Source organism: Glandiceps talaboti, chromosome 4, assembly GCF_964340395.1.
Source record: "Glandiceps talaboti chromosome 4, keGlaTala1.1, whole genome shotgun sequence".
Taxonomy (NCBI): Eukaryota; Metazoa; Hemichordata; class Enteropneusta; family Spengelidae; genus Glandiceps; species Glandiceps talaboti.
This window is the reverse complement of record NC_135552.1, coordinates 10,422,902-10,542,193: the sequence shown is the minus strand read 5'-3', so window position 1 is coordinate 10,542,193 and position 119,292 is coordinate 10,422,902. Positions and strand designations below refer to the sequence as shown.

The following is a 119,292-nucleotide window of genomic DNA, read 5'->3' as shown; positions in this document are numbered from 1 at the left end:
TTTGGTCCTTAGAATGCACCGTGGAAATAACTGTTTAATGAGGAACACCGCTCCAGAAAATAAATATTTTTTTATAAACTTTGGGTTAGATGCACTCTGAATGGTCATGACTATTTATCTTATGGTAATAAGCATTTATGAGTCATGAATATTCAAAATTTATGTGATGTGAAAAGATGTTCTCCTGAACCCAAAGTTTGTGAAAATACCTTTATTTTGTGGAGTGGCATTCCCCTTTAGGATATGTGTTCTAATAAAGTAGAAGGTGTTACAACTGAGAATATAATAATTATTAACCAATGAAGTATCAATAATGATAATGACTAATAAAAAAATTTTTGATAATGTATCAGTACATTTTTACTCATTATCAATTAAAAATCATTGGTTAGTTGATACATTATCAGTTTATTGATACATTATCAGTTTATTGATACATCATCACTTTATTGATACATTATCTGATGTTTTGATACATTATTGTTACATTTTTACTACATTATTGGGTTGATACATGATCTATTAGCTACTAGTTAATCAGGTGTAACAGGGCTTTCCCGTTAAAAATACAGCACAAGATATAACCAGCTAATGTTCTATTATCAACCAGATACAGATTGAATGCTTCTTGTAGATGGTTGTTGACTATTTTAGTAGCAAACCAGTATTCCAGGCCTCTGATGACTATGTCAATCTTACAAGGCGTCGTATTTAACAATAGCCAGTACTTGATGACAAACAAGAAGTACTTGCAAATATTCAGAACATAGAATAGGGAACTTGCAAACCCGCCATGTTGAATGTTGCATCATGGGAAATGTGATAATAAATACTAGTAAATTGGTATTGTAAACAATACTGTTACATTGCTTACAACCACGAATGATCAATTCATAGTTACCCTGACCATTGTGGGGGGGGGGGGGGGTCTATTTTATTGTTAGCTCCAGATTGAGTATTACGATAACCACAGATAATCCCATAGTCCTCTGCGTCTGAGCATGCTCAGTCTGGATTGCAAGTTCCCTATTGCATATAGTGTGGATGCCAATGTGGTATCAAACTGTCTGAAAGAGAGATCTGAATTAAGATTCAGTGACAGATAGCACTAGACTAAAATAGAGAGAGATCTTGAGATTTGATGAAGGATAGTACTAGACTAAATTCCATAATACTGTCAGAAACCATAACTTCAATTCACATATCAAGAAGTGGAGACAATCTTTGAAATTTATCTTGTAAAAGTTTCTTAATACAAATTGTATCAGTGTGTGCTAAGGTCCTTGCCTGTCATTTCGAGGCAGTTGTGTAATATTTTTACATTCTGGAGGGGACTTATACATTGGGTTCTGTCTGTCCGTCCGTCTGTCCGTCCATCCGTCCGTGCTTGCATGCGTTCACCCTCCTATCTCTGGCATGCACCAACCAATTTCAACCAAACCTACCGCAAAGGTAACATACTCTGTGCACATGTGCATGTCACTTTGTTTTGTGACTGAATCAAATATGGCCTAATGGCAGCCATATTTGTTGTTAAATTTCACATAGTGATGCCATTCAGTGCCTACACCCATATTATCGAATAGGAGCTTTCTTTTAAGACCTTGACTTTTTGATCTTGAAAGTCTTCTTCATGGTCAAATTTGGGTTATCTTCATAGCTTTTTTTTAATCAAACATTTCAAGTGATGATAATATTATAATCATGACTTGGGTTTCTACTATGTGACACATATGTACTTACTTAATTTCATGACCTTGACCTGTATAGCAAAGCGGCAGCCATATTTGTTATAAAAAGCATATCTTCAAAAGTGTGATAGATATGGTCACCATTCAAGTGCCTATACCCTCACATTATCAATGATGAGCTTTCTAATGAGATTGACCTTTGACCTCGACAAAACATTTTCAAGGTGAAATGACCAAAAAATTTCTTTCTACCTTAACTCAAGAAGTTGAATGCACAAAGACTACATTTAAAAGTCTATACCCAAAGGTAAGCTTTCATTTTATATCTGGACCTTTGACCTTGATCTCCATAATCGAGGTCAAATTGCAAATTGGTCAATAAATTATATAGTTTTGTATATAGAGAAACCATTCAAATTTGCACAGTAACTTTGCCATATTACACACCAGCTGGGGGCTATGTCTTCGACTGAAGGCTTGTTTTGGATTAATGTTGTATCCATAAATATATAATTATAATTGAAAGATGTAGGGATCATTTGTCATAAACCAAATAAAAAAACACAAAAAAGACGTGGTTTGAAAAGGAAAAGAACTGTTATTGATGACCATGATAACCAACACGACACTATCACTGACACAGACAACAAGCATCTAAAGTTTCTATAAGTTGTTGACGATAGTGAATACTTTTTTTAGGACAACAACACTGAGGTACATGTAATTCAGTAGTGCTATAGAATGGCAAGTGTGTGTGTATGTGTACACGTGTGTGTGTGTGTGTGTGTGTGTGTGTGTGTGTGTGTGTGTGTGTGTGTGTGTGTGAATGTGTGTTTGTGAACAACTTCAAAAAACAGTCACACTGAATGCCATGGTATTTGCCGGTGGGCACATTACTTAGGATGTGTAGATGCAAAATTGTTCAAATGAAAATGATTGTATCAGAGATGTGCGTTTTAGGTAAAAAAAAATGACTTTTGATAAAATTTAAAACTTCAATTCCAAAAGTACGTGACAGATTGGACTGAAATTTGCTTTGGATGATCTTTGGGATGTGTGATCCCGTCAGTGATATGCAAATTGGTATAACCAGATGTAATCTGAATGCTTTCCCCCCAGAGCTTCCAATTAGTTATTTCACACATTATCAGAAATGTGAAATTCTATACATGGTATATTGGTAAAATTCATTAATCATGCATGTGTATGCAATACACACATGTTCATGTTGAAGCAGTATGTCCAAATATACAATATTTTACCCACAATTCCCTCTCCTTGATTTGCATATTCTTTGGTTTTCCTTATTGTATAACTTCCACTATAAGCAGTATTCTGAGCATAATAATTACATTTCAATAGTAAGTACCAAAAGTACGATTACAGAATTAAAAGAAAAGTTGAAAATTTTGCCTAAATATATACCAACAACTAAATGAAATATGTGCATTGAATAAAATACTTTTCAACGTCAATTCGTCACTAACTTGGGTAGTCAGTCTGTATAAATAGCCTCAATATGTAAATTTCTTTTGTTATAAATATTCAGAGAATCAATATCTTTGGTGAAGTCATAACAGGTGTAAATATTTTCCTCATACCCTGTTCAGACACACACACAGTTATACGCCGGTACTGCACCGGCGTAAAGTTACAACTATAGATTCTATCAACCTACCTAGTTTGCTTGTCTGAAGCTTTGCTAAAACTATGTGCAACGGTAGTCTATCAGCTAGTCCTCGGATGTTCTTCCGATAAAATACGACACACAGCCGAACAACGCTATCGAGGATGGATGTTCGGGCACGCCCTCACATGCGAACTTCGTTCGCTTATAGTTATAGCATCGAAAGAAAGCCCGAACGTCTAGCAGCAAGACTAGTGCAACGGGTGATGGGCAAACTTGGAAGCTTGACGAGATTGAGTTGTAACTGTGCGTGTCTGAACAGGGTATTAGTTATGCTACGAGTGGGGTCAAGAAGGTCTGTCGGAAAAATTAGTCATATTTGGACCCATTTTTATTTAGAAACTAATCGGTAACAAGTTGAAAATGTACAATTCGAAAACGACAAAAAAAAATCAAAATCCTGTAAACTAGTGAGATTTGTCGGACTTTAAGGGGATGTCTGAGATTAAAAATCAGAGGGAGTTGTGGGTAACATATTGCAAAAAAAAAAAAAAAACACGCCCTTCCAAAGTTCCAAAATCGCGAACGCGCACTCTGCGCGCACTTAAAATATATATATTTAGAGACGGCGCTTCGAACATGCTTCAGTCTGATCGTGTTTGCCGTCGTGTGAACATCACCAAAGACTGTTCTAAGAGCGTATCGCTGGTCCAAGTGTTTTTAATCTCAATTGAAGAGATATTGACACTAAGTTCTGCACTTTTTTTGCTCAATTTCATCATAACGGTAAGTCTTGTTTACAGTACCCGTATGTCTAGAAGATTTCTAATCAAGGAATTCCAGCGATGCACTGTGTACAAATAATTTATTTTTTATAACGCGCTACCTTGGAGACGGAATAAACAAACAAAGTTTCGTCGAACGCGCCGATGATATCGAATGTCTCTGATAGTATGTAAAACGTGTTATGAATAGAAACTTCAGGAAAAACTGCTCGATGGTTGCCTTCGATAGTTGTTCAAGTTTATCATGTGTATGAAGTAATATTTTTTTGATTTCAGATTACTTTATAAAATGATTGAAAAGAGGGTCGAAGTTGTCCAAATTCACAGGTGTGTGATGAAAACATTTTTACAAGATCAAAAAATGAAGACCACAGCTAGAATGAGCACTGGAGGAAAGCCAAAGTGGTGGTCCAGACAAATGAACTTGTTGTGGAGAATGGACTTTTTGTCTACAATGGAATCTCCACCATGTAATATGAAACTAGACATGCCAAAAGACATTGGACCTGACCCGTTCAGTGGCTGGGAAATCAAAATCACAACATACCACGAAAGAAGGAGAAAACTGTGCAAGAGGAAGACTGTCTCAACAAAGGATGAACATAGTGACTTAGAATCTCCATCAGCAAAGCATCGAAGACGTGGTTTAAAAAGAAAGAGAAGTGTAACTGATGACCACGATAGCAACCAACAAGACACTATCACTGACACAAACAACAAGAAACTCAAGTTTCTACAAGTTGCTGACGATAGTGAATACTTTTTCTGAATCTTTGCCGGAGATGTTTTTGATACAGAGATATTCTTGTAATGAGTTGATGATACATGGATGTATCAGTCATATACAGTATACCAACGGGGACGGTATACCATTGATTGCAATGTGATGCCGAAGTCTATGACTGTTGACTCAGTAGACACTTCTCCAGAATAGTCATGGAGAGCACAGCGCCAAGTCTGTGGTACGGTACGGAGTAGAGAATAGCGCCCTCTAAGTCTTGGTGTCTACTGACTTCGTTTGTGTGAGAGCAATACTTTCCCTGTTGCATCCTTATTGCAGCAACCTTACTATTTATTTGTAAATTAAAATTAAAAAGATGTATTTAGTGATTGAATGAAACATTTATTGAAATAAGATAACTATATATATATTCATATATCTCAATGTAAAACTAGAGCCTGATTGATTATGAGTTGAGATATGACAGTGAAGAGAGAATATGTATTAACTGTCTTTAAAAACCTGTATTTACATAAATGAAGGATAAGGAAAGTTCATATACTATATTTGAAATAGGATTCAAAAACGTTTGCAGTTGATGCATTTTTGACAACTTTGTCAGTCCTAAATAAATTGAGAAAGGTAAACAAACTATAATTTACTACTATAACTTGTAAATAGTGCTAAGCTGTATGAGTGGTGTGCCAGTGTATTGTTATATATGACTTTTTCGAATGTGTTTACGTTTGAAACTGGTATGGCGTGTGCGTCCCCCTCCTCTCTCTCTCTCTCTCTCTCTCTCTCTCTCTCTCTCTCTCTCTCTCTCTCTCTCTCTCTCTCTCTCTCTCTCTCTCTCTCTCTCTCTCTCTCTCTCTCTCTCTCTCGCACAAACCAGATATAAACTGACAGTGCTCCCTTGGGGTTAGTTTCCCAATACAGAAGCCTGAACTGAGGTCTATAAGAATTACACCAACGAACACTGTCTATTTCCGACAAAAAATCAGAATACCATTTCAAATACCCTCTTCTTACTTTCAATAATACACCCCCCCCCCACGACTAAACGTTAAATACAGTGATTTCAAAATTGTCGAAGACAGATATTTCTCCATCAATAGTTTTGAATAACATGAATGAATATATATGGCGCTATAACTTTTGAGACTGTATGGACGCATATAGCTAATCAAAGTTTTAATACACATTATAAAAACTGTGGAGTATTTCTGCTAATTTTATCCTTACTATATCTATAAGAAATACATTTACTAATTTAATTAGATGATTCAATATTTATCAATAACATTAAAAATATGGCGTAACTACTGTAGTGTATGGACTTTATCTCTACCCAGAAAATTAACATTGTTCTTGTACGGATCAGGAGTTGTAGTTTAGCATTGACAATAAACTTAAGTGGTTATATAGTAAAACATGTATTCAAAGGAACATTGGAGTTACTGATCCATACAATACATTATCATGCTCTGAATCTATGCAATGCCAGTTCACCATTTCTCGGAGTATATGATATTGAAACATATATTTCTCTATGTAGTTGTTGTTGTTGAGCCTTCAACTTTTAGCAATGAATATATATGCCTCTGGTTATAGTACACACTTACCCTAGTCATGATTTTCAAATGTCTTCTCAACACACCGGTTTCTTTCCTGTAAGCTCTGTTATCCTGTCATGGTGGCAAATGTGTTCTGTTCCTCCAAATATACAACTGTTATTTTTTTTAATTACTTTTTTTAAAAAAATTACTTCTCACAAAGTCTTACTCAATTCTGAGAGTTCTGAGACATCTCTGCTGAGCATGGATCCATCTGTTTAACTAGTACTCTTGGCTAAAAGTTATCAGGCGGTCTCTAACTGCAAAATTCCCTTGCAGATGATGTTGAGAAGACATCTAAGTAATAACCAAGGTTTTCTAAATCTGGTATAGATCTTTGCATTCTAGTCTTGACAAGTTCTATCCATTCTAGTGCACAATACATTTTTATCATCAGAAGAATTCATTATATTTTCAAGTACTCCCTACAAATGACAGTTTTTTCAGGTGTCCCTCCCCTGACATATACTGAAATTTTGCAAGTCCAAGTATCCCCTTAAATTCTCGATCTCGAAACCCCTCCCTCAAGAGGTGTTTGTGAATGCACCGTAAGATTTGTTGTGTACTTGCGTCAGGAAATGTTTGATTAGGTCTCTAACTGTGTGATCATCACACATCACACGCTCAATTTTAGAATAAATGTCTGGGGTAGGTAGATTTTTTTTAAATTTTATTCTTTATATATACGTATACATTCTTTAGCTAGTTCAGGTATTGTGTTGTTTTCCGTTGTTTCCCATATGGTATCTGTGTTATTGATTCTTCTTATCAGATGTTCAGCCATTAGATATAACGAACAGTTTTATATTGTTTTTCAAGTTTTTTCAAGTTGCTGTCAATTTTCGCATCCACTATTTCTTGCGAGACTTCACAATTTTCGCGATTTTATTTTATTTTTTCTAGAATACGTAAAAACAGTTTAGGGTCGGCAGTGAAAAACTAGGTGGGGTCTGTTTAAAGGAACCAAACAAATGTATACTTCGGTAAGATATTCTCCAATGTTCATAAATGCAGACAATGCATGCATTGTACACGTGATACAGAACGTCTTTCCAAAGTTCCAAAAGCACATACGCGCACGCATAATACACATATTTAGCGTCGGACGCTTCGAATATGCTTCAGTCTGTTCGTGTTTGCCGTCGTGTAAACATATCCGAAGACTGTACTGGTCCAAGAGCGTATCGCTTCTAGTGATCTCAACGCTTCAAAAGTAATTGAAACGAAGCTCTGTTATTCCTGTTAATAATTTCATCATAACGGTAAGACACTTTTAAAAATTACATGCCTGTCTAATAGGTTTTAAATCAAGAAATTCCGACAATATTGAGGAACAGTAGAGATAGATTGTTATTACGTGCTACCTTGGAGACGAATAAACAAACAAAGTTTCTTCGATTCGAACGCGCCCGCCCGATCATCGGACCATGATGATTGCACATGCCTTTAGGTAATAAAATTGTATGAAAGGTTGTTTTTGATAAAAAAACAAAACAAAAAAAAAACAACGTCTGAACTCGTCTCTGTTTAATTTCAGAATAATTGAAAATGATAGAAAAGAGGGTCGAAGTCGTCCAAATTCACAGGTGTGTGATGAAAACATTTTTACAAGATCAAAAAATGAAGACCACAGCTAGAATGAGCACTGGAGGAAAGCCAAAGTGGTGGTCCAGACAAATGAACTTGTTGTGGAGAATGGACTTTTTGTCTACGATGGAATCTCCACCATGTAATATGAAATTAGACATGCCAAAAGACATTGGACCTGACCCGTTCAGTGGCTGGGAAATCAAAATCACAACATACCACGAAAGAAGGAGAAAACTGTGCAAGAGGAAGACTGTCTCAACAAAGGATGAACATAGTGACTTAGAATCTCCATCAGCAAAGCCTCAAAGACGTGGTTTAAAAAGAAAGAGAAGTGTAACTGATGACCACGATAACAACCAACAAGACACTATCACTGACACAAACAACAAGAAACTCAAGTTTCTACAAGTTGCTGACGATAGTGAATACTTTTTCTGAATCTTTGCCGGAGATGTTTTTGATACAGAGATATTCTTGTAATGAGTTGATGATACCATGGATGTATCAGTCATATACAGTATACCAACGGACAGTAATGTATTGGTTGCAATGTGATGACGAGGTCTATGACTTTTGACTAAACACTTCTCCGGAACAGTCATGGAGAGCGCAGCGCCGAGTCAGTCGACAGTGGTGTCGAGTGGTGAAGAGAGCACTCTAAGTCAGGATACGTGCTGACTTCGTTTGTGCGTGATCCCGTGTCCTCTAGAGCTGTGATATGAGGAAGTTCTATTCCTGTTTGACTTTGAAAACTTATTGCAGCAATCTGAGTATTTATTGTAATTTGAAAAGATGTATTTGAATTATTGAACGAATACATTCATTAAAATAAAAGTAGTTTTTTTTCATTATATATCGCAAAGAAAAACTAGTGTCAGAATGATCATGAGTTGAGATTGTGACTGCTGTATAAAATATAATTTAAAACAAAATTACATTTACATACACGAAGAATAAAGAAACACTACGTATTATTGCTATCCTTAGAGAATATTTTTTTCTGAATCCTTACAAGTCAGTAAATTTAATAGTAGACAGTGATTTTTGATGATAGTGTTCTTATTTGATAACACGCGGATGAAATTAGTAATATATCTTATACCGACGGACGATATTTGCAGTCGAAGACTGAAATATAGTAAACAATTATCTTCGCAATACTACCAGACCGAGAACTAGTAGTCAACGTGGAACGCGGTTCAGTCCAGCCATGGAGATAGAAACACCTTCCACTACCGCCGCGGCCATGGTCCTGCGGATATGGGCCCTCCAAGTCCAGATATGTGCTTACTTCGCTTTTGAGCGATCTTCTTTGTACATAAGTAATATCAAGAAGGTCCTGCCTGACGTTAAAGCGATCTGGATATTCATTCATGGATAGCTTTATATAATAGACGTATGTGACAACAGAACGGAAACATTCAAATAAAATAGTTTTTTTTCCATGAAATATAACATGTACAACGATAGTGTGATTCTGTGCATGGTCATCGTGAATTGAAACGGTGCCGAGAACGTGTATGAAGAACATTCGAAAGTCGACATACTGCCGATGAATTATGCTACGTATACCAAACCAGGGCAAGATAATTTTGGCAGAGTACGTGCTCTTTCGTGTCAGCATGTGTTATTCGTCTTAGTCGTTAACGTGCCAGAACTTAACTCCGTCAGTGACTTCATTTAAGTGATACTAAGTGTTCAGGGGATTAAAATATATAGGCCTTGAGAATGGTGAGCAGTATAATTTAGTATTTTATGAATAGTGTTACCATCCCAAGTTGTATGTATGACGTGCAAGTATATCGTTAATTAGTTTTCGAGCGTTGATAATATTGAAAGTAGTTTGGCATATGTCTCTTCTCCTCCATTTCTTTGTTTTGTCATACACTAAAAGTCTTTACCAAGAAAATATTAGAAAAGTTTCACACTATGTTTATTTCCATGACGTACTTCAAATAAGTCCAGGAAAAAAACGTACTGAAAGTGTTGCGGTCCACGAACTACGTACCTAGTAGAATGTCTGTCGTACGGTTTTGAATATATTGTTGTCTATAGCTATTCGATAAACAATATTTTAAAAGTAAAACATAAAATTACTATGTTGGTTAACGTTGTGGATCAGCATACGAGATACATGCCACCATTTATGTTTTGAAATTATACCATTTTTCATGTGAAGGTCGTTGATTGGTTTGATCGTCGTGATGTCATTACTCATGAATAATTAATACTCATATCGCCGGTATATATTGCCTAGTATCATTTTTTTGGTGCTTGACGCTGGAAAATATATTCTCTGTCTAGTGGGAATGATTCCGGACTTGATTCAAGTTTAGTTGGAATAAAAGAAACATGTTTCAATTTGAAACAACCAACCGCATCAAGCCGTGGTTATCTGTGTGTGTTTGCTGTTACTTTTCCGAGTCAATCTACATCATATTTTCCAGTCTTGGGGAAATCCTTTTACATGTATGTCTAAAAGCTCGTACATCGCCTTGATATTTTCCTCTACTAACTCACGAAGTTCTTGATTGTAGAACTCCAAATGAGAATATTCATGTTCTGGTCTGTGAATGGATTCTTCGAATTCTACCTGCTGAAGACAGTGCAATCTCGTCTCGTCGACGGTAACATTCATGAATTCTAACATTTTAAATATTTCATATTCTGGTTCGTCTTGAACATCTTCATATCTGACAACCATGACAGGTCTGGTGCTGGTCAGCCATGATGAAATGGATTCCCGCCACAGTGACGCCTTCAACGTCACGAATTCCCGCCAATCGTCTGCAAAGATTCGAAGATGGTATCAAAACATTGGCACGATTTAAATATGTCTAATTATGTATTCAACCAATCAGGTTCTTCGTAGGATTGCCAGGGGAAATACTAGTTTTAAAGTGTGTGTGTGTAGTCTTGATGAAGACAAGCGAATTAAAGAAATAATGATAATAGCAGCTAGGATAGCTGAAATAATAGTAGCGTCAGCCCTTCCAGACTACAGGTAGGCTATGAGGTGAGATCCCCGCCAAATTTATAGATGTATTTAATTTTGACGGGGTTCTCAACCCATAGTAGGCTACCATGGGTGAACGTATTAGCACACTCATATATATTAAACCGAAACAAGCAGGTGGACAGATACAAAAACACGCACCATAATATAAAAAAATATCTATAAAAACAAGAAACGTTATTTAACTTGAAACTGAACAAAAATATTTTAATAGCATAGTAAATTTTGAATAATTACGAAGACTTGATAATGTCTCACATTTTCACACATTTTCTTCCGTCGGATAAATATTTATCCAACGTCTGAAGAAAATATTTGAAATTAATATTGAACGAGACACTGCAATTGCGTGCCACGGAAAATTTCTTTATTAGTGGAAGATAGTGGAATCATAATGGAAAGGATCGAATTTTAAGCTAAATAAATTATTTTATTTTTTTAAATTATATTTTTAATTATATTTGTTTTGTTAGGCAGAGTGACTTTGGTGTCGTGTTTTTCGATAACTAGGAACGATCAACACTCTTGTTTAATATCGATATCAACAATATTTTGGATAAAAAAAATACATTTGGATGAATACCTTCATCAGCTTGGCCATCATTCCCCAAATTGCCATCCATCGATGTACTGCTAGCAGCATATGACCCAGTTAGTTGTACGTTACGTTCACACAGGAACGCATCGTAGGGATTTCGAAGGAGCAAGACCACGGCTTCGAAGCGTTCATCGTCATCCGGGTTCCTGCTACCATGCTTCTCCATAATTAGCGTGGTTCCAGATTCCCACTCTTCCAGTTCACCAAGGAATCCTAAACACATAATTTTAAAATAAAGATCAAACAATTGAATCAACAAATGACAACTGAAACTGATGATGTAGGCAACGTTGACTTTAAGGTAGACGTGGGTAGGGGTGGTGGAAGGGGAGGGATGGATGACATTTGGATTATTGAGAGTGAAACTTCAAGTTACTCATTCGATTTGATATGCAACCTTTTCTTGGAAAATGAGGGGTCGCAATGCGTTAAAAAAAGAGTACTTGGATTGGCCACTAAATATAGTATTGTGATATTAAACTCAATGGGAAATATGATGGTGAACTATCAAACTTTTAAAATGATTTCAAAAACACTAGGAACAACTTTCATATTGCTGAGATTTGTGAGTGATTTTTAAATACATCGGGTTTCAAAGAAAATCGTTCCAGAGGCACACTCTTGGGCAAATTACCTGCATCGTAAAGATTCTTGTCATGTTCAAACGATCCCGTATAAATGCCAGTCACTTGTTCCAGCAGTTTTCGTATCCATATGCTACCCGAACACGGTTGACTCGCCAGAACCATAAAAGGATGGCTATTTCGGTTTGCCAACGATACGTTACATATTCTGTCTGAAAATATTAAAAACGGGGATAACATTCCTGATAGCGAGAAGCAAAAGATTATGGGTTCAGAAGTACCTCTACAAGCCCTGTTCATTCATAGACCCTACATGTGTAGGGGCTACGGTTCATTACCACCCCACATTTTTAATTTGTCTGATTATATTCTTTGCTTGTTTTTTCTGTTTAGATTTAGTTTCTAGATTTAGTTTCTAAAAATGATACATAGCCAACTGGTTTGATTAAAATGACACAGGACACTGCTATCATGCTAGAACCAATATAAAAATGCAATTACACATTCAACAAAATTTTAAATGTTAAATGTTCACACTTTTTAATATTTACTTAAAAAGCAAATTTCTGACATAATGTGGTAGAGGTGCTTAAATATGGACAGAGAAACTTGTTTTCGCCCGATATTTTTGGTAACCAAATAATTATGTCATATGAAATTTCAATACGAAACACGAACTCCTGTCAATTGTCATATACACGATTGAACGTTCGACAAATAGCCCCCCCCCCGAAATAACCCCTCCAACCCCCAAAAACAACAACAACAACAACAACAACAACAACAACAAACACATAAAAATCCACACCCACACGCACACACAAACCAACACGTACATCCATCATGGCTCTTACCTGATATCTCTAGGAATTCATTGTGATGATAACTTGCTAACCTGACGGCGTACATCGGAAACCATATTGACACTGAGATGACGACGACCAAGATGGACAAAATTACTCTTCTTTTAATGTACACCAGATCTGATTTTCTAAGCTTTGACATTCTGCAGTGCAAATATAAAACGGGATGACTATATATTTGATTTACACTCATGAATCCTCTGGCTTTGTAGTATGCATGTTAGGAGTTTATCCGCACTGGTAATGTAAACCATACATGCCAAGTTATTGTCTTCGAACAAAAAATATGGATTTTATACCCTCAGGCTTATCGTTCTCCTTCATGACAGCCTATGTTTACGTATACGTCACTGGTTCAGCAGTGCTCGAAATATTAGTCAAAACGTTCCAAATCCCTACCATTTTTCCTGATTTTTTCATAAATTATGTTTATCAAGGTATAATTTATAGTATTAGTCCCCAATATTTTCCTTTGATTTCGGCCGGAAAATACTCATGACCTTAGGATTTTATCATTACTAGTCCTGCGACTCGTAGTGGCAACGCTACTGAGGCCACTCGCATTTTCCCTGCTTGAACTTAAAAAAAAATGTGTGTCGAACACCGACATTTTATTTAAAAATACTGGTTATATTACTATAAAGTTGAAAATATCCGAGTCCTTCCGGAAAGCTGACGACATTTATGTCACTCGTGAATAATCTTTTCAGTGACAACACCGATTGAGTCGGCTTTGCAGCTGACGACACTCGAATTTGTGGGAAGTCAATGGTAGTATTTTGATTTTGCAAGCTGCGCAGACTGAACCTGTAAAAGATCATTAATGCTTTTATTTTAACATAGAGGTCAAACAAACACTGATATTATGGAGGTCAATAAGAATGTAACCTGTTTACATAGTTTATGGTAACATGGACTTCTTTGATGTCACAAAATATGCAATGTAATGTAATGTAATATGATATGATATAATGTAATAATAATAATATAATAATAATATAATAATGTAACGTAATATAATGTTAGTAACGTAAAACAATGATATAATATAATATAGTATAATATAATATATAATATGATATGATATGATATGATATGATATGTTATGATATGATATGATATGATATGATATGATATGATATGATATGATATGATATGATATGATATGATATGATATGATATGATATGATATGATATGATATGATATGATATGATATAATATGATATAATATAATATAATATAATATAATATAATATAATATAATATAATATAATATAATATAATATAATATAATATAATATAATATAATATAATATAATATAATATAATATAATATAATATAATAAACGTCCTAAACTTATCTATATCTTTTCTATGTTTTTCGAACTATCACAATTTGTACGGAAATAAACCCAAGGTTTAGCTAGGTAGGCTGACTGTACTCTTATCAAGTTGCCAAACAACTATCAACATTATATACGTATTAGATTATAAATTAATAAATATTTTACGAGTTTGCTCCAAGCCTGTATGAATTTGAAATATGGAAATCTCTCTCATTTGCTCTGTTGTATTTTGTATGGTGTCTATTGCATTACGTGTTAGAGGATGTGTTGTCGTGATGATGATGATGATGATGATGATGATGATGATGATGATATATGATGATGATGATGATAATGATGATGATGATGATGATAATAATGATGCGTATATTTATGTGTACTGTGTACTCACTTTTACAGTATTCCTCTCCCTCAGCTGCAGACCAGTGCCAAAGCACATTTCTCAACACTCGTTGGCAAGCTTAGAGAAAGGATCCGAATTTTTTTTTAACTGCTTGGATTGCACGGAGTCGGAATTTCGATGAATTAGGCACAGGACAGTATGTGATGACTGGTTGCAACAAATCTGTGCAGTGAAGTGAGGTGATCCACGGAATTAAAATATTTGTTGTTGTATAATACGTGTACCATGTGACGGTTATTCTGAGCTGTATTCAAATACATTTATTATAGTCAAACCATGTAACAGGTGGTGTGCATCATAATGTCAAGATTAACATAGGCTAGAATCCCTTGAAAGAATAACACACGTAAGGGCATAACGTTATTTAACGTATGTGTTTGTGTTTGTGTTTGTGTTTGTGTTTGTGTTTGTGTTTGTGTTTGTGTTTGTGTTTGTGTTTGTGTTTGTGTTTGTGTTTGTGTTTGTGTTTGTGTTTGTGTTTGTTTGTGTGTGTATGTATGTGTGTATATATATATATATATATATAAACTCAATATATGTAATATGTATATACTGGGGTAAACAGTGTTCAATACATATGTAGGCGGCGATCACTCAGAACAAAACAAACGACACAAACAATGGAAATAGAGGTAAATACAGGCATCTAGCCGCTTTCACAACATCAGATTTTAATCAGATTGATGTGTATGTAGAGCGGTATAAATAATAGATAAATGAATACATATATGTTATATATATATATATATATATATATATATATATATATATATATATATATATATATATATATATATATATATATATATATATATATATATATATATATACGCATATATATATAACCTCAATTACACTACCAATATGTCATATTGGTCGGAATCCATAATCGTTAACAAATTTACATAATATTTTGGTTGTTTGTTTGTTTGTTTGTCTGTTTGTCATTTCACTTGCATACATGATTGTTATGTTATGGATGGTTATAGATGTTTATAGATAGTTATCCATGAGTTTAAAAATGATACTTCGTTTATCCATGCATATCATGCCTGTTTATTTATTTATTTACTTACTTATCTATTTTACTTATAACACGGTTACTTAGCTCCCTACTCACGGATGTTTTTTTTACTTGCGTATGTTTATTTTATTTATTTGGTTATAACACGGTTCATGGTGTATCTGTTGGTGTTATACATTTTCCCTTGCGTATGTAAATACCCCCCCCCCCCCCCCCGTGGTGACAGTTTGGCGAATTTTGAGGTTACAAGTTACAAACAAACAATTCATCAAGATGGCTGCCATCATAGGAAAGCGTGAGTTCGTCGTGTGCGTCAACAAAACACGTTTCAAAGTTTATGTGAAAGGGTAGGTAATGTTAGAGTGTGATATGTTTGAAACAGTGATATTTTCAATCAGGAGGCATAACTTAGAATCACATGTCACCCTTTCTTTAAGGTAAAAACGATTGAAGATGTACGAACGCTGCATCTCCAGTCTCAGTCATTCATTTCTACTCTTCGGAAGACCATTCGTATGGCGACCACTGCAAAGTGCCAGAGGTCATCAAACTTCAAAGTACTTCAGCAATTTTTTGTATAGTTTATCTTTCTCTCGTTCAACTGAATCGCACATTCTAAGAAAGTATTGTTGGTTGACAGTCAATTAAAGATGCAAACGACGGTAGGCTAGGCTATGGTTGCAAATGAGAAATGACGAAATCACTCAACCATCAACAAGTTATGCAACTGCTAAGAAGTAAGATTGATTAAAACAGGCAATTTTCAGGTTCGTGCTTCTGTTGTCAGGATATTAGCAATTGCATGAAATGCACATTCGATGCCTCACGAGTTGATAAGTCTTAAAATTAGCACTATTGGGGATAAATGCAATGAAATTATGAATTATTTAATACTTACGCATGCATGCATGCACACACAAACATATTTAAGTGTAAATTCGTTGATTTCATAATGATTTTTATAAATTTGTTGAGAAAATGACATTGTATGTAACAAAACAAAAGAAAGTCTGTTTGCCAAGATATGTAAATGTTTCATTTAAGAAATATCTTTTATTTCAGACGATCAAAACCGATAGCAGTGTATGAAACAAGTGACAAAGATACACATTCATCAGACAAAACAACAAGTGATGACAAAACAAGTGAGGAAAGGTAAGGTTACAACAAGAGTATGTAGAACAACTTTGACTGTCTGTACAAAGATACAAATTTGTGTATCAAATTTAGGGAGTTTGGACACAGGGAACAGCAAGCATGTAATTGATTGATTGATCGATCAATCAATTGATCTGTTGATTGATTGATTATTTGGTTGAATGATTGATTGATGGATTAATTTTTGTGGTGAAATAAAATTTATTTTTTGTGTGATACTGATCAATTCACTGGTTGATTTCTGTGGTTATATGACACTTTTTCTTCTTCTTTCCTGGCTGTTTTCTGAGTTTTCTCTCTTTCAGTTGTATATAATTCTCTCTTTTATTAACTAAATAAAGACATCTTGTCCATTCTCGTAATTACCATGGAGATGGTTACTGCTGATAGTTTGCTCTATCTTTTATCTTTAATTTTTTTTTCAGTGATGGCAGGATTTTAGCATGTAGGTTTTCCCCAAGTGGCAGGTATTTTGCTGTTTGTAACGATTGTAAACAATTAAAGGTATGGATGACAAATGAAGACAATAACAGGGAGTGGACACTCCAATTTACAAGGTATATACATGTATTGTGGATATTATAAATGACTGCCCCAGTATGAGAATTACATGTGAGGATTTGATGGTACCCTATCTAAAGACAGACTCTGAGCAGATTACATGTTGATCTGAAGGCACAACTGCTAATATTAGGGCTGTAATATTTTTATTACATGTCAAGAAACTATTTATGTGATGGGAAATGTATGTTGGATGTGATGTTGTCCTGTTGCATGCTGGGATGTTGTCCTGTCACATGTTGTGATGTTGCCATGTCATATGCTGTGATGTCCCATTACATACTGTGGTGTTGTCCTGTTATGTGCTATGATGTTGTTCAGTCACATACTGTAATGCCACCCTATGGCATAATTAGAACAACTGCACATATATATATTCTATGCACAATGAATTGTCATTCACTAGTGCACTCTGACACTGTTAAGCTATGGCAAGTAAATTCTGTACAAAATTATTGGTGCATTGGGCATTATTTGTCCAATGAACACCTTTTCCAATTTTTGGTAAATTTTTCTTTGAGAACAGAATGACGGAAATAGAAGACTGCAGTTGAACTTCTTGAAACAAGTGAAGGGCTGAAAACCCTCAGAAACAGTGGCAATAATGACCAATCTTTCCTTCAAAATCAGACAGTTTGTTTTATTTTATACTTGCAGAACTGTTGTAAAGCGATGTACGGCTTTAACATTCAACAATAAAGAAGACTACATACTTTTGACTGACAAAGCAGGAGACGTGTACAGGTTTTCTGTGTTAGAGCCTGAGAAGCCAGCTGATATGATACTGGGACATCTGTCAATGCTCCTAGATGTGGTGAGTTTTCAGAAATTGTGATGAGGGACGACTATTGAGGGAGATAGGGGTGGGTGGGGGGGGGGGGAGGATAAAACTACATACTCCTATCTGACAAAGCAGGAGACACATACATGTATATGTGTTAGAGCCTGAGAAGCCGGCTGATATGATACTGGTCAGCTGTCAATGCAGCTAGGTGTTAGGAATCTAGACATGACCAGGGATGGGATCAGGATTTTGGGATGAGGAGGGAGGTGGGGATAAAACTACCTACTTCTGGCAGACAGAGCTGGAAATGTGTACAGGTTTTCTGTGTTAGCACCTAAGAAGCCAGCTGGTATGTACAATTCTTGAACATCTCTCAGTGCTCCTAGATGTTTTGGGTTTAGGAATTATCTGAGGGTGACATATTGTTTGCCATGTATGTGTGTAAACAATAACATGATACATAGGGTGCTAGGAACTGATTTGAAGCATAGTATTGGGGTTACGTTTTCTGAATGAGGCATGGTAGAGAAGTAAAAAATCTAGCTGCCCTTCAGTAACTTTATACATGAACATCACATAGAATACAAAATGTTATATCATGTGAAACAGTATCTGAAAAAAACAGAGTGATAAAAACTTCAACAAGTGTATTCCAGTTTATGCCACTGTATACCAGTTTTTAATACACCAGTTTTATAGCTTGTCATAACATTACTTTCCAGGTTGTATCAGAGGATGACAAATTTGTCATTACAGCTGACAGAGATGAGAAAATCCGAGTTAGTCATTATCCAAATGGGTACAATATACATAACTACTGCTTAGCACATACAGAGTGAGTATTATCAACCTTAGTTAGTCATTATCCAAATGGGTACAATATACATAACTACTGCTTAGCACATACAGAGTGAGTATTATCAACCTTAGTTAGTCATTATCCAAATGGGTACAATATACATAACTACTGCTTAGCATATACAGCGTGAGTATTATCAACCTTAGTTAGTCATTATCCAAATGGGTACAATATACATAACTACTGCTTAGCACATACAGAGTGAGTATTATCAACCTTAGCTAGTCATTATCCAAATGGATACAATATACATAACTACTGCTTAGCACATACAGAGTGAGTATTATCAACCTTAGTTAGTCATTATCCCAATGGATACAATATACATAACTACTGCTTAGCACATACAGAGTGAGTATTATCAACCTTAGCTAGTCATTATCCAAATGGATACGATATACATAACTACTGCTTATCACATACCAAGTATTATCAACCAGGGTTAGACATTATCCAAATGGATACAATATACATTGTACATTATCATAACTAATGCTTAACACATACGTAGTAAATATTATTAGCTACCCCTTTGTTCATCACATACATTTCACAAATTACCACGAGTAATGAATCATATTCAATGTGTCTTTGAACCAAATTGAAATTTGTTGTTGAAATGATCAGTTATGATGTGCACAACTATGGCACTTCCATAATCTGATTGTACCAAATTGTATTTACTGTGTTAACACATCCCCATGTGCCTGTGTCTGTGTGTATCTGTATCTGTATCTGTATCTGTATCTGTATCTATCTATCTGTCTGTCTGTGTGTGTGTGTGTGTGTGTGTGTGTGTGTGTGTGTGTGTGTGTATCTGTATCTATATCTATCTGTATCTGTATATTACAAACATGAATTTGAAAAGATAGATTACAAGAAATGAACATTGACTCCTGGGTATGTATGAATCACAACAATTATCAATTATCTGTGTAAACAATGGTAATGTGTTCTTCATTACAGTTTTGTAAGTCGGCTTATGCTGCTACCATGGCAACCAGAAGTACTGATTACAGGATCAGGGGTAGGTTTGAAGGAATTAAGTAAACATGGTTTGTGTATTATAAGTTGAACCAATCAGATCTGCCAATGGTCTCTTTTGTAACTTATTTCTAGAATGTGTAATGAACAGAAATTATTTTGTGGCCAAAACATATTTACAGTACATATTAATATTAATATTCAAAATACATGTGACATGTAATGTAACAAACTGAAGAATGAATTTAAAATTTCCTTTTGATTGGTTGGGTGAGAATAATCATTTGCATTTGGGACCTGAGAGGATAGACATTGTAATGTGAAGGATTTAATCCTTCTCAGTTACTGGCAGCCTGTGTTATGTATGTGTTTTCATACCACACACAAGCCAAGTTATTGTCTTTAAACAGAAAATATTGATACCTTGGTCATTATACATAATGACAACCTGTGTCTATGTCACTCGTTCTGCACTGATTGAAATGTGACGATATTCCAAATCACCATTATTCGAACCCATAACCTGACTGCTAATCCTGAGCTCTTGCCGCTACACCACAGGGAGGTGGTATTATATTATTACATTTATCTTTTCCATTTTTATACAGGATGGAACTATCAGAGCATGGAATTTTTCACAGGGTCAACTTTTGGACACTTTCAAGCTGTACACTGAAGAAAATCAAACTTTGGCAGTGTCATGCATTTCTTGTTCAGCCAAACACAATCTAGCTGCCGTCTTAGTTGAAAAAAATCCCACAGTATGGGTTGTACAGATCCAGGGAAATAGTCCAAAAGTAAACATCTCACAACTCTGTAAACTGGATACCACTGTACCTCCATGGGATGTCAGTTTCCATGACAACATAATGTGTGTTCTCCTGCCAAATTCTACAAAACCGTTAAGTCTTTATAAATATGAAAGTGATGACAAAGTCAAGCCAATGGTAAGTGTTGTATTTGGTGTTGATAGATATTGTCAGCAATCCATACTCATTACCAAGCTGTTCAGTGTTTGATGCAGTCAGCCCGATATTATAACAACAGCAATGGAGATTTTGGCTTACTGAGATAGACACAAACTAAAACTTTTATTCATTCAATAGCTCACATCAATACGGTGCAACAATAGTGTCAGTTTGTGCCTATCTCAGTAAGCAAAAATCTTGACTGTGGTGATGCAATCTGCAGCCTTCAAAGTATATTCCGTACATATCAGGATTAATATGCATGATAGTTATGGCTTGGTTTATTTCCATCTGGGATTTGGTCACTTGATCACTCAGTGCTCGAGATAATTCGGTAGAATTACATTCAAACTTCAACTTCCAGATAAGTCTTGTTAATTTTGTTTTAATATGTATCAGAGTAGAACGTCTTAATTAATTTACCATGGCCATGTTGTTTAGATTGGCTGATAAATAAACAGCTGTCTCTACTTGTCATTAGCTTACAGTTCTGAGTAATGATCGTGACGATGAAGACACACGCACCTTCCAAACTATCAGAAATGACTGGGATTTCTTTAAAGGTAAGACATGATTTTATTGCATTGCACTATAGTTTCCACTGGCAGTGCAGTAACAAAAATAAACTGCCAGTATACATGTATGTAAATGAATACACAAACATCCAGTGTAGTGAAATCATATGAACACACAGTTTTGTATTTTGGGAAATTTTCTTTTGCTGGTAAACATGTGTCATAATCAGTTGATAATAGAAATAGTATGAAGCCAGGATGCCAATGTAGGTACTCTGGCAGTCTGATTGAAATCTGATGTTGTGAACTTGGTGCAATTTCTTTATTTACCTCTGTTTTCTACTTTTATTTTCATTCTTTTTTGTTCTGTGAGTGGGCGCCAAGGTTCTACATCTGATACAATATCATAGGAGTTCACATTCAAATCCCGTACTTACATGTAGCCAATCAGAATCCATCTTACAATATAAAACTTGACAATCGAAATTGAAAGAAAGATAACCACCAAACAATAACGATAACATCGCTGTCTGCGCTCGAGCTCTTTCTGAACAGAGTGTTCTGAGGGACTGTACCCGTATGTTTCCGTGTATTATGCATTCTCATTGGTTGAGTAAATCTACTAAGCATGTGGAATTTGTACATGAACTCCTATGGTATTGTGTCAGATGTAGGAACAAGGCACTTACTCACAGAACAAAAAAGAACAAACGACAATAAAAGTTAAGTAGAAAACAGAAGTAAATAAAGAAATCACACCCACTTCACTACATCAGATTTTAATCAGATTGGTATGCAGGGTACTTGCACTCTTAGTTGTGGTATTTATTGCAGCTATACTTTCACACTTTCACTTTCTATGCTTGTGAATGTACAGCCACAGCAAACATAAGTACAAATACCCCAAGTATACCACACTGGCATTGATATTAGGGTATATTTCTGTTAGGGTGTCCATACTGTATTCTTTATACCATGGACAAGCAAAGTTGAACAAAAAAATATGGAATTTATATCCTGGTCATTCTGTGTCATGACAACACATGTCTGTGTCACGACAATGTGTGAAAGTATTGGCAATTTTGAACATTTTGACCCATATTTCAAACACAGCAGAACCAGTGACGTAGACATATATTGTGACATAGATGACCACTGTTGTGACGTAGAACGACCGGAGTACGTATTCCATATTTTTTGTTCAACTTAGCTCGTGCATGGTATAAGCACTGTAGTATAGCTGTCAAACTTGAGCACATAGCATTACACGAGTGTCATACTTTTTGACAAAAAAATAAATGTTTTTATTTCTTGCATAGACTGTGCCCCTGTGGAACCATTTTACAGTCACCTACATAAGAAAGCATTCAATAATGTGCAAGAATACCTATCAAGAAAGAAAGAAAGACTTCAGAAATCTACAAAACAGGATGTACAAGAAACGAGTACCTCACCACAAACTAAAAGGCAAAAATCAGACTCATAGTATTAATTTCTGTGACATGTCTTTTTTGTCAATTGTAATTTTATTGTCATGTTAACATAGACTGTATACAATAAACTGTAGATAAATATCTTGTCAGATTTGGCGTTTGTTCTGATGTATAATGTCACCTACTGTAGCTGGTTTATGGTATGCAATGATGGGTGGTAGTGGCATGACTTATATAATGATAATAATAATAAAAATTATTTATTGTACATTTGTATATATATATATATATATATATATATGTGTGTGTGTGTATATATATGTGTGTATATATATGTGTGTGTATATATGTGTGTGTATATATATATATATATATATTTGGTACAAAAAGATACATGTATTTTGGTACTTTTGGTACAGTGACTCATAAGCCAATAATTACCTGGCTGGGGTTTCACATAATTACTACTTGTGTATTACAAAGAATTTTCTCTTTGAGTACTTTATGTATGTGTATACTTCTGTATGTGAAACTGTGTCACTATAATAAAATAATATCTATCTATCTATATCTATCTATCTATATATATATATATATATATATATATATATATATATATATATATATATATATATATATATATATATATATATATATATATATATATATATATATATATATTTATATGTATATATATATATATATGCACACACATTAAGCAGCTTCTTTTGAACATATTATACAATAAATAGTAAAAGATTGTGTATGGTTGCCCAGGCTTACAACACTTACCATTGGCTTTCAGTAGGCAAAATCCATACATCTAATCATCACTTAGGCAGGGGTCAGAATTTACGTCCGGGGGGGGGGGGAGATTAGTTTGGTCAAAAAAAATTGCACGCACCCCCCCCCCCCCCTCGCCTTCACGCTCTCCAAAAATTTCATGGCCCTCCCGAAATTTACCCAAAAAGTTTTGTTGCTCCTCCCGGTTACAGATATTTCAATGTGTAATTATACAGTACCCCACCCCTCCCCTCGTACATTATGGTACACTACATTAAAGTAAACAGTGGAAATCAACATCAGCGTTCATACTTTCACTGTCAACATCACCGTTAGGAGGAAAGTTAACGTCACCGTCGGGAACTAGATTAATCGTTATTACACCAATGGACATTTCAGTCTGTGACTATAGATTTACAAAAATCGATCTATAAAAACAACTAATTTACGGTGAGAATAATTACGATTGTTCAGCCGTGTTCATTCTTCCTTTTTAAATTTTAGCCTATCCGTTCCTGGTAACTCTTGACGAACCTGGTTTCGCTCTTGATGGAACTTTTTTGTAGTTCGTATACATTTGTTTGTACACCGGCGTGGGCGTTACTTGTCAAGCGACAGTGACTAATCGGGTGATCAGCCAATCAAGTGTCCTCAAACTTCCCGCTTCAAAATCCAGGGAGCTGAGAATATGAGAAATACCATCCGGGTAATGAAAAGTCCATACCCGGAGTATATTAGACAGACATGGTAATAAAAAGTCAACATCCGGAGTATATTTGACTGTGTGCGCAATATACTCCAACAGGAAGATGTTTGTAACTTAAAGTATCGAGTTTGTTATCAACCAGAAAGAGCTGTCAAAATGAATGATCGATGGTGGCGAAAGCCTAGCCAAATAAACGTCAATAGCTTGTGCGTGTGAACCTTTCAGTAGCTAAGCATGTCTTGTCGAAAGCGACGTTTCGCTCAGTTTACATTTATGAACATGGAGAGTGCAGAGAGTATCCAACTTCATTGATGTGTGTAATTCTAACTCCAATGTCAAAAATATCCTCTGAGATAATGCACAGTACAGCAGACACTGTATTTGAGAACTTGTAGTGTGAAGCGAGTGTCTAATTTTGTTTGTGTATGTGTATTAGCTAGAATGTATAAATAGCCCGGAAGATATGCAGACATGCACGATGGCGCAGACACTGTTATTATTATTGTTGTGGTGGTATGATAGCAGTGTATGAGTTATTTCCGGAGTATATTGGATTTCGAAACTCAATACACAACAAAGGGAATGAGCCGGTGTACGCATATTGGTCGGATTGTATCTGTTACATATACATAAAGCAACTTTTTGTCTTCAAAGCTGTATCGGTTTCTAAACACCCGCTATGCAAGCTACCGGCCCCGGCAGCGCCAGCCATACTGAGGAAAAACGAAATATACATAATCGATCTGTCAAAACGTTCATACCATTCTGCACTGATGTCGTGACTGGCAGAATGAAAACAGTTTTTGGGAATTAGGCTATATCTCAAGAATGCATGCTTCAAATTCATTATAACTTGGTACATACATTTGCGATACCAAAGCGCACCTGTCCTGAAAATATTACTAATGTAGCTTTTAGTTTTAATAATATAAGTTATTGTCATATTTTCGGCAGGCCACAAAAAGAAAAAAATAGTTTCTGGTCAGGAAAGGTTGTCTAAAATGGTGCGACTTTATCACCATTTTCTAAAAAAAAAAAGGACTGGCTCAATTCAAACGAAATTTATTGCATGTGTTCTGCAAGGTAGTGGCGACAAGAACTGGTTAGGTTTTGGTAAACATTTCATGAATATTAATGAACAATTTACATAATTAACTTTTCTGTAATTAGGCTATATCTCAATGCACTCCTCAAATCCAATATAATTTGATACATACATTTGTGATACCAAAGCACACTTGTCCAGAAAATATTAATGATGTAGCGTTTAGTTTTGATCAGTTATTGGCATTTTTTCAGTAGGTCACAAGAAAGAAAAAAAGTATTTTCTTGTCAGGAAATGTTGTCTAAAGTGGTGCAACAATGCGATTATTTTTTTACATTCTCAACAAACGTTAATCAAACCACTCATCATTGCAGTTGACTTTAAGTTCTTTATTCGCAATAACACAAATTGATAAATAAATACAAATTAAATGAAAATGAGAAATGCGACTGGGTGCTGGAAGATAGCTAATGAAAAGCTAGTAGGTGTCCAGTCACCCATCCCCCCCCCGCCCCCCCCCCCCCCCCCGGCTCATGAAAAGTATAAATTAATCAGAGAAAAGAAGAATACATGTACGTAGGTATATACATTTCGGGTGTGAAAAATACATTAAATACAAATAAAATTACATTAGAATAATACAATCTCTGAGGGCACGCTTGAAATGATTTCTTATCTGGATATGTTTTTTATTGATGCAGGTAAGCTATTCCAAAATTTAGCTCCATGATAACTAAGTGAAAATTGACCCAGACGAAGATTTCTTTTTGGAATAAGGATATGAGAGTGTGCTGTAGATCTAGTGTTGTAGCCATGACTTGGAAAACTGAAATAGTCTGTGAATTTATGAGGTAATCTGTCTGTTAAGAGGTCATACATGAATATCCCAACCTGGTAATTAAATTGCTGGTAAATGTTCAAAATATTTAATTCCTTGAATAGTGGTTCACTAGGAGTTCGTGGAGGACTGAAGGTCATTACACGCACTAACCTCTTTAGGAGCTTATGAAGAGGGACTAAAGCAGAGGGGTAAGTGCTTCCCCAAAGTTCAAGGCAATATGAAATATGGGGAAGGACAAGAGAGTTAAACAATAAAAGCAGAACATAACTTGGAACAAAGTGTCTAAGTTTTGCAATTATTCCAATTTTGGGACTGATCCTTGCACATATATTGTTTATGTGTGATTTCCACGTCAAATGGCAGTCAAGGGTAATGCCTAAATGTGATACCTGTTCAGTCTCTTTAACTTCTTTTGTGTTAATAAAAATTGACCCGCTCCGATGAAATGAGCTTTGATGTGTGGAAAAGAAATGTAATTAGTTTTATCCTGGTTAATGGTTAATTTGTTTGCATAACACCAGTTAAAAATGTCTTTGAAGTGAAGGTTAGCATCATCGATGTTCACATTATTTGAGAATGAATGAAAGAAAGTTGAGTCATCATCAAAAAGCTTTGATTTGAAGTAAGAAGAATAGTAAGGAAGATCGTTGATATAAAGAAGGAAAAGTATGGGACCCAGAATATATCCCTGAGGCACTCCATGACTAATAAGTTTATGTGAGGAGCTGTACCTGCCAACCTTAACAAACTGTTTTCTGTTGGACAAGTAGCTTTTAAACCAGTTATGTGGGACACCCCTCACTCCATAGTAGTTGAGTTTATCTAAGAGAATTTCGTGATCAATGGTATCAAATGCTTTAGCCAGATCAAGACAGACTCCTAATATTACATTCCCATTATCAATCTTTTGTAAAATATCTTCAAGGAGATTAATTAATGCTAGTTTAGTGCTATATGTTTTCCTGAAACCATACTGATGGGGGTAAATCAAGGAATGTCTGTCGAGAAAAGAAATTAGTTGCCTGTAAATAACTTTTTCAAAAACTTTGCTAAGTTGTGGAAGGAGGGAAATTGGTCGATAGTTACCAGTGTTATATGGGGACCCTTTTTATAAATTGGAGTTACTCGAGCAATTTTAAGACTATCAGGAAAAATACCACATGAAAGTGAAAGATTTATGATATGGCAAAGTGGTGTAGCAATGGCACTAGCGCCATCACGAAGCAATCGGGCAGGTAAGTTGTTATCGTAACCAGTTGCTTTAGAGGGGTTTGGTAACATGATTTCATTAATGACATCTTGTTTTGAGATAGGGTGAAAATAAATGGATGAGTTGCATGGCGAATGAATAAAGTTCCTATAATTAGAATTACTATTTACATTGTCAGCTAAGTTTCTACCTATGTTTGAAAAGAAATCATTGAAAGTTTCTACAATATGAAGAGGATCTGTTATAGTGTTGTCAGGGTGACAGGTGTGATTAACATGTTCATCGTTATTAATTTTGCTAGGAAGATGAGACTGGGGTCCATGAGTTTTACCTAACAAGCCATTGATTTCTTTCCATAGCTTGGTCGAGTCACCACGGCAAGCTTTAAGTTTGTTACTATAGTACAACTTTTTTGATTTCCTCAGAAGTTACTGTTCTTTTTATTTAGTACTTTACAGCAAGCGTGTATGTTGGGCAGATGCCGGGGGCAGATGTCATAGGCTAGTTCATGATTAGCTTTGCAGTTGTCTTCACTAGTGGCAATTAATGTAGGGAGAGTTACTTTTGTGTTTTCCCTTTCATCTGCAGACTGAATTAATTGGCTGAAAAAAATAACACGTGAATGGCGCTGACCAGAAACAAATTTTCTTGGCCTTTAAAACTCTTTCTACGGTGAATGCTATGCTACAACGTCCTGTAAAGCTTCACATTACATGTTGTGGTTGGCCAGGAGATCACTAAACGGCAATGGGCAAATAGTAATCAATGAGAAAAATAACTTATTGTACATGTTCTATTATATTCCAACAATTGTCTGTAGGAACGACAATCTCAAAACTTTGCCCTTACGACAGAAGGCATTCAGTTTAAATCTGGTTAGAATAGGTTTACTACCGTATTTTATGGAAGTAACTTTAGAAACAAAATTAAATTCTCAGTTTGCGTCACTTATAGATTGGGCCTGTCATGGTTTAAGCTGTTTTGTGAACCATACCAACAGCCGGGGTCAACATGCAACACATCAGTAACGCTCTACTTCTGTCACTGCTCATTGGTTCTTTAGATCCTGCTCAAGTCACGTGAGACATAACACAATCGTTCAGTAAAACTACAAGAACAAGGTACGTATTCGACGTGTTTTCCTGTTTTTCTCGGTTTTGAACGGATTGTTACTATGTCTTTCTCACTGTCATGTTATGCTAAATGGCATAGAATACTGATGTAATTTCCCACAGCCCACAATAGCGTTTTCTGAATTCAACAGGGTGCAAACATCTCGTCGGTTCAATTTTTCAAATTTCAACTTGTAATGTTCAAATTTTGCATCCATTTTCCGAGTATAATAGACAAAATTCGTATCTTTTACAATTTTTAATTAATACTCTATCTTCAGTGTTGCAGCCAGAGGGGGTCTTTGGGTCATTTTCAGACACACATTGTTTTGACCTGACCCACAATTTTGGAAGTAATGGGTCACAGATGACCCACACTAAAATTGTATGCAAATATGTTTAGCAACATGACCACGCCTACACGAACAGTCAAATGATCATGTATATCGCATACTGCATAATTATCATTATTATTATTAATAAATCATTATTCAGCAAATATCTAGAATGGGTCAGCATGTGGGTTAATATTTTGAAAACTGTACTGTTGTGCTACAATGCCATTGGTGCTTTTTTTGTAATGTCCCCCCCCCCACAAATGTATGATGACCCAGAAAAATGAAAGTCTTGGGACACTATTTATGTCCCACTCTTTCAAAAGGCTGCAACACTGCTATATTATTGTAATCTGTATTTGAGTATATGATTTTATCGTCAAGTATTCTTAGCCGTTGACAAAACTAACGATATTTAAGCCAGGCTTGAAATTACGAAAATAGGTCAGTTAATGTTATAAAAAGTACTAAATACAAGGGCACTTAATCCTAACATCAAAACTACCAAATATTGGCTGATATATGAAAGATAGAAGGTCCTAACACGACAAAATATCAAGGAGTGTAAATAATATAAACACGAAACATTCCACTGTAACTCAACTCAATGTTACGACATGCTGACTGGCCGTCTCTAAAAATAAGTGCGCCAAAAATAAAAAATGCAGCGCAGACATAAATAAAGACTACATTGCAAGAAAATTATCCAGTTTAGGCATATCATTGTAAACCAGACGGTAATTATAATATACTGCCTTATGAATAATCATTAGTCGCTTGCCAAATTTGACCCCGTTGTTGACCTTGCACGCACAGTGGGCGCTTCGCGGAATAGGAAACAAATAGGTCTCGGTTCGTCCTGCTGTGTTGTGCAGGTTGCCATATACTGTACCAGCAAATATGCAAGTGAACATATAGACTTTATCAAACTGATTCTACCATTTGATGATCGCAGAAGCGAAAAAACTCTCAGTTATTCTTTAAAACTTCCTCATTTCATTCCTAAGTGCATTGCTTCTTCATGCTTTTCGATATATTTATGTAATCTGTTGTCTGATATGGTCTTTTATTTGTTGTTAGTTTCTAGGGCAGCTACTGAAGGCAGAACCTAAATTGACGTATGTTCTAATCATACCATTAATTTGGCAATTGAATAGAGAATGTCCCCAACTTCGTAGAAAGCTATTAAACAGCCTGAGGCAAGTCTAGACAACAACAGTTCATTGCACAATAACAACAAGTGACCTATCGTCCAGAATAGCTCTGTTGTTTTGTTGTTGTTGTTGTTGTTGTTGTTGTTGTTGTTGGCTTTTTGTAACATGTATAGAAGTGGTTCTGCTGCTCAGCTATTCCACTATGAAGTTTGTTTTAGCAAAGTAACCAAGTGCTTGGTGGTTTCATATGATGACACACACAAACTATCGAACACATTTCACACAGAATGTTGGTAAAATATATTGTACTTTTATATTATTGTCACCATTTTACAAAAATAGAGCGACTGGCGTTGTAGCCCAACTGTGCAGTTTTTAGAAATGTTTACCCACATGTTGATCCATGCTAGGTATAGGTGTTCATTTGCTGAATGATTATCCAGTTGCCTATCCAACCCTGCTGTTATCTTTACAATACACACGATCATTAGGCTGTTGCTATGGGCATGGCCATGTTGCTAGACATAGTTGCTTTCACTTTTTGAATGGTCGTTCCCTTGTCTTTGAATCCCTGGTGTTCTCTTTTCAATATACAAGATCGTTTGGCTGTTGCTATGGGCGTCGCCTTGTTGTTAGGTATCTTTGCATACATTTTCAATGATTATTCCTTTGTCTATTAATCCCTGTTGTTAGCATTGCAATATTCATGAGTATTTAGCTGTTGCTATCAGCGTGGTCTTGTTACTAGGCACATACATTTTTTGAATGTTTATTCACTTGTCTTTGAATCCTGTTGTTATCTTTGCAACATATGTGATCATTTGGCTGTGGCTATGGGCGTTGGTCATGGTTGCTAGTGGTATTTGCATACATTGCTTGAATGTTTACTCACCTGCCTACCATATGATGTTGTTATTTGAACAAAATATACTACCATTTGGTTGTTGCTAAGGTCATGGTCATGGTTGCTAGGGCCAATTGTGTGAAAAGGTTTTGAAGATAATCTGCAGAATAACATTTCTAGAAACATCTCACCCAGTTTCAGTCTCACTGACGAAGAGCATTTTGAGATATAGGATTTTGACCAAAATTCACATTTATAACATCTAATTTGCATATCACTGATGAGATCATTATATGTTTAATATTTCTTCATCTATACACCCCCAGCTGCACCCCCATTAAATTTCAGCCCAATCTGCATATAGTTTACGAAGTAAACATAAAGTTTTGGAATTAAAGATTTTTTGACCAAAAGACACATTTTTTATCCCTAATTTGCATATCACTGACGGAATCATCATGCCGTGAACAATTCTTAATCTAAACACTCTTAAGAATGTTCCCATTAAATTTCAGACCGATCTGCCAAGGAATTTTTGAGTTTAAGTTTTTTGACCAAAATCACACACCGGTGGTAAGATCATTTTGATTTGAACAATTTCCCAACTAGACACACAAGGTAATACACCCACTAAATATCATTGCAATCGGTCCAGGGGTTTTTGACTTAAAGTCACACACACACACACACACACACACACACACACACACACACACACACATACGCACAGACACACTCACAGAGGACAGACAGACAGACAGACAGACAGACACTTTGCCATGCATATAGCAATACTGAACCTTATCAGTTCAATTGTGCTAAAAAGGATGCATGGTACTGGGGGGGGGGCATTTTTATAATCTTACTGCTGGCAACTTACTCATTACTCATTGTCTATTTCAAAAAATAAAATAGATTATCCATGATGAAGAAAGTAATGATAGTACTCGTCCTAGCGTTGGTTCTTGCAGCCATTGCCATTGATGCTCAAAGTAACAGGGATGGGAGTCGGCCGGAAAACGGAAAGCTTATGAAGGCTGGCCGTGAACCCCGTGAAGTGGGCAAACTAAGCAGATACTTGGAATCCCTGATCGAAAAAGGTTGCAAATAATCGTAAGTCTTTAATTTTTACATGCAATTGAGTAATTACCTGAATTTATATTGTCACTGACGCATTTTGATATCAAATGTTTTATTTTACTTCATCAATCTCAGACCATTATGATAAATTGTTTAAGATATGAACTACTCATGAGCTTCTGTAGAGAAATCTAAGACAATGCAGAATAATTTTAGTATTACGAATGCATAGAAACTATATCCATTTATCTCGTATGACAACAATATGGTAACTTCATTTCCAAACTGAAACTGTCTTTATTATAATAGTGAAAATTCACAGTTTGATTATTCTGACCAAGTATCCATTACATGAAGCCATTATTGTTTTTCTTTTAGGTTGGTGTTTAAATAACCCGGAAGAAGAACAACTATCAACTATCAACATCCAGGTGGCATACATAATGCTGACCAATTAAACGTTTTTGCTTTTATGACAACTACTACTTGTCATGCTACTATTATTACTAACTCACTTAATTCATGATATGTATCATTAATTCATAAAACCAGATGTAACCTTAATGCCTCCCGTAAGTCCAAACCATAGCCGTCTTTAGTTCATACACACATAGTTGGAATGCGAAATTCTGAGTTACAGCTATTATACATGATATACACCTTAATTTGGAAAAATAATTATATCAAACTATGACATTTGAACATATTGACTAATTATCGAAAAATCTTTCATTCTACAAATTTCTCGTTAAAAATAAAAGCTACAGCAACAAGCTTTAAAGTACATTGTCGCTTTGTTATGTTTGATTTATGATGTACCAAAATATATGAAATTTGACGCTTCTGTTACCGATAGCAAGTACAACTTTGTAATATTCGCAAAGTTTTCAAAGTCTCTCCGCTTATTTTCATATTTGTCAATATCATTTGCATTGAATTAAGTCAACAACAACACTTCCGTTTAATTCATTTATGGTGCTGATTATTTTATCACCTAATCATTTGAGTATTGTATATTTAATGTCTATCAGATGTTAAATTGGAAGAAAGTATGGATTCACTTTAGAAGGGAGTGAGCTGAAGGCAACAGGTAGGCCTAGTCTAGGAGCTTCGATCTGCTTCATGGCTACTTCTAAAATGATCCAAGTTAACCATGGATATAGTATGTATAGTCTGAGGTAATTCCCTGAAGTCCAAGTGATCCCGGTACACAAACGAACATCACAGAAAGTAACCCTGATGGAGAATTAAACGGTAACATAAGAGGTCAGCCACTCTTTTGTAACTAGCATAGATCTCACGGTATGAGTTTTTAAAGTGGCCATATGAATGAGAATTTGGTATTTATTTGCAAAAAAGATGCAAAAAGTGCAAAAAGTTTCTTATTGTACGTACAATAACAAACATTTTACACATTGTTTAATGTCTTGCCGTTTATTGAGTTGTGAACATAGACTCGGTATATGTTATTTCACATTATTTTTTCAAGTAGAAAAACTTAGTGAAGCTGTTTTATCAAATAAAAATCCAAAATAAATACCAAATTTACATCCATATGGCCACTTTAAGGCCAAGAAAATAAAAAATGTTTCTGGTCAGTGCGCATCACTTAAATACTTAAATACTTTTTCTCGTGTTTGACTGCAGATCCAAGGCAAAATACAAAATAAGACAACTGCAGAACTAATCATGTAAATAACTAATCAATTAAAATAACATTCGCGTCACTTTAGACAACGTTTCCTGACAGGGGGCAGGTAGACAAACACAGGCAGACAGACAGACAGAGTCAGACGGACAGACAGACAGGGGACGGAGGGAGGCAGTCAGTCTGTCAGTCAAAATGATAGACAAACTGATAAAAGTACAGCAGACATGTTCAGACAGAGAAGGACACTGAGCCAGACTGTTAGGAGACTACTACTAACTGAGATTTTCCTTTACAAAATAAAAGTGAATAACAAACTCAAAACATTTGAAGAATGTGAGGTTTAGCATTTTACTAGAATAGGTTTACTAGCATATATAAGTAACTTTAGAAACAACATTAAAAAGACAGTTTGTGCCACTTATAGCCTGTCATGGTATAAGCTGATTAGTGGACCTTACCAACAGCAGGGGTCAACATGCAACACTGGAGTAAAGCTTTACGTCTGTCACTGCTCATTTGTTCTTTATATCGTGCTCAAGTCACGTGAGACATAATACAATCGTTCTGTAAAACTACAAGAACAAGGTACATATTCGACGTCTTTTCCTCTTTTCTCAGTTTTGAAAGGATATTTGTTACTATATCTTTCTCACTGTCATTTTATGCTGAATGACATAGAATACTGTATATGGAAATCATTGAGTGGCAAGTTACAAGAATTACAACTTAATTTTTCTGAATTCCACTGTTCACAACAAGTCACCAGAATATTGGAGGTTCACAACTGCGTGACATCACAGGATCGTCTCTAGTGTCGCTGAAAGTATATTTTTCCATGCCAAGTTATGTGATGTCATTAACATTGTAACATACCCCTACACTTCTATTGAAGTTACTTGTAAGTGATCAACTCAAGTAGATATCATGACTTGATACTAATACTTCTGACTAGAATATGTAACCCTACAAATATACAATGCAAGAATAAGGTTTTGGCACGACATATTTGTACAGGTTGCCATATACTATACCAGCCAAAATGTAAGTGAACATATAGACTTTATCAAACTGATTCTACCATTTGATGATCGCAGAAGCGAGAAAACTCTCAGTTATTCTTTAAAACCTCCCAATTTCTAGTATTAAGTATCATTATGCTCTGCTACTAATATTGCATTGAGCACTGTTCTCACCAGAGAGAAGCCTCCATTATTATCATTATAATTATTATTGTGACAAACATATATCTATTTTGTGATTAGCTTTTGTATCATATCTTGATCATACCATGGAGGAAATCATGATTGTATAAATCGATATCCACTGGAAGAATTGATACAATGTTACGACATGCTGGCTGGTCGTCTACAATAATGGCGCCAAAAATAAAAAATGCAGTGCAGATAAAAGGAATATTGCAAGAAAATTATCCAGTTTAGGCATCTCCTTGATTCATAAACATTAATACACTGGCACAATAGTATGGGGCCTGTCGACATACGTGTATATCTCGTACGCAAGTACCAACAAAATCATTGTAAACCAGACGGTAATATACTGCCTTATGAATAATCATTAGTCGCTTGCCAAATTTGACCCCGTTGTTGACCTTTCAAGCACAGTCGGTGCTTCGCGGAATAGGAAACAAATAGGTATCGGTTCGTCCTGCAGTGTTGTGCAGGCTGCCATATACTGTACCAGCAAATATGTAAGTGAACATATAGAATTTATCAAACTGATTCTACAATTCGATGATCGCAGAAGCGAGAAAACTCTCAGTTATTCTTTAAAACCTCCTAATTTCTAGTATTAAGTATAATTATACTCTGCTACTAAAATTGCATTGAGCACTGTTCTCACCAAAGAGAAGCCTCCGTTATTATCATTAGTATTATTATTGTGACAAACATATATCTATTTTGTGATTAGCTTTTGTATCATATCTTGATCGTAACATGGAGGATATCAGGATTGAACTTTCTTTAAGTTATTAATACTTAAATGTTTTGGTCTTGCAACGATCTGCAATCCATCAAGTCGTGATTGCCCGTCCTGCCATAATTAACCATATGGTGACAGTGAATTGTGATATATATATAAAGTGCATTGCTTCTTCATGCTTTTCGATATATTTATGTAATCTGTTGTCTGATATGGTCTTTTATTTGTTGTTAGTTTCTTGGGTCAGCTACTGAAGGCAGAACCTAAATTGAATGTTCTATTAGTGGGTTTTGACCTAAGCGTAGACGAACGATATATGCAGACGAAAAACTATTGATATGCAAATACGAACGTAAGCATGAATAGATATAACGTATAAATCAACTTAAACCCCATTAATATATTGACAATATTTAACTTCTTCAGTCCGAGTGGACGAAAGAGAATGTTTCCTTTGTCAAGTAACTTGCATTTCATTATCTCAAGCTTACAGATTTGTCAATACATTTCTTGTACACCTGTTTGCAGGTGTTAATGAATTAAAAGAACATGGCGATTGGTTGATAGGCTTAGAATTGCAAACTTGAGACGAGATGTCATCCAACGTCATCAGAACAGATAATTGTTTGCATAAATAGGAAACGCCCAGAAATTATGACAGGGGTGTACTCGGAATATTGTGATCATGACCACTTTATGATCATTGATACCTTGATAGCCAGTTATAAGGAGTATAGTGGTGCTGGTCGACAATGACACAACAACCCGATCGTCGAATACATACATCATGACTACATTGTACATTTGTTAAAGTTTCGCAGATTTTTTCAACACTTTTGGAGTAGATATCGGTTATTTGTTCCAGTCTTCTTCGCCGCATCGGCTTCATGCATTCACAAAACAAGTTACTTGACTGTACAGACAGGGAAAAAAATAGAAACAAAAATATGCAAATAAAATATTTACAATTGTGACCCCACCCCATCAAAATTTTAACATTTTGGACAAAAATCACATGAAATTATGCAATATTGTAACACACAGGCACCAATTGCAAGATATATTTCTATCAGTACATATATATGATAAATCAACTGAACTAATCATGTGCAGAGTGTATTTATTTCTCCAAAAGCTAAAGCGGTCATAACATTCAAAATTATGACCCCCACCCCATCCAAATTTCAACATTTGTGGACAAAATTCACATTAAAATGCATAATATTGCGACACATAGGCACCAAGGGATGTTTGTGAGTATATAATTATGTATGATAAATCAACACATTAGGGGCTAGGTCAATAGTTCAATGTAGGATAAACAGCTAAAAAAACTTTTAGTGAACACCCCACACCCACCCCCTCTAACTTAATTGACCAAAATTGAAAATATCCATCCAATCAAATCAGTATGTAGTAATGCTATGAATACAAAACCAGTATGTAGTTAGGAAAAACAGTTCTTTTGTTGACACTTTATTTTAGTGCTGTGCTATAGTGTCCATTTCTCAATTTATTTGGGGAACTTTTTTAAAAGAAATAATTGCAAAAACAAAATCGTTTTGGTAGGATGAGAACTAGACAGCTAAAAAACACCCCAAATGTAAAAGAATTTAGATTTTCATCCTACATTGAAATATATATTGATCTCGCACCTTATATCTCTATTGTTGAAACAGTTAAATGTTGATTTCATGTAAGGAAATTGCTAGTGTTTATTGCGGAGTATGGTCACTATGAAAAATAGGAAATAACTCATCAAATTGAACTATGATTGATACTATCATTAGCTCTTGATCCACTGAACTCGGCATCCAGTACATGTACCTCTAGCTCTGCATATGTGGCACTGCATTGTGATGAACCAAAAGCTACAATGTATGTTACTAGATTTGGGTACAAAAATACATGTAGAACCCCTCATTGAAACATTTATAGTAATGTTGCCATGGATACTTGTACAATAATTGCAAAAACAAAATCGTTTTGGTAGGATGAGAACTATACAGCTAAAAAACACCCCAAAAGTAAAAGAATTTAGATTTTCATCCTACATTGAAATATATATTGATCTCGCACCTTATATCTCCATCGTTGAAACAGTTGAATGTTAAGTTGAGTTCATGTAAGGAGATTGCATTGCTAGTGTTTATTGCGGAGTGTGGTCACTATAAAAATAGGAAATAACGCCTCATTGAAACCTTTATAGTAATGTTGCCATGGATACTTCTTTTATAGGGGAGACAATGTAAATAGTATAATTTGTTGCAATTGGAACTTTATGCTTTACTATAAACACTCGACTCACTAGAGTCAGTGTGACTATAGTACCAGTATAGTTGGCGAGACAGATGAAAAATAAATCTATTTTTGGTTGAATACATCTACAGAAAAACAAACTATATTCATTAAAATTCATTGGCAGAACATTATTATACTGATACAGGGATGTATAATGTCTGGGGGTTCAGGGAATGAATACATGTGTCGGAAACTCTAGTCCTGCTTGCAGACGGTGCACGTTTGGAATGGACGACTTATGCCGTATGCAAGCAGGACAACTAGACCCCTGCCGAAACCAAACAAGTGCACACCATCCTAGGAGAGCAGAATACCGACAACAGAATAAGTTTTGGAAGCCTTTTATAAAAGAGTACTGTTATCAATTTGTTATATGTTTTTTTAATGCCGGTAAATGACGATGTTATCGGGGTTGCATGATCAATTTTACTGGAGTTCAGGGCCTGAAGTTTCTCCACCAACGCGACACGACGCGACATGGCCACTGATTAGTCGTAGTCGGAAAGTGGGGACAGAAAACATATAATACATAATGCTAAATGATGTTTCAACCAATGAAATGGCAAATTTGCTTCGCAAAACATATTCAGTGTGCAAGGGAAGTTTTTGAAAAACTTTGCGTAGTCCGATGATTTTACGTTTTGCTTCTATGGTACCTGAGAGTTGTTTACGTACATTTGAATAATAGTGTTGTTGCAATTGTTTTCGCCATTGTTGAGTCTACGTACGTGTAGTGCAGAAAATTATCAACTGTCAAAGATAGTTTTACAGTGATCGATATGTCACCTTCCCAAGTAAAAAAAACCCACACTGGCAAAATCCATCACCGCTATAAAAATTAGATCCATGACACTATAACTTCCTCTGTAGAGATGAAAGGTGTGAATGGTTTGTGGGCCACGTTTCATCAAGTTAAAAATTTATAATAACAGTTCCTCTTTAAGTCATGCATGGTAGTAAAGTTAATTTTCTTTGCAAGGACTTCTGAAACTCAATTATACGAGATTACCTTCCATTCACCCTAAATCTCAAAGAGTATGTACAGTGCTCGAAAAACATTTCAATTCACTTTCGGGTTTGTTTCTGTCTGTGCCAAAAGTTGCGTCGTTGACGTAATTCGAATTTGACACCTCCTACTTTAATGTAAACACTCTGAATAATGTTCCCATTAAATTTCAGACTGATCTGCCCAGGACTTTTGGTGTTTAAAGGTTTTTGACCAAAAATCACATTTTTGATCCAAATCGCACACACCGGTGGTAAGATCATTTTCATTTGAACACTTTCCCTACTAGACACACAAGGTAATACACCCACTAAATACTATTGCAATCGGTCCAGCGGTTTTTGACACACACACACACACACACACACACACACACACACACACACACACACACACACACACACTGGCAACTTACTCATTGTCTATTTAATTAAAAAAATAGATTATCCATGATGAAGAAAGTAATGAAAGTACTCGTCCTAGCCTTGGTTCTAGCAGCCGTTGCTATTGATGCCCAAAATGACCGTAATAACTGTAATGGGCAGTTACAACAGCAGAAGCGAAACGAAACACTTATAAAGTCTGGCCGTGAACCCCATGAAGTGGGCAAACTAACCAGATTCCTGGAATCCCTGATCGAAAAAGGTTGCAAATAATCGTAAGTCTTTAATTTTTACATGCGATTGATTAATTACCTGAATTTATGTAGTCACTGGCGCATTTTTGGATATCAAATGTTTTATTTTACTTCATCAATCTCGGACCATTATGATAAATTGTTTATGATATGAATTATACTCATGAGCTTCTGTAGAGAAATCTGAGACAATACAGAAGAATTTAGTATTACGAATGCATAGAAACTGTATCCATTTTAATATCTCGTATGACAACAATATGGTAACTTCATTTCCAAACTGAAAGTGTTTTATTATAATTGTGAAAATTCACAGTTTGATTATTCTGTCCAAGTATCCATTACATGAAGCCATTATTGTTTTTCTTTTAGGTTGGTGTTTAAAGAACCCGGATGAAGAACAACTATCAACTAAACACCCAGGTGGCATACATATGCTGACCAATTGAACGTTTTTGCTTTTATGACAACTACTACTTGTCATGCTACTATTATTACTAACTCACTTAATTCATGAATATGTATCATTAATTCATAAAACCAGATGTAACCTTAATGCCTCCCGTAAGTCCAAACCATAGCCGTCTTTAGTTCATACACACATAGTTGGAATGCAGAATTCTAGGTTACAGCTATTATACATGATATACACCTTAATTTGGAAAAATAATTATATCAAACTATGACATTTGAACATATTGACTAATTATCGAAAAATCTTTCATTCTACAAATTTCTCGTTAAAAATAAAAGCTGCAGCAACAAGCTTTAAAGTACATTGTCGCTTTGTTATGTTTGATTTATGATGTACCAAAATATATGGAATTTGACGCTTTTGTTACCGATGATCTGACAAGTACAACTTTGTAATATTTGCAAAGTTTTCATAGTCTCTCAGCTGTAATGAATTAATACTTAGAACAGATGTTTGCATATCGCGAATAGTATTGTTCTGAGATGACAACATTAAGTTATTAAAAGATCATTGATGTCAAATAATAACTAATTACAGGCAGCTGGAAGAACAATGACGTGATCACATTGTTTTAGCTAATTTTCATATTTGTCAATATCATTTGCATTGAATTAAGGTAACAACAACACTTCCGGTTTTTTTCATTTATGGTTCTCATTATGTTATCACCCCATCATTTGAGTATAGTGCATCTTATGTTTATCAGATGTCAAATTGGAATAAAGTATGGATACATTATAGAAGGGAGCGAGCTGAAGGCAACATGTAGGCCTAGACGAGGAGATTCGATCTGCTCCCTGGCTACTTCTAAAATGATCCAAGTTAACAATGGACATGGTATGTAGTCTGAGTTAATTCCGTGAATTCCAAGTGATCCCGGTACACAACCGAAGATCACAGAAAGTAGCTCTGATGGATAATTAACGTAACGTTAGAGGTAGACCCCTCTTTTGTAACAGTAGCAAAGATCTCAAGGTATGAGATTATTAGGCCAAGAAAATAAAAATAGTTTCTGGTCAGTGTGCATAACTTAAATACTTATATACTTTTTCTTGTGTTTGTCCAGCCAATGCAGCCTGCAGATTCAAGGGAAAATAAAAAATAAGACAACTAATCATGAACAATTAAAATAAAATTCGCACAACTTTAGACATTTCCTGACCAGAAACAACTACTTTCTTTTTTTGTGACCTACAGGTCTAATTACCGAAAATATGCCAATAACTTATAATTATTAAAACTAAAAGCTACATCGATAACATTTTCAGGACAGATGCACTTTGGTATCACAAATGTATGTACCAAGTTATAATGAATTTGAAGCCTAATTACCTGAAACCATTAATTACGTAACTTGCTCATTAATATGCATGGATTGTTTGTCAAAACCTAATCATTTTTTGCCATTACCGTACAGAACACGTGCACCAAATTTCGTTTGAATTGAGCCAGCTGTTTTGTAGTAAATGATGATACAGACAGACAGACAGACAGACAGACAGACAGACAGACAGACAGACAGACAGGCAGACAGATACATGGACACAGACACAAACGCACACACATGTATAGTTGAATTAATTTCGCACTTGGAAACATTCTCTAAGTTTACTGAACCATACGCTGGTTTAAGGTAAATGCCTGTCTGTCCGCCAGTCTTATGGATGATGCAAGTGTTTTGGCATTGAACTTTGCCTCTCAAACTACTGGGGATAAAATTCGGTAATGATTCAATTTTGAAAGGGGTTAGTGTGCAAATTGTGAGTGTGTCATACTCACATAAACTGCCCTGGCAACCATGCACACGTTCATAGTAATAGTCAAATAATAGGGTTTATTGCAAATATAACAAGGAACAGGGATTGGTAGGCAATTAAATAAACATTCAAAAGAAATGTGAAAATGCTCTTAGCAACAAGACAACGCCCATAGCAACAGGTAAACGATGGCGTTTATTGCAAATATGAGACCATGGAGGGTGTGGGTAAGCATGGGAATAAATCTTCAAAAAATGTATACATATATGCTTAGCAACAATACCAATTTGTAATCATAATAGAAAATTAATGTTTACTCGCAACAGTTGTATAACAACGCTGTTGGTGCTTTTATTAATTTTGTATTTTAAAATAATTTTTTTAATTTTCAAATGTTTACCAAATTGAAAAATCCATGTGCAACGGCATCGACCAAGTTTGTGTTTGCACATCAATAAATTGTGAAAAGTTAGAAAGTGAGATAGGTACGCCGTGACGAGGCGTTCTCACGCATCAGCTATATAACCCTTTTGAAAAGGGTTAGTTTACTCGTACGCGTACAGTGCCCTGTTTAGATACAAATATAAATTTCAGTGATGAGTTTGTGGATATACTGGTAAACTGTATCAAATTATATTACGACTTATTTATGACTTCGTTAAAAAATATGTTAGTTAAAAGCTTGCCACTCAGATTTAGTCAGAAATGGACAGGGTTTGTTGCATAATTCTGACAGGTCTCAGTTCAGGCTTCTCTCGAGGAACCAAGCCCAAGGGAACACTTTCAGTTCACATCTGGTTTGTGCGAGAGAGGGGTAAGATTCAGAAAAAGTATTCACTATCGTCAGCAACTTGTAGAAACTTGAGTTTCTTGTTGTCTGTGTCAGTGAAAGTGTCTTATTGGTTGTTATCGTGGTCATCAGTTACACTTCTCTTTTTAAACCACGTCTTTGAGGCTTTGCTGATGGAGATTCTAAGTCACTATGTTCATCCTTTGTTGAGACAATGTTTGAAAACCTCTTACACAGTTTTCTCCTTCTTTCGTGATATGTTGTGATTTTGATTTCCCAGCCACTGAACGGGTCAGGTCCAATATCTTTTGGCATGTCTAGTTTCATATTACATGGTGGAGATTCCATATGCATAGTAGACAAAAAGTCCATTGACCACAAGTTCATTTGTCTGGACCACCCATTTGGCTTTCCTCCAGTGCTCATTCTGACTGAAGTCTTCCTTTTTTTGATCTTGTAAAAATGTTTTCCTCACACACCTGTGAATTTGGACGACTTCGACCCTCTTTTCAATCATTTTCAATTATTCTAATATCAAACGAATACGAGTACATGTAAATTGCAAAACAATATTGCAGGCATCATTCATTTAATAATTTACCGACTCGGAAGAGGTTTGAGATCCTCGGCGCGTTCGAAGAAACTTTGTTTATTCGTCTCCAAGGTAGCGTTTAATAAGAAAAATATATCTTACTGTGCCTCGCTTGTCGGAACTCCTTGGTTTAAAATCTATTAGACACGCATATAATTTTGAAAAAAAAAGACTTACCGTTAAGATGAAATTCTTTCAACAAGAAGAACATAACTTTATTTCAATTACTTTTGAACTGTTGAGATCACTTGGACGAACGATGCGCTATTGGACCAGTCTTTGAATATGTTTACACGACGGCAAACACGAGTCACGAAAGGAGTGAGTGTAGCGCCAGCAGCGGTAGAAAGGAGGCAGGGGACCAGACTAGGCAAACACGAACAGATCTAGACTGAAGCATATATATTCGAAGCGTCCGACGCTAAATATGTTATTGTGCGTGGGCGTGCGCGTGCGTGTATGTATGTGCTATTGGAACTTTAGAAAGGCGTTCTGTATCATGTGCATGACAATATTATTGTATTACCTGCATTTACGAACATTTGGAGAAAATCTTACAGAAGTATGCATTAATCAAACATTCGAATCAAATCTTGAAGATCGAGACGAGGAACTGCTACACGTCCTGTAACTATTCTCAATATTTAATGGGTAATGTATTTATTTAATATAGTAGATTTAGCTAGCTTTACGAGCCTTTGAAATCATTGCCCAAACACCATGGATATGGCCTTAAATTGCCTTGAAATAGTTTTAAAAATCCAGAGCTCGTGTGGGGAGACTCTCCCCATGAGAGGGTGTAAAGGCAAGCATCCATTACTGTAACATTAGATGCGGCGACCCGTTGTCGTGTTGTTACATTTTGAACATGTCAACCCTCAGTGTATATAATTTAGTTATATGGTGCTGTCTTGTAAAGCTGTGGTATAATTGTCTGAACGGGATTGGATAGCCTACCCAAAAAGTTTAAAAGAGCCAATAAATCTTCAGAGCTTCAAGGAGAGCCCCCCCCCCCAGAACCACTCACTCCTTGTTGAGAGGTGACATTTATTCAAAAATCCCTCAGATATATACATTTACTTACGTAGTTACGACTATTTGATGTCATGCTAGAGAAATAGAGACCAAATCAACTTTACATACGTAAACTTGTAAGGGAACGAGTTTAATTTACGGCGGGGGTAGGGGCTTATGTTTGTCATTATTCATTTCGCAGCCCCCCCCCCCCCCCCCGACGGGGGAGGGGGTCATTTAAAAGCCAAAAATTTCGTAAATTCTGCTTGTTCCCCAATGTTGTTGACCGATGAGCGAGGCCGCCCATCAAAGCGTAACTTACAGACCTCCTTGCGTAGTATTACTAGTACACAAGATAGATTTGATAAAATCCGAGCAGAAAAATCTCGGCGATTAACACTTAAAATGCAAGTAAACCAACATTTGAGAATAATCCACGATAGACAATATGTAAGAAATGAACATATAGTAAACTTGTTTATTTTTTGCACAGCGGTCTTTAATATTCCAAATTAAAGTACACAAACAATGCAAGCATCAAATCTTGATCCACCGCCTTTGTGACGTAAAGACATCAAACTGTGAATATCATGATTCCCATGAAGAGGACGAGGATTCAGATTCTGATGATGATGATGATGAGGAGGAGGAGGACAAAGATCGCTGAGATGAACCCAAACTGTTGGACGAGGGGGACCCGCTTGATGACTGAGAAGAACCTAAAACGCAAAAAGATTTAAAATGATACATACGTACAATTAAGTTGAAATGTGCTAATTTACCTGAAAATTAAAGTCCTAAAGATCGCTCAAAACTTTGCCATTTCAAAGGTATTTTTTCGTGTTTATGAATATGAAAAAAACGCCCGCCCGATCGATCGATCAATCAATCAATCAATCAATCAATCAATCAATCAGTCAGTCAGTCAGTCAATGAATCAATCAAGCAATCAATAAAACAAACACACACACACACACACACACACACACACACACACACACACACACACACACACAAATGTCATATGCATGAAAGCATCAAAGGATTCTGTGTTACAATGGTTACCACTTATTTCATCAGTTGTGGGGCCCCACGAGTAATTTTTAAAGTTTGTCTTGAATAGTTCAATTTGTTAACTTTGTGCTGTGGTTTGTAAGATGTTGGTATTTGTTGATGATGGGTAACTGATCCTAAGGAGAGAATTGATAGTTTTGCCTCTTTTTAATGCGTTGTTCAGTGTGTTCAGCTAACTTAAATAAACATGCACGGTTCTTGGATAAAAGCTAATCTTAAAACGTACAATTCTCGATCTGAACGACCTAAAACTAATTCACAGAAAGAAGTAATTCAAAATGTAGCGACTAAATAAGTTAAGGTATAATGTCCATAGCTATACTTTATACAAAGGAATGTTCATATCAACATTTCATACAAGGAGCAGATTGCATGGTTTGTAAGAAACGGTCAGGGGAGAAAATGAACTTACTGATATCACAAGCATCTTCATCTATGTCATTATCACAGTCTGAATTACCGTCACAAATTGCTTCTTCCGGCAAACATTTGTCCTCAGCAATTTTGAAGCATATTTTGCCTTTCTTGGTCCTTTTGCAATCTGCAATAGAAAATATCTACTATTATGAACTTGGAACTTCAAACATATAAGGAAATTTTCTCCAAGTTGAACCGAAAGAATCGTTGAGGGCGCTCGCTCTTTGCAAGGCGTGTGATTGAAGAGGGAAATTGATTTTAAATATAAAAATTCGATGCTATACTTATAATCCAAGTAGTCCGAGGGATAAAACTTGTCAGAGCTTTTAATGAATATTGAATGACGACATCTGCGAACTCCTGTCCCATATTGCCCACGTGACCCTTTTTGCGCATGGAAAGGACTTTAGTATAATTTTTTTAGCGGGAAGATATTGGTCTGTATGTTTGCAGGTTTAATAGCTACTTGTGCTCTCAGCAATATTGTAATTCATATATAGAGGGCGGCATTGTCTAGACCACCTCGCCTAAAACCAGAATAGGAATTAGTAGAAGTCAAACCCTATGGGTGGGTGTGTTCAGTTTTGAGTTTAAAGTTATTCGAGTAGTGGCGTATCAACATTTGAACAATCAGTTTTTTTTAAATATCATGCATTTACTTGTAATGTATCAGCATATCATCACAGGGCAAATCTGGCCATTCACGCTAGCTTGCATTATTTCGATAGTACGTCACGGTATACCGGTAAACTACCAAGGATCATCACATCGTTTTTCGCTTTCAAAATGTAATGTTGATTGTTCTAATTTTAGGACAACTACGCCACAGGGAGGTGTGGTGATGTTTTTCTTGAAATATTTGAACAGAAGGAGGGCCATATTTTAGAGAAAATAAATTGAGGGAGGGTCCCTTTTTACAGCGGAGTAGGGGGGGGTCACATTTTATGCCATTTTAGGCAGAACTTAATTCCCCCCCCCCTCCGATTCTTTGTAATTACTGAAGGTTCCCTAACCGCTCTTCGTGAAGACGTACTTACCACACTTTTCGTCCAACTCGTTGGCACAGCTGTTGAAGCCATCGCATATTGCGTCCTCCGACAAGCAGGCCCCATCAACATCATCTTTGAAACATATGTTACCGTTTTTCTTTTTGCAAACTAACACAGAAGAGAAGAATCTAGGAATATGTGCCATTTTGACTGGGAGATTATTCAGAAAGCATGCATGCAAATGACTACGTGGTCGATTATATATATATATATATATATATATATATATATATATATATATATATATATATATATATATATATATATATATATATATATATATATATATATATATATATATATATATATATATATATATATATATATATATATAGCACTGTCTTAGCAGATTGATACTCACCGATACTCACTCGTAGTGACACACCTTAGGTCACGGGTATTTTCTGGTTGAATGAAGAAAGCTACTGGAGAATTTTATAATTTTACCAGCGCCAGTAATAGCAAAGAAAAATCGGGGAAAGTAATGGCAATTTTGAACGTTGTGACTAATATTTCGAACACAGAACAAGTGACGTGGACACTCGTCGTGACGTAGAACAACCAGAGTATATATTCCATATTTTGTGTTCATATATATATATATATATATATATATATATATATATATATATATATATATATATATAATCAAATATATATAATCAAAACCATGTATTATATCACTTGCACATATTCTTGATCCAATTTCAATACTTATTAATTTATTAGAGTGTTTCTTGCACCATCACGACATGGATACCACGGGCAACAATAACTGGGGTCCATAAAATCTTCACGACTAGATGTTGGAAAGTGATTTCCATATATTTGCATAAAAAAATGAAGGCCAGTTATAGACTGATCTTTTAGAACGTTATCTCCCCCCCCCCCACCGTGACGAAAGAAAGAAAGAACTTAATGCTCCTAAAGTGACAACGTTAGACTTACCTGGTGCAACACTGCAGATGTACCTCAAGGATGTATCACACTTCTGAAACTCCCACTCGTACGTCCATTGCTTACTTTTTTTATCAATCCTGGAATAAAGGGGGGGGGGGAAAGAAAATACTAAATCGACTGAAATTTAGGGTTCAAATTCAGCGTTGTGTTTGACATGACTATGGTAATGACAAATAACGTATAAGGTATTTATCAGACAACTGCAGTTTTGAATGTGTTTAACTATCCGATTGTATCATACACTTGATTGAAATTGGTAGCGTATTACTTATGTAGATGTAAAGGCATATATATGCATATTATAATGCTGACTTGTCTGTGGTACGTACGTACGCGCTAGCTACGCACACCACTTTGTAAGATTTCACACTGCAAATATATACCCCCAAGTACGAGTGCACCACAGGTAGGTAGCAAACAACGCAAGATATAGCCTTCGGCCTTCAGCAATTGGCTTAGATCGTAGCACGTGGTATGGACTATTGACCCATAGTAACCTCAATTTGCATATAGGGGCACTACGAGCGTTCTATTTTCCCTATGACAATATCCATGTAGCATGGAAGTCTTATTAGGGGATTTGTTTTGACGATGGAAACTGTATGCTCTTGAGAATTTGAAGCGTTATAAAACACTTCTTGCCGGGCCTTACTCGGGCACTAGTAATATTACCCCTCGTGCTGTTATGTAGGCAACTATTTACCTCAGCTTTCAGCCTTAATAACAAAATACTAGAACTATTTGAACAAGGTGTGAATATTCATTTAAGATGGTCACTATAATGCGAAAGATGGTCATATTATAACGAAAGTTTTTCTATTTCTTGATTAGGCGACATTTCTTTAAGAAGAAATATTTCTGTTTAGAGGTACATGTACAAAACATTCCATTAAAAGAAAAAACCCTTTTTGTCGGATGAGCACTAAAATGCTCAGTAAAAGAAGTACGTTCCTTATTCTTCATTGAACTATTGATCTCCCCTTAAGGCACTTCTGACATGCAAGTATGCCGATCACACACGTAGCCTAGACGTTGCGAGGTGATCGCGGCACTAGCACCTACTTACTTTAAAGAAAGACAATCTCCATCTCGTTTTGGAAGTAATTTATTGATATGCAAGGTAACTGCATCACCAACAGCTTCTTTATTCCAATAGAAACCATTTTCCTTTTTACGGAGTCCGACCCAAAACTTTCCCTTCTCCCTTACATACTTTTCCAAGTCGTCGTTCCTGGCGCTAGTCGAGAGGCTGACAAGATTGCTGAATTCAAAGTCAAGTTCTTTGCACTTATCATTGGCCTCTCTCCTCGTTGCTAGTTCAGTCTTCTCCGATACATGATAAGCATAATATTGTCCATGTATAATAGTTTTTCCACCTTTTCTTCTACTTAATTCAAGTTCTAAATGAAACAATAAGTTTACTTTAGTCCGTGAGCAAAAAAAAAACCCACACCCCCCCCCCCTCAAAAAAAACACAAAAAACCACAACAACCAAAAACCACCAAAAAAACAAAAACCCACACATGCACAAAAAAACCTTGCTTTGCTGTTTCGTGATGTTCGATATTTCAATTAACACGCTGACGGTATAGATCACTGAATGGTGATGAATGTTGTGACAGTGAAGTGCCAATTGCGACAGCGGCAATCTCGGTTTCAGTTTACCAAGACAGAAACTAAAAGTACTGTTATGACATGTTGATATAAGCTCTTCAATCATGGACGTTTATTTATGATTATACTCTCAGTATACGGAGGCGTTTCTGAGGGCTTCCATAATCTTGCAGTGCATATTTTCATTTTCCAGCGTCTAATATCTTGATTACACAGTGATTATATCCACGGAACAGCTATCACTCGCTTGTGTAATCTACCACACTGAATAACAATTGGTTTTAGTTTATATCCGCTATCTTAGTGAGCCGAAGCCTCAATTGCCGCTGTAATCCCTACAAGAGACATTTACCATACCTAGATTTTGAATTCAATTTAAAACATGAATAACAAATGTAGGCTTATGACATTATCCCAAGCAATTGCCAAATTATAGAATATCAAAATATGCATTTGCTATTATTCAATAGCTGTGTTTATAATTAATTTGGAGAAATATTCCTTTCAGATAATGACCATGGACTAGGCGCACCCATACATTTTCATCAGAATAGTTTCAATGCTCCAAATGTTGCAATTCAACGGTCCGTGTCTTTTTGTGTATTTGTATTTGTACATTGACTTGCAATGAGTTGAAATTGTGTCGTGGCTTGAGCTGGCTAATAACATGTGCTTCGAATTCTTAGAAGTTGACCTCCGTTGACCCCGACGTATATATCTCAATAAAGGAAACGTACTACCTCATTATATAAAGTTCTAATTCACAAAGAAGTTCGGATATCTTCCTGGAAGCAGTTGAAAAGTGGTTTCGGCGTCGCCCCTCCTAAACTTACTGGTGACAAATTAATGCATTATTTATTTACAACACTATGAGGTTATGTTACATATCAAACTATATTTTATATGGGCCCGAGTGACAGTTTTGACGCTGTCAATAATCAAACAAATAATGGTGGACTTCTTCGTCGGTTAGAGGTCAATAAATTAAGAGAACCCTTCATGGATACTATATTCAGTTACGAACTTCGAATTAAAATACAGTTTTGTATTACCTTCCTTCCGCAACTCAAAATTGTTCCAGTTTTCATCGAGGTTTTCCTGTAAAATAGAAATAAGCAACAAGGTGTAGTAATAAAATCGACCACGGACAAACACTTGAACCAAATAAGTGATAGTATTTTTTTTACAGCATCATCTCGGTTCATGTGGATGAAGACAAAGTTTCAGCAGAACCGGTGCAGTCTGTCTGGTTCTTTCTCGAACAATTTTGGTCTCCGAAAACCAAACAAATTTACAAAATATTTTTTTTTATGATCACATGTGTGCTAGACAAGGATAGGGGAGGGGGCACAGTACAATAAGTATGTTACTCGCAACGCTCTAATCTATCTCAGTATGTTTGGTAGTCAGAGAGGGATGGACTTGAGTACGGAGTTAGCCGCTGTTATAGCGTTTGCTGTGATTTTTTGAGGGGGTTTGCTGCTCTTTTGTTTTTGTCGTTCCGATGTTTAACTGGAAGCAAACGCAACAATTCCTGTAAACAGCAGAAAAACCCCTCAAACTCACAGCAAATGCTACAATCATTGTAGCTACCTCGAACTATATGTGTGGATGTTCCTTATTTTATAACTTCCTTTATTAGCAATATCGACTTTTAATCACATGTGCATTTTAAACTGTTAAAGTGTAGTTGAACTACACGCAAGAAAGTACGATTATCGAAAAACGAAATCTCACTCGCGTGCCTTGGAGTATATAGTATCTTTCAGAGTCAAATTAAGTAACCATCAACTCGGGTAGTCGATGTGTATTTAGAGTTTATAAGTTTAGTTATAATACTATTTTTTTTTAAATCAGTGTTCTTGGTGGAGTCATAATGGGTGCAACTTTTCCTTATTTTGCTATCAGATATTCTGTGGCATGCATTTCAAGAAAGTCGCTGGACAAATTTGAGAAACCTTTAAAGAAGACACACTTCACTTTCCGCCCCTTCCCATTATTTTATTTATGTGCGGCGGACTATAAACGGAGGAATGGGTTTATCCTGTCTTCATGACACTCCAGTGTATACGTAGAACGGGGACTTGGCTATTTGACGCGACACACTGGCCTTTCTGTTCTAGGGAAAGACATTATCAAACAGGACTGCCAAGGGTTAGTGACACTGTACACATGACATCATGAGGGTGATAATTCGCGTTAAAAAAAATGGGATGTACAAATATTCGCCTATTCGCCTAGACTGGAAAACAGTAAAGTTCAGTTCAATGCAAACATTCAAGATAGGGATAGGGCTTGCATGGTTATTGAATTCAGGTAATAGTGTGAAACTCCCGAGCATAAAAAAGCTCATTTGTATTCAAGATACCGCGTTTTTCAATGTCGTTCAGGGTTGAAGGTTTCAAAGACAAACGCTTTGCAGATACGCAACTTCTGAGCACTGAACACACTATCAACGCACGGCAAAAACATCCACAATTACACGTAATGGTAAAACAAGAAATAGAAACACTTACAATTGTCATTGCACAAGTAGGTAAAAGGTGTATCAGCACCAGAAACAGTGTTTGGAATGTGAACGAGGCCATGGCTACAGCTCCTACAAACTTTTAGTATGTGGAATCTGTAAGCAACCATAGACGTAGTCTCAACTCGACCTCTCCACTTCCATCTAGTAGGCACTTCGTCTCCAATGTGAATAAATTAAAGACAGAAACTCTGCTGACTCTGGGCAGGAGATCACCTGGTTGGAAAAATACCCGGATTATAGTATGTTATGTATAGCCAATCGAAATCCAAGATTCAGATTAATTATTGCCGAATACTAACCATAAAGGGAAATCAATTGTCCTCCGGCCACGCACTGTGTGTACACTAATAAGTTTCCGCAGGTGCTACAATGTATACGTATATGCGTTGCTGAGGGGGTGGGGGCGCGAGTGACAGTCCGATCCCCACAGAGCAAATAAGACGTACAAGAGAGAAGTTTAATTCAATCCAGTTTAATGGCAGAGAATACGTTTATTCGAGATTTGTCAAAACTAAACACTTGCATATGGGTTTCCATACGTGCATTCCATTCACGACATTTGCATATTGTGAATTATAAACCATTCTGAATGGCTGGATAGGTCAGGATCATCTTCGCATTTGCATATTAGTAAACTCGTGACATAGGTGAAGGCCACTTCTTGAAGTCCACGCAGATGATGTTTATTGGCTCATTCATTGTGTTTTGCAGCTGAGAACAATGTGTTTCTTGTAAATTCACATGATAAATCTATCCTTCAGCTTGATTGGTTTATGGAAGTACCACCCATGGCACTTTCATGTGGGTGGTACTCCCACGATTGGTTAAACAAAACAAAACAAAACAACCGACATGTCGTTTAACCAGGTGTGGACTTGATAGTCAGCCTTATTCATATAAAAGGGTCACCTTATTGCACGAGGTCCACATCCTTCGGAATTGAGGTACTAGTCGGCAGACTACGTCTTAGCTTGCTTACAGATTCCACATACTGAACGTTTGTAGGAGCTGTAGCCATGACCCCCTTCACATTCTGTACGTTGGTTCTTGTGCTGATTCACGTTTTGCTTACTTGTGCAATGACAATTGTAAGTATATTCCCTACCGTCTTCCACTTTTTTTAAAGTTCTGGGCATGTTGTCCTACCATGTTGAATTTTTTGGTCGGGTTTGTAAGCATCATATTTGGTGTTAAATTTAACTTCACCATCCGTTCACACAAAGCTTCTAAATTCAAAGTGTTGCATTAAAGGAATCATCAATATTCAGTGGCAAAAAAAACCCATTTATTTGGGTACTTCATTGCTGTCCGACTTCAATTTCTGTTCCTAGGCAGTAATGTTGCTACGGTGTGCCAAGCAGGAAGAGAACTCGATGCTGGAATTGGCAACGGAGTTTGGGAGATGGAAGTTCATTTACTCATTATTTTTCCAAAGACCAGTTTATGAAATACATCCGGCAATACTAAAATTTACAACTAAACTGTCCCCAATGCCCGACGCAGTTCAGACATGTTGCTTTTGTTGCAATATGTACGTGGGAGTTCAAGGCATATGGAATGTCGATAATTCTGAACAGATAATTTGTGGTGTGTCGCAATAGACCGAACCTTCAGAACCATTTATTTTTCCCCAGTAACATTCTTGTATGTTTTATAAAGATTCGGCCTAATATTGGGTGAATTTTTAATAACTGATATTTGTAATAGATTTTCGTCATTTGATGTTATTGGTTTAGAATTTGAAAGTTAACGCAGCCTCCAACTTTGTCCTAATTTTAGTTTTACTGTTATTTTTAGGAAGATCTGGAGAGAGAAATCCACAACATTAACACGCGGACCGACACAGGTAATGGTGAGATAGCTTAATATGTTTGAATAATTGTTTTTTTTCCAACTTGGGAGTTTTTGTATGTACAAATACCCCCGTCCTCGTTGAAAGGACTAGCCAACATTTTACTTATATTGTTGAGAGGCGGACGACATTTTTTATTGTTGCATGTTGCTCGCTGTCAAGTCTACACCGCATGTTTCGAACATGCAGTATCACGAGAAACCACGTCACAGCACACGTGTGCACAAAGACTAACCTACCTAGAACCAGATTGGTCGAATACTTAATTAGATGTTTTTAAATCACAATGACCGCTGCGTAGTGATCGGTCAAAACATGGTTTACCACTACGGAGTTCTAATTGGTCAATAATGAATCCATAATTGAGACGGCTCTGATTGGTCAATATAGTACATATAGTGAGGCACTAAGTCCTACGATACTACGGGCTCGTTCAAGCGCTAACCTATGGAAAAGGCTATCGAAATGACTAAAGGTGTGTAATGAATGATTGAATAGGTTGTCCCGCGGTAAAACGAAACAAAATCCAAGAAAACAACGTTTTTTGAGGTTGAGTAATTTCACAGTTAAAAGCAATACCACATGATCTCTTATTTTATTGCTGCTGACGTACATTTGCTACATTTGTGTTGGGAAGGTGTTTGGATATCCTTACTGGTACTGCGCTAGCGCTTTACATTTCAAAACACTCTACCTACCAACGGTCCGTTTCAAGTTATAACCGGCGTTCAGGTAGAGGTTGTGTTTGATACAGCCCCGCCGAAAACAATGTTCTACACCAAGCAAGATAGCAAGCAAGATTGCAATGTTGGATCTTTGCTGTATTTGGTCTAGTAAAATGGAATGAAGCATTTAAACGTACTACAACTAGACGCAGATATGCGGGAGCCAATTTTTTTTACAGTCTATTTGATGTATATCACGACTCTGCCTATTTTAGGTTATTGAATTTAGATAAAATGTCGCAAGCGATCGATTGACTGTATTCAACCTTGCTATGTCGAAGAAATATGTACAATGTTGGTTTCTCCTTGGTTGTATCAAATGAGCCAGCGAATTCGAACGGTAAAGTGAAACTGGCTGTAACGTAACTTGTTCTCTACAGAAACACAAGGCCCAACTGGTAAAAGTAAAGTAATATATGGAGAGTATGCGGCGTACATAATCGAAAAAAAGAAGGCGAAAGTGAACGATGCCAGGAAAAAGTGTCTGGAAAAGGAAGACGATGCCAACCTTGCCACCCCTTCGAATATCCAGATGAACACGGAGTTCGAGAAGATAATGAAGAAGAAAAAAGGAACATATTGGGTTGGACTCCACGAGGACGAGAATGAGGATGGCATGTATTCGTGGAATGGTGTTGTTGATGACGTAGCCACCTTGTACATCACAAAATTCATTTCCAAGAGAAAAGGTTGCTTGTCCATAAAGTAAGTAGTGCATGTACATGCATTCAAGTACATTGCTACAATTAGAAAAAATATAACCCCCCCACAGACACACACACACACACACACACACACACACACACTAAAAAGTCGCTTTCCTAACTGGTTGATACTGTCACGTACACAATTTTATTACCATTCTGATACATTTCGGTACTATCTTGAGATCGTGCCTTCTATTTTCGGCACAATTCGGAAAATGTGTCACTTCGCCCAATAATGCCCACCAGAAGATGTAGCACATAAATAATTGACACGTAACCTTGTCATCGTTATCTTTAGTTGTTCCAATAACTCCGCTCATATTTATTTATTGCAACAGAGTTGGTAAAAAGAGTCAAACCTGGGCCTTTGCCCCCTGCACAAAGAAAAACTCATACGTCTGCAGTTTCCCTCCAGGTGAGATGTGTTTTGATATTATATATGTTCTGTATGCGTGGCTCGTACTGACTGAATGACTAGTTGGCTTTAGGATTAAAATTTAGGTTAGAAAATAGTTGTTTGCATGGCAGAGCAATTTGTCTAGAAGAAGAATCCTAAATGCTATTCAATCATTATTTCCACTGATAGGATGACTCTCTATAGATGCGAGCATTTAGTATTGAAGCCCACAAGTATAAATTTATTCTCCGATTCAGTATGAGATTGATTGGAAACTCGGTACGAGATTTGGTCTCGTATTCAGAGTCTTCTCTATTCAGCCTCAGATTGGGAAAAAATGACACCCGGCGAAATCAAACAAGAATTATTACCGTTGAGACTATGGGGAATGGTCCGGGCAGCTTCACATCCATTTGACGCTCAGGGGAAAGGCCTTGTTTTCATAAATTGAAGTTTCAAATGGGGGAAAATTACCTGAAGCAGAAGCATTCGTTGGTTGACCCATATATCCAATATTGTTCATCTGCAAGTACCCAAAGTCCGTGAAACAACTTTAGTTTCCTTTTTTTGCTCAAAACATTTGGAAATGCAAAGTCGGGATGTAATTCCTAGGTTGATTGATTATCATCTGGTCTCGTCATGAACTTCGAATTCCGGAGCTGAAACTAACGCGAGGCTGAATAAGAATAAGAGACCTTGTATTAGTTTGAAACCCAGCACATTTATTGTCATTCTGCTACCTTTGACCTTGACCTAACGGTATTAAGAGGCAAACTATTGGGTGGGTTGCGAACCTCTATATAAAGTGTTTTCACAGTTTTGACAATGCTACATATTCACAACTGATTGTTCAAGTGCAAGGAAATATACTGGTTCCTGATCTACCTGGTCAGACCCCTCCGTTTGGTTACATATATAAAACACGAGCAATAGTTTGTCGAAAAATGGGTGACGGAAGATTTGATAATTGCAAAATTCCAATCTAAAATTATTTCATGTGGAGCATGGCTCTCCTGGACATATACTTGAAAAATGCACGTAGAAGATATTTCCGCGTCTTGGTTTGGAAGGTAGACTAGAACAGAACAGAACAGCTTGACAATAACCACCAGTCTTGACGGGTTAACTGTTGCGTACCCCAATAGCACTGTTATGTACCCCTCCCCCTTTCATTTATATATGTTTTCTTTTCAAAGTATGTGAAAGTAAAGGCGACAAGATCTGTTTCAAAGGTGCCAAGAACAAATGTTTAGCGGAAGATGCAATCTGTGATGGCATGTCAAATTGTGCTAATGACTTGGACGAGGAAGGTTGTGGTAAGTACAATTACGTAATCCGTATACTTGGACGATAACTTAAATGTTTTATTCAAAGCACATATAATATTTAATTGGAACATATTTTGTGGCAAATGTTCAACCTTTCGATACGTAAGAGTACTTAATTATATTTATTTATTTATTCATTATTTATTTATTCATTCATTCATTCAAATGTAATCGTGATTGCTTGAAATGTTTTAGGACATGAAGTGATGGCATAGACAAGCGTACAATTGTGCGACAGTCCATGTGCACGTTTTTTTTTAAATGGCCATCCAGGTAAACACTATGTAGCTACCGTTAGGGGCGAGATCAATAGTTCAGTGTAGGATAAAAACTAAATTCTTTTACTATGGGGGTGGGGGTGGGGGTTGAGCCATTTCAGTTCTCATCCTACAAAATCAATTTTACTTTTAATGGATGTTTTGTACCACTAAATACATATTTCTTTAAAAATGTCAAATTGAGAAATGAAAGAATTGTTAGATATAGTAAATGCATGGCACTAAAATATAGTGCCATCAAAAGACTGTTTTACTCACTACGTACTGGCTTTATATTCATAGCACTACATACTACTGCATACTGATTTGAAATTGATTATGCCGTTTGAAGCAATTGAGTTTTGGTCAGTGTAGTTAGAAGGGGGTGGGGATGGTCTGCGGCCTAAATATAAGAATTTAGTTGTTTTTTATCCTACATTGAACTATTGATCCCCTTACCGGTACTTTATTTCACCAGAACTTTGCTAACTTGCTACACTATAGGATAGGCAAGACTACGACATAACTGACCATGATACTGTGAATCTTTATATTTTCGCCACTAAACAATTGTGATTGTACATCTTCAACTAGTGTTCAAATTAATTTTGACTAATTGCCAAACTCGTACATTGTGTATATTTACAAAAATGCATTTTAGTCTGTTAATTTTGCGTTTTTGTTTTCAAGTTAATTAAGCGAAAAGCAAGTCTTTGGCAACTTGAACAAATGTTCGTTTACAGGACTAGTATACAATGTCATTTACTGCAATACAAAATGATAGACGGGCCACCCGTCGGAAAGGTCAGAACAGTTGCAAGTGAACCTACTTGACTTGTATTCAGCCGACTTACGAACATGATTATTACTTGCCAACTTAAAAGTAAAACCTTCTATAATGAAGCACCAGCAAACGTTTTAGTGACTTGGCTTACTTTAAAATAACGTTTCCTCCCAATTTAGCAAAGTTCAGACAAATGAAGTTTTTAAAATTAGCTACAAGAGTTGCCCGTTCCAAATTAGCACAAATGTTTACTAGTTTCGAGGTTAATGAAATGATCTAAAAAAATAATCCCGGACTTGTGTTTACGAGTCGCCAAGGAGAACTTGAGCTCAGTAAAATAGGGACCGATTTCATTTCACCGGGGATTTTATCATTAACTAACATTTTTTTTAAATATTTCAGAAGGCTCATCATCACTGTCGACCGAGAGCTCGGAATCTGGTACAGGGACTTCAGAATCGCCGGCGTCGCCAGCGACTCAATCGTCTAGTTGAGTATTGCCCGGAGCATTTCGAAGGAGTGAATCTGCGAATCTTTTTCAGATCTGTGGCTGTACTTTTAATTCGAAAAATGCGGACGAATAAAAGCTGTATTCACAGTTGATTTATCGTATTCATTGAATGTTTTCAAAGTTAAGTGTGCATGCAGGAGTTTTAGAGTTTTTTTTATAATACAAAGCTCGATCCACAATGTCTCTACATCGATTCTGCTCGTATCTTTGTATCGAATATCAAGAAATTCAATTTACTCGGAAGTCACTATAATTCAGACCATATTCTATGACCCGATTTAACCGTGCATGATGCTGGTTTTCCAGATCCCATCATTACGAAAGGTGCTTGCCATCAATATTGTCCCCATACACCGCCTCATGTTCCACCCTCGACTTCCTCTGTGCTTTCAGTTATTTTGGGCGATACTTTGGCAATTGAACTCCCTAAACGAACTAAGCAAATCATGGGCATATATAATTAACTTGTATTGCAAGTACTGTTGGCCACATGATTTAGGTGGTGTTTAGTAACCTAATAACACCAAAATCGCTTTCAATTTGGTGGCTTTGAAGTTTGTATCGATTGCGGATTTGAAATGGGTAACGGCATGCAAGGTGACGATATAAAACATTCAGTTGTGAGCCCACTGATGTAATAAGATGCATGTTTTGTCTCTGAATTCGTAGATTCATGCATTCTACAGTCACAGCATGGTTTAGAGTTGAAGGGAGTTATTCTCTCCACGTACAGAATATAACGTCGGAAGTATAGTCCTTGCTCTTGGCTCCAATTACTCGTTAAGCAAAGCTGATAATCCCAGAAAAAAACCCCACCTAAATGACCTAGATGGATAAAATGAAAATCGCAGTCAAGCACAAATCTATTCTTCCGTAGACAAGGTAACAGAAATGGTATTTTCAAAACTAGCCTATACTTTTATAATTGCCGACCTTGCCGTTTCGTCTCGTAGAGTGGTGCTATTTTAATCTGTGCCTTAGACGTCGATTATACCAAGTGTAAGATAAGTCCTGTCCCACCGGCTTCTCTTGGGTTGACCGATGTGTGAGGGCGCCCTGTCACGGTGTATCTTTTAGACTTGGTCTACATTTACCAATGAATGGTTTTAACATCTATTTCACCACCGCTTTTATTGCACTACACTGAAAACTGCCTTTGCCATTCATTACATGTTATTGCGTCAGGGATTTTTCCGTGCAACACTTGCAAATAACTCTTAATATTACAAATCGCCATTGTACACTGCTTTATAGTGGTCTACAAAACACTAAATCTGAAAATGTCCCCCAAGATACACCAGGTTACATGAAACCCTGACGAACAGACTCTTTACATGGTGTACTTTCGAGTAGCTTTTATCCAGATCCTTTTCCTAAGATTTATTTTCCCCAAGTATTCGAAGACGTCGCCGTCCATGCCACTTCAAATAGCCGAGGAAATTACAACAACATTTCCATGGCAATGAAACATTATTTTGATGATGAAATGGCTGGTCTTTTGATAAGTTTTGAAAGTTTGCATTATGTGAATGGTTTGCCATTCAGAAGTGAATGATTTGCATACAGTGGACATTGAGACCCCTTGTGACCGCAGTAAATTTTGTATCTTCCATATACACATCAAGCCCACGACCTAAACAACAGAGGAGAGGCTTGTTTTGTCGAAACTTTATTTATTTTGAGTAAGCACTACAAGTTATTGCAACAACTCTGCATCAGGCGACTACTCTAAAATCAAAGAAATATAATTATTTACATCAGTCTTGAACAAACCCTGCTATACACTCTGTAGGGAATTCGTGGATTCTAGGACGAAATCAACCTCGCCTTTGTTCCCCGTTAATTTTAATATTGTCAAGATTTAACGTCTTCCATAGAACAACCTACATACATTATGACTGGCGTATACATTCTTTATTTTCTGTTCGAATGCATACAACTCTGCTTGCACATACTCATATTTTGACAAAAAATTCGATGTAATACAGATAAATGGAATTAATAATCCACCAAGCGGTTCCACAGGGGCTTACTATCAAATAATCCACCAAGCGGTTCCACAGAGGCTTACTATCAATTTGGCCGTGTGACTCTCTCCAGTTTCCCAATAGAATGGAAGATATTGCTCATACATACATACATACATACATACATACATACATACATACATACATACATACATACATACATACACATACATACATACATACATACATACATACATACATACATACATACATACATACATACATACACATACATACATACATACATACATACATACATACATACATACATAGACAGTCATACACACATACACATTCGCACATCCATGGACTCGTACAAACTCATGCCTGCCTGCCTACCTACCTACCTACCTACATACATACATACATACATACTTTTACAAAATGTGTTTACGTATGTATTAAACACCTCTTTCAGTCCACCTGTGAAAATTCCATAAGTTTTCAGACTAAACGATTCACTAGATAAGCCTTAGATAAAGAACTGCTGCTTAGTACCGTGATTCAATGTGATGTCTCTCAACTTACCTTTGGCTACATATAGTACGTAGAACACTACGGTGACGGTGCACTTCATGCCACAAAATGGCCCCAAACATTGTTACAGCGAACTTTGATATGGCCAACAGAGATAGCCAGTGTACAGACAAATTAGTCTACTCAGGGACCGAGCAGAATTTACGGTAGGATGAAAAAATAGCGATCCACGAAAAAAATGTTTATTTATTTATTTATTGCATTCATTTTGTATCGGGGAATCACTAAGCATGTTAAGAGCAGCACTAACAGAAAATGAAAAAAAATACATACACTACTAAAAATATAGAGAAGATATGACTAGTATAATCACATACAGAAACAAACAAAACAAAACAAAACAAAACAAAACCTTACAGAGTACAAATGTCAATAGTCTGGCAGTGAGGCTACCTACCATAGTGATTAGGGCCACTGCTTGAACTTGAAGCCCGATACCAGGTATTTACCTTCTAAAATATATAATTCTACAAACTTGTCGACTTCCTGATCTCGCCCAGTGGTTGCAAACTTTCCTGCTCCGTTAAAGACGGCGTTTTAGGGGGAACGCCACTCAACGGGCATCGCATTGCATGAATGTATGTATGTTGTGTACATAGCTCGTTCACAAGCGACAAGAGGGATCAACTCCCCGGTATTAATGTTATCATGTTGCTGGACCACATGATTCTAAAAACTTCAAACCATTGGCTTGGGCTACACGACTGCAAATTTCATCTGAAAAAAAAAACGTGCTAAAATTAAATGAATGTATTAACAACGAAGCGAGTGGAAAGTTTTTAAATGAAACATTACAGATATTGTCTTCTACGTACTGTGTAGTGTCATGATTAAAAGTATACATTAACAAGTTTAATTTAGTGCCACCATTAAAAATTAATTAAAGTGCCAATATTAAAAGCATGTACATTTCACAAGTTTAATTCAAGTGCCAATATTAAAAGTATGACTAGGCACGTGTCACAATTAAGATAATTTAGCGCATGCACATTTCACAAATTTTTAAGTGCCAGTATTATAAGCATGGGCATTTCACACAAGTTCAGTCACTGTCTATAGTTCAATACTAGTGTGTACATGCATGGAGATCACACTCCCGTCGATGCTTACCCTGACAGGTGTACAACACAGCTGACCCCCTACTCCCTGGAGGTCAGATAGGTAGATATACGCTCCTGCAGTCAGACGTTATTCTTCTGCCTTCGTAAAAAACATAAACAAGGCGATTGCCTGGTTCATGATGAGAAACCTACAACTCATTGCTACATTACTCTATCACCAGGATTACTCTATCACAAGAGATGTCAAAATAAAGTTCTTCGTGGTTCAAATGAAGATTTCAATATGTTGTAAAGGTTGTGTTTATACTAAATCTTGCTGGTCAAATCTGATGTATTTGAACAGGGATTTACGTACTTAATATCAGTTATATTCAGAATTGATTACGTATACTATGGTTACTTACGTATCTGGGATACGTGTGAGATCCATCTATGGGATATACAACAACGGGTCACAGTCTACATTTAACATATCATTATACTAAACCTGTATATCTTTTCAACGATTTGAAATTTATCAAAAAAAAAACAACAACCAGAAATCTCTGACGATTATAGTTTTAACAACTTCAGTGATCCACCCATTGGAATTTTAATTACATGCAGTAAGTAGATTATTTTTGTTGTTATCTGTTTTGACAAGCTTGGTAACGCGTACGGTTAAAGACCACCTTGATAACAACGATAGAAGACGCGAGACCGCACAGTAGACTACCGGAGGTGTATCGAACTATCATATACTAGTACCTCAGAACATCTGTACCCTTCACATCGTCACCATGTTGTCTACGTTGGTTGGCTTCACGTGTCTTCTTTCCATAATTTCATCTTGTAATTCAGGTAGAGTACATGTCGTTTTAATCTAATATTAACGTTTACGGCATCTACAGTTATATTTGTTATCTTGAGCAGTACTGAAGGAACTGCAAGCGTGCTTTTAAGGTTTGGGCCATGTTCATTTTAAGTAATTCAAAATTTCGACACCAAGTACTTCGGTCAATATTTCAGAGATGATACTTTCCCTGTCCTTGTAAGAACACGGTGATTTCCACGCTTCGTTTACGAGTGATATTCATGTTGGGGTGTTGACTGAGTAATCAATTTTCCCCATGATTATTTCCTCGCGTAGGGAACACACATAGACATACCTCTATAACGTTTGAGATAAGTCAAAACAATCTAATGTTTGTACTCTTGTCCCTGGCTCAAGTGGCCATGTAATGATGTCAGTGTACTATTGTGTAGATTTTATGTGAATCTCTAGAATACCTGCATGCAGCAGCCTGCATCTTACCTCATCTATAAATAATTTTTTATCTAGATATTTCATCCTAAAATAGGTGGCGCCATGGTAAATTTAGATGCAATATTTGATAAATATTAGGAGTACAGATTGTACACGGACTGACAAGTGAGAGTCGCACGTAGTTAGCAAGGGATGACTACCATAGCAACACACGTCTTCTTGAATATACATAATTTCGATACACCACTGACCACGGATGAGTAGGACAATTTACTCAGTGTTGAGCGTACATTTCCCCTCATCATGTACACCTTAAAGTGGCATAAACCGAGTTTATGAGGTTATTTTACTCAAGTGAAAATATTTCCATAAAACCCAGATTAAAACTATTTTAGTGTTACCATATGTTAATGTCGATGGATGCCTTCTTGAAAGCTTCTGTGACATTAGAATGTCTTCTGGCGTTGTTAGAGCAGTTAATGGCTAGTGGAGAACATACATATGTAGTAGGGATTTCCTCGACATTTTTATACGTATACAAATGACGTCATCAGGTAGTTTATAAGCTATATCTTAATACCAGGTTTGAGTTCAGACAATTACAAGTGATGGTTAATTGTGTAAACTTCGGTAAGTAGATTACTGCGAGTACTAACATGCAGCAAAAAGTATGCCCAAAACGTCTACGCTCAGTTTGTGCCCATTTAAGCCACCCTACAAGTACAAGCCGCACACTATAAGCAGTCTATACATATTATACATATTTTTATCTATTGGTATTTTTCATTACAAGTTTATGTTTTGAGTTTATGACAGTAAATTAAAATCTGTGTTCATCTTGCAGCTTATACTGAATGCGATGCTGTCACATTTGACGACACGCGACCGACTGTCTGGGTTGGTAAGTATAGTCATAGGTCACACTTTTCAAGGCCATCACGATGTATTATCGTTATGAATATCGTTGATTCTCTCTCTCTCTCTCTCTCTCTCTCTCTCTCTCTCTCTCTCTCTCTCTCTCTCTCTCTCTCTCTCTCTCTCTCTCTCTCTCTCTCTCTTACACACACACACACCATACCATACCACACACGCACGCACGCACACACACCTACCTACCTACCTACCTACCTACCTACCCACATACATACATACGTACGTACATACATACATACATACATACATACACACATACACACATACATACATACATACATACATACATACATACATACATACATACATACATACATACATACATACACACACACACCATACCATATATATATATATATATATATATATATATATATATATATATATATATATATATATATATATATATATATATATATATATATATATATATAGGAAGTCAGTGGTAAGATTTGTCCGTAGTACAGTGCTCGATACGTCTGCACGCAGAGCGGAGTATATGTTGAGGGTAGAAGAAAATAAAGTCGGGTTTTTCGTCTCTACAAGCCTGTTTCGTGAGTAAATCACTCGTCAGGAGATGTTGATGTACATATATATATATATATATAGTTTTGGTAGTACTGGAACTCTTTCTTGGGTGTAACTCGGAGTTTCACGCATATTGCGATCATCAGACACTCAAATCTTTATATATATATATATATATATATAAAACAAATCTATAATGTCAAGTGGTGACCTACTTATATCTTGCCTTGTTAAAGAATATTCATTCGTATTGTCAGGATTGAATTCATTTATCAGGACAGCTCTACTCATTACCTTTGCACTCATATATAGATATAGATATAGATATAGATATCATTATATGACATGATGAATACTTAAACCTATATGGACTTGAAGTTTTATTTGTGCGTGACGTTGCTGACTTGAAAGCACCAAAGATGGCTGTAAGTACGTCGTTGTATTATTACAAAGGCACATAAGCAAGCCAACAAACAAACAAACAAACAAACAAACAAACAAACAAACAAACAAACAAACAAACATGGACAACGGAGATTGTTTAGTTTATCATCTATCGTATTGATGGACTTTGTTTAGTTCCAAAGCGTAAATAATAGTTCGCCGATCTTGTTATACAACTCTAGCATTACTTCGTTACCTTGAACCATGCTTTATAGTCATGATAACCAATCAGTTACCATGACAACTTTACACTTTGTCAAAGCACAATTTTCTATTTTAGGATGACCTGATTCCATGATCAAAGGGTACAAACCAGCCCTGACCCAGTTTACTGACAGTCTGACCATCTCTCGTTAGAAAATGTTTACTGTCAGTCGAAAACATACGGTATTACTGTGGAAAACGAGCTATCAACTTGCTAAAATGAACAAAAAAATAAACTATTTAGAAATGACGTCATAGATTGAAATGATAAAATCGTACGATTTGTCGATCATATGTGAGTATATAGGTCCTTCAATGATATCATCGAGAGATAAGGTTGATAGGTCACTATACCCAGCTCAGCTTGTTTGTACCACAATCTTTATAGTGACTGATGTGTCAGGGGACTGTGTTTATATTAATGAACGGGCTCCGTCCATGGACGTATGGTCAAATCATATCCTCCAACTATGTGAGCATGTATACGGGGCAGCAGTTCTTGTATTCGTCTGTGGTGTCCGCCTAGCCTAGTCTGTGAGGGCGTATCTTACAATCTGCCCGGCAGACGATAATAATTTAGAAATGTTAGTGATTCTAGTCAGACAAATGGAATAATAAATGTAACAATGTTATAATGTTGTCGAGCCAGGCCATGATTTGTTTCCACTCAACTGGTTTCCACCGTGCAATAGTTGTTGTACTATATATAGTGTATGCAATAGAATGAAAGACTCGTCGCACTGTACAAAGCTTTACACATAAAACTCTCTTTCATTTGTATGCTTGGATGTTCCTTATATTGTAGTGACTTCCTCTATAAGCAATATTTCTAAACATTTTGACCATAACAATTACATTAATAACACGTAACAAAAGTAAGATCAAGAAAGTTACATATTGTTCATATATGTATACATACATTTTTTTGTATGCTGAAAATGTACTGTCTCCTACAAAAAAAAATTATGGATATCTGAAACTCATCATTGGCGATTCCACGATTCGAAAGTGACACAAATGTATTCACAAAACCCCTTTACACTGGTGAGATTTGTCCTGACTTCAAGGAGATGTATGTCTGAGTGTACAACTCAGAGGAAGATGTGGGTAACATTGTTTAGTGCGTCACTCAATACGCTTCATGACCAGAAGCGCCAACAACGACAAAGTTTTCAACACATTCGTTTTTCTCTTCTAATAATAGATGATGCCCCAGACTGCATGGCAGACGAATCTCTCTGCGAGTTCTATGGAATGGAGTACGTGTGCAGTGACAGTATAGAACCACCCGACACAACAGTGAAACCTACCCTGCCATTCCCACTGCCAAACTTACCTCCTTTCCTACCTGGTCCCTTACCCGTACCCACTGGGATCAATCCAACACAACCATCGGAGGACCCGAGCTGTAAGAATGGAACCAAGGTTTTGTGTCAGGTCGGACCACCTGTTAATCTGACCGATCCACAACCAGCGAACTCGATCTCCGTCATAGCCTACAACATTTTTGAGTTACAGTACATCATTTCTCAAGACGGACAACGTCAGCGTACTTGTCGAATTCTCTTCAACATATTGGAGTCTACAACGGACATAGATGTTATCGTCTTTAACGAAGTGTTCATGGGAGGATGTTTCGCTGAGGTCGGTAGGCTCGATCTTCGCGAATTATTGCGTTACCATGGTTTCATACATTACACCGAAACTGTCGGCGTAGCTGATTGTCAGTTCCAGGTCGCGCCGAATATTGAAAATGGTGGTGTGCTTGTTGCATCAAGATGGCCGATCTTATATGAAGAAGAAATAATTTTCGAAAATTATTATTTCCCCGATGGCACGTTTTTCTGCAAAGGAGTAATGTATGCGAAGATCGAAAAAACAATGGACGGAGAGACCATGTTGTATCATATTTTTGGTACGCATATGCAAGCCTATGTAGGCGAAGAAAACGACGCAACGAGAGTCTTACAGGCAGCAGAAATGTACGACTTCATGAAGAAATTTGACATTCCTGAAAACGAACCTGTGTTATATGCCGGAGATTTCAATGCAGATATGAAAGCGAACGAACAAAACGGCATCGACGTACTCAATGAGTTACATTCCACCATGCCGACCATCATTGGTGATTATGACCATACTTACGATCGCATCAACAACGACCTCCGTAAGGACCCCACCAGCTACAAAAGTTGGTTAGATTACGTGGTGTGGAGCCACGAGCACCTTATTCCGTTGGACTCGACCATCGAGGTACTTCGGCTTCGTCATGAATGGATGGATGTCTGCAGACAAACGCCTTTCCCTACCAACAGGCATATCTATCCTAATACAGACGACTGTTTTGATACGTGGATCGTTGGCGATATGTCTGATCACTACGCCGTCAGGGGTATACTACACTATGAAATCACAACTGCAGTTGGTAGCCTACCAATGTCGAATTTACTGTTGATTTCACTTTTAACGTTACTGAGCGCTGTCATTGCCTAATGTACTACTAAGTAGTACCTGTCGAGGTTATTTGTAACCCTTATCCTCAAATATATACAACCCACTAACCTTATCATAAAGAAAATGTTCGTAAAAATTACTTCACACACATATCGCATTTATCAAATAAGATGGTGAGTGATGTGCGTGGAATTGTGAAGTGCAATAAATGCACGAGAATTCGATTGTGCGTTTTTTCCTTTTCATTTGTTTCAACCAAAATTATCCTCCAACTAGAAACATGCCGAAACTATACATTTCCCATATTTGTCAGCTGTTTATTTCATTTAAATCTGCAGTGAAAGGTTTTTTAAAAACAGTTTTATGAGATGGAATGACATACTCGTAATATCGTATACCCTAAACACTTTATTAGCTTCATTATTTTTGTGTAGCTATAGTAACCTATATGGAATTGTGGGTGTTTTTTTTTTAAAATCAGCAGTGGCCCCAATGTGACCACGATTTCAACATATTAATATAATGTATATGCTTAATCCAATGAATAAAGATGTTACAAGTCGTTACTCTGAGTTTCGCTGAGGGAGTGTGAAACTCCAAGTAACGACTTGTGACCATGGTAACGTCTTGAATCCTTGATTCAAGTATGTAATCCTCTACTACTAATATTGCATGCAGCACTGTTCTCTCCAGTGAGACACTTATAGCTTTATACATATATATGTATTTTACGAAACTTAACACGAAGGTGTACAGAGTAATCTCCCCCCCCCCCCCCCCACGGTGGAATTATACTGTACAGTGGTAAAGTCAAATAAAGTCAGCAAATAGAGTGAATATCAGTGAAATCAAGACATGAAAATAACATTTGTAAACCAACTTGTATTTATCCTCCCGGCGAATTGAAGGACGTTTTGCGGCAACATTCAACTCCTTTCCTGTTCCTAGTAACTTTTCTCCATATTATATTAATTTTATGTTAAAATATAACATATACTAACTAGAGCATGGCAGTGTGTTTCTCATCCAACCGTACCTAGTTCTTCTGTTTTATTGCAGTGATGTTGTCGTATTTAGACTGACAGATTCGTCGTTATGGGCGCCCTTCTAGTCGCTACCCACAAAAACAACTCAGTATATTGTCTATATAGCGGACATATTATTCTTTTCAAATTTCCATTGGAAATGTGTACATGTACTTTGTGACAACCTATGTTAAGAATAATTGAATACATGCACGAAAAAACTGTACGTGTCTTAATTTTCCTATTCGACAGACTGTCATGTCTGGCCGTCTGTTTCAGTCAGTCAGTCAGTCTGTCTGTCTGTCTGTCTGTCTGTCTGTCTGTCTGTCTGTCTGTCTGTCTGTCTGTATGTCTCGCATGGTATGTATGTATGTATGTATGTATGTATGTATGTATGTATGTATGTATGTATGTATGTATGTATGTATGTATGTATGTATGTATGTGTGTTTGTGTGTGTGTATGTGCGCGTGCGTGCGTGTGTGCGTGCGTGCGTGCGTGCGTGCGTGCGTGCGTTTATGCATGGCACGGGATGGATTAGCCAAGAATACAGGCGATTTTGGGATTTTTAATTTTTATTTTCCCCCATCGTCATAGAGAATTCAAATGCCCATCCGCATGGATTCCAGGCTAGGGATGGATGGATATATTAATCTCTTCTGCGTCATGATCTTAAAGCCACCTGCAGAAAATCTTGGCGAGTCACAACTTTGCAATATGATACATTTGGCGATATCAATTTGTTGTGATCTTAACCTTGTCATACGATCACGTCTGTACACCAATTATCAGATTTCAATCTTACAGATTCGGATAAGATTCGTCAATCTACACAACCCAACGTTCAAATCAATAATATAACGGGGATTTACGAAAGGTGTGTCCCTTAACTGTAATAGGCGATAATTTACACGACAACTTGACTGATCAACTTTAATAGTCATACAGCTGGAAATCTGATAGCTCTGAAAATGTGGGCTCCAGGGACTCCAGGGCCGGTGTGCGCATATCTTCATCCCACACTCTGTGCCGGAGTCCCAGATCATGCAGAGCGTATTCTCGATTCTGATTCTTCCCTTCTTTTTGTGTCTAAAGGACACTGGCACGTCTGATTCTGGAAGTGGCTCTTCCCTTCCCTCTTCTTGGTTTACATTGTCAGAATCACGTCCTGTACATCTTTTGCAAGCAGGACTATCTACAAGGATACTATATGTTCCAAATGATTGGCCCATGTGGTGTCGTAACAGAGGGCAGAAGATGAATACATATGTATAGATTCCAAGCTGGGATGGAAAACATATCTTATCTTGTGAATTACATAATATATGTAGACAATATCATATGAACCATCAACGAGAACAACAGGACTAGTGTGCAAATTAGCATTATTTCTATAAAAAATAGTAAAATTTAAAATGATTACGAAAAGAATTTTCTGCGTCGTCAACATTAAACTTGAAAGCTGTAATGCTCGAATATTAAAGTTAGCGTAGAGAATGGGTAACTACTGACACCATAATATAAAAGGAATGTGTTGCTGATACACTATCAAAACTGTGATTATGAATTTATCTTTTACATGTAAAGTATAATGCGTTACACTGCGCAGTATTCAAGTACGCAACAACTGTGTACCAAATACCAAAATAAAGTTGTGCCGCACAGACGTGACTGCTTCCTCCCATATCAACCTTTATTCGTGACGGTAAAACTAAAGCAAGGCATCGATATGAGTGGAGCGATCCTGAGAGTTGTACTGTTTCTGTTAACGACGGGTCTATCTCTCCAGCAAGGTAAGAAATTAATGTAGGCATTATTAACAAGGTCAAGTGTCTTGAGTGGTTGGGGTCCTTGATATGTTATAATTCTAGCTGTGTGTGTGTCTATAAACCAGAGACAAGGAAAGTGTCTGGTGTCGTGTGATTGACTAAGACAAAAAGTAAAACATGACGTGGATTGCTGAAAATGCTACATGTAATCTCGCATAATTGTGGTACAAAGATATTTGAGACTATCTGTCGGAATACTTATCTAATTTGGACGCAAACTTATATATTGTTTTATTTTTTCTCGGGGAGGGGATTCTTGTTAGAATACTTGTTATATCTATTTCCGTCGGGGAAAGGCATAGTTCTAAGTTGGTTGCATTACGAGAAAGACATGTCGACATTTTCAAACGTATTTTATGGTCTTACGGCTATTCGGTCGGTGGGAGGACATACGCCCGCTATCGGCAGTTTTTATTAAAAGTTGTAAATAAGTAATTTGACCACTTTATATTTTATAGTTAGTTTTACAGAGAGCTTTAGTTGTCGGTTTGCATGTATGTGTGTTGTAAGTACGTTTAGTTTACCACGTTTATATGCATTCGGGGCTACCATCACTAAATGTATCGTTATCACGATCATACGCTGTATGAATTGTTACAAATCCATGTATCTTTTATTGGGCTAGGCTACACTTTCATTTAGTGTGATGAGGACTCGGCTCTTGGAGAGTAATTCCCGAAATGCCAGCTACTTTCAACTTGATTTGACTGAATATTTTTGAAAAAGTTTTTGCTATATGAAAATATTTCGTTCGTTTCGTCAGGGGGAAAAGCTTAAATCACAGACACGTTTCTTACTTGCCTGTGCTTATATTAAATACATCACTTCCATTGCATGCACTTGGTAGGCGATTTTCTCACATTTGAAGATGTATTATCCCCCCCCACCCCCCCATTAGCCTTTTCACCATTTCGTACACTTACCTTTCTTCTTTCAGAACGAATGTGTGACAGTGTCACTACAACAGAAACTGAGCAACTGCAAGTATGGTTGGGTAAGTCTGTTTGGAACTGTTGGGGCAAACATGTCATGCATGACGAGTTTTACCAAAATGGGACTCAACCTCTCTTCCTAGCGTACATATTGCCATAAGACATATTTCACAAAGTTATCGTACAGTTAGCATTAAACACAGATATACCAATATAAAATAAGAGTTTACGTTTTCACAATTTAACGATTTTAGTGAATGCAGTGGAAATTGTACACTAGCCAATTGTCTTAAAATATTTAAGAACAACAATACCTAGGGAATCTTGACCATTACAGGTGGTAGTTAAGTAGTCATCATGTTAAGGGGAAATCACACTTTTGCTAAACTAAACCGTCTTAGCTTCCTTTGGTGATGAACAGCAACACATGCATAATCGGGCAAAATATTTTGAACGCAGTTACGACCACTTTGGTTTTCAACAAATGAAAATTCATCACGCTCTAGTCTTGTCTCTTAATGGAACATTTTGCTATTTCCGTTGTATCCTTTTACCATGCAGGTTCACCTCCATACTGTGAAGGAAATTCCAGTTCCTGTGAATTATTTGGTTTTGAGTATGTGTGCAGTGATCCGATTGGAGACCTTGACACTGAACCTTGTGAGAATGGAACCAAAGTACTATGTGCAACTCCGCTACCAGCTTCTTTACCCGAACCAACACCAGTAAATATCTTGAAAGTTCTCAGTTACAACGTGTATGAACTAAGTTACCTATATTATCAAAGTGGACAACGTGAGCGAACCTGTCGAATACCGTTCCAGATCTTCGACGGAATATTGGATATGGACGCAATCGTATGGAATGAAGTTTTCATGGGAGGGTGTTTTCCTAACGATCTCTCCATTCGTGATTTGTTAGTTTATCACGGGTTTCCCTACAATACTCCAACAGTTGGCAGGGATGACATCTCTATCACCCAACCAGAGAACGGGGGCGTGTTTATCGCTTCTCGTTGGCCAATCGTCTACTACGATGAACACATATATGAAGCTATGGACCGGACAACTTCGGATCAGTTTTCAAGTAAAGGTGTCATGTATGCTAAAATCGAAAAGTCCGTCAATGGAAACTCTCAGATCTTTCATTTATTTGGTACCCATATGCAAGCCCAGCCTGGAGTGAGTAGAGATATTGTTCGAGTACAGCAGGCTAGTGAAATCTACCAACATATGCTTCACCAGAACATATCGACGTTGGAACCTGTTATTTACGCTGGGGACTTTAATGCAGATATGTTGAACAACGCACAAAACACTCTGGCAGTTTTGGAGGCTATACATGCAACAATGCCCTCTATCGTCGGTAATGTCAAAGTGACTTTCGATCGTGAAAATAATGATTTAAATGACAACAGTGGGGACAAAGAGTCAGAATGGCTTGATTACGTTGCTTATAGTAATGAACATTTACAGCCAGACGCAACAACGCTTGAAGTAAAAGTATTCGAAGAGAGTGAACCATTTCATGTATGTATGTTGTCTGGGTTGTTAGATCCCGGCTACACCTACCCAAACTCACCCGACTGTTTGAGACCCGATTCTCTGCGTGATCTCTCGGATCACTATGCGGTTCTTGGAGTTCTGAATTTCAACCAAACCAACGAAGGAGTTATTGACACCACAACAGTTTATAGCACATCAAGTATTCCCATTGAAACTTCACCTCTGACCTCAGCAGCAACGTCATCACAGATAAATATCTGCCTCCTTATTGCTGCTACTTTCATACCCGAATTTTATCTGTTCAGATCTCTTCACTAACTGGCGGAGAGTCACCATATCGTATCAATATTGTGACACAGTACTGCCCATTTTTTCATGTTAGTATCCACTGAATCTGCTTGATACAACCATGCATAAACCAATAAGAAACTGCAATTTAAGATAGCAAGATTGAATGAATGACATTTCTTGCAACATGTTGTCTAAATAAAATGAATGAACTGCGTCACGATGCAGACATCAAAACATTTGGTGCCCACATGTCTGTATCTAGTTGCAGTATTTTTTCATTTAGACGAAATGTAGCAAGAAATTGTGATGTTGCTATCTTACAGAGCAGAATGTGTAGGTTATTATTGGTTTCTGTGTGGTTGTATCAAACAGAGCCAGTGAACGCTAACATGAAATGGGCTGTAGCAAATAGCTGCTAAAATGGTCAAATTCATGGAAGGTGAAAGTTTTGTAGAGGCATCAGTAAAAATATGTTTAAAGCTGATGTTTGGTTATTATCTTATTCTGTTCATTTGTTTGGCTTGAGGACAGACCTGATAAATATTCCAAAAAAATAGCATGAAATATATTTTTCTGTCCCAGGTGTATATGATGTTTGTTGAGTACTGTCTTGGTGGGCCCACGCTATCATATACTCATTATTTCATAAAAACAAAAAATAAACTAGATGAGAAAAATGTAGTTGTGATTACGTTAGTAAATGTTTATCGGAACACTCGGCACCTAGTATGATTTAGTTGTCTTTTAACTATGATTAAAATCATCAAACCTGAAACAAAATGTTCCCTGGTTTGACAATAATCTTACTAACACTGTATTCTTTCATTGATTTTTGTTGAACCAGCAATGATAAATTATACCACTGTTAGTAAGATTTGTGTTGAGCCAGATGATAAAATGTAGCACTGTTGGTAAGATTTTTGTTGAGCTAGAAAATGTTTTGTTTCAGATTTGAGGATTTTCATTGTATGAGGCTCACTGACATAGAATAGCCTAGAGACTTGGGCTAATATTTAACAAGTAGACAATCTCAATTGTAGAAAACTGGACTTTATTTGGATAACAGTATAAGTACAGCTATTCAAAATGTCAGAAACATGTTTCACTTCTGTCAAAAATGGCAATGAATAGTTTGAAGTAGAGATTGGTATTAGGAGAAACGGCCTGTAGGAGAGCTGTTTGCGCATATGTCAAAAGTTAAGGTTTGATCCCAGGAAAGGTTCTATGTTACATATTTCTCCACACTGTGCTTTTAACTTGAGATTTATCAACAAAGTTAATAAAATTCACATGGTTAACACAGTCAAAAAGAACACTGTGACTGTGTTATTTGAATTTGATGATAAAACGAGGAAGGACATGAACAACGTGTTGTAATGACTAAATACAGTAGCTATCTATTACATGTGTGCTACATAATTGGGCGATGTAATGGAATGCGGCAATGCTGATAATGATAAAATAAATGATAAACCATGGTTCCTTTACAGGCTTATAAGCCTGTAAACAAAACAACACTGAAGTTATCAAACACTTCAGAGGGTAATGGAATGAGCTCTCCCACAGGACAAGTTCTCCCACGGACCAAGTTCTCCAACAGACCAAATTCCCCTGTAGAATAAGTCCCCTTGTGGATCAAGTTCCCATGTGGACCAAGTTCTCCTCAGTATGTTCACAGGATATATGAGCATCTTGTATTGGGTGTAAACATCTCGCTTTGGGTAGTGGATATTCCTTTCCTAAAGAATACTAATAAGTTTGATATATATATTACATGTATTTTAGCTGACAAGTGTCACTGTAACTTACCTTGTGTAAAACAATCACTTGACTTATATTTCAAATAAAGTGTGCATATATTTCTTGGAATCGTTAAAGAAATGTATTCAATAATTTTTGGACCTAACTGATTAGTGAAAAAATTCAGTTATAGTTGTTCATAGTACAACTACGAAATCCTTCGTTACCGACTGAAACTTGGTCAAAACCTGTACGTTGCTCAAATACAGCACATTGCAGATTACAGTTCACTGACACTATAGCAGTTATGCATCAACCACGTGATAATCTTTTTCCTAAATTTACAAAGTTTAGTTCTCAAATGAAAATACAGCACAACTAGTATTTTGACATTGTATCTTGTATGGGCCCATTAATACCACTCTTAAAATGATATATCTGAATCCTGTGATTTTAAAACAAATCATACATTGCCACTACTGATGGCAGCAATATGGTGAAGAGGTTATCCAGATGAGGAAACAGTGGAGCATAGCCTACAGCCCAGTCATGGTGGGGTAGTTTTGGCTTCCATCTTTCACCTGCTATGCCTTACATTTCACTAGTCGCCGTTTAGTTAAACCTAAAATTAGATTGTGACTTCCCGCAGCGACGATTGAATATGGTAATCATGTTTACATCGTACAACTCAACCCTCCGAGTTAGTTCTAATCACATGGTGATGCTACTGATGTCATTTCATAGCGGGAAAAATTAAAAACTTTAAAGAATTTGTGTCGGATTCCTGGCCAAAGCCAAAGTAAATAGCTGCTAGCGAAATGCCAGGCATGGTTGGAGAAAGGTGAGAACAAAAAATTCACACACAAGTGGATTCTATGCTAAGATGTGTAGAACCAGTGAAGTAGATGCAAGTTGTCATGACACAGAACAACCAAGGAATAGTCTCTGCATTTTAAGTTTGAATGCATACAACTTGTGTGTGGTACGAAAGTTTCTATACAAGCTTGACTCGAAGCCAGACTTATTTTTCTAGCTTGGGTTTTTTGATAGTTCCTAGTGCTGATATGACTGTTGTTTTAGTTCCGGTGGCAGTGGTTGTTACAGTGATAACTTGTGGGTTGGTAACTGACGTTGTAACAACTGTGATGGTTGGTTTGGGTAATGTTACAGCTGCAGTTGTTCCACTCTGGTCCCATTTACTCTTCCTCTTCTTGGTCGGGTCATCTGCAAAGAAATGACAAATATAGCTGAGAATTTCAGTTACAAGACACCCATAATAATGTAGGTTTTAACCCTTGAAGATGCTACTCTAATGATCATCTACAGCAAACATACTGAGAATTTCAGCTAAAAGACACCCCTAAGCCATTGGCTTTAAACCCTTTCAAGATGTTACACTAAAGGTCATCTACAGAGAACAAACAAATACAGTGGAGAATTTCTCTTACAACCTACAAGTCTCCTCTAAAGCACATTACGTGACTGGTTTAACCCTTCAGAATACCATAGCGATGTACTTCCGCACACCACCATTGTAGATGGGGGGGTGTAAAACTGTTCACTGTCACTTCACACTGTACCTAGTTGTTCTGCAATGTGACTCACAAAATGGTTCTCTTATATCAGTCATGTTGAGGAAGAAATAGCTTTTCAATGGTCAAGAACAAGAGAGACATTTCTCCTTTGTTAAAAAAAAAACCTAGGTGCTATGTGTCTCTTATTGTGGGCCATTACATTCAAGATGATATGACACAGGTACATACAATGTCACTACACTTAAAACTTAGAAAGTAAATTTCCAATGCATTTTTATGTAGATGCCAATAAATTCTATTATTATTATTATTGTTATACGACGCATGAGCCAGGTTCAAGAAAAGATATGGAATATACACTCTGGTTCTTCTTTGTCACAACAACACACGTCTATGTCACGACAACGTGTGTCTATGTCATTGGTTCTGCTGTGTTTGAAATATAAGCCAAAACACTCAAAACTGCCATTACTTTCCATGGTTTTTAAAATATTACTGGCAATGGTATAATTATATTATTCCCCAATATTTTTCTTGATTCAAACAGAAAATACTTGAACTTGTCACTACTCATCTAGCAACTCGTAGTGACAAGGGCTCCTTAGGTCACTCGTATTTTCCTCCACTGAACGAAGAAAAATACTGGAGAATAATATCTACAAATGTTGTTATCATTATATTAAGAAAATATATTTTAGTGTATGGACATCTCACTGACCTGTAGATACAGTTCCTGGTAAGGCTATTTTCTTGACTGTCCCTGATACAAACTCTACTTTAGTTCTGTCTTTCCTTTCTTTCTCTCTCTTTGCCATATCTTCTTTTTGTGCCTTTGCTGCAAAAACAGAGAAACAACACCAAGTTCATGAGTATGTATAACTGCACTCTGAGGGAAATCTGCCTTCAAATACTAAACATGCGGACAATTACATTTATTATCACTGTAAAACTGACGAGAGCAACACTTTTTAAGAAACATCCTATTTGTAAGTATTTTTCAATCAATGACAGTAAGAAAGTAAAAATGAATTGGAGTTCCAACATTTTTTAGTCATAGTGACTATCCTTCACAATTTTGATGAGGAAACTATAACAATATATCAACAGTAATGTCTGTACAATGTTGTACTTGTAGGTGTTTTCTGTATTAATGTGCCTGCTTTCTGTTTGTTTAGATTAGGAACCCCATCAACCATATGGTAAGGTAAAAGTGACATTTCCACCTACTGATGTTCAATAATTTTCATTGATGTTCTATAATCCTTTGTCAAAGTTCTATAATCTTTAGTCAAAGTTCTATAATTCTTGTCAAAGTTCTATAATCCTTTGTCAAAGTTCTGCAATCTTTTGTCAAAGTTCTATAATCTTTTGTCGAAGTTCTATAATTCTTGTCAAAGTTCTATAATCCTTTGTCAAAGTTCTGTAATCATTTGTCAAAGTTCTGCAATCTTTAGTCAAAGTTCTATAATCTATAAACTGAACAATTCAGATAAACACACTTGTTGTCTGTCAAGTTAGCTTACCTAGAGCTTCATAGTACGAGTCTTCTGTCCAGGAATGTGGATCAAACACGTCGTTTGGATAATTTGTACCAAATTCATCTATTCCCAAAAATGATATCAACTTTTCATAAATACTGCAAAAAAGACAACCAAACAAACAACATCTTTTAAAATGAGACAAAGAAGGTTTAATTATTAGTTAAAACTTTCAAGTACAGTAGACTTACCATGTATGGTAATATCATTGTGGCATTGTTCCAGGAGGGTACAGTATACGCAATGTTGGCACGCTAGAGCATTATTTATTAAATTTGTGAATTGTGCAAGAAACATTGTGTAGACTGATCAATATTCAACAGAAACTCAGAAATCTAATACCCTTCCTTGTGTGGAAAAAAATACTGACATTATATAAGTATTTTGGCTATGGCCAACAGCTCAATACAGAATGCAGCCACAGAGATCTTTGATTTCTGGTGACATTGCATTGCACTGACATTACCTGGAGGTAACATATTTACTAGATGCTGTACCTACATCATTTTTTTCTTCACATTTCTTGGTTTGCGTAATATTTTGTAGAACTTACCTGGGATTTCTGAAGTCTTTCCTTTTCTGAATCATACCGTTGAGATCAGAGCCTCTCCGGAAAAAAGAAGTCATTTTATCCTAGAGTGAAATGAAACTTGGTTCAGAAAACAGTGAATGTATCTTTTTTTATACAGAATTTAATGAATACTTAAAATATATACTGCTATATACAGCTTTATACATGTAATTTAAAGTTGTACAGTAGTGTCTGTGTGGATGGTATGACGTGCATTTGGTAACATTATTTTTGTTATAATAATATGGTTCTGGAACCATGGTAATAGAGGGGGGGGGGGGGGGGGTTAAATCTGCTAAAAAAATAACTTGCAGGGATTTCCACATAATGTAAAGTGGCATAAGATGGCTGAATATTACACGAAACCTAGTCTTGCTGCTAGACATTCGGGCTTTCCTTCAATACTATAAGCAAACGAAGTTCGCAGTGAGGGCTTGCCCGAACATCCTCGATAGCGATGTTCTGTTATGTGTTGTATTTCATCGGAAGAATATCCGAGGTCTAGCAGATAGACTACACGAAACCCTGATTGAACAGAACTATTGATGCATGATTTAAAAATTATTAAAATACCACAGGTATCTTTTAATATGTAAGAATTACAGTTGAAGATTGAAAGTCAAGCTGACCTGTAAATGGTTGGAACATCTCCCTGGAGGTTCAGGGGGCAGTTGAATATCTTCAGTTGGAAGGTGTCTTACACTCTGTGATAGCGAATCTGAATTTACTGATGCATCAAGATTATAACTGTCCACTAAGTTTCTCTGTAATTTGTAAAAGAGGTATGTACATGTATTATGACTTTCACAGACATAAAAAACTGAGAAGAGCAAGATGTGAATACATGTATACATCAGAGGCACATGTGTGATAAGGAGCAGACTTTTTGGCACCTTTAAAGCTAGTTTTTATTGTCCACGGCTGATAAAATGGTGTTCTGATTACAGGCATCTTGAAGTAATGGCTGTATGTGATAAAAGACAAATTACAACAACTTTTAAAGACACCAAGTTTTACTTGAACTCACCCTAATACTTTCGACTGAAACTTGATTGTCATCAAGGAAGTCACGTTCAACCTTGTCGGCAGCTTTATTTTCATCGTCATCATCACCACCTTCAACACCACCATAGGAGACAAGTCCTGAAAAGCATCCAGAAGTACACAATTAGCTGTGGATGATACTTATAAAGCTAGCTAGTGCTACTCACAGGTAACACTAACAATAAAATGATTTTAGGGATGAGTATTGGTAGATAATCCTTTAGGACGAATTCATAATAGTGTACCTGTATTAACATAAAAATATAAACAAACAAACCATGGGGGGGGGGGGAGTGAAACACAGATACAAAGAAAATTAAGTAACTGTTTTGTGTCTGAAGCAGAAAGAATTACAACAACATACCTTCCGTCAATTCTTTGGTCACTTTGTTTGACTCGTCATCACTTCCTGATTCAGCATCAGAGTCTCCGGCATAATTCGCCAAGGCTTGCATGGCGGTTGACGATTCACTTTTGTGTACTGTACTATTTGCCATTTGTCCTCTGCAAGGCACGACTCCACAACAATTCTGCTATAAAATTTACCAGACTTGGAGCACGAATATGATAATTACGCGAGAATGTACTTGAATAAACAAGAAACGTTTGGTGAACGACACGATTAGGTAGCGTAGCGTGCAAGTTCACAACAAATGATCGGCCGAATCGATGTGCTCGATCTAGTATCTGTCAGGCCTCACCTTTCTGACAAATCACACCAAACCTACCTACACATGGGACCATGAACGTTAATTCTAATGGAAAATTGTGAGAAACGGCTAAAAATGAAGCAATATCCACGAAAATACAGGCATTACGGTATAGAAGAGCGAGCGTCAGCTAAAAAGCGTTGACCGTAACCGGAAATAGAATTAGTTCATTGGTTTGTTATTTCATTACTAGAAAATTCAAAATTTGAAAGTTGTTTTCGCACAATTTTGGGCATTAATTTGCTTGAAATTGTTATTAAACGTTTAAATGAAATTTGTTAAAATTCAGATTTTTTACTTAAAACTAACAAATTTGACAACAATCATATTTTTTATGACAACTACATTTGCCTTCATACATATTGCTAGATTTCTAGTACATTAGTCGAAATATACATTTCTCACAATGTAGAGTTTTTATCCTAGCTTTTAATTAATTTAGATAATTTTTAGCCATTATATATGTATTAAAAGTGTAAAGAAAACGTTTTAGCAGTTTTTAGGTACGGTAATAATTTACTAGTTTTGAATGTTGGACTTGAAAATATTAGCTGACTACATACTTTGTTGTTCACTGAATACACTGACATGTCGGCCGCGAACTTCGGAGATCGTTGATCCACCGTACACTTCATGTCAAAAAGGATAAATTCCGTCCAGAGCATAAACTGAGCTGGTAGGTCAGAACTTTAAACACTATATAATATTTGTTTACCAAATATTTGTATTTTTATGTTCATGAAATAATTCAATTCGTCTGAGTTAATATTGTACCAGCAACTTGCAAGGGTGTTTGGTGATCGAAAACTATAAACATGACCAGTCATGCCCGTTTATTTTGGAGTGTGTCATTTTCCAATTGTTAGGACATCACGGGTTAATGTACTCGCATTGATTTTCTGTCTGGGTCTTCGCCAAGTAGTAAATGTAACCACACTGATCATAAAGTGAACATTGGCATCCAACGTTGGTAAGACTAAGAGATTTCATAAACAAAACAAAGCATAATGCAACATGATTCAATGTCCAACAATGATGCAATGACAGTAACCGTTATCAAGAATACAAGATTGTAGGCAAAATGTAGAACAGTGGGACTGACTGAAAAATAGACATATTTGTTTTCAAGGTAAGGGATAGGAATAGGGCTAGACCTCCTAACATAAAGGTAATTATACACCAACTAAAAGTGATCACACAGTGTTCTACACCATGGATATGGATGTTTCCCTAAGATGTACTACACATACCCCATAATTAACAGGTGGTTATTCAGAAACTGAAACCATAGCGGTATAAGTGAGTTTACAGACTAAAGGAGAACCCACATTTTAGAGTTTAGGTTAGTAACATGTTAGGTTATTTGGTTGAATGATATATATAAATTTATAATCTTTTTATTGTCAATTATCTGAGATGACAGGCCAAAGAAAGCCATTCCAAAGTCTAAATAAGATTTGACTGCTTTTTATCACCCCCCCCCCCAATCAGCCATGCACACAGACTTCATTAAAAAGATACTATTCTAGAAAAAAATAGCGTTTACATTTAAGAATATGAAGTATTGCTATTGTACATTTTTCCGAGAACCATGTACATAGTACAAATCATTCATGTATCACTTTAGAACAATAGGGCTGAAGTGGTTGAGTTGTTTTGATAATCTACTATTGGCCTCTATCTTGCAATGGTGTTAAAATGACATTGGGTTGGTTTTTTTTGTTTTTTTTAGACTTTTCAACTAATTTACTATATTTTGCTATCAGAGTGTAGGTTTTTGTTTTGTCAAGAAAGGACTCCGACAATTTTGACTACAATTTCAATAAAAATGTAGTGATTTCATCAAAGTATTTAGTAATTTAATGTTCATGGAATTTTTCTTTATTCAAGATTTTGTTCACAACATAATTTTATGCTGATTTGGACCCAAAGTCAAGGGCAATGGACAAGACTTCATAAGCTGTAGCAGTCATTCTACTATATGTTGTAATACAGAGCTGTCAGAATTGCTCAAAGTTTGTATATTTCTGTCTTTTTTAGTGTTGAAATGTTTATTTTAGCAGCTTTACATAACATAACATAACATAACATAACATAACACAAGAATGAATGGTTGCAGATATTTCATATGCCACCCAAATTTAATCCACACTAGAAACCTTGTCTTTTTTTTCAGGGGTATGATGATCTCAATTGGAAAATAGTACACAAATTGTTATAATTATATTTTATACCCTAAAAGCGTGATGTTTTGGAACTCAATAGAAAAAACACTGTCATTGTGTAAAAGTTTCAGTTTCTTGATTTCCATTCCCCTGTAAAAAATCACTGTTCAATAGTTTTGTTGCCATGATACCATGCATACAGTGTTGATACCTATACAGACACTTTTGTTGGTTCCAGGGAGCAGTTGATTTATACCCAGAAATTAGCTTATAAAGTTATAGACATTTTGTATAGGATCTTTGATTAGCATTATAACCAGTCAGTTGTTAACTATTACATGAATTTAGGAGCTGACTTGTCTTGCTACTTTACCAAACACATCTTTGGTCAGTTTAGCTAGAAAACATATCATAATCTTGAGTGGCATTGCCAAAAATCTATAGATACACAGTGGGATTTCACCCAATAAATCTTGACTTTTTATCTCCTACAGAACTACTTAATAGCTTTTGTAACACTGCCAAGTCTCCTTTTGGTGTACACCACTCACATAGTACTGAATATGATTCACTGAGGAGTGTACGTTCATCCAACATCATGCAGGAGGTGCCTGTCAAAGTCGCCTTGAGGGTGAGTATCAAGTGTTTCAAACCCCCTACCCTCACAACAGCATTTTGATGACTGGAATAATCAAAATATCATGTACCATTTTTATACAGTTTTCATTAGTTTACTCACACACTTACTTGTCTGTGGTTTACTACATGTAGAAGTTCAGCTACAAATGTATATTTTGCTTGTTGCCATTAGCAACTGTGGTGGACTTGTATATGTTACACATTACAATTTTAGATGCTCCTATTAAACAGAATACAACTTCTTTAATTTGTAGAAATTTTTAAACAGTCATGAAATATAGATTGTATAGTTCTGAGACACAAAACTATTTCATCAGAGTTCTCTGTCTTTGTTAATAGTGTAATGTAAATGTTTATGGTAATTTACATATGTAAGAATACTATGACGTTAACCATGTGTGACTCCATTCTATAAAAGTACAGTTAGTATGTAGAGTCAATCAGGCCACACAATGCAGTTTGTTTATGTAATTTTAAGGCATACAAAAAAAATCATTCGAAGATACAACTAAAGTACATACATTATATATTGTTGAATGTGTGTCTGAGATGACTCTAAACAAAATTGTACATTTGTACTGTCAAGTAATATGAAAAAATCATAAACAGGTCTCAGGGCCTGGCTCAAAATGCCCACCTGATCACTCGATCCAGACAGGCACTTATTAATTCTATATTTGGATAATTATGTTTAGAAATGCTTGCTCACTTGGTTATCAATGGATATTTCTTTTACTTTCAAAATATTTCCCTTACTGAATACGACTACAACAGTAGTCCCAATTTTGGTGATAAAATTTTAATGATGTGTTTTTACTTGACTTTGTTGTTACAACATATCATTAACATTATCACCAAAAATGTCTTTCCAAAATTTGCCATGGTGGCACTCTACTTCCTGTCTTTGTGTACCTTGGGGTATACATGGTATAGGTTACTTACTTGATTAATTATGGAGCACTGCTGCTTTCTTTGATATCTGAACAATCTGAAAAACATCCCTGATTTACACTTCTACAGAATACCAAGAGACTAAACAGTACAATGAGGTGATGATACCTCCAATTTGAGTGAGGGCGCTGTATTGTCAACTTCCTGTTTGCAGTCTGGAATGGCTTATTGGGACAGGCATTTTTCAGATTGACACTAGCATTTTTTGCTCTGACTTGTCAATTATGTGATTGCCAGTGCAATTGTCAGCTTTTTGAACTGTAAAGAAAACATTAACTTTATAAGCAATGATTGGAGATTGGATGATATCTTGATGCATACATGTATACAAACACAAATTTTCACTGACTGATGGGATTTAACTCTGTATTTTTATATTGCCATGTATCAGGTGAGACCTCTACTTCCCAAAGAAAAACTGCATCATCACCAAATCTGTGTGAAAGTGTTAGCTGGAAGTAACCAAGTTGTACTTGGTAAAGACAGAGCCTTTACATTTGACTATGTTTTGTCAGCTAAGAGTTCACAGGTAAGTTCATGAAGTTAAAAAGGTACTTTAACTTGGTATCAATAACTGCTATCATAATAGGTCACTTGCAATTGGTTTTCATAATACATGCATGTGTATGCAGGGATAAATTAAAAAAACAAACAAACAGACAGAACATCCGTACATCCTTGCATTGTACCATGTATAGCAACTTTTCACATGTATATATTGTCATCTCTTCCAGGACGAGACTTATAGAACTTGTGTTGAGCCATTACTGCAGTCTTGTTTTGATGGTTACAATGCGACAGTATTCGCATATGGACAAACTGTAAGTAACCTATACAGTGTGGTGTATGTTGGTTGAAATGTCAGTACTGGAATTTGTGAAATCAAAGCAGATGCAACAGACTTCTAATTCTATAGCTCATGAAAGCCAAACTTACAAGAAAACTGTATCCTTTCTTCAGCACAGTTTGAGTTGTTAATATCATACAATGTGTCCATTAGACTGTATGATACGTCGTGGCGTTTCGCCCTCACCGGCCTCCTCTCTCCCTCTGTTAGGGGTTGGCCGATGTTTGAGGGCGCCCCGTCACGGCGTACCTTACAGACTATGTGTCCATATGTCATGCTGTTTGCACCATTTATGTTATAGTTATGAATAAAAAACTGTTTTAAGACATTATTACAACATAATGCAATAGTGTAATTCTTAGCAGAGCTCAGCTACAGTCTTCACACATCTTCTTTTTTTTTAAAAGGAGAACATCAGAAAATCCCTATGTACATTCTGAAGCTTTCATATTTGTAAACTGAATATGTCTGTTGTCATGAATAACACTTAACTTTCTGATTCGCTTCAACATGGAGTTGGACAAGTTTTGTACCAATTTAACTAAGTTATAGATTTTAACAAGTCAGGGATGTAGATAGGGGCTGGTAGCCAGCAAAAAGAACCGACTACTCTCAAATTTTTTGCTGGCTACTTTTTCAAGAATTTGTGTTTAGAATTCTTTGTTTCAAAAACTAAGTATATATTTCCATTTTTGTAAAGATTCATGGGTCTTTCTTGTAGATATTACCACTTACCTTTCCAATATTACCCGCTACTTTCATGAAATTAGTGATATCCCTGCAAGTTGTATATTTTTTATTGTTCTCAACTTTATTTAGGGGTCGGGTAAAACCTACACCATAACAGGAAGTAATGCATTTGATATGACAGAAGAAGAGGAAGGTATCATACCAAGAGCAATGAAACAGATGTTTCAGATGATAGAGGTGGGTCTAGATGTTGGAGTTTGTGTTTTCATAGGTGTTATGGTGTATGGTAGAGGTGGGTCTAGCTAGATGTTGAGTTTGTGTTTTCATAGTTGTTAAGGTGTATGGTAGAGGCGGGCCTAGCTAGATGTTGAGTTTGTGTTTTCATAGGTGTTAAGGTATATGGTAGAGGTAGGTCTACATGTTGAGTTTGTGTTTTCATAGGTGTTAAGATGTGTGATAGAGGTGGGTCTAGATCTTGAGTTTTGTTTCTATAGTTTTTTAGATGTGTATAAATAATGTTGTAAGGTTCATGCATTTGTATTTTCTCCTATAATCCTGATAACAGTAGTTATTTGGTAAACTCCCAAAATTACGTTATTGAATGATTCATGGTTTGCATAACTGCAGTACTACTGATCTCTCATGATGGTCAAGTAGAATAAGATGTGTAATTCTAACGATGAAACTTAAAATAACACAACATAGAATGGTACAGGTACAATTACAGCATAAAGTGCATCCCAGTAAATGTATAAACTCAGCGTAAGATATGATTGATTTGTTTCTGTTTGTGTCTTTACCTGTAGGCTAATCACAACAGAGATACAACTGTGAGGACATCCTACATTGAGATTTACAAGGAAGAACTGAAAGATCTACTTGACATAGAAACAGCAAGTAAAGATCTTGCTATCAGAGAAGATGACAAAGGAAACACTGGTAAGAAAAAAAAGTGTTGATTGATTTGGCAAAAAAATATTCAGAAAACCCCAAACTAAAACGGATATACAACATGACAACTATCACATTCGCAGGAAAGACAGAACAGATACATCACTGAATACCTTTGCCGGGATGACACAAAATTTTTTTAACATCTTATTTCCATTGTGGTCCTCTCACATAAAATATCACCCAAAGGTTGCTATGAAGGCTTCTCCCAGAACAAGGCAGCAATGACACCAAACCCTAGAGTCATATTATTTCTTAGTGCCTGTTTGATAGAATGAAATTCTTATGCCAAACCCTTTCATTTTATGTAAAACTGGTATCCAACAGCCACAAGACCAAAGACAATTCTTGATGTTGAGTATAGGAGGTCACTGGTGTTACCAGTCTCTGCACTATCTGATGAAAATATTCTGGGCAAAACACTGCACAATGATTAATTGTAGAAATTCCAGAAAGTTAGAGATAGTGATAGTATAGTAGTATATACTGTCAGGGTCTGGCTGTATTTTGTTGACATATCAGGATTTTTATTTCATCCTTCAACATAACAAAATCTTTTGAAAAAAAATTGAAAAAAAAAACAATTTTGGTTACAGTCAAAGTAATCTATTGTTCAGCTGTACTCTGATTAATTCAGATATTTTAGTTACGTAGAATTTCCAAAAAAGTGAAATAACCCTAATTTTTCTTTTCAAAACTCACAATTTTTGATAGATGTGCATGATTTTTAAACAGAGTTTAGATTTCTGGTCAGTCCAGTGTTCTTGAACTGTGCTTATAAAAGGACTCTGGACTGAGCATGTACCTTTGCACATCAAACCTGCCAATACAGTACATTGTCAGACCAGCTGCTGTTTACTATTGATATACATTTGGTATTTTCTTGCTCTTTCAGTTCTGACAGGTATCAAGGAGATGCAGTGTGATTCTGTGGATGATGTCATGAATTGTTTAGACACTGGATCAGCCAACAGACACACTGGGACAACTAACATGAATGAACACTCCAGTAGATCACATACTGTATTCTCAGTTATCATTGGTAAGTCAGAATAGGACAAATATACACTATGATGACTTTGTTTCTTTGTTTCTTTGTTTGTTTGTTTGTTTGTGTATGTATGTATGTATGTATGTATGTGTATGTATGTATGTATGTATGTATGTATGTGTGTATGTATGTATGTATGTATGTATGTATGTATGTATGTATGTATGTATGTATGTGAAAAATAGAGAGACTTACAGGCAGACAGAGATGGAGCAAACAGTCTAGACTACAAAAAAACATGTACATGTACAGCATAAGGTGGAAAGATGAGAATATGTTTCACAGTTGATTTCCATTGATTATCGTTACTTTGTGTTCAGAGCAAAGATGGCAGGGTAATACAAGTATGGCTCCGTCCAAAGCTGAAAGTGAAGGAGATAGTGAAGATGAAGATGATGATAGTGATTCCAGTACTACTACTCATTTTATGAGTGCTAAGTTTCATTTTGTGGACTTAGCAGGCTCAGAACGAGCTCATAGGACTGGAAACATTGGAGAGAGATTTAAAGGTTTGTAAACTGTTTCAGCATAGGTATTTAAAAGGACATCGTATTTCATATTCTTTGTCTCAGATTATGTTATTGTCGCATCTCACATGAGACCCACCCAGTACCACGTTACAGATTTGACCGTAGTTTCTATTTTAAATAAAGGCTCAAGTGAGCATGTCACCCAGATACCATTTTATATATCTATCTAGTTCGTAATTCATTTTAAGACTCCCACCCTCCCACATCACCTTCATGACCAAACGGCAGCTTAATTTTGAATATTGATATTATTTAGTAAATGCCAAATATTTACAATGGTAACCCCAGATTTGTTTTCCTGATTTCTTTCAAGATTAGTGAAGTTTCTATGTTTGACACACAAAGCATGGCTGATATCACATGTACATTCATATCTCTACTTACAGAGTCAATCCACATCAACAGTGGTTTACTTGCATTGGGCAATGTCATCAGTGCCTTGGGGGACACAAAAAAGAAGGTTTGTACTATTCAATATATGTGACACATATCAAGTACCTTGGCCACTGAGGGCGCATTTCAAACTTTCATTTAAAGGCTAACAGCTTATAACATGAATAATAAAAAGCAACAATTTGTTTCTCTCAAAAAGCCCACTAAGATGCAAAATTATATAGTTGAAGGTTCCATGTGTTTTTGCACTCATTCACTGCTGTGCTGAGACTTGGTTTGTTTTAATGCTAATACTGATGTCAGCTTTAATGCCATTCATATTTGTCCTCAGATCTTGTATTTCTTGCCTTACAAAATCTAAAGACTCAGTATAACTGATTAGACTTATAATTATAAACACACAAGTGACAACCATTTTTGTGGTGATCGCTTTTCATGTGACAACCACTTCTCTTTACCTACTACTAGCACTACCAGTTCTCTGTACTCTCTTGATACATTCGATAACTTTCTATGCATTTCCTACCTGGCAAGACTATGTCTTCGATGATTATGGGTGACATTCTTGCATTATCTTTCAGGCCACTCACATTCCATACAGAGATTCGAAAATCACTAGGATATTGAAGGACTCCCTAGGTGGCAATGCCAACACTGTGATGATAGCATGTGTCAGTCCATCCTCTGTCAACTTAGACGAGTCACTGAATGTTCTCAAATATGCAAATAGGGTAAGTGTTTTATGTTAAATGTGTTCATCTGGTCAGTATGATATACAAAATGTAGTATAACCCCCAATCTGATTGTAGGATCAAAAGTTGCATCACATTTTGTCTTTTCACATCTGTAGTTTTTGTGAACCTGTTCCTTTATTTTATATACTGCTAGGCTGTGTAGCAGTGTGGGTAGGTAAGGTAGGAGGAAGAACAGATGTATTCAACTATCGATCATTAAGTCATTGTATTATAGTCTGTCAGGTATGCCATGATGGGGCGCCCTCATACATCGGTCTACCACTTTCCCCAGAGTAGGCTGATGAAGGCAGAGCGACATGATGTATCTTATAGTCTAATTGGAATTGTCTAAGTCTAATTACAGTAGTAGTTTTTTCTGCATCCATTGTTCAGTTGTTGGTTGTTTGAAAAAATCAAGTCATTTGCGTGATTTAGAATGTATTCATAGAATCCTGAGTTGATGACAAATATATTTAATCTTTACACCAGGCTCGCAACATTAAAAACAAGCCAATAGTGAATAGAGATAAACAGTCTATCAAACTGGAAGAGATGCAGACTGAAATACAAGCACTGAGAGAACAGTTACAGAGACAGAAAAGTGCTGGACACTCAGATTGGCAGTCTGAATATGTAAGTTAACATTTTTATTCATTCTCTTCTTTCGGTGTAAGTTTTAAAGAGGCAAGTCAAACAGGATTATTTTGAGATGTATACATAAATACTTGACAGGTTCCTTTCTTACAACAATAATCTCCTATGTTCCCAATGTCTTGTAAATTCCTAACATGTGACTTTGGCATGGAGAAGAGGTGTAAATAATGCATTGTAAATTTTCTTGACAACTTGATTGTTATCACACCACACATGGTATGTACGGGTACCTACAACATTAAACTGAGACCATGAACATCCATAACTTTAATCGTTGGTGTGTCTGTGATTTTGCCTTTTTTCAAAGATATACCATGAACAATCTGTAATGGATGGATGCACTTGCATGCTCTGTACCAGTAACAACCTAACATCAGAGACTGGTTTTTGCCAGCAAGACAGATTTGTTTTGCCATCTGTGACAGAGTAGTCTCAGATCACGATTTTTTGCAAACTGAGACTGGCCTCAACTAGATGTTTTTTTTTTTTGCCATCTGAGACTGGCAAACTGAGACTGGTCTCAGATGGCTATTTTTTGCAAACTGAGACTCTCAGTTCATGGTCTCAGTTTAACGTTTTAGGTACCCTTATATACCACACCATACCACTAATCCTACCTGTGTAAAATTACTAAAACAGTCATGATAACTGAATGGTATCGATAGAAACATCTCATGACTTATCTCATCAATGGAATCAGATTGCAATTATATTCTAATTGTGCTGAAGGAAATAAGAAATCTTTTTGAAGTGATGTTTTGAATTAATTATCTGTTTGTGCTAAATTATAGTAAATGTCCATGTAGATTTACTACTTAAGTATAGCTGGTATACAAAATTAGTTCGGTCACACAGTATGTTGTTGTATCTTCTGGTTCTGCAGTTATTTTTTTTACTACAAGTTTCCCTCAATGATTCATTTCAGGGTGGTGAGGAATTGGCAACAAAAATCAAAGCACTAGAAGATGAAATTATCAAGTGAGTGAAATGTGTTTACTACACATAGATTGTTATTTTAGTAGTGCATAATTGAACTATGGAATTTGACAGTGATTTCTCATTGTGTCATGATATACCTCTCTCAGAGTACACTGGCTTTACTGCATAATTTGTTATTATTTTATGTTTACTTAGCCAAATAGCTATGCATTAAGAAAATGTATGTGTAATCTACTTTAATTATGATGTGTTGTCATGGTTGCGAAGGATAAACTGCTGACTATGATAGAGCTAGCTCCTGCTGAACAACTGAATGTATATGTTAAAGCTGTAGTAGTTCTGAAGTTACATAATTTTGCTGGTTAAACTTGATAGGAAGCTATTATGTATTATACCTCACATGCAAACCAAATATGGGCATTATACCCAGGTTGTTCTATGTCACGATGCATGTGTAAGTCATTTGTCCTACTATACAGTCTTCAAAACATTTAAAATTGCCACTATGTTTCCCACTTGTTTAAATTAGTGTTATAAATTATGTTTGTAATTATTCCTCAATGTTTGTTTCATTCAGCAGTAAAATACATGTGACCTAAGGGTTTTATCACTACTGTCATCTTTTGACTTCTAGTGACACCCCAACCCCTTAGGTCACTTGTATTTTCCTTGGCTGAACGAAGAAAAATATTGAAGAATAAGATCATATTGTAACAACTGTGGATACTTATTTTACACTGTTGTTAGAAACTCATTAATTTGTCATCTCATCTTTTTTCTTTTTTTTTCAACTTTTTGTTAGACTGAAGACTGAGAATGCCCATTATAGAGTATGCAGTGAGGAAGCCTTCAAGATTCTGGTAAAACTGCAAGGTAACCAGTCTTTGAGGAAGTCTATGACTGATGATATTCAAAAGTGGTTAGATCTTGTGGAGGAGACCCAGGAAGATATTAGGACACCTAGAGGAAAAGATGATGATGTTGATAGAGATGTTATCCACAGATTGGAACACGATTTAATGAAGGTATGGTCTGTGCTTATTAAAATGATACAATGTATAAAATTGACTTTCAAGCATATGGGTCAACACAGAGAGAGAAAAAATAGCTATCATTAGATTGCATATGAGGATCCATCCCCACCCCTCCAACCATAAAATATGACATCCTTCACCCCTACTACCATCCAAAATTAAAAAAAGAATGAATATATAACCACCCCTCCACCCATACAAATTAATTTTCCTTCACCCCTCCTATAATCCAAAATGAAAAAATGAATTGATGTATCCCCAACCCTCCCAACCATCCCAAAATAGAATCGATTCATCCTCCATCCCTAAAAAAAGAACTTCTTTATCCCCCACCCCCTCAAACTAACTGAAAAAAATCCATGATTGACATTTACACTTGAGCTCCTATTTCTAGTTTTCAGCAGATGTTAATTCAGGCAGAACACTCCCCCTCCCCCTCCCCTCCACATCACACACCATAAGTAGAGGGGCTATGACTATCAACTGTAACATGTTCAGATAGTAGTGCCTCCTTCATGACAAACATTTTATTGAAATTTAGTGGACTGGCTTTCACATAAGTACTGATTCTCAGGAGCATTGTATTGCACCAAATCAAATACAAATAGAAGTTGATACTATGGTGGTTAGGAATGATTGATACTATGATGGTTAGGAATGGGAATCTTACTTGCATAAAGATTGGTCTATGCTAAATGCAAATATTCTAAAGTTAGTATTTATCAAACGAAGTCATTCAGCACTACTGAACAGAACATTGCTCTGGAAATCGGCACTATAGAAATTTGATTGATTGATTGATTGATTGATTGATTGATTGATGTATGTTATACTTTAGTATTTAAGTTTACCATTTAATAGTCAAAGAGAAGGTTCAATCATAAAAGCCCTGATTGGACTTTTTTTTAATACTGAAAAGTTAACATGTAATATAAACCAGCACTAACAAAGTTTTATAAAATTTGATTCATCTGTCTGCAGGCCAGAAATGATCTTGCAAGTGATGAAGAAATCTTTGCTGAGAAAACTAGACAAAATAATGAACTACTGGAGAAAGTTGCAATACTGGTGAGTAAAGTATTCAGTTCAACACATCATGGATTACACTGAGACTCATCTTGAATAAGCAAGGTATATTCCAACCACAGTGACACCATTGATTGGCATGTTGAAATCTTTTTATACACAGTAGTGTATTTAGATGTCATTCCAAATATTTTCTTCATTCAGCCAAGGAAAATACAAGTGACCTAAGGGGTCTTTGTCACTATGAGTCGCTAGATGAGTAGTGACAACCCTTAGTATTATCCAATGAAGAAAAATAGTGGAGAATAACATAATTATGCCAGCGCAGTAATATCAAAGAGAAATCGGGAAAAGTACATGTAATGGCAATTTTGAATGTTTTGACTCACATTTCGAACACAGCAGAACCAGTGACACTCCAGCTGAAAACGTAGACTCTGATTACAAGAATTTTGTAATAAATTGACCTTATGTTTGTACAGGATGCATCCAATACTGAGAGTGCACAGATGTTGGAGGAATCCTTGGAGAGACAAAACCAACAAGAACAGCAGCTGGTTGAACAACAAATGAAAATAGCCGAATTACAGAAGTATATTGAAGAGTTGGAAAGGAAAAACAAGGTAAGATATTATAAATAAAAATTACTTGAGGGTTGAATGTTTTGTTTTTTCATACCCCTACCAAAATTTGAGAGCAAAATTCAAAGTGACAAACTCCGAGTGGAGATCACATTTCCCAAAGAAACCCTCAACCACCATTTTGCATGTTCTTTGCACATACCCCCACTCCCCATTTCAAGTGATGTTTTCCAAAGTAACTCCCACTGAAAGAATACCAACACTTCAGCCACTGAAGAAAGAATCAGCCATTTACAACACAAAATGACAACATAACTAATTTCTTCACAAAGAATCTTAAAGGCTGACACATTATCAGTTGTGTTTTATTGTCACTTCTCACAAAGAGAACTCACATACACAAACACAGACACACACACAGACACACATGCATGCACATACACACACACACACACACACACACACACACACACACACACACATTTAATAGAAATACATATCACATTAATAATAATTAACAATTCAGTAAAAGCCTCCCAATATTTGCTCTGTTTGGCACTTTCCATTTCTCTTGCCAGTAAATTATCTGATTATGAAACAATATGGATACATTACAATGTTGATGTTTGTTGATTTACTTAGGGTAACAGTGAGGAGTCTGTAGCAATAGAAAGTCTTGATGTACCAGTAACAGCTGGTAGGAGAGCTATGTCTGTACCAGCCAGAGTTGCCAGAGAAAGAAATAAATCTACTAGTTCTACTCTTGCTAGACCAGAATCCAGAAAAGTTCACACCAGTCCAGCCATGGTGAGTTATGTTATAACTTTATAAATGAGTGAAGTTTGCAAGTGAAAATCGAGAGAAGTTTAAATTCTGCCATCTTTAATTTTGAACTTTGACCTTTCTAAAATGTTCCTGTGTTTGCTGTGTTTGTGAATTGTAAGAGTACAGTTATTTGAAATAGTTGCTGTTTCTTTGACCTTGTACATGTAGTAACATTATAATATGTCACAACATTCACTTGGTGAGGATTAACAGTCAAACAATGTACACATGACGAATATGAAATTCTACATAGCCATGAGAGCTCAAGTTGCCAATCAGTTGCCATGCGAGAGTATTTCAACATCGTCAAACTAGTGCATGGTGATGTCAATATGTAGGCTGTGGGTGCCAATAAGTCGTCATGCTAGTGTATTGTGACATCATCAAACTAGTGCGTGGTGATGTCATATGAAAGCTGTAGGTGCTAAGTTGTCATGCTAGTGCACTGTGACATCATCAATCTAGTGCATGGTGTTGTCACATTATAAATGTAGGATACTATGCTAATCTAATTCACCCCACGTGACGTGTTCTGGACCAATCATAGAACAGCCTGAGCTTGCAATGCATTATGAACACCAATTGTTTGAATAATATACAGTGCACATTACTTTACACAGTGGCAGTGTATTCATGTTCACATGTTTTCTCCTCATGTGTCTATGCTTCATCACATTATCTTGCTTTGCATCCAACTTTGGAATCCATTTGAAAGATCTAGCCTGGCATCAATCATTTGCCATAGAATTGAATGTAGTAATCTGCTCAATTAAATTTCATTGTACTGAATGTTGGGTTTTCTTTAGATTTACATTTCACTCAGCTAAATGATTAGAAAAAGCAATTTTAAGAGCGTGTGAGAAGAATCTTACATTTCTGGTGTCTGTTTTTATTCAACTAAGATTATCTGAAAGTATAGTAGATGTAGAAAGTCGATTGGGCTGTGCACAACATTTTTGTGCATTCTACTATAATTCTATTTAACTTAGTCATTACAAACGACAGTAGACATGGAGCTCTCTATAAGGTGCACTCTGATTGCAATTGGTTAGAAACACTGGAATAAATGTTCATATAGCTGTTGCCTGCATTGTCAATGATTATGATGATAATGAAGGTGAATTGTAAGAGTAGAGTTATTTGAAATAGTTGCTGTTTCTTTGACCTTGTACATGTAGTAACATTATAATATGTCACAACATTCACTTGGTGAGGATTAACAGCCAAACAATGTATGTGTAATCTACAAGTGACGAATAGGTATGCAAGAATAAATGTTTATGGACTCTGAGTTCATACTTAATAATGAACATTTCTACTCACAGAGTCAAAAAAAAAAAATTTCTCAAATTTTCGCTGACATCTTGTCAGCATCATCAGGGGTGTACTGTAGTTACGTATATTTCCAGTCAGTGGAAACCTTGTCATGGTTTCATGTCATTCTGCAAAAGTAGTCCTGAAATCACATGAGATCTTTGACTTTCTACACCAACTGTATTTCCCTCGTAGCTTTGTTCCTTCCTGTGTATGACATTGTTATATGTGTGTGTACTTTGTACAGTCATTATCTAGCATGATTGACATTCGACATAACTATAATTCGGCAGTAGACTTTGTTTCTTCCTATCTATGTTATTTGTTATATACATGTATATATATGTGTGTGTGTGTACTTGTACACAGTCTCATCAGCGGACTAGATACTTACTCAAGCCAGAGAATATGAAACGTTTTATCCAGATGCACCAGAACCTGAAATTGAAACTTCAACCTTCACAATTCAATGTCAGTACTTCCAAAGTATGTGATTTTCTTCACCCAGTGTACGTGTGTATCACCCTTTCATCATCATGGCTGTTAAAAAAGCTGAATCATGGGTAAACTTATCTAATCCGGCAAACATTATCACTTCAAATGTATGCAAAGTAGCTTGTGGTTTGATTAGGCCCCCCCTTTCACCCCTATCTGTGTACATTGGATCAGTCCTGCATCGTAGATATAGGTGAGGTTGAACCAATTTAGATCAGAGACAAGGGGTGAAAAGGTTAGATGCTGAGTAGAAACTAACACAAATGTAATGAGTTTTGTGATGTTATAGAGCGGTGGCACTGCACAGGTGTGTTTTACAAAGTGTTGTGTGTTTTATTTTGTGTAGTGTTGTGCTGTGTTTGTTGTGGTATCTTCTGTGTTTTCAAAGTCTTTTGACTAGTTTGTCTTTTTGTAATTTTATGTAATTTCTAAAATAATCTGTATATTCCTCTCTTTAGTATAGTTACTTAGTAAGCTTTGTGTAGTATACATATACTGCTGCATTGTCTCATCAACAAAATTTTTAAGATATAGTTAAGAGTTTTAAATGTTTTTGTTGTACCATAATTGCATACAGCATGTTGCAGGTTACCGTTCACTCTCTCTCTCTGTTTAATACAATCTCGCAGAAACTAATAAGAAACTGCACATTCTACACTTTACGATAGCAAGATTGAATGAATACAGTTTCTTTTATAAAAATGAACTAACGTGTCACCACACAGATATCAAATGCACAGATATCAAAACATTGAAGCCAGAGTGTCTGCATTCAGTTGCAGTACGTTTAAATGGTTTATTTCATTCTGACTAAATGTAGCAAGCAATTGCAATCTTGTAGAGTGTCCAGTTTCTTATTGGTTTCTGCATGATTGTATTAAACAGAACCAGTGAATAGTAATCTGGAATGCCCTGTACCAATTCAAGATTATGAATGTTTTCAATGTGGGTATTTAAACTTATAGATACCATACCTATCATGTGTTCAGTGATTTGGTGACAATGCACACAACACTTACAACGTCCAGTCACACACCCAGCTGTTATTTAAGGCTTAGGTTAAAACTGAAATGAAAGGAACTTCCAATGTAAAGTAGGTATATATGTCACTTGTGATAAGCATAGATCAATACCTACAAGATTCTGTTTTTTGTGATATGGGTCCATAGACTAGACAACTTCCAGTATTATATAAAATTTCAAATCACAGCCAGGTTTAGTAGTACCATATGAAAAACAAAAGATAAGTACATACAAGCTGTGAGGGCGCTGTTGATTTGAGTGACTAGAAAAGAGCATGAATCTAAGTAGGAGTTTGAATAAGAAACTGAATAATTCAAGATACAAAATATGACATAAAACTCTTACAGCAAAAGTCATATTCCTTTACTGTTATTTATGCATTGTTAGATTTTGACCCCAAAAGGAGTTAAAGTAAAATTCTTTTTGAGATTGAATTGACCACCTCGGTGATGTTTTTACCAGGCACAACCGTGGTGCTTCCATAATTCCAATATGCACCACTCACCTGTTGATTAACCTTTGACCCTGACATGCTTTGATTTTAGCCACCAGTACTAACATATTGATACTGTTCCATGTAGCAAGAAATGATATCGTTACGTGTACAATCAATTCACATGTGTGCTCATGATCCAAATCACAAGAATTGTGACCATTCTGATCTTGTTTACCTTTGTATGTTGTAGTTTTCTATGGAGAGGATAGTACAGGGTTTCAGAGCCCGAAGTCAGTTGTTAATCAACCGACTGGAAGATCTTGATGAAGTCTTGCAGGAGCGTTTCAGTGATGATGAGCTAGGTGGTGGTGATGGCAGGAATTCAGAGAGGTAAGACTAAGAGTAGCTGGGTGTCATTCATTCGTTTTGAAATCAGTGACTGGGAATACAGCTGTGTTCAGGTCTGCCTTGTGTTTGCTATGTAGAATAAAGTAGGCAACTTTTATGTATACACAAAGAAACCACCTGGAACAATCAGCAGTAATTGTGTGCGTAAGTGTGTGTTTTCTTTCTTGTGTACTTCTACATAGCAAACATCACATGGACCTGACCACAGCTGTATTGTCTGTAGGTTATTGTCATGAAATCACAACCACTGGTGATATACATGTATGTAGCTGTATTTACAGTGATATTTGTTGGTCTGATGTGTTTAGTGATGTAGTATGCATCACAAGTTCATTTTTTTTCTAAAAAGCTGTATGATGCTATTTACTTTCTTTGGAAAGGCTACAAAACAATGTTCAGATTGTCAGATCATGTAACATACTGGAAGATGTCCTTATAAGCAAAGATGGTGTACATTGATGTGTGAGTGATGTCATTCATAGTACTGTAGTGATGATAAAAGTGTGACAGGGTAAGAAATGTACCAGTGTTATTTGAGGTAGAATCATATATTGCTGTCAAGTGCGTAAAAAGTGTCCACAAAAGATCTATTTTACTTGAACGATTAACCCTGTCTCTGTCTTTGTCTCTGTTTCTGTCTGTCTCTGTCTCTGTCTCTGTCTCTGTCTCTCCGTTCTCTGTCTGTCTGTCTCTGTCTGTCTGTCTGTCTGTTTCTCTCTCTCTCTCTCTGTCTCTGTCTCTGTCTGTCTCTCGCTCGTTCACTCGCTCTGTCTCTCTGCCTCTGTCTGTCTGTCTGTGTCTGTCTGTCTGTCTCTGTCTTTCTCTGTCTTTCTCTCTGTCTGTCTCTCTGTCTCTCTCTGTCTGTCTGTCTGTCTGTCTCTGTATGTCTGTCTGTCTGTCTCTCTCTCTCTCTCTCTCTCTCTCTCTCTCTCTCTCTCTCTCTCTCTCTCTCTCTCTCTCTCTCTCTCTCTCTCTCTCTGTAGTAAATCATTGGGTAAAACATGGAGCAAAGGAAAACAATTATCTGGAACAATAACACTGAATAAAGGAAAGGGTATTAACAGTGAATACAGAGGAAGAATTCCTAGAAGAAAATGTAAGTTTAATCTATAAATTTCAAAGCTGTAGGATTTTTATTTTGACATTGAGTAAAGAGTGTTATGTGATATAGGGTTTGCAATTGGTTGTGTGAACACTAAATATATTGTCTGGTTAGAGTTCATAGCATCCTCTAGGTTTATCTGAACTGTTTGATTATGTGGACTTTACTAAAGAGAACTAGTTGATTTATTTAGAATGTTTTAATCAGAAGTGTTTGATTATATGGACTATTAATGAAAACTTTGATTTTGTGGACTTTGTTAATTTGAAGTGTTTGATTATGTGGTTTGGCTATTTGAAGTCATTGGTTTGGTGAACCTCTTAGCAGGCATCTGTCTCAAACAGCATATCCCTGAAATCTCATGATATTGAGTTCTCTTCTTGCTGTTATCTATTAGTTTTATAACCCAAGAGTGCAGTTTATTAGATTCCTAATGATGGGTCCACTAAAACTGCTGTGTGGACTCCATTTGTAGTCTAAATCAATAAATTAGAACTGGGCCAAAGTGATACGTTTTTACAATTTTTAGAGTGTTTATGATAGTTAGTTGTTACAGATTTGCAGCAAAAGAGGAAATTGTTCATATTGATGCAAACAGTAATCTGACTAACTATGTTTTTTTATAAAATAAATGATTAACTACATTAAATGTAATGGTGCACATAATTAAATAGATATTGTTAAGCCACAGTTTGAAGCAATGACTACTCGTACTTCAGTGTGTTTGCTAAGGATGTGGAAACCCCAGTAACAGAAGGGGAAAGGGTAAAACTGGTACCATTTCCCATAGAATATATCATAATTTTCTTAGGGAACTCTGGTAAAATGACAGGGGAACCCTGGTAGATTTTACCTACTTACCCTCCTTAGCAAAAACACTGCGACTACTTGCATTGTAATTTGTATTATTTCGTGTGACCCTACCTATATCTAATACATGCCTTTGCCATATTTGCCGTTTTTTCCCCACTTCTTTGTAAATAGCCGACTCGAGTGTGAACAGACTGGTTATTGATGAAGTTGAAAACTATATAGGTATACAATTCATGGCTACATCTTACATTAATTTGGTGTCTTCTCTGCTGTAACATCTAATAATGTATACTTACATATTGCTGTCATAGAACTGTGCTTTTATTACTCTTTCGTGTAGACTCTTTTGTGCTTATGCTCTCTTCTCTTGCAGCTCACGCAGGAACTTCCAGCAAAGCAGTAACTTTTTTCTTAACACTTCACCCCCTCTTTTGTATCACTTAGACTGACCCTGCTTAGATAAACAATCAGATTATTCCAAGTAGCTAATAGAGAAAGGGGTGTACTCGTCAATTGTAGTGTGTATTTCCCCACTCTTACATGTAATACACTAAACATTTTAATAATGTGTTCGATAATGATTCGTCTGTTGTGTGTCTTTGTCTGTGTATTGTCACTTGTTACTGTGTTGTGCTTTTAACAGTGTAATGTTGTACTTATATCGATGATGCATTTCAGATATTAGGAATATGCCATTCACGTTTTGGTCAGACTTGTTGCATCCATAGACAACCTCATCTCACCACATTTAAAATGAAGTTTCAGAGCTGTTCTGAATACTTCTAGAGAGTCATATTTCTCTCCAAGTATGATTTTCATAACCATAAAATATTTCTACTCACAGAATCAGAAAAAAATTATTTGATTACTGTTCCAAAGTTTCACCAACCTCTTGTGAACATCATCAAAAGTTGTACTTCAATGCTCAATAATTTTCTGATTCTGTAGGTAGCAATATTTTATGTCTACTAGTGAATCCATTGACTTAACATGAATCCAGAGTCCAAGAAACGTCACTATTCATGTCAAATATATTTTGTGCCCTTTCATAAAGAGTACACAATGTACTGTTATTACATGATGTAAACAAATGTATATACTGATAGAAAACATTTTGCGTAAGTCCACACTTTGGATCTTGGTTTGTGGTCATTTTGCATATATGTGTTATCAAGACTGATCTCGTACGTGTTGTAAAACTTTCATATCAACCAAGACTTGGAGAAATAGTTTAGTTTAGTTTAGTTTAGTTTAGTTTATTTCAGTAAAAAAATAAGATCGACTGTACAGGTATACAAATACAAACTAGTACAAACTGGTGAAAATACCCTAGTTTGTGAAAACAATCTCCACATTTCCTATGTAATGCACCATGTAATGAACAATACAACATTTTGTTGTGGATCAAAATGATAGAAATTGTGAATCGAGGATTATATGTACTAAATTGGTGAGTCACAAGAAGTTGTTGTGTGTCAATGACACATCAAATTTGGCTTTAATGGAGAGCACACTGTTCCTGTGCTAAATGTTTAGGGTATTTTGGAATGAAAGTGGCACAAATTTGAAGCAGTGGCCCATATTTCCAATATCTGAAATTGCATCATCATTATGTGTCTTTATAACTTACATAACCATGAAGAAAACAGATATAGGCTACAATTATACGACATAGATGGTGTAATTTACTTTGTAGATGATGGTAAAGCCTTGTCTAGTGGTGCTGTTAAGAACACAGAAGTTGACCAGCTGAGAGCCAGTACTGAAACCACAAAGAAACAAGTCAGACACTCTAGTATCAAGTTACAAGAAGCGCAACAGAAAATGAGGGATCTATCTCTCAACATCAAGTAAGTAACTGATAGAAGTAGTTTTAGTGCATTGTTTTCTTGATGTTTTAGATTTCAAAAAAAGAAGTGATCCATGAACTTGTAAAACTGTCATACAATATGCAGAAATATTCACTTCTATGTAAGTAAACTGTATAACTTGAATTAGTTATTACAGTTTGCTCAATAACTGCATTCAGATATTCAGTTATTATCCTAGGGATCATTAAAGCTAATTCAAGGTCATCTCATGAATTCAATGTTCATCACATACCAAGTACTGGTACGTCATTGACCTCAGTAAATAGAGATTTTTATAACATATACTTGGTAATGTTCATCTTTACTTTGTAGGTTAAAAGAAGGATTGATTCGTGAACTTGTTAAGACAAGCAAGCAATCAGAAGCTATGAATAAGAAGTATTCATCTCAAGTAAGACAGTTACAGAAGGTAAAGTAATTGCTGACTTATTCCAAAATCAAGTCTGATTTTTTTTTACTGGAAGAAACCACATTGTTTTATAGACTCTTACTGTTATATGGATTGATATGCAGATTTTCACTTACATGTGTGTGTCATAAAAATGCTAGAAAGTTGGTAACTTTTCAAAAGTTTAATGTTCAAATAATTATTATATTCATTCAGTACCAATCACCTATTAAATCATATTCCTTGTAAAATGTATTCTTATCCATATATTAATTTCCCATACATTACTACCTAACCACTATATATGTAAATCCAGCCTCCTCCCCTCAAAGAGTAAGGAAATAATTTCAAAGTAAAATTTAAAGAAAAAAGCTAATCAAAACAACAGCAAACAATTGTTCACCGTATGTCTCATCTGTGTTTTTGCTAAGGTTAGGGAACCCCAATAACAGGAAGGGGGATAATCTCGTAAAATTGGCATAGTTTTCAATACATTATGGTTTATACCATAATAATAGTGGGGAACCCTGGTAAAATGACAGGTGAACGCATATAGATTTTACATACATACTTGCCACCCTTAACAAAAACACTGGTAGGGAACCCTGGTAAAATGACATGGGAACTCAGGTAGATTTTGCTAACTTACCACCCTTAGCAAAAACATTGGTAGGGAGCCCTGGTAAAATGACAGTGGAACTCAGGTAGATTTTACCTATTTACCACCCATAACAAAAACACTGGTAGGGAACCCCTGTAAAATGGCAGGGGAATTTAGGTAGATTTGACCTGCTTACCACCCATAACAAAAACACTGCACATGGAGACAGTGTCTACAAGTATGTGTATGTTGGCACTTCATTTCACTGAAGATTTCACACATTACTGTCATCAATAACCAAAGGGAAATATTTTGTTTTGATCGTTTCTAGGAGTCTGAGCAAGCCAAACAGGAACTCATTGATGCTCAGAAAGCATTAAAAGAAGTGGAATCTAAAGAACAACAGGAAAATCTAGAAAAACAGAAACTACAGACGGATTACAAGAAGAAAGTTGATGCTGCAAAACTGAAAATAAAAGCATTGGAAAGACGCCAAAGTGTGAGTTTATTAGCTAGTATAGGTTGAGGCTTTGTCATCTATGAAGACTTGTTACTGTCTCTCATACCTCTTGAGACAGTAGCCACAATTTTTAGGCGAGTTGCGAGAACAATGGGGAAGCTCCCAATATTGTTGATTTCCCATAATGCCTTACCCCAGTGTACTGCAGGCCTCTTCTAAGCCAATTTGGCAATATTCCAAACTCTATTTGAATAAGTCATGCAATGTAGGATTGGTGACAATGACTTTCCTGGATCCCCTTATGCCCAAAAAAAAATTGTTTGGTTCCGGTTATTTGACCCTACCTAGTTTTCACTGCTCACCCTAAACTTTTTTCACATATTCGAGAAAAAATCTTAAACCGCAATAATTGTGCAGTCTTGCATGAAATAGTGGATGCAGAAACTGACATCCACTTCAAAAAGACAACATAAAACTGTTCACCCAATCTGTAATGTCTGTACATCTGATGGGAAGAAACCAAAAACACAAGAGACCATATGGAAAACAACGGAAAACATAACTACCTGAACTAGACACACTTGCATGAAAAAAAATGAAATAAAATAAAATAATAAGTCTACCTCCCCACCTATTCTAAAAACCTACCCCACCTATTCTATTGAGCGTAATTGGAACCACACAATTTTTTTTTGTATGCCTTAGTATAATGAATTGCTGCAAAGGTAAAACTTAGCCTCACCTCTGTTCCCCTGTAACGGTCTAAAGTGACTTCTTGATCAGTTTTATTTTGATGTAATCTTTTTAGGAGTCTCAGAAAATAGTAAAGATGCAAACACAAAATGAAAAGAAAGTGTCAGATTTAGAACACGCCATTGACAAGATGAAGCAACAACAGGAGTTGTTACAGAAAAGACTGAAAGATGAAGCAGATCGGAAAACTAAATTGGAGGTAAGATCAGACATGCTGTGTTGATTGTTGAATGAGAAGATGAATTTCTCAAGTTTTGTCACATTTGCATGATTATGTTATTGTTACCATTATCATAAACATACTACAGTATTTAGTATTACTGACCATCATTGTGTTGGCGTCTTCATCTTCATCATCATCATCATCGTCGTCGTCGTCGTCGTCGTCGTCGTCATCATCACCACCACCACCACCACCACCCCCATCCCACCCCATCCATCCCCCTCCTACTTCTCCCCTCCCTCCTCTTCCCCCTCCCCTCCCCCTCCAATGATATTGTTCTCATACTCCTTGGAAACATCAAATGAAGGTTATTTTAAAAAGCCATTTATGATAATTCCTTATACCATTATCATTTACATTATTTTTTCTAGCGTGAAATGCAACGAGATCAGCAGAGAATCAAGGAACTAGAAATCAGAAATGAACAACAACAGAAAATCTTAAAACGCAAGACAGAGGAGGTAGGTGTCAAGGGCTCCATAGTTACAGCTACTGTTACTTCTGCCTTTTATTATGTAGACAATCTTAAAACGCAAGACAAAGGAGGTAGGTGTCAAGGGCTCCATAGTTACAGCTACTGTTACCTCTGTTTTATTCTACTCTATACAATACAAACATACTACAAACAATGAGAACAAAGAGCTACAAGCAACTAGGTGATTCAGTGCTTGTCATAAAGACTCTATTCATGGCATTATGCTGTAGATGATACAATGATCATAACTCTCTTTATCTACTCAAAGATTTTGGCTTCTTGCCTATGTTAAATTATACCTCATAAAATATTCAGTGTGCCAATCTATATGTGTAAAAATACAGTAGTGGTGACATTGGTTTCAACACACTCAGATGTTGGCGGCTTGCCTATGTTTAATTATACCTCATAAAGTAGCCTATCTGTGTAAAAAATACAGCAGTGGTGACATTGGTTTCGACAAACTCATAGATTTTGTCTTCTTGCCTATGTTTAATTATACCTTACAAAATAGTTAGTGTGCCTATCTCCTTGTGTAAAAAATACAGCAGTGGTGAGATTGGTTTCGATGCACTGAGACTTATCTCATCATTTGTACTTTAAGACTGCAAAATTTCTAGGTTTACTTCCACATTCTTAAAACATTTTGATTTATCAGGTTGCTGCAGCCCAGAGAAAACTAAGACAAGGTAGTGCCCAGTTGGTTGGAGAGGATCAACACAAAATTGAAGAACAGAAGAAATGGCTAGATAATGAAGTAGAGAAAGTGTTAGAAAGGAAACAAAGGATATCAGAACTTGAAGAGGTTAGAATGGTTGCCATGGCAACATATTTGTTTTGTTGTCATGGCTGCAGATTGACGTTACTCTCAATACATGTAGCTTGTAAGGTGCAAACTTATTGGCTAGTGCAGGGATAATGAATAATCGACAACCAATCATACTATTGTTTACTGAGTGTAAATCTTTTGTATCTGCATGCACTTAGTATTTAATATGTAACATATTTTGTGATTGGTTGTATTAAATGTCACAGTTCATGTTTGCAAGGTTGATTATGATTGGTTGATATACTTTTAGATATATTATTCAAAGACTTGTAATTGGTTGATACATATTACCCCAAACCATGTAACAGTCATTGTAATTGGTTGTTATCATCTGTTAGGTTACTTTACATTTGTAATATACCTGTACTCATTTTCAAATAGCATTTGTCTTAAAGCGGTGTGTCGGGTATAAAAGGCCCCCTAACTTCGCGGGGGTTATTGTCAAATTTGAATTAATAAACAGGAAGTGGCATTACACAAATGAATTCTCAGTACCTACAGTAGCATTTTACCCCATGCTAGAAGGTCCAAATAGAACAAGGTGGTCTGCTTATTCTCATGCACACTCATAGTAATGCATGTAAAGCTCGTTGAGCAGAAGTTATGGTTTCGACCGAGAAAATGAATGTTCATTATTTTTATGATGCACCTAGGCAGTAATATTCTATTTCAGGTACTGAGAATTAAACCCAAGCTGATCATTATTTATATTATATAAATCATTTTCACAGGAGCTCATGAAAAGAGAAGCGTGTATTTTTGAAAAAGAAGCAATGTTAAGAGAGAAGAGTGAACTCGAAATGAGGAAATTACGGTCAAGTCAAGTTTTATCAAAAGTAAGTACAAGTATAACCTTGACATTAATGTGGCCATGTGTGTATTAAACAAAGGTTAAAGACTGAAGTTAGCATACAAAATGCAAAGATGTAAATACACACTAAATTTAACTTTAGAATCAAACTGAGTTAACAGAGCATGACAGAAGTATACACAAATAGATGTGATAACTGAGGCGCGGTGATGGTGTTTTTCATATTTATTGGTATATTGTGTTGTGGTTATATTTCACATCTCACAATTCCTAGATCAGATCAGTTGCTTTTCTTGATTCAACTAGTTTGAACAGTTGGAGTAAATTGTAAAACAAGAATAACGACCAAAAATGGTAAAACTACACAATGTTAATGATATTAAATTATTCATCATGAATTACAAAGGTTATGGTAACACACAAGTTTGAAGTAGTTCAATTTTTTAACATTGAGCTTTTGATCTGTCTAAGTTGATGCTCCTCATCATCAGAATGTCAAATTCCATAGTTACAGCTGACCACTAGGTGGTGGTATGATTCAATACTGTAAACATTTACCCACCGTATGACTATGACAGCCTTTAATCTAGTCCTTACCACAGTCAATATTCGTACAAAGCCCTAGATCACAGTGGATCCCAAATCCTGAATGAAATCTAGTGGAGGGTTAGTGGATAAGAAAAATTGTAGAAAATATCCAAACACATCAGCTAACACTGATATAATTTGTGGTATTTTATTGTAGGATATGATAGGACTGGCTAATAAACTCGATTCTGTAGAACAGGAAATTGAGAGAAAAAGTACTGAACTTAGACAAAGTATGGATGGTGGCAGTGATAAAATGAAAGAGAACGTAAAAACACTCAGGAAGGAACGGTAAGAGACCAGTTATCATTTCAATGCATTAGAAAAACAATTAGGTATTGTTCCCCAATATTTTTTTTCTGTGTTCAGCAAAGGAAATTATGCGTGACCTAAGGGGCCTTGTCACTATGAGTCGGAAGGCAAGTATTGTTAAAAAGCTGAGGTCACAAGTATTTCTAGCTGGAGGAAGAAAAATATTTGTGGGAAATATCATTATACTTTCACAAGCAGAATCAACCAAATTAAACATTTTCACTCATATTTGAGTACCACAGAACCAATAAGGTAGATGCATTACTGTGATGAAGAACTGGCGTGATATAAATCCCATATTTTTTGTTCGAATCCATTTGGTTTGTCTCTTATGTGAGGTATAATGAAGGAAATACAATATGCCAAAACTGAAAGTTTCACTTTTCACAAGTTTAAAAAAAATGAAAAATGTAAACAAATTGACTATGTTTGTAGGCATGGTGTAGGTGTCCTGATTAGCATTGCACCCAAGTAGCTGTCATTTTTAGCTATTTATTCAAGGCAGTTATTTTCACCTTTGAAGAAATACATCGGATATTTACTTTAGGTTGTGTATAAAAAAAAAACTATCTCTTGTACATTCACTATTGTCAGAAGGTGAAGATCCCAAACAGATGAAATGTACTCCATAGCTAGGAATATTTCCAGTGTGAATAACAATCGATAATTTATGCTCACATCCTTGCTTTTGATATACAGTGATAGGTTACACAAGCAGAGAGCCATTCTGGATGAAAAACTCCACCTTGGGGCTCTCTTATCACCCAGTGAAGAACGAAGGTAACTGTCTAATAACTAAAGTTACAATATGTACCCAACATGTCATTGAAGTTGGTTAATGCTGTGACTAAAGTCTTGCATCATTTAGTGCTTATGTATTTGTATCATGTTTTCTTTTCGTTTTGTGGCATAATGAATACACCTTGTTAAAACAAAAGCACGGGACCCTTTCCTGAGTGAGGGCGCTGCAGCTCGATATGTATTTGATTTAAGTGTAGCCCAACTCAATCAAGGGTGTGTGATTTAAGAAAAAATTTGACAATTCTTCACAAGCACTGTAGTAATATGAAAGTATTCATATTATTTAAATTTTGGTATATCTGAAGAAGAAAAAGGATCAACATGATAATTCTTAAAGTACCAGGGGGTGGGAGATAATATAGATGAGAAGTTATTTGAATTTAATATGTTGTTGATATTTTAAAAGCTAAAAAAAATGTAGTCTAGCTGCAACTGCTACTGACCCTCGGGCATTTTGAAAGTGACCACTGAGGGCGCCAGACAGGTACTTGTCACCTTTCAGCCTTATTCAGGTTCCTATGTTTAGATGCTGTTTACTAAGTATAATCTGTTGTTTATTATAGACTTATAGAACTGGATGAAGGCGTAGAAGCTGTGGATGCTGCCATTGAGTATAAAACTGATACTATACAAGACAAACAAGCTGAACTCAGGAGAAATGACTACCTAACACAGGTAGGGGTGCAATTTAACCTTTTCACAAAACTGTTGATAAAAGTGTTGATATAGTCTCGTCAAAATATACATCATTGTAAAGTACTTTCCATGGCAAAGAAAAATAACATTTTCACTAACAACAAACATTTTTTTGCTATACTTTGAACGAAATTCAGACATCATGGTTGCTATTACGAAAGTGTAGATGAAAGTCTGAACAAATTGCATCACTATAGAGTACTTTTCATGTCAAGGATGTTTTGTGCAGATAATTATACAGACCATAATATTTTGACTAGTCATGAGGGCAGCATACATCATATGTCTGTTTCCCCATGGGACTCTTGGTCACCCAACAATGTGGAGCCCAAGGGCGATGTAATAGACTCTGTTGGGCTGACCACAGGCCTACAGAAATGGGTTGACGACAGGCCCAATAGAAAATGATATATAAATTATGTTATTAGAGTTAGATAAAGTTAATGTTTAAGTTTTGTAATACACTACACCCATTTCGTTTATCATACATTGTGCATTGTGCAAGGGTTGTTGACCAGGTGTTCATGTATAGTTAATTCAACTCATATAATTTTGTATGTATGACTACAGGGTGACGATAGTCTACCAAGTAAACTAACTAACCTGACACCCACTGAAACGAAGACACTTCTTACAAAATATTTTGAGAAAGTAGTAGGACTTAGAGAATCAGAAAGGAGGAAAGAGCTTGCAGTGAGTGAACTTGAGGTGAGTTAATAATTTGAAATATATGCTACGTGCAAATGTTAACCTTGCCAGCAGAAATTGGACATAAAAAAGTTAACTGTATAACATTGATGTATATGTGTGTGTCTTTTGAAACTTAAAGCCCTTATGTAGAAGCTGTAAAGTTTCACTATTTTCGCTAAGTGTCGCTTGCACTGTCTTTATTTGTCACATGGTTTTTTTTTTTTGTTTTTTGTTTTTTTTTTGTTTTTTTTTTTTTTGTTTTTTTTTTTTTTTTTTTTGGGGGGGTCCCAGTAACAGAGGGTGAACATATGGCAAAATCTGCATAAATTTCCATACCTTGTACACGTACTATACATTCAGTGGGAACTACCCATTACAATACCTGGGAAAATCTGGACGACTTTACTGACTCATCACCCTTAGATCTGTTTGGTGAAAAAATTGTTAAGAATGTTGAGTGTTGAAGAAAAAGCCGTCTTTGATGAAAACATAAATAAACAAGGTGTTTTAATACTGAGGGAACTCAAAAATAATCTTATGTATGTATGTATGTATGTATAATAGGTTGATCATCTTGTGCTAATTTTCAGATGAAAATTGATGAGCAGGAGAGATTTATCCATGACCTTGAGAACGCTTTACAAAAATCTGCCATGGAAAGAGACAGGAAACTAACAGTACAACAGAGGGAACATGAAGAGAAAGTACAGTTATTAATGAAACAAATGGAATCAACTGGTGATGCTGTTATAGATTATAAGTAAGTATACTGAAACACATCAAGTTGTTTTTTTTTATAAAAAGTAAGTTTAAATCCAGTATTATTTAGTGATGTAAACTTAGTAAACATTGCCTAGTGGTAAAACCACCAAACAGACTGTGGAAAGGGTAAACATCAGTCAAGAAAATAGACATTTTCATAATCTGGGTTCTGGAGAGTCATTTCATGATGTTAGATCACCTACAATTACTTGCATTTTAGGAAAAGCATAAAGTTATCTTGTGCCTTTATAGGGTGTCTTTGCTGTGGGCCAATGGATCATGGGACTCAGCAAAAATAATATATTCGTGGCTGAACAATGAATATTCATGACTAACCCCTTCAGTATGAAACAACCCTCATGAATATTCATTTTTCAACCACAATACTGGCAAATAACTAGAAATCTTGGTAGTGTAACAAGACCGTGACCCATGGTAGATAGAATATGTATTTCTCTCAGACTTCCAACAAATTGCTTTATATTCACATTCCTTAGGACAGAGTCAAAGGTTCAACAGTTAGAAAAAGACCTGTATTACTACAAGAAGACCAGCAGAGAACTTAAAAAGAAACTAAGAGAATTGATGGCTAGTGGACTTCTATCACATCTCAGTCAAGGTCAAGGTAAAAAGACTCTTACTTTAGTAAATAGAATAGTATAAACAAGAATACAAAGTATAAACTAGTCTTGGTTACCCAGACTCTCGTCATTGGGGACTCTGCCTACGAGACCTCCATAAGGGAGAGTCTGGGAAAACTGAATCTCAACTCACCTGTGCAGGAACTATCTCTTACACATGTAGAGCAGTGCATGCTGGGGAATACTTCACATTTAACATTGCAGGCTGAACGATTTAGGTATACCTTCGTGATAGGTTATCACTTCTCAAGCGACTAATACATCTTAGTCATAACAAACAGGCCATTTTTCATGCTTTGGAATAAATGTAGTGTGTGACTTTCTGTGACTTTTTATAGCATTTCCCCAGGCTCTCATCTGAGTGGTCTCATAGTCAGAGCCCTCAGCTGTGAGAGTCTGGGTAACCAAGACTAAGTTTATAGATAATAGCTGCTTTCACATTACAGATTTTAAATCCATGCTGTGGTTACTAATCACTGTACTCTGGTGGTAAATACAAAGTATGAAGTATTTTCAGTAATGTTGTGTACTAACCCAATGTTACTTGCCAGTTCTATAATAACATTTATATCTGACACCACAGCAGATGACTGTAAATGCTTATACTTTTGTCAACAATATGATATTTTAATACATGAGCAGACAACAGTACAAGCAACTCAACATCCATCATTGAAGCATAGTAGATAAAGTCATATGCTAGTTGTAACAGTCCTCTCTCTGTTTGTCTTAACTCTCTCTCTCTCTCTCTCTCTCTCTCTCTCTCTCTCTCTCTCTCTCTCTCTCTCTCTCTCTCTCTCTCTCTCTCTCTCTCTCTCTCTCTCTCTCTCTCTCTCTCTCTCTCTCTCTCTCTCTCTCTCTTCTCTCTCTCTCTCACTCTCTCTCTCTCTCTCTCTCTCTCTCTCTCTCTCTCTCTCTCTCTCTCTCTCTCTCTCTCTCTCTCTCTCTCTCTCTCTCTCTCTCTCTCTCTCTCTCTCTCTCTCTCTCTCTCTCTCTCTGTGTGTACAGGTGAAGGTGATGATGTTGGTGGTAGTGGTTTCTCAAGTGCAAGAAGTGACATGAAAACACCGTACAGTGCAAGAGATGATATGAAAACACCATACAGTGCAAGAGATGACCAAGGTCAAGGTGACCTTACACCAATCAGAAGATCCAAAAAAGATTTAAGACAACTTAGGTAAACAAAAATCCAACTCAGCACTACCGTACCTATTTGTTACATACAGTCCTAATTTCTTATGTTAAAGTTTTAATGTTTACACATTGTGAACACTTTCAATAAGACTCTTCATTAGAGGGACATGGTCTGCAACTCGGAAGTATTTTTCACCATATTTTGTTTCCAAATAAAAGGGTTACTTATATTTTACCCTTCACTGTCACATGTTTAATGACTACTAATCATTGGCAAAACTCCCACCATATTAACTGCTGTGATACTGTATTCTCATACTATATGATAAAATGACATCATTGTATTCTTATATATTAGACTTGTAGTAGCAAGCAACCTTTTATTTTGAAACAAAAATGGTGAAAAATATTCAGGAGTTGCTGACGATGTCTGTGTAAATGGTTATTGACACTAAAGTATGTATTTCAAGTCAAGGTGTAAACTACACAAACTCTCTCAATACTGAAAAAAACATATGAAAACTGAATAACAAAAACTTAGAACTACAGTATAACTGTGGAAAAAAATTCCATGGTGGGGTTGTTCCTAATGATATGTTTTGTTACTTACAAAGACACACCCTTCTACAGAGTTCTTTTCTGAATTTAGGCTATTATTCACGACAGAGCTTTCTTGCAGGCAATATAACAAAGTTGACACTGACTATGTATGTCAGTGACACTTCAAACTTGTATATGTTTGCAAAACTGATTTCATCAAAGTCATACAAGAGTCTAGACTAGACCTTTACAGACATATCACTGACTACATTCATGAATACTATAAATTAGAATGCTTTTTTTTCATATTAATCTTGGCAGTGCTGCTGAGTTGGAACTAAGGCGGTCTAATACCAGTCAGTCAGGATCACTGTCAGGTAAGTTCATCATTTACTACCGGTACTGGTACTTGAAGGTCTTGTTTAGTTATGAAGTAGTCCACCCCCACCCCCACCCCCACCCCCCAATCACAATGTGTTTAATGTCCAGGAAAGTAGCGTACAAAAATAGTATTGGCTCCTTATAGTGATGTAATGAAGTATTTACTACAACATCCAAGCAGCTCCACACTTGATAGCATGAATGTTTTGATTTCAGTTTTTAGGTCAACAATCAATCATTATAATTCTCTCCGATGCTAAAGTATGACCAATTGAGAACTTCCCAACCTCGAAAATCCGAGGTTAGTTAATATGCTAAGCTGGTAGAAATGTGTTAATTGGCCTCATCATCTATATCAACAGAAATAAAGAAGTGTCGGGTATTTGCATAATCTTCTTTTCCATCTTTTCATTGTATGCATGGTGCGCTCAGACCACTATAGAAAGAGGTTGTCTTGCTGCTAGACGTTCGGGCTTCTCCCGACGAAGTTCGCTGTGACGGCGAACGCCCATCCTTGTCGTATTGTAAATTCGGAATAACACCTGAGGTCTAGCAGCTAGACTAGGACATGAGTAGCTGTGGCCAGATTCATAGGAAGTATTTATAGTAGGAGCACAGAAACTTCAAAGGCTTATTTATTCTTTATTGTTTAGTATAATGTCGTAGCGTTATTTTACAAATTGTGACGCGAACTTGGCCGCTTTATAATGAACACGCAGGACAATAGCCACCTTAGCTCTGAAATATGATTTGAGAACTCTCTGTCAGCAGTTGTGTCGCAGTTCTCTGAGTGCACATTTCCAAACTTTGACCCGTCTTTTTTACACCTGACCCCATGAAGACGCGACATTACACAAATATCCATTATCGGATAAAATCTGATTTTAGACTCTAGGTTAGATGCTTGCTCTGATTCACTTTTTATGATATTATCCTATAAAAAGTACTCTGTACGTGCGAAGAGTAATATTAGAGTCTAAAATTCGATTTTGTTGGCGTCTGTCAAATCGCTACCTAATCTTGCTGCTAGATGTTCGTGCTTTCTTTCAATACTAATTACTATAAGCGAACGAAGTTCGCATGTGAGGGCTTGCCTTGGATGTTCCATCCTCGATAGCGATGTTCGGTCGTGTGTCGTATTGTATCGGAAGAACATCCGAGGTCTAGCAGATAGACTAATCGCTACCATGAAAAGAGGCCAATGGTTTGCGTGATGTTGAAAATAAAACATCCATATGATTATTATATTGAAACGGCTTAGTGAATACACACAACTAGCACTATAAACGGAGATGTGTTCCAACTCAGACTCAGACCACTAATGAATATTTTCAGTGATCTGAGGTTACACAGACAAGGAACACAAAATTGCAGTCCCGTGCTTTTAAGTTTTATAATGTTTTGCACTCGCAAATCCGTGATCAAAGAATGTACACTTGCTATTGGATCCAGGATGAATAAAGTTTAAACGTTGTAAACCTTTCTCGAATATATTCTGACAGTGATGTTGAATTTGAGGGAAAATTCTGTTTGACAATAGAATAGACTAGCCAAGATTACTGACTACATAGCTCTTCAATGTAAGTGTGAGCAGTGAAGTGAAAACAGCTAGTGTACTTCCCGTTTCTCGGACAAGGCAACATTATATCGCCCTTCACATGCTATTGTTTGTAATTGATAAAACAAAAGGCGTTCTATGGAATATCATATCCCTTCGTCGCTAAAATTAACAGAGACGAGAAAATGACGGAAATGCAAGTTATCGAACATTCAGGACAAACACCTTTTTCAGTTAGAAAAACTTCCCTTTTTGAAATGGAGATTAGTCCCCAGCATCATTTTCACAAACCTGCGAAGAGGCCTTGATTGACACAACATTGTACAGTCATGGACACAGTCTATCTGAGAGACATTCCTTACTGTTCACAAATACAGACATTTCTACTAGGCTACATCCATTTCGTAGGGTCTATGATCCATCTCAGACCGGTTGACCACTAGTGGTCTGAGGGTCCATGTCGCCCTGCTTGCATACGGAGTAAGTCGCCTACAAAGAGACAGTTGTGAAACCTGGGCTTACCTGAAATGCTAGTATAGTAGTAACTAAAGATTTAACGCATCTGTGTTCAAATATCAGCAATAAATCGACTATTTAGTAATTTTACCTCGCATTGGCTACAAAAGTACTAGTCCCAGTCCGGAGGACCAGAAATCCCGAAATCACAAGTTCAATCGTAAAATTTATGCCCAAGCGGACGCCCGATCAAATGTGGCGGAGTTTGTAAGGCGGGACTTTGAAATCAGTCGGAACTGGAAAAGTTCCGATTTCGACACCTTTTGTGATCGTACCAGCGACTACTATCGTCAAAAAGATGTAAAATGAGTACATGTTCGACCGATTGCTAATATTTGATAGCTTTATAAAAAAAATTATATGTAATTATTTTGTTATTGGTGCGAAAGTATTTTGTTTTCGCACTCGCTATAGGACGGTTACTTTTCGTAGGACGGTGTTGAGCGAAACGCGTGCACCGTCTGCAAGCAGGACTGTGAGCCATGGTACAACATCTGAGCACAGACAAGGAACACAGTTTCTTGTCTGTGATGTGAGGTACAACTACTGACCATTATCGGATTGAGAGGTGTCAACGAGTTCCAGCAAGATGCTTAGTTTAGACAAACAAGTTTTATTTACACATAGCCCCAAAGCATAGGCTGGTGGCGTTATTCACCATATGGGTACAGGTGTAAGAAGGTGCTAAAAGGTATTACTTTTAGCATCGGCAGAATTGTAATGATTTTATCATATTTTTGTTTATCTCTTTCAGATTCAATTGAAAGCAACAAGAATCCATGGACATAAGATAATATCCCTGAATTTTTTTTATACATGTGAGGCGTCGTGTGACTGTATGTGTGTTTGTAATGCATCCATGATGTGTGGACAACTCATTGTCCAAGCGTCCAGTACCATGTTCACCTCCCAATGTGTACATTTCCTGTCTTGCCCTGTAAAATAGTATTTTTGTGTTCTATTTTGTAGTAAAAATGCTGACATGTACTTTTTAAAAAAAGATGATACCAACCATATGTACTTAAATTAATACAATTGTAAGTTGTTTCATTATGTAAATATTTGGAAAGGCCTATCAACCTTTGCCACCCCCATGCAGTGTATTGGTTTATCCCTATTGTGAGTGTGTGAGAAGGTTAATACATTGCAGTGAAATGGGTGAGATGTACTTACTACAGTGGTGCTGAGTGCAAGAATTAGAAAGACATACAGTGATAGGAAGCCAACTGTACAACTCTCTTAAATTATGGTACTCTTTATTTTATTTATGCAAAATTCTGAAGTAAGCAGCCTAAGCATATGCAAATGACTGAACCCTCACTTTGTTTTTGAAGAGCGCCCCCAGGCAGTCAATTTCAGGATGAGACCAGCACAATGCATTAGAAAGGCATTCAAATTTATTCTAATTTCTCATCAAATTTCAGTTTCACAATACTGTTCATTGCTATTTTAATGGTTTCTTTTAAGATTAAGGAATGGAACATATCACAAGATGTTTTTATGAGCTAAAAAGCCACAAAGTTATCAATGCTTTGTGAATAAGATTTCACATTCCTCTTGTACGGCAATAAAGGAATACTACTGATAGTATTTGAAAAAAGAGAGCAATAATTGTTGTGGAAAGTTAATTTGACCTACATCGACATGCAGTATAATGGACCCAGAGTGATCTAGAAGTGCAATCGACTATTAAACTTGGTAAACCGTCATCCCTACATCATAAGTGAATGGCGCCCTCATAGGCAAGCATTGTAATAAACATATTCATAATGATTGTATTGGACAGTTGGCTTTCATTACTGATTTTATTTGTGTAATTGTTGTGAGGACTTCCAATGTTGATTTTCATTTGATACATGAATTTGATATTATCTGTATTATTTGACTAATTAATTTATCACAATGAGCTGATTAAATGCAACATGGTGTATGTATACACTACAAATATTGTCTTGTGTGTGCTTCTTTCGATAATCATCATGATAGAAGGAAACTTTCAACAGCTTTACTTTTCAAACTTTCATAACAACTTTCCCAGGTCATTGAATCTGATAAATTCGATGCATATAAATCCTTTCAATTGGCACCCTGTATAGCTATACATTTTTTTTACCTAATATATATATATTTCAGATGTTACGATACGAAACATCAGTCAGGCACCCTAATATATATATGCGATCCTGACTGAGTATGTACTAACCTACGTTCACCTTGCGTTATTCACACCAGACGTTTACGGTTTTTGTGCATTCATGATCCCATAGGCCATTCATCTCTCGGCAAAATAACGTCTGAAAGTCGGCATCAGAATCAGAATCAGCTGCATGGGCAGTATCAGTATCAGTAGTCATAGTGACCAGACCAGACCAATATCATTATAATACAGTCGATATATTTGTTCAAAACCAACCATCTCTGGTAATATTTTTGATACTACTACGCTGAAGACACAAACTAGCTATAGGCAGTCGTTACTCATTAACGTCAACGTATAGCCGATCAGAACACTGGAAGTCAACGATTTTCAACGATTAGCATTCGACAGTGTATTGATTATGAAAAGAAAAGGGGTATGTATAATGTATTTGATGATGTAACTCTAAACCCTGGAACCGTTGGAATCGAATCCGATCGCTCGTCAGAATCAGTTTCAATAGTCATAGCGAAATGATTCTGATTCCACCTCGGACGCTAAATTGTCTTTGTCACTTTCACAGTATAACACGTACACCACTAAACCTAATTGTCTATTGCAGAACAAAATGTATACTTTGAAGGTACGCCTAGCATTAGCGCTGTGTCTAATGTGCACATGCTCGCTTATCTTCTTAATGTATATCTATTTCAGCAGCCTGGTGGCCACTAACTCGATTGAATCATTCAAAAATGTACAGGTATTTACCAATTTTTACTCGTGAGGACAGAAAGGTTTTAGTTGTTAAAAATAGTTATTCCTATGAGATTGGTAGATTGGTTCTAATTAAATTCAAAGTTACCCTGAAAACAGCTCTTTCGAATTTGATGCATGTGTTGTTGAGATCTTTCGAAGTTCTAAAGACTGTATTAGGGATAGCTGCAATAATTGTAATCTAAGAAATGTTCAGAGGTACCCAGCATTTTGAAACGGATAGTAGTACGCTGACATCTCACTCACGTTTTCAGCGCTTGATCTCGTCTATTTGCATAAAAAACGAATTAATGTACTCGAAATAGAAAAAAAATGGTGACCTGTTTGTAGCTAATTCCGAATTAAGAGTTTAGCGTTTTGTAGCATTTTACATATGTTGCTCACTTTTCCATTGTAGTTTCCTAAACGTCGATATATTTGAGATCTATAGACTGCCACATATTAGTAAATTTCTGTATGTATTATATGCATTTTATATAACACTACTTTGACCTACCCTAGTCCAAATCTAGAGTTCTTGTTGACATTTCAATTCAACTTTCAAAGCAATATATTTTTGATTGATATTAGGGTAGAATAAATCATTAAGCATATTTTCACTTGCAAGAGGTCAAACCTTAAAGTTCTTAATATTCAATACTAAACAGCAAATTATATATCTATGCATAAAGATCATTCAACTTTATCAAATTGTACAGAAATGTTTTCTAGAATTTGATAAAAAGCTAACTTCAGTTATTTAATTGCTATGAAACAGTGAAACTATTTCATATAACAAGTTTCTGTGTGCATTTGATTAATTCTACAGGAAAAGGACTAACTTTAGTATACATCTTTCCAGTCATTGGTAGATGAAACCTCATAATGAAACAGAATTGGGATAAAAAATCACAATTCTGCCTTAGGTCATCCGATTTCTAGAGATAGCTATCGAGTGAAGTAAATTTTTATGTCTTTTGAAAGTCAGAGTTCCAGTAAAGCTAAAATGTC

The 119,292-nt window shown here is 36.2% G+C and overlaps 5 protein-coding genes and 1 long non-coding RNA gene across 7 annotated transcripts; 4 read left to right on the top strand and 2 right to left on the bottom strand.

The window, feature by feature from the left end:
* Positions 1-10,464: 10,464 nt before the first annotated feature.
* Positions 10,465-13,202, bottom strand: LOC144434142 (sialate:O-sulfotransferase 1-like). Its single transcript, XM_078122597.1, has 4 exons — positions 13,083-13,202; positions 12,279-12,440; positions 11,630-11,857; positions 10,465-10,817 (listed from the first exon to the last, which is right to left on the bottom strand). The coding sequence occupies exons 1-4, from the start codon at positions 13,135-13,137 to the stop codon at positions 10,465-10,467; spliced, it is 798 nt and encodes a 265-aa protein (XP_077978723.1). The 5' UTR covers positions 13,138-13,202.
* Positions 13,203-16,138: 2,936 nt separating this feature from the next.
* LOC144434141 (tRNA (guanine-N(7)-)-methyltransferase non-catalytic subunit wdr4-like) lies at positions 16,139-23,180 on the top strand. The gene is made up of 9 exons (XM_078122596.1): positions 16,139-16,212; positions 16,928-17,020; positions 17,449-17,580; positions 18,242-18,398; positions 19,091-19,203; positions 20,194-20,254; positions 20,820-21,158; positions 21,661-21,742; positions 23,014-23,180. Exons 1-9 carry the CDS (start codon positions 16,139-16,141, stop codon positions 23,178-23,180), a joined length of 1,218 nt encoding a protein of 405 aa, XP_077978722.1.
* Positions 23,181-28,802: 5,622 nt separating this feature from the next.
* Positions 28,803-32,904, top strand: LOC144433495 (uncharacterized). The gene is made up of 3 exons (XR_013480783.1): positions 28,803-28,833; positions 32,073-32,270; positions 32,616-32,904. It is a non-coding gene; the product is annotated as an uncharacterized LOC144433495 (long non-coding RNA).
* A 19,993-nt stretch (positions 32,905-52,897) lies between these two features.
* Positions 52,898-68,079, top strand: LOC144434140 (uncharacterized). The gene is made up of 7 exons (XM_078122595.1): positions 52,898-52,912; positions 53,843-53,891; positions 55,003-55,327; positions 55,668-55,744; positions 56,923-57,042; positions 64,322-64,378; positions 66,791-68,079. The coding sequence occupies exons 1-7, from the start codon at positions 52,898-52,900 to the stop codon at positions 68,077-68,079; spliced, it is 1,932 nt and encodes a 643-aa protein (XP_077978721.1).
* Positions 68,080-74,686: 6,607 nt separating this feature from the next.
* Positions 74,687-80,900, bottom strand: LOC144433834 (SAP30-binding protein-like). Its single transcript, XM_078122210.1, has 7 exons — positions 80,415-80,900; positions 80,034-80,149; positions 79,636-79,770; positions 78,989-79,068; positions 78,421-78,533; positions 77,616-77,732; positions 74,687-76,586 (listed from the first exon to the last, which is right to left on the bottom strand). The coding sequence occupies exons 1-7, from the start codon at positions 80,545-80,547 to the stop codon at positions 76,384-76,386; spliced, it is 897 nt and encodes a 298-aa protein (XP_077978336.1). The 5' UTR covers positions 80,548-80,900; the 3' UTR covers positions 74,687-76,383.
* Positions 80,901-81,333: 433 nt separating this feature from the next.
* LOC144433561 (kinesin-like protein KIF27) lies at positions 81,334-117,296 on the top strand. 2 transcript variants are annotated; one of them, XM_078121880.1, is made up of 36 exons: positions 81,334-81,436; positions 82,651-82,775; positions 83,420-83,556; positions 84,907-85,044; positions 85,250-85,336; positions 86,182-86,289; positions 86,859-86,991; positions 87,899-88,045; positions 88,375-88,563; positions 88,971-89,044; positions 89,559-89,708; positions 90,201-90,344; positions 91,291-91,343; positions 92,107-92,329; positions 93,320-93,406; positions 93,847-93,987; positions 94,588-94,752; positions 98,289-98,428; positions 99,430-99,542; positions 100,533-100,583; positions 102,058-102,211; positions 102,545-102,641; positions 103,553-103,720; positions 104,490-104,633; positions 105,029-105,118; positions 105,791-105,937; positions 106,693-106,797; positions 107,518-107,651; positions 108,372-108,452; positions 109,037-109,148; positions 109,740-109,877; positions 110,450-110,619; positions 111,119-111,246; positions 112,271-112,439; positions 113,258-113,313; positions 116,146-117,296. In XM_078121880.1, the coding sequence occupies exons 3-36, from the start codon at positions 83,524-83,526 to the stop codon at positions 116,178-116,180; spliced, it is 4,104 nt and encodes a 1,367-aa protein (XP_077978006.1). In that variant the 5' UTR covers positions 81,334-81,436; positions 82,651-82,775; positions 83,420-83,523; the 3' UTR covers positions 116,181-117,296. The 2 variants fall into 2 exon arrangements, with proteins under 2 accessions (XP_077978006.1, XP_077978007.1); XM_078121881.1 differs by lacking the exon at positions 100,533-100,583.
* The last annotated feature ends 1,996 nt before the right edge of the window (positions 117,297-119,292 follow it).

What these genes read in the sequence shown, in the direction of transcription:
- LOC144433834 (XM_078122210.1), bottom strand. Translation starts at nt 80,547, where the DNA reads ATGGCAAATAGTACAGTACACAAAAGTGAATCGTCAACCGCCATGCAA. An exon ending in GACCAAAGAATTGACGGAAG is followed by an intron (nt 80,150 to 80,414) that starts GTATGTTGTTGT and finishes GATGCTTTTCAG; the next exon opens with GACTTGTCTCCTATGGTGGT. An exon ending in GATGTTCCAACCATTTACAG is followed by an intron (nt 79,069 to 79,635) that starts GTCAGCTTGACT and finishes ATTTCACTCTAG; the next exon opens with GATAAAATGACTTCTTTTTT.
- LOC144434140 (XM_078122595.1), top strand. An exon ending in CTTGGACGAGGAAGGTTGTG is followed by an intron (nt 57,043 to 64,321) that starts GTAAGTACAATT and finishes TTCATCTTGCAG; the next exon opens with CTTATACTGAATGCGATGCT. An exon ending in GCGACCGACTGTCTGGGTTG is followed by an intron (nt 64,379 to 66,790) that starts GTAAGTATAGTC and finishes TTCTAATAATAG; the next exon opens with ATGATGCCCCAGACTGCATG.
- LOC144434142 (XM_078122597.1), bottom strand. Translation starts at nt 13,137, where the DNA reads ATGTACGCCGTCAGGTTAGCAAGTTATCATCACAATGAATTCCTAGAG. An exon ending in TGAATTCCTAGAGATATCAG is followed by an intron (nt 12,441 to 13,082) that starts GTAAGAGCCATG and finishes TAATATTTTCAG; the next exon opens with ACAGAATATGTAACGTATCG. An exon ending in CAAGAATCTTTACGATGCAG is followed by an intron (nt 11,858 to 12,278) that starts GTAATTTGCCCA and finishes TTATGTGTTTAG; the next exon opens with GATTCCTTGGTGAACTGGAA.
- LOC144433561 (XM_078121880.1), top strand. Translation starts at nt 83,524, where the DNA reads ATGCAGGAGGTGCCTGTCAAAGTCGCCTTGAGG. An exon ending in CAGATTGGCAGTCTGAATAT is followed by an intron (nt 90,345 to 91,290) that starts GTAAGTTAACAT and finishes GATTCATTTCAG; the next exon opens with GGTGGTGAGGAATTGGCAAC. An exon ending in TTCACACCAGTCCAGCCATG is followed by an intron (nt 94,753 to 98,288) that starts GTGAGTTATGTT and finishes TGTATGTTGTAG; the next exon opens with TTTTCTATGGAGAGGATAGT.
- LOC144434141 (XM_078122596.1), top strand. Translation starts at nt 16,139, where the DNA reads ATGGCTGCCATCATAGGAAAGCGTGAGTTCGTCGTGTGCGTCAACAAA. An exon ending in ATGACAAAGTCAAGCCAATG is followed by an intron (nt 21,159 to 21,660) that starts GTAAGTGTTGTA and finishes ACTTGTCATTAG; the next exon opens with CTTACAGTTCTGAGTAATGA. An exon ending in TGACTGGGATTTCTTTAAAG is followed by an intron (nt 21,743 to 23,013) that starts GTAAGACATGAT and finishes TTTCTTGCATAG; the next exon opens with ACTGTGCCCCTGTGGAACCA.